General features: G+C 55.3%; 10 protein-coding genes, 2 long non-coding RNA genes and 2 other non-coding genes across 25 annotated transcripts; 8 read left to right on the top strand and 6 right to left on the bottom strand.

Annotated features, from left to right (window-relative positions):
- Positions 1–4542: 4542 nt before the first annotated feature.
- Positions 4543–12677, bottom strand: LOC129652292 (uncharacterized). The gene is made up of 5 exons (XR_008714520.1): positions 12570–12677; positions 12173–12354; positions 10168–10237; positions 7818–9247; positions 4543–6512 (listed from the first exon to the last, which is right to left on the bottom strand). It is a non-coding gene; the product is annotated as an uncharacterized LOC129652292 (long non-coding RNA).
- A 419-nt stretch (positions 12678–13096) lies between these two features.
- Positions 13097–21289, top strand: SLC29A2 (solute carrier family 29 member 2). 2 transcript variants are annotated; one of them, XM_055580746.1, is made up of 12 exons: positions 13097–13148; positions 13412–13493; positions 14992–15152; positions 15401–15540; positions 15912–16046; positions 16656–16753; positions 16969–17053; positions 17850–17986; positions 18252–18357; positions 18459–18544; positions 19299–19498; positions 20182–21289. In XM_055580746.1, exons 1-12 carry the CDS (start codon positions 13120–13122, stop codon positions 20291–20293), a joined length of 1371 nt encoding a protein of 456 aa, XP_055436721.1. In that variant the 5' UTR covers positions 13097–13119; the 3' UTR covers positions 20294–21289. The 2 variants fall into 2 exon arrangements, with proteins under 2 accessions (XP_055436721.1, XP_055436720.1); XM_055580745.1 differs by having other exon boundaries at positions 19416–19498.
- A 6562-nt stretch (positions 21290–27851) lies between these two features.
- Positions 27852–27958, top strand: LOC129654438 (U6 spliceosomal RNA). Its single transcript, XR_008715503.1, has one exon. It is a non-coding gene; the product is annotated as a U6 spliceosomal RNA (small nuclear RNA).
- Positions 27959–31088: 3130 nt separating this feature from the next.
- On the bottom strand, positions 31089–31170 carry TRNAS-GCU (transfer RNA serine (anticodon GCU)). Its single transcript has one exon. It is a non-coding gene; the product is annotated as a tRNA-Ser (tRNA).
- A 447-nt stretch (positions 31171–31617) lies between these two features.
- On the top strand, positions 31618–33899 carry B4GAT1 (beta-1,4-glucuronyltransferase 1). Its single transcript, XM_055580747.1, has 2 exons — positions 31618–32809; positions 33033–33899. The coding sequence occupies exons 1-2, from the start codon at positions 31754–31756 to the stop codon at positions 33222–33224; spliced, it is 1248 nt and encodes a 415-aa protein (XP_055436722.1). The 5' UTR covers positions 31618–31753; the 3' UTR covers positions 33225–33899.
- A 136-nt stretch (positions 33900–34035) lies between these two features.
- On the top strand, positions 34036–41243 carry BRMS1 (BRMS1 transcriptional repressor and anoikis regulator). 7 transcript variants are annotated; one of them, XM_055580754.1, is made up of 10 exons: positions 34036–34474; positions 37049–37194; positions 37265–37355; positions 37515–37642; positions 37790–37869; positions 37944–38040; positions 38521–38613; positions 39792–39856; positions 40268–40307; positions 40700–40837. In XM_055580754.1, the coding sequence occupies exons 2-10, from the start codon at positions 37056–37058 to the stop codon at positions 40705–40707; spliced, it is 741 nt and encodes a 246-aa protein (XP_055436729.1). In that variant the 5' UTR covers positions 34036–34474; positions 37049–37055; the 3' UTR covers positions 40708–40837. The 7 variants fall into 7 exon arrangements, with proteins under 7 accessions (XP_055436729.1, XP_055436727.1, XP_055436723.1 ...); XM_055580752.1 differs by lacking the exon at positions 40268–40307 and having other exon boundaries at positions 34036–34506; positions 40700–41243; XM_055580748.1 differs by lacking the exon at positions 40268–40307 and having other exon boundaries at positions 40700–41243.
- A 911-nt stretch (positions 41244–42154) lies between these two features.
- RIN1 (Ras and Rab interactor 1) lies at positions 42155–49245 on the top strand. Its single transcript, XM_055580757.1, has 10 exons — positions 42155–42301; positions 42446–42626; positions 42725–42839; positions 42940–43012; positions 43158–43249; positions 43416–44162; positions 44450–44755; positions 45076–45207; positions 45334–45485; positions 46449–49245. Exons 1-10 carry the CDS (start codon positions 42216–42218, stop codon positions 46932–46934), a joined length of 2370 nt encoding a protein of 789 aa, XP_055436732.1. The 5' UTR covers positions 42155–42215; the 3' UTR covers positions 46935–49245.
- Positions 49246–58442: 9197 nt separating this feature from the next.
- Positions 58443–61172, top strand: CD248 (CD248 molecule). The gene has a single exon (XM_055583321.1). It carries the CDS (start codon positions 58446–58448, stop codon positions 60768–60770), a length of 2325 nt encoding a protein of 774 aa, XP_055439296.1. The 5' UTR covers positions 58443–58445; the 3' UTR covers positions 60771–61172.
- Positions 61173–82060: 20888 nt separating this feature from the next.
- Positions 82061–85709, bottom strand: TMEM151A (transmembrane protein 151A). The gene is made up of 2 exons (XM_055583322.1): positions 85635–85709; positions 82061–83392 (listed from the first exon to the last, which is right to left on the bottom strand). Exons 1-2 carry the CDS (start codon positions 85707–85709, stop codon positions 82061–82063), a joined length of 1407 nt encoding a protein of 468 aa, XP_055439297.1.
- A 2505-nt stretch (positions 85710–88214) lies between these two features.
- On the top strand, positions 88215–92305 carry YIF1A (Yip1 interacting factor homolog A, membrane trafficking protein). 2 transcript variants are annotated; one of them, XM_055580758.1, is made up of 8 exons: positions 88217–88431; positions 89111–89322; positions 89483–89587; positions 89724–89802; positions 91091–91148; positions 91317–91472; positions 91917–92010; positions 92104–92305. In XM_055580758.1, exons 1-8 carry the CDS (start codon positions 88401–88403, stop codon positions 92248–92250), a joined length of 882 nt encoding a protein of 293 aa, XP_055436733.1. In that variant the 5' UTR covers positions 88217–88400; the 3' UTR covers positions 92251–92305. The 2 variants fall into 2 exon arrangements, with proteins under 2 accessions (XP_055436734.1, XP_055436733.1); XM_055580759.1 differs by lacking the exon at positions 91317–91472 and having other exon boundaries at positions 88215–88431.
- A 965-nt stretch (positions 92306–93270) lies between these two features.
- CNIH2 (cornichon family AMPA receptor auxiliary protein 2) lies at positions 93271–98554 on the bottom strand. Its single transcript, XM_055580760.1, has 6 exons — positions 98395–98554; positions 94558–94626; positions 94075–94122; positions 93727–93839; positions 93483–93626; positions 93271–93298 (listed from the first exon to the last, which is right to left on the bottom strand). The coding sequence occupies exons 1-6, from the start codon at positions 98473–98475 to the stop codon at positions 93271–93273; spliced, it is 483 nt and encodes a 160-aa protein (XP_055436735.1). The 5' UTR covers positions 98476–98554.
- A 925-nt stretch (positions 98555–99479) lies between these two features.
- Positions 99480–106851, bottom strand: RAB1B (RAB1B, member RAS oncogene family). Its single transcript, XM_055580762.1, has 6 exons — positions 106716–106851; positions 104896–104968; positions 104512–104607; positions 104305–104400; positions 101129–101260; positions 99480–100919 (listed from the first exon to the last, which is right to left on the bottom strand). The coding sequence occupies exons 1-6, from the start codon at positions 106727–106729 to the stop codon at positions 100725–100727; spliced, it is 606 nt and encodes a 201-aa protein (XP_055436737.1). The 5' UTR covers positions 106730–106851; the 3' UTR covers positions 99480–100724.
- A 662-nt stretch (positions 106852–107513) lies between these two features.
- On the bottom strand, positions 107514–117374 carry KLC2 (kinesin light chain 2). 4 transcript variants are annotated; one of them, XM_055580764.1, is made up of 16 exons: positions 117264–117374; positions 116143–116431; positions 113436–113666; positions 113217–113286; positions 112353–112575; positions 111627–111714; positions 111439–111540; positions 111178–111351; positions 110974–111073; positions 110272–110321; positions 110101–110168; positions 109574–109682; positions 109315–109473; positions 109114–109238; positions 108830–108893; positions 107514–108517 (listed from the first exon to the last, which is right to left on the bottom strand). In XM_055580764.1, the coding sequence occupies exons 2-16, from the start codon at positions 116368–116370 to the stop codon at positions 108434–108436; spliced, it is 1875 nt and encodes a 624-aa protein (XP_055436739.1). In that variant the 5' UTR covers positions 116371–116431; positions 117264–117374; the 3' UTR covers positions 107514–108433. The 4 variants fall into 4 exon arrangements, with proteins under 4 accessions (XP_055436739.1, XP_055436738.1, XP_055436741.1 ...); XM_055580763.1 differs by lacking the exon at positions 117264–117374 and adding an exon at positions 117100–117252; XM_055580765.1 differs by lacking the exon at positions 117264–117374 and adding an exon at positions 117100–117252 and having other exon boundaries at positions 107543–108517; positions 108836–108893.
- Positions 108427–113318, top strand: LOC129652301 (uncharacterized). The gene is made up of 3 exons (XR_008714522.1): positions 108427–108772; positions 109185–109350; positions 112706–113318. It is a non-coding gene; the product is annotated as an uncharacterized LOC129652301 (long non-coding RNA).
- Positions 117375–121896: the final 4522 nt, after the last annotated feature.

Here is a 121896-nt window from a genome sequence, read left to right on the forward strand (position 1 = left end):
GGCTATATTCCTGTTATTCAAGCAAACACTAACCCAGGTGTTGGCCAGGAAGATATTTTGTAGATGTGATTAGCATCCACAACAAATGGACTTTAAGTAAAGGAGATTAGGGCTCAGTGGTAAAGAATCCTCCTGCAATGCAGAAGCAGGAGACGCCAGTTCCATCCCTGGGTTGGGAAGATCCCCTGGAGGAGGAAATGGCAACCCACTTCAGTAGTGGAAAAAATCCCGTGGACAAAGGACCCTGGTGGGCTACAGTCCATGGAGTCACAAAGAGTCAGACACGACTAAGCAACTGAACTGAACTGATCCAGTTAGTGGAAAGTCTTTAAGAACAGAACTAAGGGACTTTTCTGGTGGTCCAGCAGCTAAGACTCTGCAACCCCAATGCAGGGGGCCCAGGTTTGATCCCTTGTCAGGGAACTAGATCCCACCTGCCATAACTAAAAGTCCGAATGCCACTACTAAGACCCAGCACAGCCACAAAAAAAAAAAAACAGAACTGAATTTTCCCTGAGGAAGAAGAAGTTCCTCCTATGGACTGCAGCGTTAGCTCCTGCTGGAAACTTCTATCCTGCCCTCCCTGATGGCCTGCTCTAACGGACTTATTATTTATCTAGCCAGGCCCCACAACTGTATAAACCAGTTCTTTGCAATCAATCAATTTATTAATCGGCTCTGTTTCTCTAATGGACCCTTGACTCATACAGAACCATACTTTATGCTTTATACCAGGATGAGTTCTGGATGATCAAAAATATCAATCTAAAACATCAAACTGTAAATGTAATGAGAAAATATGGGAGAATATTAAAAACTATTCTTAGAGTTCAGTTCAGTTCAGTTGCTCAGTTGTGTCCAACTCTTCGTGACCCCACGGACTGTAGCACGCCAGGCTTCCCTGTCCATCTTCATTCTTAGAGTGGGGACAGTTTTTCTAAGTATGTTACAAAACTTAGAAGGAATAAAAGAAAAGATTGATAAATTCAACTACATAACAAGTAAAAATATCTATTTGGAAAACCCACCATCTTGGGGATTTCAGCAGTCCAGCGGTTAATACTCTGAGCTGTAACTGCTAAGGGCACAGGTTCAATCCCTGGTCAGGGAACTAAGATCTCACAAGCTGCTCTAGGGGGCAAAAACAAACAAAAACAAACCACTACCATAAATCAAATGACAAATAACAAACTGGGACAATATTCACAACCTTGTGACAGACAACAGGTTAATTTCCTGCTAGTCATCATCAGCAACAACACCAGCCCAATAGAAAAAAGGGCAAAGAATATAAAGAAACAGCTCTCAGGGGAAAAAAAGACCTTTAAATATATTAGCTCAAAGCATATGAAACTGACAATCCTGCCTGCTTCTGAGCTATAGAAATGGCAAGTTTACGTGATTAAATCCATAAAAAATACTAAACCACAAGAAGATCAACGCCAATTAAAATCATATTAAGACACCATTTTTCACCTACAGTTTCATTAAAACTGATAACATCCTGCCAACCAGACTGGATGTAACAGGCACCAACATACAGTTGGCAGAAAAGTATAAACTGGAAAGATTGCTCTGAAGGGTAATTTTGCAGCATCTATTAAAATTGTAAGTGTATGTATCCTCAAAAGTAATTCTACTTCCAGGAATTCAATCTACAAATATGCTTTCAAAGGTTGTTCAGTGACACATTATTTAAACAGCAGAAGGTTGGAAACAATCACATCTGAATGTACACAGTAGCTGCTACTGCTGCATCGCTTCAGTCGTGTCCGACTCTGTGTGACCCCATAGGCAGCAGCCCACCAGGCTCCCCCATCCCTGGGATTCTCCAAGCAAGAACGCTGGAGTGGGTTGCCATTTCCTTCTCCAATGCATGAAAGTGAAAAGTGAAGTCGCTCAGTCGTGTCCAACTCTAGCGACCCCATGGACTGCAGCGCACCAGGCTCCTCCGTCCATGGGATTTTCCAGGCAACAGTACTGAAGTGGGGTGCCATTGCCTTCTCCGGTACACAGTACAAGACTACTTAAAAACGTGTATTTGGTGTACAATGAACAACTCTGCGGTTTTTGTGTTTTGGTTTTTTTCAAGGTTAAGGAGTTGGACAATATGATTCCAAGAAAACTGCTCCTGACATTGCACAAATAAAATGCTGGGGAAAAATAAAAACATCTTTTTTAAATGTATTTGTTTTTGTCCCCACTGGGTCTTTGTTTCTCAGCGGGCTTTTCTCTAGTTGCGTTGAGCAGGGACTACTCTAGCTGCCGTGCTCAGGCTTCTCATTGCAGCCGCTTCTCTTGTCGGCTCGTCTAGGGCACCCAGGCTTCAGTGATTACGGCACGTGGGCTCAGTAGTTGCCGCTCCTGGGCTCCAGAGCACGGGCTCAACAGTTGTGGCTTATGGCCTTAGTTGCACTATAGCACTTGGGGTCTTCTGGATTAGAGATGGAACCTGAGTCTCCAGCATTGACAGGAGGATTCTTTACCACTGAGCTACCAAGAAAGCCCTAGAACTATCTTTTTGATGAATGGTTAAGCAATAGGAAAAGTAAGAAGAAAAGCTTATTTTTAAACTTTTTGGTTATAAAAAGTTTCAAATCTACAGAAAGATAGACAGGATAGCACAAAGAATATCCAGACACCCACAGTCTAGGTACAACAGTTGTTGATAGTTTGCCACATTAAGACATTTATGCAGTAAAATAATATAAATATGCAATAAAGTGTAATAAAGTCATGTCTGACTCTTTGTGACCCCATAGACTATGGCCCACCAGGTGCCTCTGTCCATGCGATTTTCCAGGTAAGAATACTGGAGTGGGTTGCCATTCCCTTCTCCAAGGGATCTTCCCGACCCAGGGATCAAATCCAGATCTCTAACACTACAGGCAGATTCTTTACTGTCTGAGCCACCTGATGGGACCAGATGCCATGACCTTAGTTTTTTTAATATTGAATTTTAAGCTGGCTTTTTCACTCTCCTCCTTCACCCTCATTAGGAGGCTCTTTAGTTCCTCTTCACTTTCTGCCTTTAGAGTGGTGTCATCCACGCATCTGAGGTTGTTGATATTTCTCCTGGCAATCTTGATTCTAGCTTGTAACTCATCCGGCCCGGCTTTTAGCATGAGAGCTCTGTGTATAAGTTAAATAAACAGGGTGACAATAAACAGCCTTGTCATACTCCTTTCTCAATCCTGAGCCATCAAAAGTATGACAAGACTGTTTATTGTCACCCTGTTTATTTAACTTATATGCCGAGCACATCATGCAAAAAGCCAGGCCGGATGAGTTATAAGTTAGAATCAAGATTGCCAGAGAAATATTAACAACCTTAGATGCATGGATGACAGCCCTCTAATGGCAGAAAGTAAAGAGGAACTAAAGAGCCTCTTGGTGAGGGTGAAGGAGGAGAGTGAAAAAGCCAGCTCAAAATTCAATATTAAAAAACTAAAATCATGGCATCTGGTCCCATCTCTTCATGACAAATAGAAGAGGAAAAGGTGGAAGCAGTGACAGATTTCATATTCTTGGGCTCTAAAATCAGTGTGGATGGTGATTGTAGCCATGAAATTAGAATACAATTGCTTCTTGGCAGGAAAGCTATGACCAACCTAGACAGTGTGTTAAAAAGCAAAGAGGTCACTTTGCTGACAAAGGTCTGTATAGTCAAGGCTAAGGTCTTTCCAGTAGTCATGTATGAATGTGAGAGCTGGACAATAAAGAAGGCAGAGTGCTGAAGAATTGATGCTTTTGAACTGTTATGCTGGAGAAGACTCTTGAGAGTCCCTTGGAAAGACACTTGATCAAATCAGTCAGTGTTCAAGGAAATCAACCCTGAATGCTCTCTGGAAGGACTGATGCTGAAGCTGAAGCGCCAATACTTTGGCCATCTGATGTGAAGAGCTATCTACTTGGAAAAGACCCTGACACTGGGAAAGACTGAGGGCAGGAGGAGAAGGGAGCAACAGAGGATGAGATGGTTAGATGGCATCACTGACTCAATGGACATGAATGAGCAAACTCTGGAAAGGACAGAGGAGCCTGGTGGGCTACAGTCCACAGGGTCACAAAGAGTCAGACATGACTGGGTGACTGAACACCAAGAAATATATATATTACTTACTTATAAAAAATAAATGAAATAATGCCATTTGCAACAATATAGGTGGACCTAGAAATTATCATACTAAGTGAAGTAAGTCAGATAGAGAAAAACAAATATCATGATATCACTTATATGTGGAATCTAAAACAATGATACAAATGAATTTATCTACAAAACAAATAGACTGCTTTGTAAATAGAAAACAAACTTACGGCTGCCAAATGAGAAAGCAGGGGAGGGATAAATCAGGAGTTTGAGATTAACAGATATATATTCCCATACATAAAAAAATAAACTACAAAGACCTCCTGTATAGCACAGGAACTATATTTAATATCTTTTGATAACCTATAATGGAAAATATTTTGAAAAATATATATATATATATTGCTGTACATCTGAAACTAACACAACGTTGAAAATCAGCTATACTTTAAAAAAGAGGGCGTTTGGTCCGACAGAACTGAGAACAAGGGCCTCAGAAAAGCAGTTCTCCACTAGGGGCAGTTTTGCCCCAGGGCACATTTGGTGACATGGAAGACATTGATTCTCACACCTGGGAGAAGGGGCCTCTGGTGTCTAGTGAGTGTGGTCTCCGATAACGCTCAGCATCCTCCAATGAACATGACAGCTCGCGCAACAATTACCCAGCCAAGTATCTATAGCACCGAGGCTGAGAAACCCTGACCTAGAGAAACTCCTGCACAAGTGCCCAGGACACATATGCAGGGGGTACAATACCACTCAGAGCCATTGTTTAAACCAGCATAAAACTGGAAACAAGTCCAATGCCCGCGACATTTATCCACCAAGATAAATACCATGCTGTAGCATACTACACATCAGCGAACGGTGAGAGAACAACAGCCACCTGTATCATCATGAATGGATCTCAAAAATGTGTTGCTTTTTTAAAAAGCAAATTGTGTTTATATGAAGTTCAAAACCAAGCTGAACAAAAATTAGTTTTGGATGGATGCCTCCAAAAGACTGTGTTAAAATTCAAAGCCACGGCAGTGACCTTTAAATAGCTTATTTGAACACCTTCCTCCTCTGTGTCCTATGTCAGGAGGAAATGATCCTTAGAAGGACAGTATTGACTCCTAGGGCATTTGAGGGCTTCTTTTTTTTTTGTAGTGGGTGAGGACAGGGATAATATTGAATAGTTATCTCCAAATTCACAATACAGTCCCACACGAGGAAAACTTGCCTGTATCCTGGGCAACTTGTGACTAACACCCTGGGCATTCATGTGGGTGAAAAAACACTTTTTATAGAAATTAGCTCAAAGTAAATCTTAGACCAAAAAACACAAAGAGGTAAAACATCTAGCCAAAAGTGTTTACCTACAACACCAAAAGAATGATCCATGAAAGAAAAAAATCAATAAGATGGACTGTATTATAATGAAAACCTCTGCTATGTGAAAGGAATTACTGAAAGAATGAAGATACAAGCCACAGAATGAGAGAGAATATTTGCAAGACATCTATCTGATAAAGGACTTATATCCAAAATACACCAAGAACTCTCAAAACTCAACAATAAGAAAACAAACAATGCAACGCAAAACTGGGCCAAAGATCTGAACAAAGACCTCACCAAAGAAGGTCTACAGCTGGCATGTGAAAAGACAGTCATCATAACACATCATTAAGGATCAGATCAGATCAGTCGCTCAGTCATGTCCGACTCTTTTCGACCCATGAATCGCAGCATGCCAGGCCTACCTGTCCAACACCAACTCCTGGAGTTCACCCAGACTCACGTCCATCGAGTCAGTGATGCCATCCAGCCATCTCATCCTCTGTCATCCCCTTCTCCTCTTGCCCCCAATCCCTCCCAGCATCAGAGTCTTTTCCAATGAGTCAACTCTTCGCATGAGGTGGCCAAAGTACTGGAGTTTCAGCTTTAGCATCATTCCTTCCAAAGAAATCCCAGGGCTGATCTCCTTCAGAATGGACTGGTTGGATCTCCTTGCAGTCCAAGGGACTCTCAAGAGTCTTCTCCAACACCACAGTTCAAAAGCATCAATTCTTCGGCGCTCAGCCTTCTTCACAGTCCAACTCTCACATCCATACATGACCATAGGAAAAACCATAGCCTTGACTAGACGGACCTTTGGTGGCAAAGTAATGTCTCTGCTTTTGAATATGCTATCTAGGTTGGTCATAACTTTCCTTCCAAGGAGTAAGCGTCTTTTAATTTCATGGCTGCAGTCACCATCTGCAGTGATTTTGGAGCCCAGAAAAATAAAGTCTGACACTGTTTCCACTGTTTCCCCATCTATTTCCCATGATGTGATGGGACCGGATGCTATGATCTTCGTTTTCTGAATGTTGAGCTTTAAGGACGTGCAAGTTAAAACAATGGGAGACTACTGCCTATCTACTGGAATGGCTCCAACCTAAAACAAAGACAATATTAAATGCAGGCAAGGCTGTGGAGCAACAGGAATGCTCATTCATTGCTGACAGGAACACAAAATAGTACAGGCACTTGAAAGACAGTCTAGTAGTTTCTTACAATTCTAAACATACCCATACCACATGACCCAACAATTGTGCTCCTGGGTATTTACCCAACTGAACTGAAAACTTATGGCCACACAGAACCTGAACGTGAATGTTTACAGAAGCTTTATATGTGATCCCCAAGCACTGGAAACAACCAATAGGTGAATGGAGAAACAAACTGGGAAAATCCAGAAGATGGAATAGTATTCAATGACAAAAAGAAATGAGCTATTAAGGCACAAAAAGACATGAGAAATCTCAAATGCATATTGCTACATGGAAGAAGATAGTCTGAAAAAACTATATACTATGTGATTTTAACTATACAGTGTTTCAGAAAAGGCAAAACTATACTCACAGTAAAGAGATCAGTGGTTGCCAGGGGTTTGGGGGATGGAGCCGAGGGGTAAATATAAAGCATAGGAGTCTTTTAGGTCAGTGAAACTATTCCACATGAAACTGTAATGGTGGCCACATGCCAAAACCCACAGAGTGAATCTTAATGTAAACGACAGACTAGCTATATTAATATTAGTTCACCAATTGTAACAAAGGTACCACTCTAATACAAGATGTTAGTAATAGCAGAAACTGGGGAATGAAATGGGAAGGTGAGTATGTGGAACTCTCTGTCCCATTGCTCAACTCTTCTGTGAATCTAAAACCGTACTAAAAATAAAACCTATTACTTAGTTTTAAAAATCATGTTTATGATTTTCTCTGCCTAGACTAACCACATTTCACATATGGATGCAATGTATTATTGGGAAGGTTCAAATATACACAGCACTTTTTGGTAACACAGCTATTCTTTACGTAGAGGAACAGCTGCACGTGGCTTTGTTTGGAATTTTGCCAAGACTTGGTCACCATTTCAGTAAATCACATCACCAAGAGCAAACTAGCAGTCTTGAAGTGGCCGGTTTGCCTACACTGTATGTGCATTATAAAAACAGTAGCTATATAAAGAGGGGCCATGCCGGGGTCCAGCCCCGGCTGATCCAGGATATTCGAAGCGGGGACGGCGTCGGCGAGGATAAGGATACAATAGCTTCAATTAGATATTAATTAAAGATATAAAGAGTAATAGAATGAGGATAGCTCAGTAGGAAAATTCAGTGGAGAAAAGAGGCTGAGTAGCTTGGTTTACGCAGGAGACCAATAAAACTTCAAGACAAGAAGTTTGCACCACTTACGTAGGCCGCAGGCGTCCTTCCGTTCTCCTGAAGGAGAGGAGACACTGAGGCCTCCCCGGTCGGATCTTAGAAGCCCAGGCATAATTAGCAAGCATGGCGGGTTCCGCGCTCCAGATGGAGACTCAGCCAGAATTTGAGAGAGAGAGCGACATGGGAAGACCAAGTTTCAGTGAACAAGGCCCGCACTTTATTTTCCAAAGTAGTTTTTATACCTTAAGTTGTGCATAGAGGATAATGGGGGAAGGGGTGGAGTCATGCAAGGACAGCAGTTCCTGGTCCTAATAGAAGCCAGGCTTTCAAACTTATCATATGCAAAAGTTCAGGTGAATTACATCATCTTCTGGCCCAGAGGCCTGTTAACATTTTAAGAAACTTATTTTTCTCTAAAGGTGATTATTCCAAAGTCAGTCACCAGCCTCCAAAAAAGCAGTGGACAAAGCTGCATTTTACATTTCTATACACCCATTATATCAATCAATACACTGCCAAGGACACAGTAGGTAAGGAGTATGGAGACTTAGCAGCAAACATTGGCCCAACAACTGAAAAACCCTTCACCAATACAATTTCTAATCAATCTTTTAACTACTCAAAGGAATCTGTGTTTAGGCAGTTTAGAACATCTCCTGCCTCTCACAGTTGGGAGGCTCTGAACAATCACATGTGGCCGGAAAAACCTATTCAGGCAGGCTAGAGGATTTCCAAAGGAGTTTGTAGGTTGAAACACTGTCACACCCAGGAATTATTAACTGGAGCTGTAAGCTAACTCTTTTTTCAGGGAGAGGTAGTGGGGGACAGCCCCCGTAAAGTCAGAGGTGTAGGTGAGAGCACAAAGCCGAAAGTAGGCAGACTCTGGTTTTGGGGGTAGATGCTCGAGAATTTCCAGGGGGACTCCTGAGGCTCGATCCCGCCTTTGCGTGTGCCAAGCCTCCTTCCTCATGACCTTTGCCATGGGCGGAGCTCCTGCTCCCGGCAGTGATAGAATTCCAATTGAGCTATTCCAGATCCTGAAAGATGATGCTGTGGAAAGTGCTGCACTCAATATGCAATATGCAATATGCACTCAATATGCAATATGCCGGCTCCCGGCATTGCCAGCATCAGATTGCTTCACTGTGCCTGAGCATTAACATACTCAAACATGCATTCTTCTTTATCCTGGGCTACCGGGGTCCAGCCCCAGTTGGATCCAGGGATTCCTTCAGGATAATGTCGTCGGCGATTAGAATAGCAAAGCAAAGAGATTAGAGGCTCATTATAAGTGGTTTACTCGGAAAATCAATATAACCCGTGACACCAGGTTTGCTCTGACCACGGAGGCCGCGGGCGCTCTCTCGAATCACTGAAGGTGCCCCACCTTCTCAAGTGGGTCTTAGAAGCCCAGGCAAGTAAGTGGTCTCAGAGGACCTCCGCACTCCAATTATTTTGGCCTGAAGGAAGATCAGAAGAGAAAAAGAGAGAAAAAGAAACAAGAAAGAACGACACGGGGAGACCAAGCTTTGAGCAAGGCCCGTAGCTTTATTTTCAAAGGGAGCTTATATACCTTAAGTCGTGCATAGAGGATAATAGGGGGTGTGAAATCATGCAAAGTCAGCAGTCTTTGCTTTTCTGCAAACTTATCGTATATAAATGGTTTAGGTGATTTACATCATCTTCTGGCCAGAAGGCCTGTTAACATTTTATGACCCTGATAAAGGTTTGTCAACCATAAGACTTATTTTCTCTAAGAGTAATTATTTTAAAGTTTGGTGCCATCCTCCGAAGGTGTTAGATAAAGTTGCATTCCTATAGGGCAGAGGTGCAGTGGGTTTACAACAAGGAAAGAATTTATTACTTTAAGGGTCTAAAGTTGGTAGCACCAAGGCCACTACTTATTTCTTCTATGTACCAACTATATTGATTAATACACTTTCAAGGATACAATACAGGGGATGTGGAAACTTGGCAGCAAGCATTGGCTCAACAATGAAATCTTCTACTAGTTCTAAAAATTTCTAACTCTCCGAGAGGCTCTATACTATTTGAATATCTTAAGCTTCCCATGCCTCTCAGTTGGGAGACTGTAAAGAATCATATGCGTAGCTGTAGGAGTCCGGGTAAACCTGTCAGGCAAGTTAGGGAGCCGTCTGAGGGGTTTGGATTTAAACACTCCTATTATGCCCAGGAGGCTTATTAACTAGAGCTTTAAGTTGATTTCCTTCAGAGAAAGGTGGTCAGGGATAGGCCCCCCCCCCTCCCCCGTTAATGTCAGAGGAGTTGGTGAAAGTCGTAAAATAGTAAAACAGACAGATTCTGGTTTTGGGTAGATGCTCAGGCAGGTCCAGGGGGTGCCCCTTGAGTCCTGACTCACCTTTGCGTATCAGGCCTCTCCGCATGACCTTTGTCATGGGTGGGAACTCCTGTTCTGGCTTCCGCCGGCACTGGGTAGAACAATCAGGTATTTTATTGACGTTGATTTTTGTGTGTGTAGATAGGCTTTAGGATAGGTGAATTTCATTGCAGGATAGTAACAGAATGCATATTAGGAGGATGATTGGACTTTCCTGGTGGTACAGTGGGTAAGAATCTGCCTGCCCACGCAGCGGACATGGGTTTGATCCCTGGTCCAGGAAGATCCCACGTGCCTCTGGGCAACTAAGCCCATGGTCGGGCCACAGCTACTGAGACTATGTTCTAGAGCCACAAGTACCGAAGCCTACGGCTTGTGCTCCATAACAAGAGAAGCCACTGTAACGAGAAGCCCGAGCACCACAACTGGAGAAAACTCATGCATAGCAACAAAGACCCAGTGTAGCCAAAAATAAATATGTAAATAAAATTAAAAAAAAAAGAATGACTGAGCCTCACTGCGCTGAGAACTCCTCCTTTAAAATGAAATCCACACGCCTTACTCAGTACTCGGTCATAACTAGACCTGCTGTTGCAGAGGCTCTGTCCCCTCCCCCTGCCGTGCCTGCCAAAGGGATCTATTTGTATGTCCCTGGATGTCTTGGCATTCTCATGTCCCTGACCTTGGTACCGGCTGTTCTCTTGGAGAAATGCCCTCATCGTCTTAGCTTACTGCCTCACGAATGCAGTGTTTCTCAAACCTCAGTTCCTCATGTCTTTCCATGGAAACCTGTGTCTCAGCTGTACCCCCACCTGCAGCACCAAATGGGGCTTCATTTTCTATAAATTGTCTATAAATGACTCATTTTTCATAAGTAAATTTATGTTAATTTATATTAAATGTATAAATAAATTCATCTTCAAGGAAAAGTAGCTATTATAATAAATAGGAAACCAGCATAAGCAGCCCTAAAAATAAAGTAACTATAAAAACACAGAATGAAAGTTTTAATAAAAATTGTTAATCTCTATTTAGGTAAAATTGTCAGCAAAAGCTCTGAGGTCAGTTCTGTGTGTGTGGGGGGGGGGGGGTGGGTGGAGAGAGAGAGAGAGAGATTACCTAAATAGAGATTAACAAGTGTTAAAATGTTAGCAACACAATTGAGACTTTCCTCTTTGTCATATTCTAAAAGGTTGAAAGCAAATTGAAGGCACAGTAACTTTCTCAATCACTGTAATTTAAAGCTGACTCTCTTCTCTAGAAAATCACTTGCATATCACTGCAATCCATTTGTTAACCAAACATTTTTCAAGCGTGTGCTATGTACCAGGCAGCTGCTCTAGATGTTTGCAATAAACACCATACTAAATAAACAGTCTTTGCCTCACAGACTGGAGAAAACACACACACGTAACCAGGAAAGGGCCAAAAAATGTCATTACTTATGAAAATAATTTGTGACAAAATTTCTCCAGCATCTCCATTACGCACAGCAACTGCAGAGAAAACAAACCCTCTTGTAAATTATATGAGTTAGAGAAAATTAATTTCAAAAATGCAATGGTTTACAAAGTTTTTCACGGAAAAAGACTGGGAGCTGAATGCATCTCAATGTTTGCTACGATGTGACATAGGATCGTTGAAAGTCATATTTATTTATTAGCTGCACCCAGCTGCCTGTGTGTGTGTGAGTCGCTCAGTCCTGTACAACTCTTTGAGACCCCATGGACTGTAGCCCACCAGGCTCTGTCCGTGGGGATTCTCCAGGAAAGGATACTGCAGTGGGTTGGCATTTCCTTCTTCAAGGCATCTTCCTGACCCAGGGATCGAACCTGTCTCGCTTATGTCTCCTGCATTGACTGGCAGATCTTTTACCCTCAGCAGCACCTGGGAAGCCGGCACACGGGATCTTAGTTCCCCGACCAGCGATCGAACTCGTTTCCCCTGCAGAGGCCGCGGAGTCTTAACCACTGGACCACCAGCAAAGTCCCTAAAAGTAATTTTTCTTTTTTTAAGTGGCACTCACCATGGGAGAGCACCACGTAAGACTAGAGAGCAGGCCTGGACGCTCCTCTGGGTCTCCCTTTCCTCCGGAACCACTGCTCCGAAGCTTAGCCACACCGCCACCAGGAAGCCCCTCTGGACGCCCCCGAGGGACTCGACCCTCCGCTGTGCGCCCCAAAGTCCCGGCGATTCCCCAGGCACCCGCTGCAGAAGAAGAGTTCATCTGTCTGTCTTCCAGATCTGCCAGCGGGCTCTGCCAGCTCCGACACCTGGCCCTCCCTTCTGCCTCCCGGAGGGACTCAGCTCAGTGCAGCCCGCCAGGACCGCCGGCGACAGACGGTCTCTCCGGCTTCCCCCGGGGCTGGCCGCTCTCGGGTTACCACCACCCAGTGGTCTTGCACATTAGCGAGTGCTAGCACCTCCACGGCACCACCTCGGTCTTGCCGGAGCCTGGAGAACTTCGCGCCCGGTCAGCTCCACAGCACTCCGTTGGGCAGGGGCCCGGGGCGGGACGGAGACCCCTACTACCTCCCCCAACCCGCCCGCACGGGTCGGGGCCCGGCGCCCGCAGATTCGGGGGAATCTTCCCGGATCACAGCCTCACGGGTGGCACGGGGAGCGGCGGAGTCCGGGGACCACGAGGTCAGGCCGTGGGTGGGCTGGGGTCTGGAGTCCCCGGTCCTCGGGGGTCGGGAGGGGTGGGGCTCCCCACTGTCTCCGCCCCGGGGGCGGAGCCGAGGTCCTAGCCTGCGGTACTTGAGACTGGGCGAAACTGGCGTGGGGCTCCCTGCCCGGCTTCCGCCTTCCACTGCCCGGCCTCGGACCGTAGAAGACCCGACCCCGCTTCCCGTGTCCACCACCGGCCAGACCCAGCCTCCCGGGTCCCCGGCGTGGCCCACGGGCCCCGGGGCAGGTGCAAGTGCGGCGCCCGCCTCTTTCTCCCACCCGGGCTCATCCTGCCGGGCGGCCATGGCACGAGGAGACGCACCGCGGGACAGGCAAGTTGGGGACCATGTAGGGTGCGGCGTATTGGGATCCTGCGGCCGTGGGCAGCGCAGAGCCGCTCCCCTTGGGCTCTCTAAAGCGCAAAGACCAGTTGGAACTACAATTCCCGTCAGCCCCCCGCCTCCGGTTCCTGAGCCTGGGTGATGGGGGTTGTAGTCCGCTCTCCGAGCGGGGTGGGGGAGGGTGCTGGTCTGGGAGGCGGAGGGGCCGCCGGAGCGGCAAGTCCTCCGAGTGACCTTCTGTCTGATCCTCACAGCTACCACCTGGTCGGGATCAGCTTCTTTATCCTCGGGCTGGGCACCCTCCTCCCCTGGAACTTCTTCATCACAGCCATCCCGGTGAGACTCGTGGCTGGGATGATAGATCCAAGGCCACAACCACCAGCCGTCCCTCCAGCGGCCTTTCCCTACCACGCTGCCTGTGAGAGTGTCAGTCTCTCAGTCGGTCCGACTCTTTGCGACCGCAGTGGACTGGAGCCCCACCGGGGTCCTCTGTCCATGGGATTTCCTAGGGAATCCTCACTGTGTGCCCTTTGTCGGCTGAAACAGAAAGCCGCAGAGAGGAGAGGTCCCTCTCTCATGGCTAGGATCCACAAGCTTTCAGAAATGCCCAGATCCTAGCCCAAGGCCACCAGGTCAGGATATCCTGTGGAGCCAGCAAGGAGCTACCCACCCACCTCCCCTTTGTCATTATTCCTGGGCTGGTAACTCCAAAAGTGGTTATCCAAGCCTTCGATTTTCTTTGAAATATCATGAATTACATTCATTCATCCAATGTACACCTAGAGTTCCTGGCATTGGGGTTACAGGAGGAACCACAGCTGAGGAAGATTGCATCCTCACCGAGCTTACATTATTTCAAAGGAAGGTAGGAATCCGGGGCTTGTGTTCTCTTTGGTAGGAGGTTATTCTTGTATATTAAAAGCAACAACTTTCCAGATGCCTCTTCAGTGCCTAGCTCTGTGCTGGGCCCTGGAGACCCAAAGATGAACCAGCCCCTGGTCTTGAGAGCAAGATAGGTGCCAAGGAAATGTTGGTAATGTAACATGGCATGTGCCATCCCAGGCTTGGAGCAGAGTCCAGTGTGTCCCCAGGGGAGAGAGCCACTCCTTCTGATTAATAATCAGGTGATCTGTAACTTGGGAGAAGGGTAGGTAAAGTATTTGTGTTGGGAAGGTGAGTGGTCAGAGAGGGGAGGGAATTTCAAACAGAGCCAGCAGCCAGGTGAAGGCAACAAGAGCCAGAGAGTGCCAACCTGTACAGAGAAAGGGCCAGAGCTTGGGGTGCATGGAGCTTTAGCAGGATGGAACAAGAAATGGGCCACAAAACGGAAACTAGTTCTGAAAGGCCCCAAATGCTGTTCCATAACCTTAGGGCTTTGCCCTGCAGACCACAAGGAGCCATGGGTGGGGAGGGGGCAGTTGAGCAGAGCTGTGGCAGGATGTGTGTTCCAGAGAGAAAGCAGTTGGTCAGCATCTGATCCAGAGCCTGGCTTACAGTCAGAGCTCCATAAATACCCAGGAATCTAGAAACTGCTGCAGGAGTGGGGGTGGGGGCCGCGACCGAGGCACCGGAGAGGAGGGGTGATCCAGAGATGGAGCACGGCCCAAGCTGGGGGTTCTTAGGGCTTGGGCTGGCAGTTCGATTCCGTGCCCGTTCATCGAGCTCCGACTACGTGCCAGGTACTGGAGACAGCGCAAGGAGAGAGAGACAGTCCCACAGAAGTTAACGGAGTGATCCCGGGCGTGGGAGGAGGCAGAGGAAGAAGGCTGGGAGGTTCCCGAGGCTAGGTAGGTTGTGGGGTAACCCTGTACCCTACCCCCTGGCCTCCTGGCAGTACTTCCAGGGGCGGCTGGCGGGGGCCAACAGCACCGCCGAGACCCTGGGCACCAACCACACGAGCCCCACAGATACCTTCAACTTCAACAACTGGGTGACGCTGCTGTCGCAGCTGCCGCTGCTGCTCTTCACACTCCTCAACTCCTTCCTGTACCAGTGGTGAGAGCCCCGCCCCCCGGGCTCAGTCTCAGGCCCGCCCCCTGGGTCCCGCCCCGTTTGCTGAGGCAGCTCCATCTGGGCCCCAGGCGGTGGGGGGGCGGCGGGAAGCCCTCCTATCCTCCCTCCCCGGCCTCTGCGTCTCTCCCCAGTCCCCACTGTCCAGCGCTGGGATGAAACTCTTTGCCCTCCTCCCCTCGCCTGGCCTGAGCCCAGCGATGCCCACTCTGCCCTCTCCCCCTTCCAAACAGCATTCCTGAGAGGGTGCGGATTCTGGGCAGCCTGCTGGTCATCCTGCTCCTCTTTACCCTGACGGCGGTGTTGGTTAAGGTGGACATGAGCCCCGGGATCTTCTTCTCCATCACCATGGCCTCCGTCTGGCTCATCAACTGTGAGCACCTCCCCTCCCCACCTCCCCACCCTGCCCAACCAGGGCTTCAGCCGAGCCTCTTGTAACTGAAAGGGCCCAAGTTATCGAAAGGAAGACAGAAGAAACATCACCCATATCCCCGATGAGAAACCAAGGCCCAGAGGAGAGGAAAAGTCACTCATCCCAGGCCCCGCAGTGACCTGAGAGCAGGTCTTCTGGCCCCCAGCCCCTCACATCCAGGGCTGCACCTCGGAAGAGGAATGCATGTGGGGTGTTACACCAGAGTGTCCAACCTAGTCCAGAGTCCCCTGTGCACCCAGCCAACACCCCCTACAGGGAGCCCTCGGGGCTGGCCTAGTTGAGCAGCGGCCCCCAATCATGTCCTTCCACAGCCTTCGGTGCAGTTCTGCAAGGCAGCCTCTTCGGACAACTGGGCACCATGCCTTCCAAGTACAGCACCCTCTTCCTCAGTGGCCAGGGCCTGGCTGGGATTTTCGCTGCCCTTGCCATGCTCATATCCATGGCCAGTGAGTAGATTTGGGTGGCAGTCTGGGATTCTGGGGAGCAGAGCGTGTGCTAAGTGTGAGATGTTTTGGGCTGTGGTGGATACAGAGGTGATGGGGTGATGGGGGAGCTGGGGATTGGGTATGGGGCTCTTGAGTCCTACCATGAGAGAATGATGGGTGAGGACTGGGTTAACTTGGGGCCCAGGGCAGGATTCCTGAGGCCAGCACTGGCCTGTGCCAGTAGGTTGAGGTTGAGGAACGGGGAGACAGGTGTGGGAATCAGATAGACTTGGGTCTGAACTCTGGTTCCACTGTTCTCTAGCCGGGGGCATTGGATAAGGCACTTACCTGTGTTTGCTTCCCAAGCTGAATGATTCTTACAGCTCCATACTCAGATTGTAAGAAGCATGCATTTATAATGAGCACATAGTAAGTGCTCAACAAAAATGACCGAGTGAGAGATGCAAAGGGCCGAGCCAGGGCCCCCTGCACAAGGGTCCTGAGTGTCAGTGGGAGGAATGGAAGAGGCCAGGAGGTGAATCTGAGATGTGTGTACTGCGAAGTAGGACAAGCTCCCTGCGGGAGCTGGTGGACCATCACCTCCCTTCTGCAGCTGAAGTCTCTGCACAGGTGGCGTGGATGCCCAGACGTCTGCCCTGGGGTACTTCATCACGCCCTGCATGGGCACCATCATGTCCATCGTGTGCTACCTGAGCCTGCCCCACCTGGTGAGCCTGGTATTGGGCTTGAGGCCCACTTCGGAGCATCACAGATACCGCCCTGAGTCTGAGGCCTTGAGAGAAGCCAAAGGAGGCAGAGGGGCCCAGTCCTGATCCCTAAAGGAGTCAGCCACTGGGGGACCCCAGCCTCTAAGTCAGCAGGGTGGGGAGGGATCCAGGCACCTCAGCCCAAGCCAGGCAGGGACAACGCTTTCCTTCTGCAGAAGTTTGCCCACTACTATCTGGCCAAGAAACCATCGAAGGCGCACGGTCAGGAGCTGGAGACCAAAGCTGAGCTTCTCCAGTCTGGTGAGCCCGGGACCCTGCCGGGGAGGTGGAAGAGCCAGGGGAGGCTGGAGCCCTCTCCATAGGGAAGCATTTCGCCTCTGTCCCCAGCTAGAGCCCTCATCTCTAGGAGCCTCAAGTGAGCAGAGGCAGACGATCTTGAAGGGAAGTCAGTGGGATTAAAGTCATCCCTTCAGTTGCCCTTTGGGCCTCGGTTTCCTCCTCCATAAAACAGGGAGGCAGCAGAGCTTCAGGCTTGCAGGTCCTAGATCCAGGTGTGTCTGAGTTTAAATCCTAGCTTCATGACATCCAAGCTGTGTGATCTCAGTCAAGTCATATAACCCCTCTAAGCCTCGGGGGATTTTTTTGTTTTTGTTTTTTGTAAAGCAACGGTAGTGGAATAATCCATCTAAGGTGCTTAACTGTGCCTGGTACATGTATGTACTTAATAAACAGTGAAAGTGAAAGTGTTAGTTGCTCAGTTGTGTCTGACTCTTTGCAAGCCCCTGGTGGACTGTAGCCCACCAGGCTCCTCTGTCCATGGATTCTCCAGGCAAGAATACTGGAGTGAATGGCCATTAGGGAAGATGCAGGGGATCTTCCGGACCCAGGGATTGAATCCGGGTCTCCTGCATTGTAGGCAGTTCTTTACCAACTGAGCCACCAGGGAAGCCCAATAAATAGTAGGTTGGCATATTTCCATTAATTCTCTTGGCCTGCACCTGGGCTGGTGGAGGGTCACTTGTTTTAACTGCTTGGAATCTCCCCTCCTCCGGCCTGGTTGTCACAGGCATGACCCTGCCCTCTCCTCTTGCCCCAGATGAGAAGAATGGGATTCCCAACAGCCCCCAGAGGGCAGCCCTGACTCTGGATCTTGACCTTGAGAAGGAGACAGAGGTGGAACCAGAGGAACCCCAGAAGCCAGAAAAACCTTCAGTTTTCATTGTCCTCCGGAAGGTTTGGCTTAGATACAACCCCAACCCTCATCCCTGGGGAAGAGAGAGCTGCTCTCTCCAGCCTACCCCAGAGACTCTTAGAATGGACTAAGACCTTAGTACTCAGCTTGTCCACCCCGAGGTGACAGGGTCATGGTAGGCCAGGGACACGCTGGGCCAGGCCCCAGTGTCCCGCTCTTGGGGCCAAGGCTTGGGTGGAGGGGTTGGGGCCGCATGTTGGGCTCCGAGTCTGGCCGCCCCCTCACACCCCTTCCTCTGGCTCCCAGATCTGGCTGACGGCGCTGTGCCTGGTGTTGGTCTTCACAGTCACCCTGTCCGTCTTCCCAGCCATCACAGCCATGGTGACCAGCTCCACCGGTCCTGGGAAGTGGAGTGAGTAGTGGGAAGCGGCAGAGGACAGGGCAATGCGAGAGGAGGGGAGAGAGGGGAGTGAGCAGCCTGGACCGGGATGAGCCCCCTCTGTCCCCCACCAGGTCAGTTCTTCAACCCCATCTGCTGCTTCCTCCTCTTCAATGTCATGGACTGTCTGGGACGGAGCCTAACCTCTTACTTCCTGTGGGTAAGCACGTCTGCTGGGGTGATCGGCCGTTTGGAGAAGCAGTCAGGGATCAGAGAGTGTGAAAGAGCGCAGAAGGGTGACTTCCCAACACTGACTGGCCCTGGTCTGGGTTTGGTAACGAAACAGCCAGTTAGCACAGAGCACCAGCCCCTGGAGGCATGCAAGCCAGGGCTTGGACTGAATTCTCTGAAAGCAGAAGCCATGTCCAGTTGACCTCTGTCTCCAGCATCCAGCTGAGGGCCCAGCCCCTGGTGCGTGGAGAGTGTTCACACAGAGGTTCCTGCACCATGTGAGAGGTCAGGCAGGATTCCTAGTATTTGGATTGTTTTTCACCACGATGCTGCTTCTTTCAATGAAATCTTCCAAGGACACACAACAGATATAGTAAATCAAAGAGGAGGTGTTCTGATTGGGTCTGGATCCCCAGTTTCCAATCCCATCTGCCCCAAAGGGTTCTTTGGAACCCCCAGGGGTGCTCAGGACAACCAACTTTGAAAACCAGAGACGTTCTTCTAGTTCTGCCACTGAAAGAGCACAGACTGGCGCTCAGGAGAGGCAGAGGCTGGGCGCTTATTGGTGTGGTGGCCTTGGCCCTGCCCCTCGCTCTTCAGAGGGGCCCGTGCTGGGTCCTCCCCGGCTCACATGGGGTAGGTCAGGGGAAGTGATAGCTGACTCTCTGGGCTGGGTGGTGGGGGTGGGCCGGAGTAGAGGCACTGCTCCCGGGGACTGCCCTCACTCCCGCCTTCCGCCGCAGCCCGACGAGGACAGCCGGCTGCTGCCCCTGCTGGTCTGCCTGCGCATCCTGTTTGTGCCGCTCTTCATGCTGTGCCACGTGCCCGAGAGGTCCCGACTACCCATTCTCTTCCCCCAGGACGCCTACTTCATCACTTTCATGCTGCTGTTCGCTGTCTCAAATGGTTACCTGGTGTCCCTCACCATGTGCCTGGCGCCCAGGTCTGGGGGATGGGAAGGTGAGGGGAGGGCTTGGGAGCGGGGAGATGGGCTCACTCTCGGAGAGGGACAGCTAGCTGCCAGAAGTTTGGCTTCCGGCCAGCCCGGCCTGAGCTGTTTCTCCAGGCCTCACTGGTGCCCCACCATCATCAGGCCCTCACTGATGAACTGGCTCCAGGCCAGGAGCTGAGGAATGGGGGACTCAGCTGGGAGGTTCCTACCTAGTAAGGCAGCCCAGGCCGATTCTGGGGCCTCCGCTCTGGGCCTCAGTTTCCCCCTCTGTGAGCAAGCAGGTTGCACTGTCATTCCTTAGGGCCCAGCTACTCTCCCACATTCTCAGTTGCAGGGGACCCAAGGTTGAGGTCACAAGCAGAGTTCCTGGGCTGCTCACCCTGGGGACAAGGGAGCGTAGAGGGGACAGGAAGACCAGGTAGGGGACATTTTGCCAAGAAGGAAGGCAGGGGCATCTGGATCCCAGGGGCGGGAGAGACGTCTGTGTCCAGTGGCCCCATTTTACAGATCAGGAAACTGGAGTCCAGAGGGAAGGGCCTCATTATAGTGGCCCGGAAGTTGGGCCAGCCCAGACCAGAAATCATCCATCCCGTTGTTAGAGGGGCATAGGGCATGGGGCTGGGTCCAGGGTGGACCCCACATTTTTCTCAGAGCTCCTCTCCTGTGTGTTCCAGGCAGGTGCTGCCACAGGAGAGGGAGGTGACCGGCACCCTCATGACCTTCTTCCTGGCGCTGGGGCTCTCTTGTGGCGCCTCCCTTTCCTTCCTCTTCAAGGCACTGCTCTGAAGCACTCTGTCGAGGGCTCTCCCAGCGTCTCTCTTCAGAGCTGAGGCCCAGTGCTGGGGGAATGACAGGCCAGGCTCAAGCCTCCACCGGGCCGGGTGGGTGGGGGCCTTGTGGCCTGAGGGCTCCAGCAAGAGGTGGGCACAGCTCTCCTTCCAGGGCTGGCGGCCACCTGGAGTGCTGCTAGGAAGAATTCATCGCCTGCCATTCCAGCCCTTACCCAGGAGTGGAGTTGATGCACTATCTGGTTGCACATAAAACCTCATTGAAAGGGTGATCATCAGGGAAAAGAGGGCCGAGGACCATGGCCCATCCTCACCGTCAGGACTACGTTCGTTAATCACGACAAACCCACTGGCGAGTCACCGGAACTCAGAGGCCATAGGTGGAGTCTTGCCAACCATGCGGCTGGTGTGGACGCGGCCTCAGAGTCCGTGTTGGGGTGGGGGTCAGTCCAGGGCAGGACGTCGTCTTCTCTCCAGGCCTCAGCGACCCCTCGGTCAGGTCTCTCGGGCTTCAGAACAGAGGAATCCAGGGAGTTTGAAGGGACGGGGGAGAAGGAGTTAGGGATCTGAGGGATTTCAAAGGACCCTCCGGGCCTCAAACAGTGTCTACGTGGCCAGCGCGCACTGTGTCCGCTCCTGGAGCCCAGCTGGGCCCGGTCCCGGAACTGCAGTTAGCCTGCAGGCATAAGCTGCATTTTACAGTTTGCAAAACTCTTCCGACCTTGCCCTTTCGCTGAAGCCACGTTGAGAGGCTGGCAGGGACTGTGCCCCTCTCTGTACAGGTGAGGAAACCCAATCCTGGGGGAATGACCAGTTCTTGGCAGAGCCAGAACCCAGTCCCCACCTCCCTGTAGGTGCTGTTCTTCCTGCCCTCTGCCTGCTTCCCTTTTCCTCAAGGGGCTCAAGGTGAGAATCCTGAACACTTACTCCACCTTTTTTTGCTTGTTTTTCCCTCAGACCCTGTTCCTGGGTCTAATAACAACCCTCTTCATTTGTACAATGATCTCACTGAATCTTTATTTCCAAAGCGCTTTCAGTTCTGTTGACTTTGATGAGCTGGGTGAGGTGGGGATGATTGTACCCATTCGACAGATGGAATGACTGAGGCCCTGAGAAGGGAAGGGATTTGTGGGCATCCCTGGGCTGGGCCTTCCTGGCCACATGATGGCCAAGGGGTACTGGCTTGCAAGGAGCCTGTACTCCCAGACAGACTGCCTGGTTGCATGGATAACTATGACTCTCTCCCCGCACCAGCGTCCTCTGCCTCCCCAGGCTCCCCCTTCTCAGAAATGGAGCCTCAGAGATACAGTCAGCCAGTTCTGCAGAGGGATGGAGGAAAGGCCTGCTTTGCCACACATCTGTGCTACCCTGCCCAGGGCAGGGAAGAGCAGGGTGTTTGAGATTACCAGCACAGACCTTTCTGCCCATTTGCCCTTCTGCCTCCCATGGCCACTCAATGAGCAGCTATTATAGACCAGGTGATAAGTCAGCACCAGGCCCTGCTTAGAAGCCAGGGGCTGTTTTGCAACCAAAGAGGAAAGTGAGGCAAGATATGATCTTGGGGACTTCCCCAGTGGTCCAGTGGTTAAGAGTCCACCTTGCAATACAGGGGACGCTGGTTTGAATCCTGGTTGGGGAGCTAAGATCCCACATGCCCAGAGGCAACTAAGCTCATGCTACAACTAGAGAGCCTGAGCATCACAGTGAAAGATCTGGCATGCCTCAGTGAAGATCCAGAGCAGCCACACACACACACACACACACAAAAGATACGATCTTGGGAACTGAAATAAAGACACAAGGCCAACTCCAAGTGAGGATTCATTCCTTCCACCATTAGTCACTGTGCCAGGTTCTGGGTGGTCTGACAACCCTGAAACAAAGGAGCTATGACCCTGCTCCCAAGGCCATGGGAAATAGAATATAACTTGTAATAGGGCTTGTGAGGACCCTACAGAATGTGTAATATGAGATGCTAGAGGAGGGGGCCATTGATCTTACTGGAAAGTTCAGGCAGGCATCCCTGAGGAGGTGTCCTCTGAACTGGGCATTGAGGAATGAATATGAGTTTGCTGGGCTGAAGTGGGGGAGGGGCAACTCAGGCAGACGTACCAGAAAATGCAAGGCATGGATGGATATGGAATGTTCAGGGAACAGTGGGCCTTCTGGCAGCAGGGCAGGGGGTGTAGGGAGTCCTAGGGTGTGAGAGAGGGGGAGGGGACAGGATAAGGCTGGGGCAGTGGGCTGCAGACAAATGCTAAAGGGCCTTAGGGGTGAGGCCTAACCAGGGAATTAGAGGGAGGAGGAGACATAAAGGAGAAGAGGCGGCTCCCTTTACAGAGCCATTTAACCTGGTGATTTCAGTGCATGTGCCTGGACCCAGAGTCCTGGGTTCGAAGTCAGGCTCTTTCCCAGCAGTGGGAACAGGGATTCCTGAAGACCGGAGTCCTGGAGAAAGCACTGGAGTACAGGTTGACATTTACTAAATGGTAGCTGTAGTCCTGGGAATATTTTGTACAGACCACTAAGCCTAACTGTACCCTTTGGCTGGGACTGGTGGGAGCAGGACCTCAATACTTCCTAGGTCTCCTTCTCTTCTTCACCTTCAGAGACTATTGTCTGTTGTACTCAAAAGCTCCCTAGACCTGCCAAACCCAGCCATCCCAGGGAACCCAATGGTGCTGGTCCATGGCCACCTGGTGCAAGCCCAGGTGGGGCTGAGCAGTGGAGGATCAGTCCAGAAAGAGAACACCCACCCCTCAGATGCCCTTATGATGTCACAACCTGGAATTCCTTCTTCCGGTCCTCCTTCCCAGGTATACTCAGCCCAACTTTCTCATCAGATCAGGATGCAGCTGGGTTTAATGTTAGAGACAAATACTTGAAAATTTTTAAAAAATAAAATAAAAGGGGACTTCCCTGGTGGCCCAATGGCTAAGACTCTGCGCCCCCAATGCAGGGGACCTGGGTTTGATCCCTGGTCAGGAAACTAGATCCCACATACTGCAACTAAAGAGCCTGTGTGCCACAACCAAGACCCAGGGCAGTCAAATAAATAATAAATCCTACTTTTAAAAAAAGAAACAAACACTTGGACTGAGGGGCTACACTTGCTGGTCCCTCTGCGATGCCCAGCACTGCCCCCCTATCCAGCCACTGCCACCTCCCCAGCCTGACACAGCTCTGCCAACAGGCCCGGTTTCCCTCAGAAGCAGCCAGTGTCCGCGAGCAAACAGGGAGAGGGCTCTAAGTGGCGGGCACTGAGACAGGCTCGTGGAGGGATGCAAACATTGGAAGGCCAGTCCTTATCCTCAAGCTGCTCGCCTTTTCATGAGATGGACACTTCCTGGTTTTGTAAATGGATTTGGCTCTCCAGTTAAAAGTCAGAGATTGGACTTTTAATGGTTGAGAAAAGCATTGGCCGGTGGTTGAGAATCAGCCTGCCATTGAAGGGGACACAGGTTAGATCCCTGGCCTAGGAAGATTCCACTTGCCGTGGGGCAACTAAGCCCCGTGGGCCACAACTACTGAAGCCCGAGCACCCAGAGTCCGTGCTCGGCAACAACAGAAGCCACTAAAATAAGCCTGAGTAAACTAGAGAAAAGCCCACACGGCAACAAAGACCCAGCACAGCCAAAAATAAATCAATTTTATTAAAAAGGAGTCAGAGATTGTCAGAACTGATTTTTTAATGATTCAACTACATGCTGTCTGCCACTGTGGAGTCAAAAACACAAATAGATTGGAAGTGAAAGGATGGAAAAAAGGGATTGTGTGCAAACGTAAGCAAACGACAGTTGAGGTGGATATACTAATATCAGAAAAACAAAAAGACTAATTCAAAAATCATTCAAGAGACAAAGAAGGATGTTATATATTTATAAAAGAGTAAGCCATCAAGAAGATATAATAAATATCAGTTCAGTTCAGTCGCTCAGTCGTGCCCAGCTCTTTGCGACCCCGTGAATCGCAGCACACCAGGCCTCCCTGTCCATCACCAACTCCCGGAGTTCACTCAGACTCAACGTCCATCGAGTCGGTGATGCCATCCAGCCATCTCATCCTCTGTCGTCCCCTTTTCCTCCTGCCCCCAATCCCTCCCAGCATCAGAGTCTTTTCCAATGAGTCAACTCTTCGCATGAGGTGGCCAAAGTATTGGAGTTTCAGCTTCAGCATCAGTCCTTCCAATGAACACCCAGGACTGATCTCCTTTAGGATGGACTGGTTGGATCCCCTTGCAGTCCCAGGGACTCTCAAGAGTCTTCTCCAACACCACAGTTCAAAAGCATCAATTCTTCGGTGCTCAGCTTTCTTCACAGTCTAACTCACATCCATACATGACCACAGGAAAAACCATAGCCTTGACTAGACGGACCTTTGTTGGCAAAGTAATGTCTCTGTTTTTGAATATGCTATCTAGGTTGGTCATAACTTTCCTTCCAAGGAGTAAGCGTCTTTTAATTTCATGGCTGGTCACCATCTGCAGTGATTTTGGAGCCCAGAAAAATAAAGTCTGACACTGTTCCCACTGATTCCCCATCTATTTCCCATGAAGTGATGGGACCAAATGCCACCATCTTAGTTTTCTGAATGTTGAGCTTTAAGCCAACTTTTTCACTCTCCTCTTTCACTTTCATCAAGAGGCTTTTATTTCCTCTTCACTTTCTGCCATAAAGGTGGTGTCATCTGCATGTCTGAGGTTATTGATATTTCTCCCGGCAATCTTGATTCCAGCTTGTGCTTCTTCCAGCCCACCGTTTCTCGTGATGTACTCTGCATATAAGTTAAATAAGCAGGGGGACAATATACAGCCTTGACGAACTCCTTTTCTTATTTGGAACCAGTCTGTTGTTCCATATCCAGTTCTAACTGTTGCTTCCTGACCTGCATATAGGTTTCTCAAGAGGCAGGTCAGGTGGTCTGGTATTCCCATCTCTTTTAGAATTTTCCACAGTTTATTGTGGTCCACACAGTCAAAGGCTTTGGCATAGTCAAAAAAGCAGAAATAGATGTTTTTCTGGAACTCTCTTGCTTTTTTGATGATCCAGCAGATGTTGGCAATTTGATCTCTGGTTCCTCTGCCTTTTCTAAAACCAGCTTGAACATCTGGAAGTTCATGGTTCATGTACTGCTGAAGCCTGGCTTGCAGAATTTTGAGCATTACTTTACTAGCATGTGAGACATACCTAAAAACAAAGTCCTAAAAAATAAGGAGCAAAAACTGACAAAATTGAAGGAGAAATAGACATGTATACAGTAATAGAGCCTTCAAGATTCCGCTTTCAATAAAGGATAGAACAACTAGAGAGAAGACCAACAAGGAAACAGAGGACTTGAACACACATGAACCAAACAGGCCAAAGAGACCTGTACACACAACACTCGACCTAAAACAGCAGAACATACCTTCTTCCCAAGTGCACACGGAACGCTCCCCAGGAGAGATCATATGTTAGGCCACAAAACAAAGCTGCAATAACTTTTAAAAGAGTAAAATCACACAAAGCATCTTTTCTACTCACAGTGGAATGAAAATAGAAACCAACAATAGGAAAACTGGAAACTTCACAAATATGTGGAAATTAAACAACATTCCCCTAAACAACTAATATGTTAAAAAAGAAATCAAAAGATAAGTTAGAAAATGCTTTGAGACAAATGGAAATGGAAACAACACACTAAATTTTATGGGATGCAGCAAGAGCCATGCTGAGAGGAAACTTATAGGTGTCAATGCCTAACATTAAAAGGAGGAAGGAGCTCAGGCAAATTTAACCCAGAGCTAACAGAAGGAAGGAGATGCTAAAGATTAGAGAGGAGATGAACAAAATGGAGGGTAGAAAAACAACAGAGAAAAATCAATGAAACCAAATGTTGGTTCTTCGAAACAATCAATAAAATTGACACACTTTTGAGTTGTTTAAGAAAAAAAGAGATTTAAAAATTACTAAAATCAGAAATGAAAGGGGTCATTACTATTAGTTGTACAAAAATAAAAAGCATTATAGGAGAATACTATGAACACTTGTATGCCAACAAATGAGAAACCTAGATGAAACAGACAAATTCCTAGAAACATACAAACTACCAAAAGTAACTCAGGAAGAAATAGAAAATCTGGATGTATCTATATCAAGGGATGAGACTGAATCAGTAATCAAAAACCTCTCAGGAAATTCCAGGACCAGCGGACTTCACACGCAAAGTCTACCAATCATTTAAAGAATTAATTCCAAAGCTCAAAATCTTCCAAAAAATACAAGAGAATACTTCTTAACTCTTTGTATGTGACCAGCATTACCCTGATGCCAAAGCTAAATAAAGATATCACAAGAAAACAAAACTACAAACCAAAATCCCTTATAAATATAGGTGCAAAATTCCTCACAAAACACTAGTAGACTGAACCCAGCAACACAGTAAAAGAATTATACACCATGAGCAAGTGGGACTTATTCTAGAATGAAGGTGGTTCATTGGAATCAACCTAACATTGGACCTGGAATGTTAGGTCCATGAATCAAGGTAAATTGGAAGTAGTCAAAAAGGCAATGGCAAGAGTGAACATTGACATTTTAGGAATCAGTGAGCTAAAATGGACTGGAATGGGTGAATTTAATTCAGATGACCATTATATCTACTACTGTGGGCAAGAATCCCTTAGAAGAAATGGAGTAGGTGACTCATAGTCAACAAGAGTCCAAAACGCAGTACTTGGGTGCAATCTCAAAAATGACAGAATGATCTCTGTTCATTTCCAAGGCAAACTATTCAATATCACAGTAATCCAAGTCTATGTCCCGACCAGTAATGCTGAAGAAGCTGAACTTGAACGGCTCTATGAAGACCTACAAGACCTTTTAGAACTAACACCCAAAAAAGATGTCCTTTTCATTATAGGGGACTGGAATGCAAAAGTAGGAAGTCAAAAGATACTTGGAGTAACAGGCAAATTTGGCCTTGGAGTACAGAATGAAACAGGGCAAAGGCTAATAGAGCTCTGCCAAGAGAACGCACTGGTCATAGCAAACACCCTCTTCCAAAAACACAAGAGAAGATTCTACACGTGGACATCACCAGAGGGTTAATACCAAAATCAGATTGATTGCCTTCTTCGCAGCCAAAGATGGAGAAGCTCTATATACTGGCAACAAAAACCAAGACCAGGAGCTGACTGTGGCTCAGACCATGAACTCCTTATTGCAAAATTCAAACTTAAATTGAAAAAAGTAGAGAAAACGACTAGACCATTCAGGCATCACCTAAATCAAATCCCTTATGATTATACAGTGGAAGTAACAAATAGATCCAAGGGATTAGATCTGATAGAGTGCCTGAAGAACTATGGACAGAGGTTCATGACATTGTACGGGAGGCAGTGATCAAGACCATCTCCAAGAAAAAGAAATGGAAAAAGGCAAAATGGTTGTCTGAGGAGGCCTTACAAATAGCTGAGAAAAGAAAAGAAGCTAAAGGCAAAGAAGAAAAGAAAAGATATATCCATCTGAATGCAGAGTTCCAAAGAATAGCAAGGAGAGGTAAGAAAGCCTTCCTCAGTGCTTGCTTTGGCAACATGTATACTAAAATTGGAACAATACAGAGAAGATTAGCATGACCCCTGAGCAAGGATGACACGCAAATTTGTGAAATGTTCCATATTTTTATTCATGTTGATGTATGGCAAAAACCACCACATATTGTAAAGTAATTAGCCTCCAATTAAAATAAATTAATTAAAAAAGAAAAAAGAACGCCTTCCCTCAGTGATCAGTGCAAAGAGAGGAAAACAATAGAATGTGAAAGACTAGAGATCTCTTCAAGAAAATTAGAGATACCAAGGGAAACTTTCATGCAGAGTTGGGCACAATAAAGGGCAGAAACCACATGGATCTAACAGAAACAGAAGATATTAAGAAGAGGTGGCAAGAATACACAGAACTATACAAAAAAGATCTTCATGACCCAGATAACCACAATGGTGTGATCACTGGCCTACAGCCAGACATCCTGGAATGCGAAGTCAAGTGGGCCTCAGGAAGCATCACTATGAACAAAGCTAGTAGAGGTGATGGAATTCAAGCTGAGCTATTTCAAATCCTAAAAGATGATGCTATTAATGTGCTGGCATACTCGATATGCCAGCAAATTTGGAAAACTCAGCAGGGACCACAGGACTGGAAAAGGTCAGTTTTCATTCCAATCCCAAAGAAAGGCAATACCAAAGAATGTTCAAACTACCACACAATTGCACTCACCTCACATACTAGCAAAGTGATGCTCAAAATTCTCCAAGCCAGGCTTCACAGTACGTGAACCAAGAACTTCCAGATGTTCACCTGGATTGAGAAAAGGCGGAGGAACTAGAGATCAAATTGCCAACATGTACTGGATCATCGAAAAAGCAAGAGAGTTCCAGAAAAACATCTACTTCTGCTTTATTGACTATGCCAAAGCCTTTGACTGTATGGATCACAACAAACTGTGGAAAATTCTTCAAGAGATGGCAATACCAGACCACCTTACCTGCCTCCAGAGAAATCTGTATGGAGGTCAAGAAGCCACAGTTAGAACTGGACATGGAACAACATACTGGTTCCAAATCAGGAAAGGACTACGTCAAGGCTGTATATTGTCCCCCTGCTTATTTAACTTATATGCAGAGTACATCATGGGGAATGCTAAACTGGATGAAGCACGAGCTGGAATCAAGATTGCTGGGAGAAATATCAATAACCTCAGATACGCAGATGACACCACACTTATGGCAGAAAGGGAGGAGGAACTGAAGAGCCTCTTGATGAAAGTGAAAGAGGAGAGTGAAAGAGCTCGCCTAAAGCTCAACATTCAAAAAACTAAGACCATGGCATCTGGTCCCATCACTTCATGGCAAATAGATGGGGAAACAATGGAAACAGTGACAGACTTTATTTTCTTGGGCTCCAAAATCACAACAGATGATGACTGCAGCCATGAAATTAAGAGTCTTGCTCTTTGGAAGAAAAGTTATGACCAACCTAGACAGCATATTAAAAAGCGCTAATGAAAGATAGAAATACTCAACAAACAAGGCATCAATAAGAACAGTCTCAATCTGAAAAAGCGTTTATGAAAAGTCCACAACTAATGCCATGCTTAACTGTGAAAGAGTGAAGTCTCCCTGAGATCAGGAAAAAGACAAGGATGCCTGCTTTTCACTATTTCATCTTTCAACTTTGTACAAAAGTTCTAGCCAGAGCAATTGGGCAAGAAAGAGAAATAAAAGGCATCCAAATTAAGAAGGAAGAAGTAAAACTATCCGCAATCAAAAATGATATACACACATACAGAAAATCCTAAAGAATACACACACATACACACACTATTAAATAAACAACTTCAGCAAAGTTGCAGGGCTCAAGGACAATACACAAAATTCAGTTTACTGCTATACATACAATTTTTTTTATTTTCCTTACTTTAAAAAATTTGTAATTGGCGGACAATTCATTTACAATATTGTGTTGGTTTCTGCCATACATCAACATGAATCAGCCACAGGTATACATATGTTCCCTCCCTCTGAGCTTCCCTTCCACCTCCCACCCCACCCTCTAGGCTGTCACAGAGTACCTGATTTGAGCTCCCTGCATCATACAGCAAATTTCCACTAGCTATCTACTTTACATATGGCAATTTATACGTTTCCATGCTACTCTCTCAATTTGTCCCACCCTTTCCTTCCCACACTGCATCAAGTGTGTTCTCTATGTCTGGGTCTTCACTGTGTGTGTTAATGTGGTCAGTTGCTCACCTCTGACTCTTTCGACCCTTTGGACTGTAGCCCATCAGGCTCCTCTGCCATGGGATTTTCCAGACAAGAATACTGGAGTGGGTTTCCATTTCATTCTCCAGGGTATACATACAATTTGGACATAAATTTTGATGGCTAGGTTTGTTTGGTTTATTTTATCTCCCCACCCCCACCCCCCATCAAGCAATTCTCTGACACCAGCCAAGTGTCCTACAAACACAACTCAATTCTGACACTACCTACCAGGAGACAGCTTCAGATTCCACAAGCTGGGGCCGCAAAATAAAGGTCTTCTGCTCCCGATCACTTCCTAACTCAACAACCTTGGTTCCCTACTGCCTGTGGAGCAGCAGGCAGACACCTTAAACCAACATTCCAGGCCCTCTCTGGGACGACCGAAAGCTCCTTCCGAAGATTCACGGAGCTGGAACACATTACCTATGGAAGTAATTGCCTTCTGCACAGCCTCTCCTCCTTTTATAGAGTCCATGGGTCAATCATTCTGGAAACACTTATTAAGCGGCTTCTGTGTACACTGACTGATGTTAAATGTGCGTGGTTGTGTATGTGAGGGAGGGCAGCAGGTGTGTGGATACATGCAAGGTCTCTGCCCAGAGAGATGTGCTGGAGGAAGGGGAATCCGTGCGCTGAATAATTTAATAATTTAAATAATCTAACATCGCCTCCACTGCCACCAGTTCTACTTCTTTAGACAGAGCAGCTCCTCCAGGGGGGTCGTCTCTAGTTCTTGGACCCCAATTTGCATTGATCAGAATTCTGGCCCTTGGCGCTCTACGGAGAAGGAAAAGTACAGCTCCGACTTCCTCCCACTAGCTCCACATACTTGGAGTACAAACCTGCCGGGGCTGCACGTTGAACAAACACAGAAAGGAGACCCGGCGTAGACTGAATTGTGTCCCATCCCCAGTTCAGTTCTCTTCAAGCCACTGCCCCAGACACCAGGGTGTGAAAATTAAGAACCACCTCCAGCGTAAAACACGAACGACGAGGATGGGATTCGAACCCACGCGTGCAAAGCACAATGGATTAGCAGTCCATCGCCTTAACCACTCGGCCACCTCGTCCCACGTAGGGCATAGTCTTCCACATGCTCTTATCTCTCATCCAGGAGTGTTCCGGGACCCCTGCAGCCGTTCCTCAATACAGACCTGATAAAACTTAGAGGGAGAGGAGGCGGACAGAAAGGGGCTTTTGTGTTCCTTTCCGCCTGCCGCAGCCAGGAACCGCGCCATCCTTCACCATTCTGCAGTCAAGTTCGGTCACAGTTTCCGCTCCCTGATTCTGGGGCGAGAGAACCAAGGTCTCAGGACGCACTTAGTCCAGGAGGTCGCGCACTGACCCAGAGGACGGGGTGCAGGTCCCCCGGAACACAGCAGGCGCGGTGGCGGGCAGTTTCCAGCGTTTGCAAAGCGCGCGGCGCGGACCGAGGCTGCAGTAACTCCTCCCGAGGATCAGGGGGCGAGCTGGCTCGCCGGAGGCCAGCGCGGGCGGCCGGGTGGGCGGGGCTGCGCGCGGAGCTCGGTTCGCCTCGGCTCGCTTCGGCCGCGCTCGGCAGGCTGCGGTAAATCCGGGCTTGCAGAGGCTAGTGGAGGCTAGTGGAGGCTGCGGCCCGGTGGTCCCTGCTGCGCGCCCCGAACCCCGAGAGCCATGCAGATGTCCTACGCCATCCGATGTGCCTTCTACCAGCTGCTGCTGGCCGCTCTCATGCTGGTGGCTATGCTGCAGCTGCTCTACCTGTCGCTGCTGTCCGGGCTGCATGGGCAAGAAGAGCAAGACCAATATTTCGAGTTCTTTCCCCCATCCCCGCGGTCGGTGGACCAAGTCAAGGCGCAGCTCCGCACCGCGCTGGCCTCCGGAGGCGTCCTGGACGCCAGCGGCGACTACCGCGTCTACAGGGGCCTACTGAAGACCACCATGGACCCCAACGATGTGATCCTGGCCACTCACGCCAGTGTGGACAACCTGCTGCACCTGTCGGGTCTGTTGGAGCGCTGGGAGGGCCCTCTGTCGGTGTCGGTGTTCGCCGCCACCAAGGAGGAGGCGCAGCTGGCCACGGTGCTGACCTATGCGCTGAGCAGCCACTGCCCCGATATGCGTGCCAGGGTCGCCATGCACCTTGTGTGCCCCTCACGCTACGAGGCCGCCGTTCCCGACCCCCGGGAGCCAGGGGAGTTTGCCCTGTTGCGTTCCTGCCAGGAGGTCTTTGACAAGCTGGCCAGGGTGGCCCAGCCTGGGGTCAATTACGCGCTGGGCACCAACGTCTCCTACCCCAATAACCTGCTGAGGAATCTGGCTCGTGAGGGGGCCAACTATGCCCTGGTAATCGACGTGGACATGGTGCCCAGCGAGGGGCTGTGGAGAAGCCTGCGGGAAATGCTGGATCAGAGCAAGCAGTGGGCGGGCACAGCACTGGTGGTGCCTGCCTTTGAGATCCGTCGAGCTCGCCGCATGCCCATGAACAAAAACGAGCTGCTGCAGCTCTACCAGGTGGGCGAGGTGCGGCCCTTCTATTATGGGCTCTGCACCCCCTGCCAGGCGCCCACCAACTACTCCCGCTGGGTCAACCTGCCAGAAGAGACCTTGCTGAGGCCTGCCTACGTGGTGCCCTGGCAAGACCCCTGGGAGCCATTCTACGTGGCTGGAGGCAAGGTGCCCACCTTCGACGAGCGCTTTCGGCAGTATGGCTTCAATCGTATCAGCCAGGTGCTCTTAAGGGAGAGGGAAGGGGAAATGGGGCAGGAGGGATGGGGGAGTCAGGGAGGTCTGAATGGAAAAGAGGCAATGAGGATCATAGTTCAGGAAGTGGTTGAATGGTTGGAAGATCCAGGGTGTCTCCAGAGGACTAGGAATGCTGGAGCGAGCAGGGATGTCAGTCTCTGCTCTAGAAATGTCATCACACTTTGCTGATCTGTCTCTCCCTCCACAGGCCTGTGAGCTGCACGTGGCAGGATTCGATTTCGAGGTGCTTAATGAAGGTTTCCTGGTTCATAAAGGCTTCAAAGAAGTTTTGAAATTCCATCCCCAAAAGGAGGCTGAAAATCAGCACAATAAGATCCTTTACCGTCAGTTCAAACAGGAGTTGAAGGCCAAGTACCCTGACTCCCCGCGTCACTGCTGAGCCCTTCCCCCACCTAGTCTGAGAAGTCTCAGACCCCTCCCTCCTTAGGCCGCCCCTCAGGCCTGACTGGGGTAAGAAATGTCACTTCACTTTACAGTGGTTGCTGTGATGTTTGAACACTGGACTTGAATTTGGGGTGCTGGGGTCAAGTCCTAGCTTAACCACTAACTAGTTGTGTGGCCTTGAGCAAATCCCGTTCTCTCCCTGAGCTTCAGTTACCCCGTCTGTAAAAGGGAGGTGAGAAATACCTACCTCACAGAACTGTTGGGAGGCTCAGAGGAGATGCTGTATGTGAAAACACTCTGTAAGCTTCGTTCAAATGTGAAGTATTATTAATATTATTACAGTATTATTATTGTTGTTATTATATTATTATTAACAATCTTGGGTGGGTGGGCAGTAGGAGAGCAAAAAAGTATGAATGGGGCAGAGCTGAGAAGTCAGTCCTTAACAAAAGGGGCGTTTTGGAAAGAAAGCAGATGAAGGCGTTGAATTTAGTTCTTAGGTTTTCGGCAGCTTCCTGGTAGTCTAGGCCTCCGTCCCGGGGGCTCTGGAGAAGGGAAAGGTCTGGTAGGTTCTGTGTGTTAGTAGTCTGAGATCTGTACCCTTGAATAGGCTGAGCTAGGTAATTTGCCTACCGATTACAATGTGTAAATAAATAAGTGTTGACACCTATAGTTGGCTTCATTACTCTCCTGAACCGGGCGGGGATGGGAGAACAGGTCGCAGGTTCTCCCCTTTTCAAGCCGGGGGAGTTGGCTCTGGACCGAGGCGCGCGGACTTCGTGGCAAAGAGCGCACAAGGGCCTTTCCTGCCTGTTGAAAGCCTGTGCAAATTTCGATCGGTTGCTATGGAAACCGGCCCGCGGTATCCCAGCATGCCTCACCCCCAGCTGCCCAATTGTGAGAGCTCCGATAGGCGCCTCATGATGACACATGAGGAAGCGCGGCCAGGCCCCCGCCCCAGGAGGAAAGAGACCGGCCCAGCGCTTCCGGGAGCCCGGCGGCGGCGCCCAGTGTCCGCATCCTCCGGCACCTCTCAGGGAGTTTCGGACGTGAGGTCAGAGGCCCCACTCCCCGCGGGTGCGTAACGCCAACCCTGGCTCCTGGTTTGCCCTCTCCGGTCAGTCGGTCGGAGCCGGCCCAATCTCCAGGGCCGAAGCGGAGACTTAACCGGCCGGACGCGTGCGGGGACCGCGGGACCAGAGCTGGCAGCGGAAGAGCCAGTGATTCTCCCGCCCGCGCCTGCACGTACGGAGATGGAACTGGGCGGGAAGCTTTCGGTGCGCCGTGGAGGGGTTGGGTTGGCTTCTTCGAAACTGGGGCAGAATCTTCCTTCCTAGGAGGCCTCCCCTCGACTTGCTCACTTTCTGAAAGATAAATTGGAATATGCACAGTGCCCACGATTTGCTTTGCCATTCCTTACCGCTTGCAGCCTTTACAACACAGAGTGGCAATGGTTATTCTCTTTTTATACCCAGGGTAAGGAGTAGACTCAGACTGCTGGAGAGACTTTTTCCCAACCCCTCACCCTTTCTGGTCCAGAAAGATAGGCCTTACCAGTGAAGAGGAATTGCAGAGTTTGGAAAATGAAGGAACTGAGGCTTGAGATTGGGAAAGAGGCTGGTTTGGTGAACAGAGGCTTTCAGGTCAGGTTGAGATCATTTGTGAAATCATTGAGGGATGTTTTGAAACTTTTTAAGTGTTAGTCACTCAGTCGTGTCCGACTCTTTGTGACCCCATGGACTGTAGCCCTCCAGGCTTCTCTGTCCATGGAATTCTCCAGGCAAGAATACTGGAGTGGGTAGCCATTCCCTTCTCCAACGGATCTTCCCCACCCAGGAATCAAACCCAAGTCTCCTGCCTTGCAGGCACATTCTTTATCATCTGAGTCACCAGGGAAGTCCACTTTGAAACTTAGGCCAGTCACTTTATTTGAATTGATGTTTGCTACCTTTGCAGAAGCCAGGGGCTACCGAGAAGTAAAAGCCAATCCCTGCCCTACAGAAGTTTTTGTTTAACTTTGTATTTGCAAATCCTCCAGTCATCAAATGAGTTGGTGCAAATGGGTGAATAAAGCACATGTGCAGCCCTGCCCTGGTGAGGCTTACAGGCTGGTTGGAGAGACAGATGTGAGAATGGGCAAATAGACACGCAAATAAGTCAGGAAGGGTGACTGCACAGAGCTAAAGGACAACAAAGAAGCCCAGAGAAGGTATCACAGTGAATCAGAAGCCCCCAGTAGGCCAAGAGATGGTCTGCTGAGAAGACTGTTTCTTCTTCCTCTTGGCTGATCTTTTGGCAGCACTTGGCACCGTCACTTCTCCTTCATTCTGAAATTCTCTCTCCCCAGCTTTGAGTTTTTCCTCCTCCATCTCTTGCTAATTTTCTTCTTTTTTGGAGGGGTCTCATCGTCTGCCCCTTCGGTAACCCTGGAGTTCCATCATGAGCCCCTTCTCACTCCACACATTCTGCCTTGCTGGTGGCACCCTCTCCCAAGGTCTGAAGAACTCACTCTATGTGATGACCAGATCTCTGCAGCCCAGATTTCTCTCTGAGGCTTAGATCCATGTGTGCCCAGCCCTGCCCCGTCTCTCCTTTCAGGGTCTTTGTTCATGCCACTCATTCTCCTTCTAATGCTTTCTCTCCCTCGGCCAGCTCAGCTCATGGGTTTGGCCCGTCATTCTCTGCAAGCCCTCAGTGCTGCAGCAAGCTCCAGGTTTCATTTAGCTGCCTCTCCCATATGCCCTTGGTCTTAACTCTTCTGCTTCCTGGCCTCTGTCTCCCAGGAACTTGTCAACTCCTTGAGATCAGAGACTCTCTGTCTGCCGCACTTGAGCCAAGCTCCTACTATAGTGTCTGATGGTACCTAACATATATTAGATTTTTCAATAAAGATTAAATCAGTGAGTAAAAGGATGCTTAACCGTGTTCTTTGTTGCTGAGAAGTCAAGATAGGCACCAAAAAATATTGGCATCAGGTACAGGGAGGTCATCTGTTAACTCTGCAGGATCTGTTTCAGCTGAGAGCAACGATAAACAGATTGGAACAAGTAGAAGGTGAAAGAGTAGGAAGAGCAAGTGTTTACAAGACCTTGCAAAGATGGGAAATGGGGGGGTAATTGAGTGGAGTGGGATGAAGTTTTGTGTTTCTGCTTTTTCTGCATGTTGGGAAATACCTAAGCATGTCTAAAGTTTCCTAAGAAAGAGCTGCCAAGAGGGAAAGTTGAGCATGCAGAAGAGAGAGAGGGGAACTGATGACGTGGGGTCTTAGAGGAAGCTGAAGGAGATAGGATTTGAGCATAGCGAGAGGACCCGAGCATCGTAGGGTGGGAAGAGAAGTGGAGGGCTTTATAGGCAGAAGGGACAGCACTGGGGCAGCAGGGGCTGGGGAGGAAGTGTGTGGTGTATTTGAGAAGTGGCCATTAGATGTGGGGTGGAGTTGCTGGACAGTGGTTCAAGTCCAGTGTGCAGGGCCTCGAAAGCCTGGGTCAGAAGTTTGGGCCCAGTCCCATAGGCAGTGGGGAGCCCATCTTGGCCTTTCCCATCTTACGGATCATCACCTTGGCCAATATTACAGGGATTGAGATCACCAACAGTATCCAAGGGAATGGGCATTTCCACGGCTCCTAGATTTCTGGGAGATGTGTAGATGGCTCCATTTGTACCTGCCCCACCCCGCGTGTCCCCGGGGCCCAGCAAGTCCAGTCCAGTCCCTCCCCTGGTTGTTCCCGTCTGCAGCGAGGCTTGGTTTGGCTCCCCAAGTGAGCACTTTGCCACTCGGAGCTGCAGGCGGGGGCGAGTGATGGTTCCACTGCTTCCCAGCGCCCAGATGCCCGTCCAGCCTCCGAGCAGGGACGCAGAGGAGATGGGAGCAGAGCGCGACTCGGCCGCTGAGGTGAATGGGGAGGAGGAGGAGAGCGAGGAGGAGCGGAGCGGCAGCCAGACCGAGTCCGAGGAGGAGAGCTCAGGTGAGCCCCACACGCCCTCGAGCACCCCGCCCGCTCCCCCCAGCCGGTCCTGACTGGCCTCTTGTCCCAGAGATGGACGAGGAGGACTACGAGCGGCGCCGCAGTGAATGCGTCAGTGAGATGATGGACCTGGAGAAGCAGTTCTCGGAGCTGAAGGAGAAGTGAGCGAGGGGCCCGGGGCCCGGCTTTCAGGAGGCAGCGGTGGGCCTGGCGCTGGCCAGGGCTGGCTGGGGCCAGCGTGAGCAAGGGCCTGACCTGGGGCTCTGGGCACGTGTTTGATGGATGGGCACACGGGCGCACAGCTGCCTTTCGCCTCCCAGGTTGTTCAGGGAACGACTGAGTCAGCTGCGGGTGCGGCTGGAGGAAGTGGGAGCTGAGAGGGCGCCCGAATACACGGAGCCCCTGGGGGGGCTGCAGCGGAGCCTTAAGATTCGCATTCAGGTGGCAGGTCTGTGGCCCGTCCTGTGCCCTGTCCCCTTAAGAGAACCCACGGCTCTCTGTCCCCTTCCCCTCTCACCTGTGCCCTGCCTCGCTGGCCTTTGTGGGCAGCCAGGGCCATGGCCAAGCTGGGCCGCCCATCACCCTCCCTCTGCAGGGATTTACAAGGGCTTCTGTCTGGACGTGATCAGGAACAAGTATGAGTGTGAGCTGCAGGGAGCCAAGCAGCACCTGGAGGTGAATATGGGTGCGCCGGGTGGGGAGGAGGTGGCCGCCCGCCTCGCCCAGCTGAGCCGCCACGCCTTTTGCAGAGTGAGAAGCTGCTGCTGTACGACACGCTGCAGGGCGAGCTGCAGGAGCGGATCCAGAGGCTGGAGGAGGACCGCCAGAGCCTGGACATCAGCTCCGGTGAGGCCAGCGGCCGCCTGGCGCCCCTGTGCTTCCAGTGCCCGGTCCCCGTCTGGGCCTCGGCTTCCCCGCCTGCACGGGGGTGGGTGTAAGAGGACCCGCTCCGTGCTCACCGTGGGGACTGACGGAAAGCAGACGGGGAAAGGCCCCGCCTGGTGCCTGGCTGGGGGTCCCCTGCCCCCGTGCTGTTTCCAGAACGGAGGCATCATTCTGACACGTGCCCCTGCCGTGGCCACAGTGTGCCCATTCACACAGGGCACTGGGGAGGGAGGGACTAATGATCTCACACCCCGATCCATGAAACAGACGAGGAAACTGAGGTTTGTGGAAGTACAGTGACCTCTTTCCCAGGATTGAACGTGGCTTCCAAGCCCAGGCTTCTTTGCACTGCCCTGGGGAGGTTGATGAGGGACACGGGCTACAGGGGTGGGGTGTCCTGGGAGGATGGCACCCCGATGCTGACTCTGGTCTGGGGCGCAGAGTGGTGGGATGACAGACTGCATGCTAGAGGCAGCTCGAAGACATGGGACTCCTTGCCGCCCAACAAGAGGAAGAAGGCGCCTCTCGTTTCCGGTATCCTTCCCCATACAGTGGCCTGAACTGGGCAGGAGGTCAGGGTGGAGGCACATGGGAGACAGAGGCAGACCAGACTCACTTAAGGTCATCTGGCCTCCTGTGGCTGTGTCCAGGCAGATCCAGCTGTTGAATTTTCTGCAGGGTCCTCCTGGACTGTGTGGACCATGGAAAAATAGAAGCATTCATCCAGAGATTTCCCCATAGTTTTCTGAGTGAGGTCTCCTCTGATGCCCTTCTGGCTTTCTCACAGTGTCCCGGGCATGTCCCAGGCTCTCCCACCCCCATGCCTTTGCTGACTTTCCACTCCCCTCTTGGATGCCTTTGCCTGTCTGCCTGCTTGGTGCCCATCAATTGTCACCTCCTCCATGAAGCCTCTCCTGGTTTCCCCGACAATGGCTGTGGCTTCCCTCTCCTCTGCACCCCTGTACCTGAACTGGGGCACCTGCCTCCCTTCTGGACATAGTCACCGCTGCCACCCCCCAGGTGTGAGCCCCTCTTGTTCAGGGCCTGCTGTGCTGGCCTCCCCGCCTCGCATAGCCCAGCACGGAGTTGAATTGAATTCTTAGGTATACACACCCCTCCATATTTCTGCCACAACCAGATTATCAGGAAGTTGACCTCCTGATGATGGGGATCAGGTTCAAGCAGGGAGGGAAGAATCTGGACTGCAGAGACTTGAGCAGGGGCGGGAGGTGAGGGTGTGGAGATGTCAGGGGGACAGAGTGGCTAGTCCCCAGACGGGCGGGTGAGACCGATGGAGGGTGGTTTTCAGGACAGAAGAGATGAGAGTCCCCGTGTAGGTGAGAAAGGGGCCAGATGAGGGAACAGGGGTGCAAGATCCCTAAGTGGGTGGCCTGGGCCTTGGCCTTCTGACCTTGAGGCCTGAGAGGAGGTGAGGAGGGAGCTAAGGGGTGGTAAGATTGGGGCTGGACACCCTCTGTGGACTGGGTGAGATTGAAATAGGCCGCAGCCACGCACTCCACCCTGCTAAGAACCCAGGAGCCACGAGGTCGGAGGTGGAGCCTGAGTGCTACCCCAGGTGCTCGGCTCCCCATTCCGCCGTCCACGGCACCGCCTCTTCTGAGGGCTGGCACCTCCCACCCCCTGGGCTGGGGGCCTGGGCCCATCCCCTGCCCCCTCCACAACGCTTCCTGCTTCCTTGACCCCCATCTCAGGCCCTTATATCGTATACATGCTGCAGGAGATCGACATCCTGGAGGACTGGACGGCCATCAAAAAGGTGGGTCCAGCGCTGCCTGCCACAGGGTGGGGGCTGTCCGTGCAGCGTCCCCTCCCCAACCAGACCGGCTTTGGTCTCTATGCGGGCCTTCTTCCTCTGGGGAGCTCTCTTGTCAGCCCCCGGCACCCTCTGCTTCAGCCCAGGCACCCTGGCTTTGCTTGGCCTCCCAAACCTCCTGTTTACATCAGCCCCTTTCTTGTTCCAGGCAGGTTTTGATGGGCTGGGAGGAAGGAAGGCAGCTGGGCTGCCTGGGTCTCTGACAAGAGAGCACGTCAATCCTTTGCCTGGAAGGGGCCTTAAACTCCCCTCAGCCCCTCTTGTGCAGCCCCCATCCCAGAAAGGCTGCTGTGGAGGGGGGACTTGCTAAGCTGCAGGCAGCCTCTCAGTGGGCTTTTCTTCTTACCCACCCAGGCGAGGGCAGCTGTGTCCCCTCAGAAGAGAAAATCAGATGGTAAGAGTCACCAAGGGTGTTCCACCTCCCACCACCCCATCCCCCAGGCCAGCCTCCAGGAAAGGCCCGGAGGGATGCAGGGGCATATCAGATCAGTTAGGACGCTCTGGGTTTGAGGGCAGCTCTGGGTTCGAGGTCACGGAATTGGGGTGGGGTTGGGGCCAGGTCTGGTTAGGGAGAATAGAATGCTGAGCCTCCACAGCTGGCCTGGGGACCTGGAGAACTAGGGAGCCCATGAGTAAGGGCTGTGGGGCTGTCCTGTCCTCCCGGCCTCGCCTGCCCTGGGCCAGACTGAGGCCACTCCTCTCAATCCCCAGTATGAAGTGCCTCCCTTCCTCTTGGTTTGCCTTCCTCTAACCTGTAGTGATTTTTCCCTTCCTGTGTACCCCCAGGACCTTGACCCTGCTCTTCACAGCCAGGGGGGCCCCTTGGAGCAGCTGACACCAAACTCAGGACTTGAACTTTCCTGCTGCAGAAAGGCAGACTGGCAGGCCCCTCGGGGTCTGCCCAGCCATCTCTCCAGTGCTGCTCCAGGGTCCTCCGCTCCAGCCATCACTGGTCTGGGCTCCTCCTCTGCCCTCCCCGGGGCCTGAACAGCAAAGGCCTGGAGCTGCTCGAGGCCGGCCAGACAGTCTCCTCCCTCCCCAGCCAGCCCACCGCCACCCCCTCCCGAAGGTCGCCCTCTTCGGAGCCCTCCCTGACGAAGACATGCCTGTCTTAAGCCAAAGCAACATCCTTTCTTTGGACCTTGGACTCCAGTCACTGAGTTGGGTCCCACTTCACAGGAACTCTGAGCCAGAAATTATATTTGAGGGGCCTGCGTGTCTTGGCTGTTGCTGGAGTGACAAGGCAGGCTCCTTGGGTCTTCCTTCTCGAGGAGGTTCCTGGTGTCTGCCTCCCACATTTCAGGGACTGGAATTAAAACCTTTCCTGGGACTCCGGCATGACCCGCCTGTGTCTAATTTACCTTGCAAGGGAATCAGGACTCTGGTGGAAAGTGCTTGAGACAGGCAGTCTCTGCTGGGGGCCCTGGTATCTCCTCCAGTGAGTGGAGCCTACCCCTTCTGACTTGGGGTATAGGCTGGGGAAGGAGGCATTCCCCCACACATCTGCTCCAGATGTGGGGGGCTGGGCCCTGGACTGCCTGGTGCTGGTGAGCAAATTCTGAGGCAACTTGGGGCACAGGCTGAGCACGTGGCCTGGGTGCTCCGTGCCTAGAGACTGGATCATGTCTGCACCTGCCCCAGTCTCGGCAGATTGGCAAGGCAGGCTGTGTGCGTGGGAGGCAGCCAGCAGCAGCGCCGTGTGCCAACGACCTCACAGCCAGACTCCCCCCCTGTTTAGCGCTGAGTGTCAGAACCACCCCCAGAACCTCCACTAAGCAAAGGGGTTAGTTTCCATGGAGACACAGCATCCTTTCTCCATGGCAACCAGAAATCCCCCAAACCAAGTTAAGCTCAGGCATGAGTCATCTGTGGCCAGTAGGGGGCACTCACCCAAAAGGCTGACCTTAGGGCCAGGGACAGATGAGCAGTTGACCACAGACTTGAAGGTGCCCCAAGGGCGAGGCCCTCGGAGACCTTGGCGGGCACTGCTTAACCCCTTCCTGCCCACCTGTGCGGTTCGAGGAGTCTGGCAAAGCTACAGGAAGCACCGTGTGGAGGTGGCAGCCCCACAGCTAGAACTCGGCAGGCCACCTGCATGGAGTGGATCCCTGCCCCCAGAGGCTGGACCCAGAGCAGAGGAAGCAGGCACTGCCCGGGCTGAATGGACACACAAGAGTTAACTGGCGGGTGTGACAGGGCGAACCGCCCTCAGGAAGTGTTACTCACCACTGGGAATGTGAGTGCTCTCGCCTTGGGGGCTGGCTTCTCTGAGTCCCGGGAGAGACTGGAGGAGCTCCCGGCCATGGATACTCCCTGGAAGCCAGGAACAGGCCCCCTCGGAGCCCCCCACCCAGCCAGCTTCGCTTCTGGGCACCTGGAGAGAGAAAAGTTAGTGAAGTTGGAAGGGCAGCCCTGGTGGGGTGGTGTGGAAGGTGGGGAACCCGAGCTGGGTCTGTCCCAGGGCAAAGGAAGGGGAGACGGTTGGGCAAAACCCTGCTCAGGCCTGGTGCCCCCACCCCCCACCCCCGCCAGGCCAGCCCAGGACCCACGGTACGATGTGCCTGGTGCCGGCGGGGCGCAGGCAGGTGGATCACAGCGGCCAGGGCGCACCGTGAGCCTGCGGGAGCGCCTGCTGCTCACCCGGCCCGTGTGGCTGCAGCTGCGGGCCAACGAGGCCGCCGCGCTGCACGTGCTGAGGACCGAGCCCCCCGGGGTGAGTCTCTCCCTACCCCTGGGGCTGGAGGCTGAGGGTAGGGGGGGCGAGGGGCTGGACACAGAGGGCCCGAGCCTCTGATCCCTGTCCACTCGCAGACATTCCTGGTACGGAAGTCTAACAGTCGCCAGTGCCAAGCCCTGTGCATGCGGCTGCCTGAGGCCAGTGGCCCCTCCTTCGTCTCTAGCCACTGTATCCAGGAGACCGCTGAGGGTGAGAGGGACTGGCCCGGCCTGGCGGGAGGGGCTGGAAGCATCAGGTCGGGGCTCAGGGGGGCTGCTCCCAGAGAACAACCTCACTTCCCATCCCTCAGGCGTCTCCCTGGAGGGCTCAGAGCTTGTGTTCCTAGACCTGGTCCAGCTGATCTGTGCCTACTGCCACACCCGGTGAGCCTGCCTGCAGGGTGCCTGCTCTCCACAGGGCCCTGCTTCCCTTCCCGGGACATCTTGTCCTCCTCGCCCACGGGCGCTCCCAGTGCCCGCCACCCAGAGCTTTCCTCACTGCCCACTTTTTGCTCCCCTCTGGCCTTAGGGACATTCTTCTCCTCCCGCTTCAGCTCCCCAGAGCCATCCGCCAGGCAGCCACCCACAAGGAGCTGGAAGCCATCTCCCATCTGGGCATGGGTAAGGGCTCCCGGGCTACCCACTGCACAGATGGACAAGCTGAGGCCAAGAGGGAAAGGGAAGGCGAAGGCACACAGCCTGAAGCCTGGGCCTTTCCCCCAGTTGGGTCCCCTCCCTGAGCCTCCCCGACCCCCACCCCAAGGCCCAACCTGTTTCTCTTCCCTAGAGTTCTGGAGCTCCTCCCTCAACACCAAGGCTCAGCCAGGCCCATCGGAAGGCCCCCCGCTGCCCCGGCTGAAGCCCCGGCCCCCACAAGAGCTGGACCAGGGCACTGGAGCTGCCCTGTGTTTCTTCAACCCCCTGTTCCCAGGGGATCTGGGCCCCACCAAGCGGGAGAAATTCAAGAGGAGCTTCAAAGTGCGTGTGTCCACGGAGACCTCCAGCCCCCTGTCTCCCCCAGCTGTGCCACCTCCCCCAGTCCCGGTGTTGCCAGGGACAGTCCCCAACCAGACAGAAAGGTTGCCCCCTCGCCAGCTGCTACGGAGGGAGAGCTCGGTGGGGTACCGTGTGCCAGGGGGCGCTGGCCCCAGCCTCCTGCCGCTGCCCTCCCTCCAGGAGGTGGACTGCGCCTCCCCCAGCAGCTCAGAGGAGGAGGGGGTGCCGGGGTCCCAGGGGAGCCCAGCGACCTCACCCCACCTGGGCTACCAGTGGCGGCGGCGGCCCCTGCTTCGGTCCATGAGCGCTGCCTTCTGCTCCCTGCTAGCACCTGAGCGGCAGGTGGGCCGGGCAGCAGCGGCGCTGACGCAGGACAGACACACGGCCGTGGGACAGCTGGTGCAGGACCTGCTGACCCAGGTGCGTGCTGGCCCCGAACCCCGGGAGCTGCAGGCCGTCCGCGAGGCTCTGAGCCGGGCCCGAGCCATGCTGAGCGCAGAGCTGAGCCCAGAGAAGCTGCTGCCACCAGACAGGCTGGGTGAGACTCCAGCCCGGGGTCCTCTGGTGCAGCCCCGTCTCCAGAATTCAGCTTTTCCGCCTTCCTCTCTCTCTGCCTCTCCAGGGCCAGCCTGTCTCTCAGTCTGTTCTTCCGTGTACACCCACCTTGTCTCTGCATCATTCAAGCAACTTCTACCCACCGCCTCTCTCCCAGTCACAAAGATTCCTCCTCTTTTTCATCCCCCTCCCCTCCCGATCATGCCCTTCCTCCCCGGGACTCCCACCCCGCCCCAGTTCCTCTGACCCTTGCCTGCCTCTCCCCGACAGAACACGTCCTGGAGAAGTCGCTGCACCGCTCAGTGCTCAAGCCGCTGCGGCCCATCCTGGTGGCCCGCCTGCGGCACCGGCTTTCAGCCAACAGCTCCCTGGGCCGCCTGGCTGAAGGCCTCCGCCTGGCCCGGGCCCGGGGCGCCAGCGCCTTCGGGTCCCACTTAAGCCTGCCCTCCCCGGTAGAGATGGAGCAAGTGCGTCAGAAGCTGTTACAGCTGCTTCGCGCCTACTCACCCAGCGCCCAGGTCAAGCGGCTCCTGCAGGCCTGCAAGCTGCTCTACACGGCCCTGAGGACCCAGGCGGGTATGCCCCCTCCCACCACCTCCCACCGGCTGCTGCCAAGTCAGAGGCAGGCCACTGGGCTGAGGGTCTAGGAATGGCACAGCAGGGAAAACAAAGGGAAAAAAAAAAAATATATATATATATATATATATATATGGATATGGATCCACCTTCCCATTTCACAGATGGTAATACTGTGGCCCAGAAAGCAGAGCATCCACTCCCCATCCAGTGCCCCTGGTTGCCATAGAGACCACGTTGCCTGGCAGGCAGAGGGAGGGTCGTTGTCTAAGATAAGTAGCAAAGGATCCTGACCCTGTGGCCTCCCCCACCACCTACAGGGGAGGGCGCGGGGGCCGACGAGTTCCTGCCATTGCTGAGCCTCGTGCTGGCCCACTGTGACCTTCCTGAGCTGCTGCTGGAGGCCGAGTACATGTCAGAGCTCCTGGAGCCTGCCCTGCTCACCGGAGAGGGTGAGGGACCCCACAGGCCCCCGCTTCTGTCTGGGTGTGGCTGGGGTACCCTGACTGAGCAGGGGAGGCAGGGAGGAGCAGTGGCTCACACCGAGCCTGAGCCGCAGCCCTCCCCTCATGTCCCAGGCGGCTACTACCTGACCAGCCTCTCGGCCAGCCTGGCCCTGCTGAGTGGCCTGACCGAGGCCCACGCCCTGCCCCTGAGCCCCTCGCAGGAGCTGCAGCGCTCGCTCAGCCTCTGGGAGCAGCGCCGCCTGCCCGCCACCCACTGCTTCCAGGTAACGGGACTGGCCAGCCCCGGGGGGCACCTGGCGTCATCTGGCGCGGTCCGCTCCTTCGCCCAGTGAGACTCAGAAAAGGCCAGGAAAGGGGAAGGGCAGTCCTGCGTCACCAGGCAACAGCGTCCCACACGGAACACCTGCCTGAGCCAGCCCTTCTGGATGGTGCGTCTTACCAGCTGACACTGCTCAGTGCTCTGGCAACCCACAGTCTTCACAGAAACTGAAGTGGGATCATTATTATGCCCATTTTACAGATGAGGAAACTGAGATATGGCATGGGAAGGACACAGGCAGGCTCAAACCCCAGATCCTTCTGGGGCAGCTTCTGGCTGCCACCTGAACTCAGGCTTCCAGGCCACGCCCCCTTCACCCTCAGTCCCCGCCCCCTGTCCCCCCCGCCCCCCACTCCCCCGGCTCAGGCAAGGTGCTCTGAGAGCCAGAGAGTAACTCTGCCATTCACCTCCTTCCTTCCAGTCAAGGGACCCTTCCTTCCTTAGCCTTGGCTAAGAGTCCAGATTTGGTAGCCAGATCCTGGGTCCAAATGCTGGCATTTCTGCTTTCTGGCTGTGGGAGTTTGGGCCAGTTAGGTGTCCTCTTTGTGCCTCAGTTTGCTCATCTGTAAAATGGGGTAATAGGACCTACATCCTGGGGTTGATATTGGATACAATGGATTAATTCAGAACAAGCACTGAGGGCTCAGAGTAAGCTCGACCTGAGTGGGATCGATAGGCTGTAGAGGTCTGCTGGGCTGTCCTTCCAGCACGCGGCTCTGACCCACGAGCTCAGGGACGGCCCTCTCATCCACAGAGCCCCCCTCAGAGTTCACCTTATTCAAAAAGCTTTGGCTGCTGGTTCTACCACTGGCTTTGTCCCATCCACCCCTGTCCCTGCAGAGCCTGGACTGTGACCTCGAGCCTTGCAGGCAGGACTGAGTTCTTGTTCTTGCTTCTCCTTGCACAGCACCTCCTCCGCATAGCCTATCAGGACCCCAGCAGTGGCTGTACCTCCAAGACGCTGGCCGTGCCCCCAGGAGCCTCGATTGCCACGCTGAACAAGCTCTGTGCCACCAAGTTCCGGGTGACCCAGCCTGATACTTTTGGCCTCTTCCTGTACAAGGGACAGGACTACCAGCGCCTGCCCCCCGGAGCCCTGGCTCACAGGCTCCCCACTGCCGGCTACCTCGTCTACCGCCGGGCAGAGCAGCCCGAGACCCCGGGGGCCTCACCTGGGGCTGCCACAGGGGAGGGCAGTGGGGGGCCAGAGGCAGGGGACAGGGAGGAGGACAAAGCGGGCCGGGGGACTGGGGAAACCAAGGCCAAAACCAGCCCCAGGGATGGCAGGGGAGAATCTGAGACAGTGGCCGAGGGGGCCGAGGACCAGGCCAGGGGAGGCCCCACTCAGCCAAGGGGGCCAGAGACTGAGGAGAGCCAGGCCGCAGAGGAGTAGCTGGGAATGGACAGAAGGGCTGCATGGGGCAGGAAGCTCGGAGCCTGCTGGGACGGCCTTGCAGAGTGTTAGCCTCGCTGGCCCAGGCCACAGGCCCCAGAGCCTCCCAACTCTGCTCCTGGTCTGCCGCCATCTCTGACCCTCCAGCACACCGATCACACCTGCTGGCCACATCCAGGGCACGTGGGTGAAGCCCAAGGGATCTGGGGGGCCCAGATGAAGGCCCTTGGCCTCTCCTCCTGCTCCCCCAGCTGGAAGCCAGGCAGCCCACAGTGAGGAGTGTGTCCAGCAGGGGAGAAATCCATCAGGGGCCCCACCTCTGGCGGCAGTGGGGAGGGGTGGGTGGTTCAAGGCCCAGAAAGGCCCCACCAATTTCCAGGTGTCAGGAGGATTCAGAGAAGCAGCAAGGCCTCAGGGCTCAGTCCTGCCCACACCACCTGCAGAACAAGCACCTCCGAACCTCAGTGTCCTCGCCTATAAAGTGGGGGTGCTACCGCTGCCCTGCCTTCTCCCAGAAGCCTTCCATGGCTCAGAATAGATGGTTTTGTTGCACAGCAGAGCACAGCTAGGGAAAGGGGAGAGAAAGAGGTTGAATATTAGCAAAACCCCCAGCTTGCATATACACACGCCTCTCTGAGGGTCCATTCTCCACCCTCACCTAAGGGAGAGGTTCTCTAAGCAGCCCTGGGGACATCCAGGGAGCCAGGCTCAGCCAAGGGAGCACCCTGTTCCAGTCTTTCCCCAAGAGAAGAAGTCCTCCCAGGCACGCTGCTGTCCCAGGGGAAGTGGACGGTGAGACAGCCTTCTGAAATGGAATGAGGACTCAGAAACTGTCTCTTCTGCACTGAAGTCTCTTGGACCTCACAACAGGTTTTTCAGGAGTCAGGGTCTGATTTATTACCCATCGAGGCTGGGAAAGTGACTCCTAAGACGCCACACAGCGGACCATTAGACCAAACCAGGAGTCAGGTTCCAACTATGCCTTGTGTTCTAAGCCACCAATACATTAATCCTCAAGGTTTAGGGCTTCTCCGATGGCTTAGTGATAAAGAATCTGCCTGCAGTGCAGGAGATGTAGGAGATGGGGGTTTGATCCCTGGATCTGGAAGATCCCCTGGAGGAGGAAATGGCAGGCAACCCACTCCAATATTTTTGCCTGGGAAATCCCAGGGACAGAGGAGCCTGGTAGGCTACAGTCCATGGGGTCGCAAAGAGTCAGTCAGACCTGAGCGACTGAGCGGGAGGTCCAGGCAGACAGCAAATGAGCAAAGAAAATACCAGAGACCACCACAAGAGGGCACACGTGGCCCAGGAAGCGGCTGAGAGGGCGACCTGATAGACTGCGGCTCCGGGGCTGCAGCGGTGCAGGTGGTCCCGGGGTTTGCAGTCTTGCAACCGCCAAGCAAGTAGGGGGCAGTGCAAGAGCCAAGCCTCTGGCCCTCAGCTGTCTTGGGAGTCTGAGGTCTGGATGAGGCTGGCCTCCGGGGACCACTCCCTGGAAAGGAACTAGGCTCCAGTGGAAGGAGGACCCTAGCCAGTCTCTGAGGGGCTCGCTCGGGCCCTGAGCACACGGGACAGCGGCCCACATATTAGACATGATGGCTGAGAGGCAGAAATCACAGCCTTTGGGATTTCAGACCCTCCAGGTACAGCCCGGGTGCAGGACTCCCAAATTTCTCACTAGGCCATCGGCAGCTCTCTGCCACCTTCCACCCCCTCCCACGCACACACACAGGCTCCTCCCTGGCGTGGGGTCTCACTTCACTCTTTTGTATGTACTCCCCACCAGTCCCGCACCCACCCCAGTGCCTTGTACAGTGCTGGGCGCTCCACAGGCGCTCAATAAATGTTGTCCACTGATTGGAGTTTGATAACTAAGAGCGAAGGGTGGTGAGGTGGGAGGCTAAGGGAGGGCTGGGTTCTGGGAAGCAAACACAGGCTGTCTCAAGTTCAGTCCCAGAGGAAGTTCCTGGCATGGTCGTAGGAGGTGTTCAGAGAGCCCCAGGGCCGGATGTAGAGCCGATCTCATGGGAACTACGACTGGTGGAGACTTCTGGGCCCCTGCAAGGGGGCCTCTGCAAGCCCCTCCCACCCCCTCCAGGGCTCAGTCCTAATTCCTGGCCCTGGGAATTCAGCATGCCCTCAGCAGTGGCTCAGTGGAGCATTGCCAGGCCCTGCCTGCCGCCTGAATCTCCCGGTTTATCTTCTGAAGAGATTCTGATGGTTCAGGGGTCCCGACCAGGTAAATCTGCATGACCAAGGGTCATTGGACAGGGCTTGGGGTTCCAGGGAAGGCAACGATAGGTCAGTCTAAGATTGATCTCACTATCCCCATTTTACAGATGAGGAAACTGAGGCTTGCTCAGGGAAAGTGACTCGTTACAGGGCAAAGGACTCAGACACCAGGTTCCATGGATCTTTAGATTCTACAGTCCTCCTAGAGAGAAGGACTCGTGTACTCATCCACTCAGCAGTAACCCATTGTGTCCGAACCGGCTAAGCACCCACAGCCCCCGCTGGAGGGAGTCAGGTGGGCAGCCTAGTGTGCACTTGGGTCTGTACTGCCCCGGACTCCCACCCCTGCCACCCACCTATGACCCTCTGAGGAAGTCAGGGCTCTGAGAGGGGCCACACTGAGCCCAGCATCCACTGCTGCAGGGCAGGGCTGACCCTGATGCTTGGATCTCTGGAGGAGCAGCCGTCATTTCCTCACTTGGAACTGTTGCACTTCCACCTCACAGAAGTTCTCTGAATTGGTTTACTGTCTGTCTTCCTCACCCGAAGGCCAGAGCCAAGTCAGCCTTGTTCCCTGCTGAACCCTGGGGGCCTCGAACAATGCCTGGCCAGGAACTCCCACTTGGTAAGTGTGTGCGGAATAATTGAGCCAGGAAGACTCAGCCTACACCGTTCATCCCTGGTTCCTGGGACTCGGGGCAGCGGTGCAGCCTCCATTTCCGCCACTAGGGGGCGAGCGTGCCCTGCTCCCCCTCATTGCCAAGGTCCCTTCTCTCCTGAGGCCACCCAGGGACCCAGGGCACTCCCTTCGAGGATGGTGCAGGGCCTGGTGCCAGGAGGGAAGCAGCTCTTGCAGAGGGGCCCTGGGACCGCCCTGTGAACAGGATCCTGCTAGCGGAGGTTGGGAAGGGAATGCGGGAGCGGCCACATCCCCTCCAGGGCTCTCTTTCCGGGCAGGCCCAGGAGCCAGGCCCGTGGGGTGGCCTGAGAGAGGACCCTGCCAGGGGTGGGGAGGAAGGCGTCACTGAGATCCACAACGCCCTGACTCAACTTGAAGACAAAGCAATGAACACCCTGTATGGCCTGGAGACCACGTTCATGTACACAACCTAACACACAAAACACCCTGACTCATTTGCCCACGGGCTGTGTCACACCTCACCTGCCACGGTCACTTACCGGAACGGCTGAGCGCCACCACCCTTAAGAGGAACACCCAGAGCGTTAGCAACACCCTGACACTGTGAGCCAGTCGCACCCTGCGAGACGGGACACAGACACACACGGCCCCTCCTCTGAGCCGCACCCTGACACGGACGCCCCTGGGTCTGCGAACTCAGAGATACTCCCTCAACACCCTCCCTTTCAGATTCAGAATGTGACTCCCTGACACATATAGAGACACGGAGACACGTGGTGACCTGTTCCACAAGGACTCCTCGACACACACCCACCCCTGCCAGGCTGCCACGGACACACCCAGGGCTCCGGCTCGGCTCGGACCGGCTTCCTCCTTCCTATGCTGCACAGGCGGAGAAGTGTAGATGCTCATACACACAAGTGCAGACACAGACGCGGACCCACAGGGCCGGGGCCTATCCCAGCCGCCACTCAGCCGCCCCACCCCATGGTGGACCCCAGTGGGGGTTGTGAGTTGCTGAGAAGACCCTCGTGGGGGGTGTGGTGACCCCACTGGCCAGGCAGGAGGCAGAGGCCAGCAGCACTGGGCGGGGAGGCCTGAGCTCATCAGATTCCAGCCTGAGTGATTCATGGGAAGTGCCTGGGGAAGGCGGGCCGGGGGAACGGTCCAGGGGCCTGGGGCTTGGGAGGCCCAAGTGGGCCTGGGACCAGAGGGTCTTGGGACCAGAGCAAGCCTCTAGTCTGAGATGGGGGAGGCTTTTGGCGGGGGGGGAGGTGGCCCCGGCCTGAAGGGGTGTCTGCTGGGTCTGGCTCCTGGACAGGGCTTAGGACATGGAACCGAGTCGCAGAATGAGACAAACAGTCCCTCGCCCATCCCGCCCGGGGCCTGGGCCCCTGACCCCATGCCTTCCCAGCCCCAACAGCTGGGTGTCTTTAGCAGGGGTTAGGCCAAGGGTGGCGGAGCAGGGGTGGGGTGACCTTCACGGCCATGTCGGCCCCTCGGGCCCTCAGGCAGGCAGCCCCGTGACCCCCAGAAGCCTTGAGTGGCTGGACCAGCCTGGCTCAGTCAGGGCCCATGGGGTTACAGACCCTCGCTGCCCTGCCAGGCAAGGCCTCTGCCAGAGAGAGCTGAGGATGCGCCTGTCCCAGCGCCAGGGATGTTTTCCTGCCGGAGTCCTCAGCTCCCGCTCCCCCTCGAAGCCCCCTGCCTCCCAGGCAAGGACCCAGCTCCCCCTGCAGGGTGACAGGAAGAGAGGATGGGGTTAGGGACAGGCCGCGGGTACAGGAAGTGCCTTTCTTGGAACTCAGCACCAAAATAGCCCACTCTGGGTCTCAGCGTCCCATGGGGGAGGTGTGTGTCACCAAGGAGACCCTCACCAGGGCGGGGCCTGAGCTGACCTCAGCCTGGCTCCTGCCTGCCTCTCTCCCACCCCTCCCGCCCCTTGACAGCCCTCACCAACCCCCCCCCCCACCCCCGACTTGGGCTCTGCTCCACTTTGAAGTCCTAACATAAATATCATGTCTGCTTGGGTTCCCCTTCCCGGCCTGGTCACAGCCCCCAGACCTGGCTCCCACCCCAGCCAGCCCTGGGGCTTCGAGCCAGGGGAGAGGGGGAAGGCTTAGACCACCCAGGGAAGGCGGTGAGCCAGAGACCCTGGGACAGGATGGGGGGGACTCTAGAGGGGAGACACCGAGGAGGGCCTAGAACAGAGAGACAGACCCCAGAGACCAACAAGGGGACCATCCCAGGGACAGGAGAGGAGACAGAGGGACCCCAGAGACAGGCAGGGGAGCTAGAGACCCCGACAGAGAGGCGAGAGAGAGGAGAAGAGAGGAAGACACCCTACAGTCAGAGGGAGGGAAATGGGACATGGAGGTCCCTGGGGACTTGATTGGGCAGGAAGACGGTGGATGCAGAAACGTCCCTGGAGACGGGAGGACCAACCATCCTCATTTGTGGGGCCGAGGAGGAGGCTCCAGGGGCAGGGGACTTGCCCACTGAGACCAGGCAAGTCCTCACAAAACCGGGCAGAGTGGGCCACCTGGAGGCCAGACACCACAGGGACCAGAGAGCTCACTGCCGCAGGCACCTGCCACAGATGAGGCAGCTGTGGCCAGAGAAAGGCCAGCCAGGATGCCCCTTGAGCACACGGAAGGGCCAGGGCAGGGCCGCTCGGTGGAGCCCCGCGGCCAAAGGGCCCCAGAGAGGAACAGAGCAGTCCTCTGGTGGTCCCAGGACCCCCTCCGCCACCTCCCTGCCTCGGGTACAGGCCTCCACCTGTGTGACCTGCTGCAAGCTTGGTCTCTCTCTGGAGCAGGGGGAGCACGACTGGGCTCCTCTATTTCTCATGGGGGCTCCAGGACTCGCAGCGCCCCGGCCAGATGTGGCCAGATGTTCAGGTCCAGCCTCGGCCAGGAGAAGGAATGGGGCTCCAGTTGGGCCCAGGTTGGGCCATCCCAGGGCCGCCACATGCTCTGTCCTCAGCTGTGGGCACAGGTGCAGGCCCTCGGGGACATGTGTCACCCAGCTGTACACACCCACAGCAGTGCCAGGCTCGTAAGAGTGCACGCATGCACACATGCACACACACAGTCGTGCATAAACACCAAGGTGACACCCACAAACACACTCACGGTCTCGATGGCAAAGCCACCTCCACCCGGCCTCAGCCCCCTCAAGCTGTCAGAATCCTTTACCCCCAGGGGCTAGGCCTGGAAGACACCCCTTCTTCCCGGGCCCCACCTTCTCCAAGCCTCTCTCTCTCCCACCCTGTCCGGTCGGCAGCACCCCCCTTCCTGTGGGGCTCTCCTGTCCAGAAGCACACAGGGTGTGGCACCAGCACGTGGGGCAGGGGAGGGCCCGCCGTCAACCCCGCTCCCTCCCCACTCCTGCCCTGGGACCTCTCCCACCCAGGACCAGGCGCCTCCCGCCCACCCGTTGGCCCTTCCTCCCGAAGCCTGAAGGCTAGGGTGGTTTGGGAAGAATTTAGACATGGAGGGGGTAGGGGAGGGGGACAAAAGAGGAAGGAGGAAAGGAGGTGATTCGTGCACAAAGCAATGTGCTGGCTCAGCGGCCCGTCGTGCCAAGGCTCTCCAGGACGCCTGCCCAGGGGGCGCCCCCAATCACACGCAGCCCCCCCATCCTGGCTGTTCCACTGGGCCCTCTTTGGGCCAGCCCCCTCTGCAAGCTGCCTTCGCCCCCACCCCCATGGGCCCCGCCTCCAAAACCACCGCCTGGCTTGTCCCAGGAGCTGGAAGCCAGTGCTCCTCCTGGGGCAGTGGGCTTCTGTCCCCGCATCCCTCCTGAGGTGAGCTCTCCCCATAAAGGCCAGGGTGAGAGTGGGGAACCCCAGCCTCCTGACTCCCAGCCTGAGCTACGCCTGGTATCCTGAGCTGTCCCCACACGCCAGCCAGGGAGACACAATGGCCTCAGGCCCCAGCAGAGAAAACCAGCTGGGTGGTAACAGGGAGGTAACAGCCATGCTCCCTGCCAGGGGGTGGCCCAAGCCATCTCGTCCTCCTGGGCTACACTCCTCGAAACCCCCAGAGTCACATTCTGACCGTGCCACCCATCATGGTGGCAGCTAATCATAAGTGAGCGATTCTGACACTACCTATACCCAGCCAGGCATCTCAACGTTTTCTCATCCACATACCCTCCTACTTAGCCATCTGTCTATCCATCCACTTGCTCATTCCTCAATCCTTCTATCTATCCATCTGTCCATCCATCCATCCATCGATCCATTCTCCTGTCTAAACCACGCTTCCATCTATCCATCCATATCCTCACCTACCCATCCTCTGAAGCAGTCATCACACCAGCATCTTCTCTGGGCTCTTGGTGAACCAAGATGAGTCAGGCTGAACAGGACTGGCCGGAAGACCACAACAAGCCCCTCTCTACCCCTCACCCAGATCCACGATGCTTGCCCACCACATTCCCCATCCCGATTAGGGTGGGAAATTCTTGGGTGGCTCCCACCTTACCTCTCCTCACCTGGCCAGGGGCACAGGTGAGTGCTAGATGCCCACCCAAACTGGGCGCCCTGGTGTCTCTCCAAGTCTCATGCTCTACCTATCAAACCCTTAGTCTGCTGGCAGTCAAGGGTGGCCCCCTGCCCCCACCACCACCAGCCACCCTGGCTCAGGCTTCCCTCCACTTGCCCAGCTGGGCCATCTGGAATTTGGCCCTTGACCCTCCTCCTCCTGGGTCCCTCGCCTGCTCCCCAGTGCCTCACCCCCACTGAGGCTGTAGTCCTGACCTCGGATCTGACCCACCCACTCGCCAGACGGCCTGCAGCCTCCCCTCAGACGCCCCGGCACTGGCCATTGCCTGAATCATGACTGGGCCCGCCACACCCTTGGACCAGGCTCCGGCCCGCCCCTGAGGAGCCTCCAGAGGCTGCCTCCCCCAGCCTGCCCCGCCTGCTGCCCGGCTCTCCAGCCAGCTCCCTCCCGCCTCCCAGACTATTGCAACAACCTCCTAACTGGTCCCTGGCCTCCGGCCCCCCCTCCATCCACCGCACACCAGCCACAGGGATTTCTCATCATCCCGCCTCTGCCCTGTGCCCCTATGATGGAGACCAGCCTTCCAGGAGCAGCTCCACCACCTCCCAGGCCAGGCCTCTACCCCCTTTCTCTCTCCACTCTCCGTTGTCCCTCTCATCCTAACCCCTCTCCAGACCCAGCAGGGTCCTTCATATTCTCCAAACTCATCAGGAGCTCTCCCAGCTAAGTAACTTTGTTTAGGCTCTGCCTTCTTCCCATCATGCCTGCCTTCCATCCTCCCTTCTTGACATCACACCCATCTCTTAGACCACTCCAATGACTCTTCAGGGTGCTGCAGCAAAAAGGGAACTAGAAGAAGGGTCTAATGCCTTGGTTCTAGTCCCAGCCACCCCTGTCACCGACTCGCTCTGAGACTCCCTGGGCCTCCTATGCAAAAAAAAAAAAAACTTGTTGATTTCCAGGAATCTCTCGGGTTTAGGATGGATGACTTCTGGGGGAGGCTGGTGAATGTGGAGAGCAGGTGGGCTTTGGCTACAGGTAGAATCCACCATCCCCACTGTGTTGCCCTGAGCCAGGTTCTTCACTTGGCTGAGTCTCATCTCCACATTCCTTCCTTCCTTCCTTCTTTTTTTTAAACGTCTTTGGTTTATTTGGCTGCATGCAGCATGTGGGATCTTAATTCCCTGACCAGGGATCAAACCCAGGCCCACAACAGTGAAAGCATGGAGTTCTAACCACTGGACTACCAGGGAATTCCCCTTTCATTCATTCGTTCATTCAGCAAAGCCCACTGAGTGGGATCTGTGGGACAGGAGCTTTCCTGGCTTGGGAAATACAAGAAACAACACAATGACCCTACAGGAATGGAGCTTCCGGTCTCCTGAGCAAGGGTTCTCTACCTGGGGCAATGCTGCCCCCAGGGGACGTGACATTTGGTGATGACTGGAGTCCTTTGATTGTTCCACCTGGAAGAATGCTACTGGCATCTAGAGAGAAGCCAAGGATGCTGCTAAACACCTTACAATGCACAGAACAGTCTCCACAAGGTATCACTACCCAGCCCTGAGTCTCAATCATGCCGAGGCCAAAAAACTCCGGCTACTGGGGAATTCAGAAAGTGAAAAAAGTGAAACTATTGGTCGCTCAGCTGTGTCCAAGTCTTTGTGACTTTATGGACTATAGCCGGCCAGATTCCTCGGTCTGTGGGATTTCCCAGGCAAGAATATTGGAGTGGGTAGCCATTCCCTTCTCCAGGGGATCTTCCCGACCCAGGGATCAAAGCCAAGTTGCCTGCATTGCAGGCAGATTCTTTACCATCTGAGCCATCAGGCCAAAAAGCAAACCTATACTATGTCAAATAATGGTAAGTGCAAAGGAGAAAAATGGAACAAGACCAAGGTATGGTGGGGCCAGGGGAATGTGGGATGATGATACTTGAGCTGAGACCTGAAGAAAGTAAAGAAGCAGAGACTTCATCTCTTGCAGGAAGAGTGTTCTAGGCAGAAAAACAGTCAGTGCAAAGGCCCTGAGGTAGACACGTGGCCTGGTGAGCTTAAGGGACAGCCACAGGCCAGAGCGGCTGGCGCAGCAGGAATGAGGGGAAGGAAGACGGGTGAGAGAGGGAGTTTGCAGGGAGATCACAAGGGCCTGGGGGCCATATTTAGTGAGGACTTTGGCCTTCCTTCTGAGTGAGATGGGGGCCATGACAGTTCTGAGCAGGAGAGTGATTGGATCTGACTTGGGTTTTAAAAAGATCTCCCTGACAGGAGGGAGAAGGCAAGAAAGGGACCAGAGGAGAGGCTGTTGCAAGAATCTAGATGGACAAGTGTAGCGGCTTGGGCCAGACATGGGTGGCAGAGGAAGTGGTGAGAAGCAATCAGATTCTGGATCTACTTTGAAGGTGAAGCCAACAGGATTGCTGAGAGATTGCACGTGGGGTGTGGGAGAAAGGAGTCAAGGATGATCTCAAGACTTTGGGCCTGAGCCAATGGAAGGATGAACGGCCCCATATTGACTTTCCTCCCCTGAGAAAGGGGATGAATCTCTATACTTCACAGATGGAAACCTTGAAAGAACCACCTTCCTGGCATTGGGCAAGCCCTTCTGAAGCCTTGGCTCTCCAAGCGACTGGCCGCATCTGCAGGGCCAGCCCTGCCACTGCAAGAAGGTTAGCAAGGGGCTCCTCCTCCCCCCCACCCAGATTTGCTCAGAAGACTAAGGAACATTTGTCTCGTGCTTTGCAGCTGACAAAGCACATTTGCGCACAGTGATACAATAGCCCTGCTGAGCTGAAGGGCCCTGGCACGTTCCCCTCATTTTGTAGGTAATGAAAATGAGGACCCAGAGAAGGTCAGCCACTTCCTGCCATCACATAGCAGGTCAGGGGCAGAGTGGGAAGCCGAGCCGGTCCGGGGGCAGCACACGGAGGGGCAGAACTTCTTCTCGGTGTCTCCAGCCTGGGCTCAAATTCCTGCTAGGAGCGCAGTGGGTGTGCAGGGGTTAATCTGGCAAACGGCTCCGGGGGGACCATCCTGCATGATGGTGCTCAGCACACAGGCCTCTAGAGGCTTCCAGGAGGGGCGGGAAGAGGACCCCAGCCAGGCCTACAGAGCAGGCCCTGGGGGCAGGGAGGGAGCCACACATGTGATGCCTGTGTCACACACATGTGTGCATCACTGTGTGCCCCGTGCCCATACACAGCCTCTCCCAGTTGGTCCCAGCCAGCCCTGCTCACCCTGCCTGGCCCCCTCCCCCACGCACCCAGCCCTCCTGCAGCAGGAGCCCAAGCGAAGCATTTCCTGTTTAGGGGCCGCCTCCGCCCCCTCTAAGCCCAGGTTCCCAGGGCCCCAGGCTGAGCAGAGGTGAAGGGAGGGCAGCCCCCTGCCCCTCCTCCTTCCCCCCAGCCCCCACCCCGCGTCCAGCTGGAGCCAGGAGGCTTGGGGGCAGAGGTAGCCTCAGGAGCCCTGTAGAGAAATGAGGCCGGAGGATGCCGGCGCCTGGGTGATCCAGGTGGTTCCCACACCCCGGGGCTGCACGCGACCCTGAGGGACTTTGTGTCTTAGGGCCGGTAGATGCCACCTCCCTTTCGCAGGGACACCTAAAGCGGTCAGCGTGTCAGAGCGGAGGCCGATCTGAGATGGAGAGACAGGGTCTGAGAGAGAGCGCACACACGTGTGTGATGAGAGGGCCTGAGTCAGAGCGTGTTTCCACCCACAGGACGGGAGGCTGTTCACGGGTGTGATGAGATCGGTGTGTCCCCAGTCGGGTCTCCGTCAGTATCTGGGAACGACCTCACCCAACCGCCAAGAGCCCCAGACGGCGCAGGACGTTTCTGGGGGTCCTCCCGCCTCCTACCCGGACTCCCCAGCCCGTTAGCTGAGCCTCCTCCCCTCCCCCGCCCCCACCCTCAGCACCCCACCCCACTCCTGCCCCCCGCCCGACGGCTTCCTGCTCTGGCGGCCCCGGGGGAGCGGGAGCAGGGAGCTGGCAGCGGCCCCAGCCCCACTCCTTACAAGGCCCGAGCCCGGCCCGGGCCCGCCCCCGGCCCGCCCACCAGAGGCCCCAGTCCCTCCCCCTGTCAAGAGCCGCCGCCGGCCGGGCCCGGGCCAGTCGGGGGGCGTCGCGATGCTGCTGCGCCTGCTGCTGGCCTGGGCGGCCGCGGTGCCCACACTGGGCCAGGCCCCCTGGGCCACCGAGCCCCGCGCTGCCTGCGCCCCGGGCAGCTGTTACGCGCTCTTCCCGCGGCGCCGCACCTTCCTGGAGGCTTGGCGGGCTTGCCGCGAACTGGGGGGCGACCTGGCCACACCGCGGACCCTCGAGGAGGCCCGGCGTGTGGACAGCCTGGTGGGCTCCGGGCCGGCCAGCCGGCTGCTGTGGATCGGGCTGCAGCGGCAGGCCCGGCAATGCCAACCCCAGCGTCCGCTGCGCGGCTTCACGTGGACCACAGGGGACCAGGACACCGCCTTCACCAACTGGGCCCAGCCTGCCACAGGCGGGCCCTGCCCGGCCCAGCGCTGCGCCGCCCTGGAGGCAAGTGGCGAGCATCGCTGGCTCGAGGGCTCTTGCACGCTGGCCGTCGATGGTTACCTGTGCCAGTTCGGCTTCGAGGGCTCCTGCCCCGCGCTGCCCGAGGAGGTGGGCCAGGCTGGCCCAGCCATCTACACCACGCCCTTCCACCTGGTCTCCGAGGAGTTTGAGTGGCTGCCCTTTGGCTCTGTGGCTGCCGTGCCGTGCCAGGCTGGCAGAAAAGCCTCTCTGCTCTGCGTGAAGCAGCCTGAGGGTGGCGTGGGCTGGTCGCGGACGGGCCCCTTGTGCCCCGGTATCGGCTGTGGCCCCGACAATGGGGGCTGTGAACACGAGTGCGTCGAGGCGGCGGACGGTCGGGTGTCCTGTCGCTGCAGCGAGGGCTTCCGGCTGGCAGCAGACGGGCGCAGCTGCGAGGACCCATGCGCCCATGCCCCGTGTGAGCAGCAGTGTGAGCCTGGGGGGCCGCAGGGCTTCAGCTGCCACTGTCGCCTGGGTTTCCGGCCCGCTGAGGATGAGCCGCACCGCTGCGTGGACACGGATGAGTGCCAGATTGCCGGCGTGTGCCAGCAGATGTGTGTCAACTATGTTGGTGGCTTCGAGTGCTACTGCAGCGAGGGCCACGAGCTAGAGGCTGATGGCATCAGCTGCAGCCCCGCCGGGGCCATGGGTGCCCAGGCGTCCCAGGACCTCGAGGACGGGTTGCTGGATGAAGGGGAGGAGGAAGAGGACGAAGAGGAAGCCTGGGAGGCCTTCGATGGTGGCTGGACAGAGATGCCTGGGATCCCATGGATGGAGGCCACACAGTCATCCGACTTTGACCTGGCCTATAGACCTAGCTTCCCAGAGGACGGGGAGCCAGGGATGCCCTACCTGTACCCCACCTGGCCACCCCCACTTAGTGCCCCTGAGGTCCCCCACCACTCCTCAGTGCTCTCTGTCACCCGCCCTGTGGTGGTCTCGGCCACGCGCCCCCCACTGCCTTCTGCCCACCAACCCGCTATTATCTCTGCCACACGCCCACCCCTGGCCCCGGCCCCCCAGCCCCCCGTGATCCCTGCCATACACCCAGCTTTGCCCTCTGACCACCAGTTCCCCATGATCTCAGCCAACTATCCAGACCTGCCTTCTGCCCACCGACCCCTCATTATCTCTGCCACACAGCCAGGACCGACCCCTGCCCACCAGCCCCCAGTGGCCTCAGCCAAATATCCCAAGCTCTTCCCCGCTCACCAGTCCCCCATGTTCCCAGATACCCAGGGCGTTGATACCCAGAACACCACGCCTTTGCCTCAAATCCCAGCTAACCACACCCCTCTGGTCACCACCTCCAGTCCCCCTCAACCTCCTGTGACCCGAGATGTCCCGATCCTCAAAGCCCAGGCTGGCCACCATCCCATTACTTCTCCCGTCCAGCCTTCTCGGAACACTGCTTTCAGGTCCCCTGTGCCCCCTGCCCATCAAGATGTCCCTGTGCCTGCTGCCTCCCAAGCCCCAGCCTTCCACACTCCTCTGCCCCCTCGGAGCTCCACTAGCCAGACCTCTCTCGCCAGCACTCCACACCCCGACTCCAAAGCCCCACAAGTCCCAAGGGAAGGTACTCTTGACCCCAGTCTGGCTCCGTGGCTGTCCTCGGCAGTCACCACATCAGCTCCTCCAGCCCTGGGGGAGGCCAGTCCAGCTGGCCGAAGCCGGAGGGATGACCGGTGGCTCCTGGTGGCACTCCTTGTGCCAACATGCGTCTTCTTGGTGGTCCTACTTGCACTGGGCATTGTGTACTGTACCCGCTGTGGCCCCCACGCGCCCAACAAGCGCGTGACCGACTGCTATCGCTGGGTCACCCACGCTGGGAGCAAGGGCCCGACGGAACCCGCGCCCCACCGGGGCAGCCTCACAGGGGTGCAGACCTGCAGAACCAGCGTGTGATGGGGTGCAGCCCCCCCCATGGGGTGAAGGGGAAGGGGCATGCATTGGACTTATGGCCCAGGCTGCACCAGGGACCCATGGGGGCTGCCCAGCTGGACAGAAGGCTTCCTGCTCCCCCGGGCCCAGCCAGGCTCCTCTCTCAGTCAGCTACTAGACTTGACTCTTGGGAACTCTGTTTTCTTGGCCCAGCACTCATGGTGGAGGAGATGCCAAGGCCCCCAGGACCTCAGGGGGTGGGTGCTGGGGACTTCTCCAATAAATGGGGTGCCAACCTCACCCAAAGCTTCTAATCCCCATTGGTGCCTGAGGGGAGGGTCTGGGAGGACTCAGAAAAAAAGGAAGGCATCTTCCTTCAGCTTGTTTGGGCCCCCAAGGAAATAAGGTAAGACTCCTTAAGGGAGAGTATGTTTTAGAGATTCTCAGGGAAACAGGAACTCAGGGAGGGCAGAACCTTGCCTAAGGTCACACAGCAAGCCTAGGAGTGGGAAGTTTGGCATGAAGAGAATTTCATGTTTGTTCCTTTTTTAACCAAAACTCTTAGAAGGTGGGACTGAGTCTGAAATGAGGGCTTCTGCTGACCTGGAGCCAAACTGGGGCTTAGGGGTCAAAGGTAAGCTCTAGGCCTGGTGATTCCGGGGAGTGCAGGGGGCCCAGAGGGTGAACTTCTCCTGACTTTCTGCTGGTACTTTTCTTCCTCTCCCTGAAGGCTGCAGAAGTTGGTGACTGGGGCTCAGATGGTTTGAGTCAAGGGTATTGTCACCCCTTTGGGTTGTAGGTGCTCCGGAGGCACTCCTCAGGGAGAGCCTAGAAGGCAGGGCTGAAGAGAGCAAGGAACCCGGGAGAGATATCCCATACCCAGCTCCCTGGGCAGCCTCTAAGCAAGGCCTCTGTCGCTTGAGCCGCACGGAGCCCTTCTGTGTTCATGGTGCTGGGTCAGGGAGACCCCAGACTGAGAAAGGTTCGGGCTGCTCCAAGCTGAGCTGTCCCGTGAACGGGAGGAGGGGATGGTAAAAAAAAAAAACCCCAAAATCATCACAGCCTGTGGGGACCCAGCAACCGCCCTCATCCTGGGCTCATTGCCTTGGGGACTGCGAGAGGCGGGACCTGGGAGGGGGAGGCGCCAGTTCCCACCAACTCTGTAATTTTTCAGTTGCAGCTTCTAAGGGACCTCTAATTAGGACGGAAGAGAACCACCACGACCACCCACCCGGGCAGGCGAGGAGGGGTGGTCCAGAGCTCTCTTCCCTACGCAGTGCCCTTTGCTACCCTCTGACCCCCGGGGGCTGAGCCTGGGCTGGAAGGTTCAGCTGGGCCCCACAGGACCCGGAGAGGAGAGATGGGAGTTGGGATGAATAGGGGCGCGGGGTGGGGGGCGGTGCGGAGGGGGCGGAGGGAACGCTGCGCACCGCCCCCCGCCCTCCGCTCTCACGTTCCTCTTAACTCAAACCAGACGCCCCCACCAGATCCCGCCCAAGCTTTTAAGGTCGGAGGTGCAGCCAGAGAGGTTCACTGGATAGGAGTAGGGGGTCGAGGGGTGTTCCAAAGAGTTAGATCGGAGGAGAAGGTAGGGGGCACGGCCTGTGGGGGTGGCAAAGCCCGCCAGGATGTGAAGGACTGGAATTCCCTCCTGTGACCCTGGGCAGACGATCCAGAGCGCCTCGAGGACAGGAAGGAGTTAAAAGCACTGCTGTCAGAGGGCGGGGATGGGAGTGGGGCAGGGGGCCCAGAGCCGGCTTTTTGTCATCCTGTAATGAGCACCAGATGCGGAGCTGCGTGCGGGCCTAAACAGACGGCCTCCCAGGGCAGAGCCCCCACTAGCGCTGCATTGGGGCTCCGCCTAGACCCGGAGCTGCACTCAGGCTCCTCCCACTGGCTCCGGCCCCGCCTCCTCCAGGCGCGCCCGGAGACTGAGCTATCAGCCGGGTCTCTCGGAGCTTCGAGCCACGCCCACCCACGGCCGGCTAGCGTCCCCTCGGGAACTCTCCGGAGGTCACGCCCACCAAAGCCGCAAGCCTCGCCCCCTGCCAGCTCAGAGAGTCTTCCGAATGGTTGCCCCGCCCCTCCGCTCTTCAGCTCCGCCCAGGCCGAGGCGGTACTAGGTCCCGCCCACCTGGGCCGTAAGCCCCGCCTCCTAAGTGCGGCTTGCACTGGGAGACTGGCAATTATTATTATTATTTTTTTAATTTTTGAGACTGGCAATTATTAGTTCTCGCTTCAAGGTGCTCTGAACTCCGTCCAGAGTTAACACATTTTCTTCACGCAGCTCCCCCCTTTGCTGAGCTGGAGACTAGGTCCACGAGTGCAGGGAGTCCCGCAGAGACACTAACTCTGTCCGGGGGAGAGATGAAAACTCCGCCCTCCACGAATTTACTTGTTCCCTTCCTCTTCTGGCTACGCCCCAACCCCATTACAAGCCACGCCCCCTCCCCGAGTCTGAGATGGATGGCAGATAGTGAGTGAAGTCACTCAGTCGTGTCCAACTCTTTCTGACCCCATTGACTGTAGCCTACCAGGGTCCTCAGTCCATGGAATTTTCCAGGCAAGAGTACTGGAGTGGGTTGCCATTTCCCTCTCCAGGTGATCTTCCCAACCCAAGGATCGAACCCGGCTCTCCCTCATTGCAGGCAGACACTTTACCGCCTGAGCCACCAGGGAAGGCTCCCCGAGTACCCCCACCCCCCCCCCCAAATCGCAGAGGCGGGGCCCCAAGCCGGCCTCCCCAGGGGAAGAGCTCCGCCCACATCTGGCTAACACACCTTCCCTTCACACTGAGATAATGGCCCACGTCTAAAAAGGCCCAGGTCCCTCCCGCTAAAAATGCCCAGGAGTCCCGCCCACCTAGAGAGCGCTCCTCTCTCGGGCCTTGAACACGAGCTTCAACCATGCAGAGAATGGAACCCAACCTCTCCGCTCGGGTTCCGCCTCTCGTTAATTACAGCCCCGCCCACCGTCAGGCCCCGCCTTCTCGGGACCGAAGTCTTGGCCGCTCCGGACCCGGGACTCTCCGAGGTCGCTCACTGCCTGTGGGTGTGATCAAGGCCAGGATGCCGTTGGAGCCGGCCCTGGTGCTCTCTCCTTCCCTGCCCCCGGTTTCCAGTCGTCAAGATCGCGGGTTCTCTGGAGTGCGCTCGGAGTCAGTTGTCAGGAGTCCCGCGGACGGCGTCCAGAAGTGGGCCTTTGGCGCCACCTGTCTTCGGCGCTTGCAGCCACCAGGAAAGCACAGCGCTGCTCAATGAACAGTTGCTTCACTGGTTAAATGTTTGTGTAACTCTAATATCTGCCGACTCCCCCCAGCAGAACAGCAGATCAGTTCTCATCGTATTTGGAAGACACCGAGAGGGCTTCACCCTGGCCCTCAAGCTGAGTGGTCTCTGTGTCTTTACAGCAGCTTACTGTCCTTCCTCTTGAATCCTGTTTCCCAGGGACGAAAGCACAACCTCTCACCTGGGGGCCAAGAACTGTTAGGGCTAGGTCCCTCCTCCTCACTAGCTTGCAAGTGTCTATCCACACCTTTCTTGGGAGGAGGTGTGTATGGCGGGAGGGAGTGGGTTTGGGATCTGAGAATCACAGTTTTTGGAGTAGGATTGAACTCAAGGACGTCCTCTTTATCAGTGCTCATCTCTACATTTGAAAATATTAGTCTGCTGACTCCCACACTAGTTGGGGACTCCAGGAAGCCGGGAGATTCGAGTTCAGTGCTAGGAACTCAGTAAAATATTATTCAAACAATATTGGGACAGACCAGGGAACTAAAGTTGAGGGAAATGAAAGTAACACCTACTGAGCACAGCTAGGTGCCAGCACCCCCTGCTTCAGAGCCACCCCGGACAAACTCGGGGCTCAGGTGTGGGGTGGCTTCCAGGGGAGATTCGAGTCCTGGTGTCCTGGCCTCTTCCAATGCACGTGGGGCTTGGTGCCAAATAATAGTGAAAACAATAGTAGATGCCTGCAGCACTTATTGTATGCCTAGTCAATTCTAAGGGATTTGCATTTAAGAATCATTTAAGGGCCATAACGTTAAAAATATTTAAGAACAACCGTAACAATCCCAAAGAATTGCTAGTTTTGCCACAGTTTATGGATGAAGAAGCTGAAAGCACTTGCCTGAGTACCTGTGTTAAGCCCTGCCCGATTTGACTGAGTTAGTAAGTGGAGGTTTGAATCCGATTCTGTGATTTCACCCCTAGAGCAGAGCCAGTGAATAGTGACAGCCATTTCTGTGGTCTGGAAATGCCTGCCTCCCAAGGAACTTGCTTTTGGGGGTAAGGCTGCAAGATGTGGGGTCCCAGGCTGATCATGCTGTGATTGGGTGTGGGGGGCGAGTGAAGCCTCCCTCACAGTCAGTTGTGTTTTTGATGAATGATAATGCTAACCGATGCATTGCTTGTGACCTGGTAGGATCCAGACAAGGGGCCCAGAACAGGTGCAGCTTTAGGGTCTCTGAGATTGGCCATGACTTTAGCGTGGTTTTGTTTGAGTTTGGGAATTTCTCTCCAGAAGACAAATTAGACAAATTAGCAAATTACCAGGCACCCTGCACCAGAGAGACTTGCTTCCATTCCAGCTCTACTGCTTGAGGGTTGCAGACTTTAGGCAGATTCCCTAACCAGTCCTCATTTGAAAAATGGGCATACTATAATACCCATGTAGGACAAGGAGTTCGTCAAGGCTGTATATTGTCACCCTGTTTATTTAACTTATATGCAGAGTACATCATGAGAAACGCTGGACTGGAAGAAACACAAACTGGAATCAAGATTGCCGGGAGAAATACCAATAACCTCAGATATGCAGATGACACCACCCTTATGGCAGAAAGTGAAGAGGAACTCAAAAGTCTCTTGATGAAAGTGAAAGTGGAGAGTGAAAAAGTTGGCTTTAAGCTCAACATTCAGAAAACTAAGATCATGGCATCTGGTCCCACCACTTCATGGGAAATAGATGGGGAAACAGTGGAAACAGTATCAGACTTTATTTTTCTGGGCTCCAAAATCACTACAGATGGTGAGTGCAGCCATGAAATTAAAAGACGCTTACTCCTTGGAAGGAAAGTTATGACCAACCTAGATAGCATATTCAAAAGCAGAGACATTACTTTGGCAACAAAAGTCCGTCTAGTCAAGGCTATGGTTTTTCCTGTGGTCATGTATGGATGTGAGAGTTGGACTGTGAAGAAGGCTGAGCGCTGAAGAATTGATGCTTTTTAACTGTGGCGTTGGAGAAGACTCTTGAGAGTCCCTTGGACTGCAAGGAGATCCAATCAGTTCATTCTAAAGGAGATCAGCCCTGGGATTTCTTTGGAAGGAATGATGCTAAAGCTGAAACTCCAGTACTTTGGCCGCCTCATGCGAAGAGTTGACTCATTGGAAAAGACTCTGATGCTGGGAGGGATTGAGGGCAGGAGGAGAAGGGGACAACAGAGGATGAGATGGCTGGATGGCATCACTGACTCAATGGATGTGAGTCTGAGTGAACTTGGGGAGTTGGTGATGGACAGGGAGGCCTGGTGTGCTGCGATTCATGGGGTCGCAAAGAGTCGGACATGACTGAGCGACTGATCTGATCTGATAATACCCATGAGAGCCACAATAATCTGCTGGAGAAAACAAAGAACTCTACCAGGAGAGACAGGTCTCTTTCTGGAAGCTGGTGAGGACCTTCAAGGTGGCTGCATGAACCTCCTACAGGAAGTGCTATCTGTTTTAGCTGGCAGAATCCAGAAACTGATTGTGAGAGAGCTGAATCCCCAGAAACTGACATCTCACGCCCACCAAGTCCCTACAGTAAAGGTTCCCAAACATTGTCAGTTTACCATGTCCTGAGTGTCTCACTTGATTTTTTCATGGTGTCCCTCGGTCACCCAATAGTTCCATTTAGTAAATAGATATAAACAATGTAAGAAATGCTTGTGTTTTAATACTTCAGTAGTCATTTGAGAAAATAATATAGAGATATCGGAAGATACAAAAATATTTTATTCTTAAATGACCACAGTCGCTAGCCGGTGGGGTGTGTGCGCCACTTCTCAAAACTTGGAATCCGACTGGACATCGTCACCTTCATTTCCTGTTCGGCATTGACTTTCACTGCAGTATTTGCTTTTTATCATGGCAGCTGCCAAAAATCCAGCTGTGCAAAGAGATTATGTCATTGAAAGGAATGTAGTGCAATCCGATGTTGAAACTGCGAACGGCCTCAAGCTAGCAGCTTGCCAGTTGTTTGACAGATGTCCAGTGTCTCTGTCTTTCCCTCTAAGTTCTATCTTTCATGGCACCCCATGAGTTTGCTGAAGTGCATGGGCCCTACATCAAAGAAGGGATCTTGTTAGATGTCAGAATTCTGACTGAGGATGCATACAAGGATGGGGAAGAAGGTGTGTGAGGTTGGGGGTGCCTGTAACCCTCCCCCTCCCCCTCGCTCTACTCTGTTGCCAGGTTGGTCCCATGGTAGCTAAGGAGAAGATGGAAAATAAAAACAAAATGGGTGTGGGTGGTGGGCAGAATCAAGTTAGGAAGATATATCACACCCAAGAGGAATGACAGGAGCCTATGGAGGAGGGGCAGACCTGGCTTTGGGGGATGAACTCTTAAAACCAGGCAGCCAAAAAGTAAAGGTCTAGCTCTTGACTCATGCATGGTCTCAGAGGGTGTTATGTGAAGCTGGGTTTTCTTGCTCTAATGCAGGCATCCGACAGAAGCTTTGTCAGAGGACTCACAGAAGCCCCGACTAAGCACTGGCCCCATGCTGGGAAGAGTCGGGCTTCCTTGAACAATACAGAGGAAAAAATTCCAAGGCTTCGGAGAACAGAATTGTAGTATCAGTCTATGCCACTTGTGAGCTGCCTACCCCACAGACTGAGGTGTCACCAGGTCCCAGAGATTCTCCACTCTCAGTGGTCACTGAAAATAGGCTGATTAAAAAAGCTCCCAGAAAAAAAAGAGGGCTTCCCTGGTGGTTCAGATGGTAAAGAATCCACCTGCAGTGTGGAAGACCTGAGTTCAATCCTTGGGTTGGGAAGATTCCCTAAAGGAGGGCTTGGCAACCCACTCCAGTATTCTTACCTGGAGAATTCCCATGGAGAGAGGAGCCTGGCGGGCTGCAGTCCAAGGGGTCGCAAAGAGTTGGACATGACTGAGTGACTGAGCACGCATGCTCTCACACAAAAAAGTGGTACAGTGGTTAAGACTCTGCATGCACAATGCAGGGACACGGGTTTGATCCCTGGCTGGAGAACTAAGATCCTGGGTGCCACTCAAAGCAATCAAAAATTAAAAAAAAAAAACAAAGGACTGATTAAAATGAGTGCTCCACCTGTATATTTCAGGATTATAATCTCCCCTTTAGAGGTTCTAACCTTAATCACATCTGCAGAGTCCCCTTTTCTGTATAAAATAACATATGCACAGGCTCCAGGGATTAGAATGTGGGCATATTTGGGGCCATCATTCTGCTGACCATACTTGGGGACCAGAAAAAGGGTTCCAGGTTGGTGCGAGACCTCTCTAGCCACAGCAAGCTGGTCCTGTGGTGGAGCGACCAGTAGGAGAGATGATAAAGTCTGCTTTTTATTGTCAGCTTGTTTTGTTAGTGAGAACTTGCCACCACCTCCTGCTGCCGTCCAAGCAGTGGGGAGAGGTGCTATTGCTCCTGATTTACATGAAGCAGTCATTCCTGGTCACATGGCTACGGGACCGGAGGGCAGTGTGCGGATACAAGCTGTCACAGCCTCAGGAGTGAAGGCCTGGGTCGGGACATGTTTCTGTGTTTCATGAGATGATGCTGACTTTTTCGTCTAGGAAGCATCAGACCCCGTACGAATTTGTTTCTAGTTACTCCTCCCTCTTGGGGTCCCTTGAGGTTCTTTCCTGCCATCTGATCATAATTCAAGTCCATCTCCAGCCATCTGGGGCTATTTAATCACTTTGAATCCCCAAAGGAGAGGAGGTCTCAAATGCTTACCTTCCAGGGGTACCTTGGCCCCCAGCGAGTCAGCATCCTTTGATGGCAAGCAAAACAGAAGGGAATCTTTGTAAGACACTGGAAGCTGTGGGGTTAATGTGGGGTGAAATTCAGGCCTGGAAACAAGCAGAAGCTGGAGTAGTTTGGAGGACAGAACAGGGATTCAGGAGCAGTGTGATCAGGCCACTGCTGGATGCCTGTCTCCAGCCAGTCTCAGAGTCTTTGAGACTTTGCCTAGAATTTATATTCCCAGCATCCATTTGCCCTTTCTTGCACCACTTGCCTGTAATTTTGTTGGTTGAAGAGCAGGGGAAGCTCCGGATTACAGACCCAGCAGCTTGATTGAAAGCAGCAGACAACTGCTAAGTGGCAGTTTCTCTCACTAATAAGGAAATGATAAAAGAGTAGATTTTTATTTTCTTCCTAGTACCACAGAACTTGCTCACAAAAGACCCATCTTGGGTCATTTTCCTGGTTCCTGAATGTGTAACTTAGGACATTTAAACACATGCCAAGCCATGTATCCCCATGTGAACAAGGATTATTACAGGGGGAAGGGTTCAAATGGAGGCCAGGGAACCCACTGGACACTAAAAAACAAACACATTTGTCCAGTGTTTATCAAGACACTACTATGCCTCAGACGCTCCACAAGGGCTCAGGTCCACAGAAGTAACCAGAAGGAGAGCAGTAAGAATATGTAAGATAGAGCGGGTGGGGGCATCGAGAGAAATAGGTGAGGGGGATAAAGGGGTCCAGACCTTCAGTTACAACATAGATGAGTCATGGGGCTGAAACATACAGTGTGGGGAATACAGTGAATAATTACGTAGTAGCTTTGGATTGACAGGTGACAGCTAGACTTATCATGGTGATTATTTTGAAATGTATACAAATATTGTATCACTATGTTGTATGCCATGAATTAACAGAGTACTGTAGATCAATCATACTTCAAAACCAAACAAACTCATAAAAGAAGAGATCAGATTTGTACTTACCAGAAGTGCGGGGTGGGAGGAAAACGAATTGGATGAATATAGTCAAAAGGTACAATGTTCCAGTTATAAAATTACTAAGTACTAGGGATGTGATGTACAGCATGACAAGATAATTAACACTGCTGTACGCTATACACGAAAGTTGTTAAGGCAATAAATTCTAAGAGTTCTTAGAATATTATCACAAGGGAAATATTTTTCTATTTTTTTAACATTGTAAATCAAATCATTATGCTATACACCTTAAACACATACAGTTGTTGCTGTTCAGTCACCCGGTCGTGTCCGACTGTTCACAACCCCATGGACTACAGCACGCCAGGCTTCCCTGTGCCTCACCATCTCCCGGAGTTTGCCCAAGTTTATGTCCATCGAGTTGGTAAGGCCATCCAACCATCTCATCCTCTGTTGCCCTCTTCTCCTTCTGCCTTCAATCTTTCCCAGCATCAAGGTCTTTTCTAGAGTCAGCTCTTCGCATCAGGTGGCCAAAGTGTTGGAGTTTCAGCTTCAGGGCCAGTTCTTCTAAAGAGTATTCAGGGTTGATTTTCTCTAGGATTGACTGGTTTGATCTCCTTGCAGTCCAAGGGATGCTCAAGAGTCTTCTCCAACACCACAGTTCGAAAGCATCAGTTCTTTGACGCTCTGCTTTCTTTTCTGTTCAGCGCTCACATCTATACATGACTCCTGGAAAGACCTGTATGCCAATTATATCTCAACAAAACTGGGGAAAAAAGAAACAGAAAAGGTGACACCCCTCAGGGCTCTGCCCAGGCAGGAGAGGGTGGTGATCTGAACCAAGGCAGAAGCAGAGTTCGGATGGGAGGAGACAGTAAAGTTCAGAGATGGCTGGAGAGTGGATTTGGACCAGATCCAGTGACTGGCTGAAGATGAAGCCGGGACGATGGTGGCCGCCAAGTTTTGGCTCCCCCTGGTGGTGCCATTCATGGAGGAGGAGACCCGTGAGAAGCAGCCCCTTGGGAAAGATGGATGATGTTCAATGTAGGCTCTGTCGCATTTGCAGTATTTGGAGGTCACCCAAGTGGGTCTGAATCAGACAGGAAGACACTTGGATGCCTGAATCAGAGCTCAAGGCAGAGGGTCAGGTTGAAAGTGGAGATTGGAGTTTCCATTTTACCCCACGGTTGGGGGTCCCTGAAACGACAAAAGCTGCCACCCACCTTCTTGCACAAGGGGAACTCTGATTCTCTTTTTGGTTTTTTGGCCACATCACTCAGTTTGTGGGATCTTAGTTCCTCAACCAGGGATCAAACCTGGGCCCCTGGCAGTGAGAGTACCGAGTTCCAACCACTGGATCACTGGGGAATTCCCCTGCTGAAACAGGACCAAGGATCCTATGGTCCTTGTGCCCCATTTCTTCTGCCTGAGTTTGTCTGTGGAAAATTTTCAGCCAAAGATTAAGTTTAATGAGAGAAGAGAGAACATGCAGAAACAAAGGAAAACAGTCAGAGGAGATCAAATCACAATAGTTTAGTCATTAAGCATAGACAAGGACCTTTAGTTTCTTCTCAAGGGCTGTAGACAATATTCTGAGCCATATCCTGTGAGCTGTCTTGTAGATACTGAAACCCCCACCAGGTGGAGAAGTTAACTACATGATGACCAGACTGTAGCCACAACAAAAGCTGCCAGAAAGAGCTCCCCTCAAGAAATGGAAACAAGCCGACCCTGGAACTGAAGATTTGTTGTTGTTCAGTCGCTAAGTCATGTCTGACTCTTTGCAGCCCCATGCACCCTACAGCATGCCAGGCTTCCCTGTCCTTCGCTGTCTCCCAGAGTTTGCTCAAACTCGCGTCCATTGAGTCAGTGATGCCATCCAACCATCTCATCCTCTGTCATCCCCTTCTCCTCCTGCCTTCAATCTTTCCCAGCATCAGGGTCTTTTCCAATGAGTTGGTTCTTCACATCAGGTGGCCAAAGTATTGGAGTTTCAGCTTCAGCATCAGTCCTTCCAATGATATTCAGGACTGATTTCCTTTAGGATTAACTGGTTTAATCTCCTTGCTGTCCACTGAACTCTCGAGAGTCTTCTCCAGCACCACATTAAGAAAGCATCAATTCTTCAGTGCTCAGCCTTCTTTATGGTCCATCTCTCACATCCGTACACAACTACCAGAAAAACCATAGCTTTGATTATATAGACCTTTGTCAGCAAAGCAATGTCTCTGCTTTTTATTATGCTGTCTAGGTTTGTCATAGCTTTTCTTCCAAGAAGCAAGCGTCTGTTAATTTTGTGGCTGCAGTCAGTGATTTTGGAACCCAAGAAAATAAAATCTATCACTGTTTCTACTTTTCCCCCAACTATTTGCCATGAAGTGATGGAACCAGATGCCATGATCTGTTTTTTGAATGCTGAATTTTAAGCCGGGTTTTTCACTCTCCTCTTTCACCCTCATCAAGAAGTTCTTTAGTTTTTCTTGGCTTTCTGCCTTTAAAGTGGTATCTGCATATCTGAAGTTGTTGATATTTCTCCTGGCAATCTTGAGTCCAGTTTGTGAGTCATCCAGCCTGTCATTTCTCATGATGTACTCTACACAGAGGTTAAATAAGCAGGGTGACAATATACAGCCTTGCCATACTCCTTTCCCAGTTTTGAACATGTCTGATTCTAACTGTTGCTTCTTGTCCTGTATACAAGCTTCTCAGGAGACAAGTAAGGTGGTCTGGTATTCCCATCTCCTTTAGCATTTTCCACAGATTGTTGTGATCCACACAGGCAAAGGCTTTAGCATAGTCAACGAAGAAGAAGATTTTTTTTTAGAATTCCCCTGCTTTTCCTATGATCTGACAGATGTTGGCAATTAGATCTCTGGTTTCTCTGCCTTTTCTAAATCCAACTTGTACATCTGGAAGTTCTCAGTTCATGTACTGCTAAAGCCTACCTTCAAGGATTTTGAGCATAATCTTGCTAGCATGTGAAATTAACTGTACTTAATCAAGGTGATGCTGGTCAGACCACTGATGAACGATTTCAAGATGACAGTCAGAGCTGATTGTACTGTTTTTACATGTAGCCCCATCCCTCAGCCTATACAAGCTTTTGCCACTGATTGTCAGTGGAGGGGAACTGGTTCTTGGACAGGAGTTGACCTTCTCCCCTTGTCAACTTCTTCCAAAATAAAGCAACCTTTCCTTTCCTATCAACTCTTGAGAATTGGTTTTCAAGCGGTGAAGCCACCAGACCTGGATTCAGTAACACCCCAACTGCTAACTTCCTAAATATCCAGAGTCTGAATTTTTCAATGATACTATGTTTGTTTTATAAGTGTTTTTTAGAGTTGTGAGCTTGATCTTTGTTAAAATATTACCCTAATATTACAATATTAGTTATAACACGTATTTTATAACACATAAATTGAAACTCTTCTACTGAAAAAAAAATCAGTATTTTAGTCAGTTTTATTTAATAAGTTTTAGAAACAGCAGCCAAAAAGAAGAAAAATACAACTGCCTTTTCCTGGCAACCACGAGTTACAGAAAAACAGCCGGTTTTGGCCTCAGCCAACATTCTGGGCAGGATCTCGCCCTTGGAGCAGAGGTTCGCGTCCTCTGACATTTGGTGCACAGTTATCAATGTGGCCCCTGCTTTCCTTTGTTCCTGTCAGATCTGACTTCCAGGAGCTTTAGACTGCTCAGGGTCGGGTCCTTGCCCTTTCCAGGCACCTCAGCGATCACTTCGTACTTAGGAACTCTGGAGGGCCAGAGCGCAGCGAGTGTGATCGAAGAAGGAAGATGACGGTCACTGAAACTGCAGCAGCCTGCCACCTGGGGGAGGTTCTGGGGGTCCAGTCGTCCTGAGTCTGGACCCACAGAGGAGGCACAAACCCTCATGGGTTGTTCTGGATCAGGAACGCAGCCTACACTTCCCTGGGTGCCCTTCTCGGGGCTGTCAGCCAAGGAAGATAAAGCTCCACTTCCTGGGAGGCTGGGCGACGCAAAGCTCCTTTGGCAGCTCTGGGCCACAGGATGATGTGAAATGGGCCACCAGCCCATCCTTGGGACCTTGTGACCTCAGTCACCCTGGAAGTGTTGGTGGCAGCTGAAGGATCATTCACTTAATACATATTCACTGGACATCAATTATGTGCCAGGCGCTGTGCCGGCTGCTGGTGTAATTGTGTGTGTGTGTGTGTAATATGGAGTGCCTATTTATAATGAATAAAAACAGTATGAATGATGATGACAGCTAAGTTTATTGAGCATTTATTATGTCGCAAACCCTTTTCTAAGCATGGCGGTATATTGTGTTTTTCTCTTTTTAGTATTGTGGTGATTGTATCTATTTATTTATTGAAGTATAGTTGATCTGCAATGTTGTGTTGGTGTTTTTATTGTTGCTGTTTTAGTCACTAAGTCATGTCCAGTTCTTTTGCGACCCCGTGGACTGTAGCCTGACAAGCTCCTCTGTCCACGGGATTTCCCAGGTGACAATACTCGAGTGGGTCATCATTTCTTTCTCCAGGGGCCTTCCCTACCCAGGGACTGAACCCATATCTCCTGCCCTAGAAGGCAGATTCTTACTGCTGAACCACCAGGGGAGCCGGTGTTGGTGGCATATTACCTTATTTAAATGTGGTGATAAGCCTTGGAAGTCAGCAGATTCTATTATTATCTACTGTTCTGCAGCTGAGAGAGAATAAGTAACTTCTTGAGGGCCACTGGGGTCGTAGTGGCGAAATTAGAGCTCCGTCACAGGTCTACACCTGTGACCATCTGCCTTCCATAACTTTAGTTCTAATAGAAGAAACAAATCATAACCTCATGCATACATAAATAAAAATAATTGCCACCTCTGCTGAGCAGCAGAAAGGAAATGCAGAGGGAGCTGAGGTAGGAGAGTGGATGTGTTCAGACAGCAGTTGGGGATCAGGGGGAGAGCTGGGGAGGAGGAGGACTCCAGGAGCTAGAAGAGCGGGTGTCGGGTGCTGAGACCTAGAGGTGGGAAGGAGCCTGGCTTGTTGTAGGGTCAGGCGCGGGCCTTGATGGCTGGGGGAATAGGGGTCTGAGGGCCAGGGCAGGAGTCTGGGTTTTCCTTGAAGCACTGGTGTATACATATATATATATATATATATATATATATATATATATAAAATATGAGAGTCTAAAATTATCTTTTTTTAATTTAAATAAATAAAATTTATTCATTTGTTTATTTTTGCACGACACATGGGATTAAACCAGTGCCCCTTGCATTGGAAATGCAGTCTTCACTACCAGGACCACCAGGGAAGTCCTAGCCCTGGTATATTTTGAGTGTGGAGATGTGATTGGGTTTACACATCAAGGTGATTCTGCATGGGCTGGAGGACATGCGAGGAAGGGGAGGCCTATCGGAGTCCAAAACTGACGCTGGAGGAGGATGCCCTGGGGGGACCTGGAGCAGGGTGGTGGCTGGGAGAGGCCTGAGGGCTGTTTAGAGAGGTGTTGTAGGCAGGATCCTGGATGTAGATTTCATGTCAGGGGTGAGGAGGTGTTCATGGATCAAATGCTATTAATACAACTTCTGGATCTTCAAAATACTTCAGTTGGAGGGGGTAGAAGTCGGGGGGGGGTTCAGTTCAGTTCAGTTCAGTTGCTCAGTAGTGTCCGACTCTTTGCGACTCCATGAACTGCAGCACACCAGGCCTCCCTGTCCATCACCAACTCCTGGAGTCTACCCAAACCCATGTCCATCGAGTTGGTGATGCCATCCAACCATCTCATCCTCTGTCGTCCCCTTCTCCTCCTGCCCTCAATCTTTCCCGGCATCAGGGTCTTTTCAAATGAGTTAGCTCATCGCATCAGGCGGCCAAAGTATTGGAGTTTCAGCTTCAACATCAGTCCTTCCAATGAACACCCAGGACTGATCTCCTTTAGGATGGACTGGTTGGATCTCCTTGCAATCCAAGAGACTCTCAAGAATCTTCTCCAGCACCACAGTTCAAAAGCATCAATTCTTCGGCACTCAGCTTTCTTTATAGTGCAACTCTCACATCCACACAAGACCACTGGGAAAACCATAGCCTTGACTAGACAGACCTTTGTTGGCAAAGTAATGTCTCTGCTTTTTAATATGCTGTCTAGGTTGGTCATAACCTTCCTTCCAAGGGGTAAGTGTCTTTCAATTTCATGGCTGTAATCACCATCTGCAGCGATTTTGGAGCCCAGAAAAAATAAAGTCAGCCACTGTTTCCACTGTTTCCCCATCTATTTGCCATGAAGTGATGGGACCGGATGCCATGATCTTACTTTTCTGAAGTGGGGGGACATGTGGGTGAAATAAGAGTAATGGCTGTGATGCTGGGCGCTGGAGACAAAGGACTCTGTTGCATCAATCTCTCTACTTTTGTGGTGCTTGAAATTTTACATAATTAATGCAAAGTTAAAAAGAAAAAACAAGAAAAAGATTGCTATACAAGTGTCAAGTTTAAGCAAGAGTGCTGACTCTATTTCCTGAGATGGAAAAGATAGAGAGGAGCAGGGCTGGAGGGGGTGAAGATCAGACATCCTCTTTCTTTTTTTTAATATTTATTTTTTTAAAGTTTATTTGGCTGTGCTGGGTCTTAGTTGTGGCACACAGGATCTTTGTTGCAATTAGTTGCCCAACCAGGGATCAAACCTAGGCCCCCTGCATTGGGAGCACAGAGTCTTAGCCACTGGACCACCAGGGAAGTCCCTCAGGCACCCTCTGTGTGGCACTGCTCCCTCTCTCTCTCTCCATCATAGAACAGAGAGACAAAGGCTTCTGGGATTTAGGGACAAAGCTCTGGTTCCTTCCTCAGCCATTATTCTCCTTTTGAGAATGGTTTAGAATGGAGCATTCCTGGTTCACTGTTGGCTCTCACAAAGTCCAAATGCATGAACAAAACACAGCAGACCAGTAGAGGGGAGCTTTCCAGTGACCCTCCAGTAAGAGGTGGACGTGGGGATTTCCCTGGTGTTCCAGGGGTTAAGACTCTGAGCTTTCACTGCAAGGGGGCACAGGTTCGATCCCTAGTCAGAGAATTAAGATCTTTCATGGTGTGACCAAAAGCTAGAAAGAAAGAAAGAGATGGACCTGGGTTCAGAGCCTGTATCAGTTATCCACTGCATGTAACAAACCACTCCAGAACGTAGTGGCTTGAAACAAGGATTCCTTATTTCTCACCAGTCTGTAGGTCAACAGTGTGAGTTGGGATCAGCTCACTGGTTCGTCTGCTAGTCTCACCTGGAGGCATTCTTGAGGCTACAGTCCTCTGTGGCTCCACTGGGGCTGACCTGTCTGAAATGGCCTCACTCCTGTATCTGGAAGCTGATGCTGGCCCTTGGCCGGGGCGTGTGACCGCTCACCTCTCAGGAGGTCAGGCTGGGCAGCTTTGCTGTGTGGTGGTCTCCAGGCTCCAGGAGAGTGTAGGTGGAAGCTGCAAGCCCTCTAGCAGCCTGGCCTCCAAAGTGGCGCAGCCTGACTTCTGCCACAATCTATTGGTCAAGGCAAGTCATTGGCCAGCCCAGATCTAAAGAGCAAGGAAATAGATCCCACCTCTCAATGGGAGGCACTGCAGAGTTTGCATCCGTATTTAATCTACTGTAGGCCAGAGGGTCCCAATAAATGACCAAAGCATGTCATTCTGCCCCTAGTAGGCCCACATCTCATATACCACCACCTTCTCCCTGAAACAAGCATTATATAATGGTTGGAGTTCAGGAATTCCCTGGCAGTCCAGGGGCTAGGACTCTGTGCTTTCACTGCTGGGGGGCTTGGGTTCACTCTCTGGTCAACACCACAAGCTTCGAGGTGTGGCCAAAAAAAAAAAAAACAAAACTGTTGGTGCTCATTTTGCAGACCAGTCTATAGACATTGATTTGTTAGGAATGGTGTTTGACTCATTGGCTGATTCCATTTTTTTAAAAATTTATTTATTTGGTCTTAGTTGCAGCCCATGGGATCTTCAATCTTTATCGCGGCATGTGGGATCTAGCCCCCTGACCAGGGGTTGTACCTGCGCCCCCTGCATCAGAAGCACAGCGTCTTAGCACCTTGAGCACCAGGAAAGTCCCCCGACTGCATTTTTGAAGATGGCCGCGAATATATCTCCCACCTCACATGCTAACCTTACAATGTGATGGTGACGAGCCTCCACGGAGAGGTGAGGGTCTTACGTTCCTTCCCCTTGAAACTGGGTGGGCCTTTGAAATAGATTTAACTGATAGAAAGGAGCAGAAGTGATGTATTTGACTTCGAAGGCGAGATGGCAAAGAGCAATACAGCCTTCACCAAATTCTCTTGGTGAATTTGTCCTTGGACCCTAGCCACCAAGCTATAAGGAAGCCCAAGTTTGGAGATGCCCTGTTTGGGTGTTCCAGCCAATAGCCCTAGTTGCCTAAGCCATCAGCCAGCATCAATTGCCAGACACGTGAGTGAACGTTCTTTCAGATGATTCCACTCCTGGCTTTTGATTCTTTCAGCAGAGGCCCTAGATGTCATGGAATAAAGATAAGCCATTCTCATTGTGCCGTGTCTGAATGTGTGACCCACAGACATCAGGAGAGACAATAATGATTATTGATTTTTAAAAATAATTTTATTTATTTATTTTTGGCTGTGCTGGGTCTTCCTTGCTGTGCTGGCTTTTCTCTAGTGGTAGTGAGCGGGGCTACTCTCCTTTTTCGTGTGCAGGCTTCTCATTGTGGTGGCTTCTCTTGTTGCACAGCGCAGGCTTGGGCGGGCTTCAATAGCTGCAGCACATGGGCTCAGGAGTTGCAGCTCCTGGGCTCTAGAGCACAGGCTCAATAGTTGTGGCACATGGGCTTGGTTGCTCCATGGCATGTGGGATCTTCTCAGACCAGGGATCGAACCCACGTCTCCTGCATTGGCAGATGGATTCTTTACCACTGAGCCACCAGGGAAGACTGACTATTGATGTTTTAAGCCACTAAATTTTAGTGTAATCTGTGTTGCAGCAGTAGATCGGCAATAATGTAAGCTGCTGGTAATAGAGACAAGAAAAAGCAGTGGCTTAAACAAACTAACAGTTTACTTCTCTTTTTCACTGAGAGGCTCTGGAAGTAGGCAACCCAGGATGATATGGACATAGCTATGATGTCATCAGAAGCCCAGGGTCTTTTTTGGTTTGGTTGGTTTTTTGGGCCACACCATGCAGCATGCAGGATCCTAGTTCCCCAGCCAGGGAAGCTTGGAATCCTAACCACTGGACAACCAGAGAATTGTTGTCTTCCCAGGGTCTTTTATCTTGCTGTTCTATTATCCTCAGCACATGGCTACAATTCTCAAGGTCACCTCCTGATCCAAAGTAGCTACTGGAGTTCCAACGATCACATCTGCCTTCCAGGCTGAAGGCAGGATGAAGCAGAGAGGACAGAACTAGCCTTCACCAATATTGTTTCCATTTTGAGGGACATTTTTAGAAATTCCTTCCAAGACCTTCTCCTTATATCTCATACCCTAAAATTAAGTCACACAGCCATACCATATGTGCAAGGGAGGCTGGAAATGTTGCCTTTTAGCTGAGCTCATCGCCATCTAAAGTAAAACCGGGGTTCTGGTGTTGAGGAGGGGAGGAGAATGGATAGTGACTGGTGGGCTGGTGGTTGGTGGCTGATGTGTTAGAGCAGGACAATGGAAGAGGGGTCTTCCCATGTTGGGGAGCTGGGGCCTTCCCATGTAGGGGAGCTGGAGCTACTCGTTGGCTCCCAACCTGCTGCAGCCTCCTTGAATGTTTGGGGACCACGGAATTTTCCATCTAAGTTGCTTCTGAATAAAGGATGGACTTCACTCCCTGCGAGGCAGTGGGCTGACGTATGAGGAAAGCTCTGGTCTCTAACTTCACCCTCCCCAGGTGAACAGCAGGCAGCTGGACTTTTGCTAAAAATCTAACGTGCAGCACTGAGCTTATCACTTTCTGCTTGACCACCTTCCATGGTTGCCCCAGTTTACCGGCAAATTCTTGGCATTGATGTTGAAGGCCTCAGCCACCTTTTCCACAGCTCTGCTTTGACCCCTACTTCATGCCTGACACCTAAGCCTTTGTGTTGGTAGCTCCCACTGTCCAGAACACCCTCCACCCATCTCTGTCTGGGAGAATCCCACCCACCTTTAGCACTCTCATGGTGCCTTTGCATGGACTAGAAAAAACTGTCCGGGCTTCCCAGGTGGCTCAGTGATAAAGAATCCACCTGCCAGTCCAGGAGATACAGGAGACATGGGTTTGATCCCTGGGTGGGGAAGATTCCCCTGGAGGAGGAAATGGAAACCCACTCCAGTATTCTTGCCTGGGAAATCCTGTGGACAGAAGAGCCTGGTGGGTTATAGTCCAAGGGGTTGCCAAAGAGTCAGACGTGACTGACTGAACGTGCACACACACCCTTTATCCAGGTGGATGCAGCTCCCAGGGCTTGAGGAGTGGTGCACAGGTAGGATTCCAAGCACACATGCCCCTTGCCCAGCAAACATCCTGCATAGCTGTACAGGGAGATGTCACTTTAAGGACCTCCCTAGGGAGGGACGGAGGTCCTTCCTTTACCTGCTCTGTCCTCCGACCCCATGCCCTGATCCAGGGCTGGCTGGTTCCAGCTTTGCGTCCTCTGACCTGCTCAGTGCCCATTCCCCCAGACCCATGACACCAACAGCCGTTAGGAGAACTGAGTTTGTGCCACAGGCCATACCTCCCTCTTCCCGCTCTGGAGACCAGTCACCCCTCCCTTGGGCTTCCCAGGTGGAACTAGTGGCAAAGAAGCTGCCTGCCAATGCAGGAGACATAAGAGATGCCGATTCAATCCCTGAGTCGGGAAGATCCCCTGGAGGAGGGTATGGCAACCCACTGCAGTATTCTTGCCTGGAGAATCCCATGGACAGAGGAACCTGGTGGGCTATAGTCCATGGGGTCACAAAGAGTCAGACACCACTGAGCAACTAAGCACAGCACCCCTCCCTTAGTCTTCAGCACACCCAGCAGCAGAACGGACACCCCTGCTGGGCTGGAAGAGGGGCCACTTGGATAGTCCCTTGGAAATGACCCAGATGCCAGTAGATTGGAGTCAGCTACTCAGACCAACTCAAACCTGAATCTCAGAGGCCCCAGCCCGGGTGGGGAGCTCACCCTCTCCTGGGGGTGTTGCAGCCACCACCACCCCTAGCACACCACCACCCCCAGACCCTGCCAGGCCCACATGTTTGTCGTGGTGGCCTCGAACCCACCACCCAGAAATGCACGAGAGAAGACCTTCCATTTCATACTTTTTATTTTATCTGCATCTTCTCTGCCTTCTCCCTCCCCCACCGGCTCCTGAGAGGGGGTGGAAGCCCCAGTTGGAAGGGAAGGGACTACTCTTGCCTCCCTGGGGGAGGGATGGTGTCCCCTGGGCCAGGCCCCAGTGATGGAGGAAGCAGGGGCCTCCCTGGCAGAGCAAGGGCATCGTCCAAGAGGCTGTGGCTGGGGCTGAGGCCCCTCGGATGCCCTGCAGCCCCGAGCCCCATGGGTCATCAGGAAGGTGAAGAGCAGAGAAGTCAGGGGGCGATGAGAGGTGTGTGCATGGTTGAGAGGTGGACACGGACGTCAGGGGCCAGGAGCAGAGACTAGGGAAGGTGGACTCGAGGTGGGGCCCTGAGAAGGAACCCTGGGTTATAGGGGCGACTGGGTGCGGGAGAAGGGTGCGCCAGGGAAAACGGGGGTGGGTGAGTGGGACAGGGTTGTGCTCCAAGAACCAGGCTCCCGGTAGAGGGGCCATGCTGCAGGGTCTGATCAGGGGCTGGCCCTGAGCAGAGGCCTGGCAGGGGAAAGGACGGGGACCCTGGGAGGGGAGTGGGGCCGAGGCCGTGGTGCTGCCATAGCCAACTCTCCAGGTTCGTGGATGCCAGCCCAGCTGGGCGTGGCCCCAAACCACCAATTTGTGCTTCTGGGTTGCTTGAGGGCCCCTAACGTGGCCTCCACCGAGCTGCGAAGGGTTCACAGGCAGCCAGCCCTCTGCGGCAGGCATCTGCTGTCCCCAGGACTCCTTCCCCAGCCCAGGTTTTCTGGAAATTTCCTTTCCTGCCCAGCCTGGGAGGCCCCCTGAGCTAGATCACCTGCCATCGCGGGGGGTGGGACATGGTGGTGGTGCTGGCGGTGGAGGGGAGCCATGCTGGGACGGTTCCTAGACTCAACTGCGGGGGTGTTCCTTCGCCCCCCAGATGACCAGGGGTCACTGTGCGGTTAGTCTGTCTAAGGGCTCCACCCCCACCCCCACCCCTCGTGTGCTGGTCTGTTTTCCCTCCTGTTTTGGACAGCAATCACTCAGACATGGAAGCCCCTGGGGTGGGATGGTGGGGAGAGGGCCAGTCTGGGGGCCACGTGGGTCTCAGAGAGCACCCTGGCCGTCCCCCTGGCAGCCGCTGTCACCGTGGACGATGAGCACCGGGAAGTAAAGGGCGTCCTCATAGCACGGTGGGCTTTCCAGGGGCTCTGTGTCCTCCCCGCGGCGCCCCAGCGGCCCCCCACTCAGGCTTCGGAAGACCCCCGGCGTGGCCCGACCCCCGGCTCCCAGCGAGAGGCGGCTGCGGCTGAAAGGCAGGCGGGGCCCGCTGGGCCGGGCGGGCGGCAGCGAGTTGCTGCTGACGGAGCGGCGGCAGCGCTGGCAGCCCCGGAGGTAGGCGCCCGAGCCGGCGCCCATGACCACGGCCTCCGAGTAGCTGGGCACGAGCTGCCGGTTGGAGCAGATGTGCCATTCGAGCTCGGTGAAGTCCACCGTGGCCACTCGGGAGAGCGGGGGCCCGCTGGGCACGGCGCCGGGCGGAGGCGAGCTGGCGCCGAAGAGCTTCTCCACCTGGTAGTGGACGTGGGCCGTGCCATAGGCCGCCACCACGCGCAGCGGCCAGGACAGCGTGGCCGCCGACACCAGCCAGAAGACCCAGGCACGCGCGTACCAGGGCGGGCTGCGCGGGTCGGCAAACACCATGAGGGACTCTCGGAAGTCCACGTCCTTCAGGTGCATGCCCTCGCGGGCCTCCAGGTAGTCGTCCAGGCCCTCGTTGGCGCTGAAGAAGCGGGCCCGCTGGGTGAGGTACGAGGCCTCGGCCTCGGCGCTGCCGAAGCTGAAGCACTTGGTGAAGCGCAGCCGCGTGGCCGCGTGGTCGGCCAGGCCCACGAGCTCCTTGGAGACGTCGCGGACGCCGTGCGCCGAGTAGTCGAACTCACCGCGCGCCGTGCGGCTGTCGGCCCGCTCGTGGTAGACCTGCGTAGTGGTGTAGGCGTCGCCGTTGCGGTAGCGGGTGATCTGGCGGGTGCGCCGCACGTAGTGGTAGCTGGTGGCCTTCCACCAGACGCAGGGCGGAGCCTGCTGCAGCCGGCGGATCAGGGCGAGCACCGTGCTGGCGTCGGTGCGCGGCGCCTGGCAGGACCGCACGTGACAGTGCCAGCACTCGGCCAGGTAGAGGAGGTAGAGGAGGGAGACAAAAGCCAGGGGGATGTACAGGTAGCCGTCGGAGCAGGGGCTGGCCGGGTAGGTGGGCGGCGGCCCCCCGCCTCCGCGGGCCAGGGCGGCCTCCGGCCCCAGGACCAGCCGGGGCACCGTGGCCAGACGGCACCAGGCCACCACGGCGCCGCAGGCGTGGATGAGCAGGGTGAGCAGCAGGCACTTCCAGTGCGACTCGCGGCACAGAGAGCTTCCCAGGGACTGCTTCAGGGGCCGCTGCTGCAGAAGGGGCAGAGAGAGGGGAGGCCCGGGTCAGCCCCGTGAAGGGGGTGGGGCTTGCTCCCCACTTTTCAGAGGCGGAAACTGAGACTCTGGGGGATGGAGGAGCGAGCTCCTGGCCTCACCCCTCTAGTCAACTCACAGCAGAGCCGCAGGGCTCCAACTATGTGCCCTGAGCCTGGCCTCCACTGTGCCCTGTCACCTCCCAGTCCGGAGCATGTAGGAGAAAACAGATTCATCTCTGCCACAAAAGGGAAGGGTACCCCAGACCCCCAACGACTGGCTGTTGAGAAAACTGCCTTCTGGTCTTGACTTTGCTCCTGATTTGCTGTGATTGCAGCCATATCCCTGCCCTCTCTGGGCACTGATTCCTGGACCTGGGAGTGTGGGAAGCCAGGGTGGCAGGGGGTCCTAGGGGTGAAGAGCCTAGGGGTGGCCTTAGGTGCCCGGGATTGGGTGCTGGCTCCACCACTGACTGTATGACTTGGCTAGTCCCCTCATCCTCTTTGGACCTCAGTTTCCTCATCTGTAAACTGGGGTTGTTTACAGTCAACTGGAGTTGTGACGAGTCAAGGAGATCCTATGTGTGAAGATCTTAGCATAGGGTCTGGCCAATGGAATAAATATTATTCCCATTACCCTGCAATCCCTCTGGTCCATTGGTCTAACTAGGGATGGCAGGAGACTTGGGAGAGGCTTTTAAGTAAATGAGAAAGAGGAAGAGAGAGAGGTGTGAGTCTGGAGGGAGGGGAGCAGATGGCAGGCAGTCCTCCACTCCCCATCTGCGCTGAGGGAGGAGGCGGGACACAGCTTCGGGGCAGCAGGGACCACTCCCTGGCCCAGGGACTCGGGCACATCCCCCTGGCAGAGCTTCCAGCCTGGCCCCCACTTTATCCCCAGATGCCCAGGGAGAGAAAAGAGGGAGGAGAGAAGGGGTGAAAAGGGGAAGAAGGAAGAGACGGTCTGGAGGAAACAGCATAGGTGGGGTTAAGGGGCCACCGTGTCTGCCACAGTCCCACCAGGCCCTGAGAGACCCAAGAGGAGAGGAACTGTCCCCAGCCCACCACAGGTGCCACCCCCCCCCCGACCCGCAGGGGCAGTCAGGTGCACATACCCTCATCCACCTCCAGGATTCACCCCACCCCACCCCAAGTTCATCGAAGAATCCACCCACCAGGAATGTGATCACTGCCTGTTTATCTGACACACACCAGCCCCTCACCAGTGCCCAGGGTACAACCCCCTTCCCCACGGTGACATGGTGCCAAGGTGCGTGTGCATTTGCCTCCCCCACCTCCCCGGGCCCACCCACCACAGGACACACAGAGGCACATACATGTTACACACTCACTGAAACCCAGGGACACACCTTACCTATCACAGTGCACATCCCCCATCCCTACCCCTACTGCAACCTGACACCCACACCCTACAGACCCACCCACAACACGGCTGCGCTCACACGCACTCACTCATTAGCACTTCACCCCAGCCACGGGGCCCCCAGTCCCTCACCTGACTGTAGGGCACATATGTCCCATTCAAGGTATGGGGAGCACCCACTGACATCCACACACCCACAAGCATCCTACATTCACCCAAACACACACATAGATCCACTCACTGCCTATCACCCGGACGCCCCACACTGGGCCCCACACCCCTGCAGATCCTCCTTAGGACTGAGGAGGGGCCATTCTGAGGGTCCCAACCAGCAGGATGGGCCCTGGGTTCTAACCTCTGGGAGAGGGAGAAGGGGTACCCAGAGGCCACCTCCCTTCCTCTCCCCTCTTCCCTCTGCTTCCTGCCACCACCACCACCACCCGCCCCCCCACCTAGTCCCTGCTACTGCTGCTGCATTGCAGGCTCCGCCCGGGCACCTCATGAACGGCTGGGCCGGGCCAGGGGCCTGACCCGGGGGCTCTGGGGAAGAAGGGCAGCGCTGCAGAATGGGGACGCGCAGGGGCCCCGTGCTGACGTCACAGGAGGGCGAGGCTGGATGAGGGGGCGTCGGGGGTGGGAGTTGTTCCCCATATCCCTTCCCAGCCGCCCCACCCCGACCCCCACGCGGGCCCCTAGGCCCCGAGACCCCTCGCAGGATACAGGTTACCCCAATGACGTCATTGACCATAGGGGCTCCGGACTTCCCTCCGCAGCCCCCGCTTTGGGGGTCGCCCCAGTTCTTGTCGCCCTCTCCCCTCTGCAGCCCCAGCTCCGACCCCCCATCACCCGGAGCCGGTACCTCCTCCCGCAGCGGCTCGCCGTCCGGAATGATCTCGGGCACGTCCCCGCTGTCGCCACCGCCGTCCTCGGGCATGGTGTCCTGGCTGCTTGGGCGGCCCCCGCCCGGGCCCGGGGCATGTTAGGAGGGAGCGCGGAGGGCTGCGGCGTGGCCCCGGAGGGCGTCCGCTCGGCTCAGCGGCCGCGGAGGGAGTGCGCGGAGCTCGAGCGCGGCGGCGGCGGCAGTGGCGGCGGCGTTGGCGGCCGCGGTGCCCGGCGCCCCGCCCTCCGCTGACCCCGCCCCCACGGCACCCGCGGCGCCGCCGGCAGCGCCTGGCACCGCGGGCACTGCCCCCGCCTCCAAGAAGCCCAGGCTGGGCGGACGGACGCCTGGGTTCCCCTCCTGCCGCGCTCGCACTTGCGACCTTGGACGAGTCCTTGCTTTCTGGAGCCTTAGTTATCCCCGCTGTAAATAGAATGTCGAGGGTGGGTAGGTGGGTGCCCGCGAGGTCCTATCTCTGAGGAGTAGGCCCAGGTCTAAGCCCACCCAGATCCCATCTCTGAAGCCTCGTTTGTGGCGGTAGTACAAGGGACAGTTACAGACCTGAATGCTGTGGTGAGCCTCATTAGCTGGACAGAGGCCCTGGGCTCTACTTGAAGTAGGCAAGCAGGAGGCCAGGACACCCTAGGCTTTGTGACATTGAGTTGGCACCCTCCACCCCAACCTCAGTTTTCCCACCTGTGAAATGGGCACAGGAATGTGTTGGAATCAAGGTACATTCATCATGTGGAACAGGGGCATGGGATTTGCCCTGCAGGAGAGGACCCCCCCCCCCCAGGTACTGGTGGCCCTAGTGCCGCTCCCTGACCCTCAGGGGCCTCCGATCTTCACATCTGACCCTGAGTCAGAGCCTAGGCCCCAAGGTAGACAGTCAGTGGGTAGGACATAGGGAGCTGCAATGCTGGGTGGATTTTGTTTTGTGATTTTTTTTTTTCCAAACAGTAACTCAAAGATCATTCTGTTCAACACCCCTACACATTTAAAGATGAAGTTAGTAACTGAAGTGGTAGAGAGGAAAGGACTGAATCAGAATTTCATCCATTTATTTTTTTATTTATTGGGTGCACATGTTTATCAGTGTCTTCTATATGCAAGTACTGTGAAGTATTCATAAGCATTGTGAAGACAAGTGTAGAAGTGGAGAATGACACAGGTCCTATTCTCATGGAATTTACATCCAGGGCAAACTACTGCAGCCAGAGGGAGCCTGGAGCCTGGCCTCCAGCATCCATTCCAAGCCAGGTCAGGACTCTTCACTTTGTCTCTGTGAGAGGCACACGTTGAACTGATTCTTAAAGGATAATTAGGTTTGGGGCAGGTGGGTGTGAAGGGTAAGGACACCCCAGGTGGAGGGGACTTCTGGGCAAAGGCACTGTGATTGGACCACGTGGATTGAGTTTGGAGAGCAGGAAGGCCACCTGGTGTAACTGGACACTGGGCAGCTAACTAGAGGCAGGTCAAAGAGGCCCTGATCTTGCTTTGGAGAAGTAGTGGCTGGAAGTCTGTGAGAAGGGAGACCCCTGAAGGCTGTCTTCATGAAAGGTGGGAATGAGAGAAAGGAGTCCCTGAGGTCACGAGTGAAGCTTGGGGGTCTCACTTCGAGATGACTGCAGGGGTGAGAATGACTCAGGAGTTTCAACTGCAGCTTCTGGAGACGAACCAGCACACCTCCACTGACATCTTCTGGACCACGGGAGAGTCGATGGGACGAGCCTAGTGTAGGATCCTATTCCAACTATTACCACCCAATTTCTGAGACTTCAGACCCGGACCTCGGTTTTCAATAGGTGCAAAGGGGGTGTGTGTGTATGTGTGCTTCTGTGGAGAACCCAGGCCGGTGTAATCGGTGTCTGTGTCTGTGTGGTGTGTGTTTCTATCCCGTGTGTGTATATGTGCATGTGTGTGTGTAGAACCCGGGCCCTCCAAGCACCAGGCCCCTGGGGTCTGCAGGATGGCAGCAGTGGCGGTAGGGAATTTCAGCACCAGACGACGGACAGCACCAGCGCGGAAAGGACGGGTGGGAGGCGGGAGGAGGAGTCAGAATCCCGGAGCTCGCTAGGCCCTGAGGTCACTGCTCAGCCCCAGTTCCTACCAACAGCGCCTCCCCGTGCACCCCTCACCTCCGCCTCTCCCGGACTCGGAGCCAGTACTGGGAGTAGAATGGAGGACGCGGAAGGAAAGCTAACACTGAGAAGGAGAAGCAAAAGCCCGAGGGACAGGGCTTGATCACAGTTCCACCGTCCCAGTCCCTCTTGGAGTACGTCTCGCGAGTGAAACTTCCTTCCCGGACTCCAGCCTCCGCCTGCTGTAGTCGTGGCAGGCCGAGCGTCAACTGCCCCACTGCGCAGGCGCGGGAATAATTATAACTCTAGCTCATCTATTGGCTGCTCCGCCGAGAACTAACAAACCCACTATCCAATCCGAGAGAGGCTCTACTAGCTCCGCCTATCCCTCCTCCCGGAAGTTGATTTCTGCCGAATCCGCTTCGGCGAGGGCGCGCCAGCAGCCAATTGGGAGAGGGGAGGGGCGAGCCAGCGCTGTGGAGGAGCCAATGGCAGGCGGCAGAGGATGACGCCGCCGACATGGCTGCTGTCGTCGGACAGTTCGGGGACGTGTCGGGCTTCTCGGTAACCTCGATCGGTGCCCAGGGAACGGAGCAGCTGCCTCGCTAGTATTCGTACCACGAAGCGACTCAGCGGGCCCTCGGAGAGAGCGAGCATCGGGGCCATGGCTTATCACTCGGGCTACGGAGCCCACGGTGCGTGGGGCGCGGGGCGGGCGGGGCGCGGGCCGACCCGCCCGAGGACGGTCGGCGGCGCGGCCCGCTCACCCTGAGGGAGAGGGGCAGCCGTGACTGCTGCCCAGGGCGGCGGATGTCATTCGGATTCCTGCCCCGTGAGGCTCGGCCACGCGTCCCGGACTTCACCCTCTCTGCCCAAACCCGAGATCAGATCGGGCGATGATAGCACTGCTAGGATCTCCCGTGCCCGACTCGGGCGTGAATGGGGTCTGCCTCCCAAACTTCCCTTCCCGGCCATGACCCTGGTAGGGTTCCTCACCAGTGCCTAGGGCCTCCCCGTTACCCAGCCGTCGCCTTTCCCATCCTTGTTCAATGCGGGGATGTGCTACCAGTTGTCTTCACCTAGCAAATTCAGTCTCCAAGATTCAGTTCAGAGATCAGTTCCCTTGAGGAGGCCCCCAGGAACCTTCAGGCGGGCAACTTCCAGGGGCGGCCTCAGTTCTTTCTTTACCCACATTTAGCACCTCCGGAAAAGAATCCCTCCTCGTAGTTCTTTCTGGATTAGTTACTCCTCATCCAGCTAGTGTCCCTCACTGATTGCTTGGTGCTCCCAAGACCCATACAGGGCTGTCCAGCCTGGGGAAGGAGCGGTGGTTTGGGCTTATGTTTGGTGTTCCTGTCACCTGCACACCCACAGGCTCCAAGCACAGGGCCCGGGCAGCTCCGGATCCCCCTCCCCTCTTCGATGACACAAGCGGTGGTTACTCCAGCCAGCCAGGGGGCTACCCAGCCCCAGGAGCAGACGTGGCCTTCAATGTCAACCACTTGCTTGGGGACCCTATGGCCAACATGGCTATGGCCTATGGCAGCTCCATCGCATCCCATGGGAAGGACATGATGAACAAGGAGGTGTGGCCCACCCCCAGGGCAAGGGTGGCAGGATTTCTGGCCAGGGCTGGGGCATCACGGGATCCCACCTAGTCTGCACAGTGGCCCTCAGGGAAGAGCAGACAGAGCACCCTGAGGTTCTGGGTGCAGCTCGTCCACAGCCTCCTCTCTCCCCTCTTAGCTGCACCGTTTTGTGTCTGTGAACAAACTCAAGTATTTTTTCGCTGTGGACACAGCCTACGTGGCCAAGAAGCTAGGGCTGCTGGTCTTCCCCTACACACACCAGGTGAGCTGCCTAACAGAGGAGCTGGTGGGCCCCCTTGCCTCCTGCCTCCTGCCCCAGAGCCTGGCCCCCAGATCTCAGCCCCCTCCTTTGCTCTCTTGTCTGCTTCTCCTCACCTGGCCGCTGCTGCCACCTCCAGAACTGGGAAGTGCAGTACAGTCGTGATGTGCCTCTGCCCCCACGGCAAGACCTCAACGCCCCCGATCTCTATATCCCCAGTGAGTCTTTGATCTGGGCTGCAGGATGTGGGGCCAGGTGGGGGGGGGAGTGGGCGGGAACTTGTGCCTTGAGGCACCAATGAGGAGAGACAGGCTCATGTGTTGGTTCAGCATCTGCTCTTGGTGATCTTGTGTGTGGCTTTTGTGGTATCCCTAGACACCAGATAGACAGAATGGGGTGACCAGCCGCTTCCTGGGTGCGCTCCCCGGATACTCCCCTTTGCAACCTCCCTGCCACCTGACCTGGACCATGTCCCTCCCCAGCCTGGAGCCCAAGGTTTAGACCTGGCTCTGCAACTTCCAGCTATGGGACCTCAGGGGGCTCCTTTCATGCTCCTGAAGAAGCTGGAATAAAAACAGTTCCTACCACAGAGAACTGTGGTGGGCATTCAATGAGGGGATGTGTGTGCTCAGCCAGCACTTGGCACATAGGAAGCAGGCAGTAAATATAAGCTGTTATCACTGTGCTACTTGTCCTCCAAGGCCTGCTCCAGCATCCCCTCCTCTGAGGATGTGGGTACTCCCTCTGGGTTCCCACAACCACCTGTCTGCATGGCATGGGTCAGGCCGCACACACTGCGCTGTGGCTGGCAGACTCCGCCTCTGACTCCTCTCTGTCCCAGGCCCTGCACAAGGCACGGCCCCTGGTGGACATGCTGGAGGAGGGGATTATGCCCGGGTCGACTCCCAGAAGGGCAGCCAGACAGCCCAGGTGCCCTGGGACAGCCACAGTTCCTCTTCCCCGCTTCATTCCATTTCCCTCTCAGAGGCACTGCCATTCCCGTTTTACACACTGAAGCCAAGGCTTGGAGAGGTTTGAGCATCTTTGAGGACACACAGCTCACAGGTGGTAGAACTAGTTTCTTGACTCCAGACACTATGCCCTCTTGTGGGTACATCAGTTTTAGCGCTATCAGGGAGCAGAAGACAGGACTGATGAGTTGAAATTGCTGTGAAAAGGCAGCTGCCATCTGAGCTTTTGTGAAAATAGCAGAGGTGACTTTGGCACGCGAGGTAGTTTCTGAGACACAGCAGGAAGCTTTGGTGAGTTTCCTAGTATAGGAGAGGGCTTGGTGGTCCTGAGAGAAGGACATTTACACAACAGGAGGGCTCAGCAGGAAAAGGCCTCCCAAGCAGGGCACTGGGGGTCTGAGGGTAGAGGTGAAGCATGTGGGGTTATTCAGTGAAGGAAGTATGGGGGTGTCAGTGGCTCTGAATACCTAGGGATGGGGTGTGGGGGCTCTGATTGAGGAAACCAGGCTGTTGGCATCTCTCTGGCTCTTGACAGCAATGGCCTTCATCACCTACGTGCTGCTGGCTGGGATGGCACTGGGCATTCAGAAAAGGTCAGTGCCAACCCGTCCCGATTCCCACCACTTCCCTACTCCTGACTCCTCTCCCACCTCCCTGGGGGATCTGTGCCAACTCCCAAGTCCGTCCATGCCCCTAGTCTCACCCCTGCCTCAGGACGGCTGGTTTGGGACTCCCTTCACCCCGCCCCCACACGGCCACAGGTTCTCCCCAGAGGTGCTGGGCCTGTGTGCAAGCACAGCGCTGGTGTGGGTTGTGATGGAAGTGCTGGCCCTGCTCCTGGGCATCTACCTGGCCACCGTGCGCAGCGACCTGAGTACCTTCCACCTGCTGGCCTACAGCGGCTACAAATATGTGGGGTGAGCACCTGTGGGCCGAGCGGGAGGCCGCCTGCTGCCCGGGGTTCCTGGCCTGCCCAGTGGTAGCCTCAAACTGTGACTCTGGACCCCCTCTGCCCACCCAGCTCTTCTTTATTAGAGGGAGTGCCTGTTCTCAGCAGCCTACTCAGGAGCTGGTAGTGTTGCTCAGGAGGTCAGGAATGTGCTAGAGTCACCCGGGACCTCAGGGGAGAAGGGTGAGCTGGGGTGGTGAAGGGGGTCTTGGATCCAGGTCCAAGGACCAAGTCCTGGCCTTCCCAATTCATTCTGAGTCTAGGTCCCTGGCAGGGGGTGGGGTGCAGATTGAGGGTAAAGGGCCCCAGTGATGGTAGCTGGGGTCTGGGCTGGGCTCTGGGGCAGTCTCAGGCCTGGACCCTCGGGGGTCTCCAGTCTTTTCTTCCTCCCTCCTGCCCCCGCCCCCTGTAGGATGATCCTCAGTGTCCTCACGGGCCTGCTCTTCGGCAGCGATGGCTACTACGTGGCGCTGGCCTGGACTTCGTCCGCACTCATGTACTTCATTGTGAGTCCGGGGCTGGCTCCTCTTTGCCTGGGGTCGGAGCTGCGGACAGGCCTCCTCCTCCCGGCCCAGCTTCAGCTCTCTCCTTTCTTCCAGGTGCGCTCTTTGCAAACAGCAGCCCTGGGACCCGACAGCATGGGGGGCCCGGCCCCCCGACAACGTCTCCAGCTCTACCTGACACTGGGAGCTGCAGCCTTTCAGCCCCTTATCATATACTGGCTGACTTTCCATCTGGTCCGGTGACCCCCATCCCTGCTGGCACTGATTTTTCCATACATTGAAGATTCGATTTCCTTGATTCTGTTTGACCCTTGTTTCTGGGGCTTGTGGAGGTGATTTGCTAACACTTCTCGGTCTTTGCATTGGCCAGGGGACAGGGATCACCACTTTTCTCCAAGGAAGGGGATCCAGGGAGGTCTTCCTGGAGTTGGTGGCCTTGATACTGCCTTGGAAGGCAGATGGAAGTGTTTCAACAGACATAGTTGTTTATATGTGGCTGGGAAAGTGAAGTGGAAGCAGGCAGCTGCTAAGGAGACCTCGAAAGCCTCCAATCCATCTGAGGCGGTCCTAGAGGGGTCTGTAGGCTAGTGGGGTGCTTCCCCCTGTTTCCCCCCATCTCTTCTCTAAGCCTTTTAGGAGCAGAACGGGGCCCATGTGTTTGCAGTAGTTTATTCATATTTTGTCACAAATGGCCGGGGAGGGGGTGCCATACTCCTCCAGGCAACATAGAAAATAGGTCCAAGAGACTGGGTAGGCTGGGGTTGGGGCAAGTGGGGACAGGAAGGGGTCTGGAGAGACAGCCTGGGGGAGGGGAGAGGGCAGACTAGGGGTGGGACTGCCCCCCTGCTGAGCCTGCTCATTCCCGGTGTGGGTACCCCCCCACCTGCAGGGGGAGCCTCAAGGTGGGGGATGGAGGAGGCGGCCCAGAACTTCCAGGGTCAAGCCCTGCCCCTTGGCAGGGCCTAAATTCCCCCTGAAGCGGACAAGGCCGAAGGTCCCACCCCTTCCAGGACTGACTGCCATGCCCACAGGCTGGCAGAGGAGCTCCTGCCCCTGTTGAGAGATCTGCCCAGCCCTAGTCCAAGGGGAGGGGGCTCTGAAGGCGGGAAGTCCCCGCAGCAGCAGTTTGGGGGGTGGAGAGGAGGCTGGGGGCACCAGTGCCCCCTCCCTCCCCAGGGCTGAGGCCTCTGCGGCCCAGGGGCAGGGCTGGGGGTGCACAGGCGTCCGGTCCGTTCTGGGCTCACTCCCTGGCCGGCTTCCCCCTTAGAAACTCACCAACGTATAAACCATACTGTGGGAAGACACGGCAGTGAGCCAAGTCACAAGCGCACCCGGCTACTGGCCACCCACCCTGTTGCACCCCAGTTATCAAGGGCAAAGGGCAGGAACTTGGGGCCCAACCGTCCCTGGGATTGAAGGGATGGTGCCTGGCACATCCCTTCCCTGACTTCTGACTGCAGCGGGCAGGGCCTCACCTGTACAGGTAATAGAAGAAGGAGAGCAGGTAGAAGGCAAGTTTGCACCAGGACTCCTTCTGGCAGTAGTTGAGAATGTCAGCATTCATGATGGAGACAGCATCATACATGACCTCAGAACCATCTGCAGGGCGGTGGAAGTACCTGGGGGGAGAGAGGGGTCTGAGTGCCCACCGTTAAGGCTCCCACCCACATCCTGCCGGCTCCCCCATCTCACCCTCCCAAAGGCGGCGGCTGCCCTCACCTCCAGAGGTGGTAGAAGAGGAGGGGGATGTTGAGGCCCAGGGTCACCCACTCAGCTGCACACAGAAACATCAGACAGAAGAGGCCGTGGATGGAGTATTCTGGGACCACCAGCTGGGGAGTGAGGGTGAGAGGTCAGCGGCCAGGTGCTAGGACAGATCCAAGCTTCAAGGGCCCTTGGGAAGTGCCCACCCACCATGACCTCTGGGATTAAAAGGGCTTCTAGCCTCCCACTCCCTCCCACGTGGCAGAGCAGATCAAACAGACCACAGAGGAGGAAAGCCCGGCTCTGGGTCACAGTGGGGCTGCGCTGGACTAGGAGCCTTCCGCCCCTAGCCCTGACACTGACCTTCCTCAGTAGGCAGCAAATGCGTTCGATATTTTTTAAACGCTCGCGCTGTCGGGGAGGAAAAGACAGCAACGGTGAACGTGAAGGAGCGGGCACTGGATGGCGCCCCGCCGCACTCCCACGCCCCCCACTCCCTGCACGTGGCCACCAGGGGGCGCCAGAGCAGGCTCTGCGGCGTTTTCGGCGGCGCGGCAGGGAAGCAGCCGCGCGGTCCCCATAGCGACCGTCACCATGGAGGGATCTTCACCCGCGTCTCCAAGGCAACGGCCCAGAGCCCGGCAACGGCTGCCCCGCCAGGAGGAACCCGAGCCCTGAGCCCGCGCCAGGTGTTTGCTGGGGGCGGGGACAGACAAGAGGAAGGGGCACGGCCACCGCCCCCCACACACACACCCCCGTCTTCCCGTCTCCCCGCCGCCCTCCACCCGCGACATATGGAAAGACAGACGGACGGACACACCTCGGCGCAGCACATGTATCACTTACTGCCCGCGCTGGGTTGCCCTGGTCGATGGGGTTCTTGAAGTCAGTCCGCAGCTCGTCAAAGGCTATGATCTGGGGGAGGGGCGTGTGCCCGTCAGGGTTGGGGCAACAGCTTATGGCCCTCCCACCCATTTGTCTCTGGTGTGAGATTCACACATGGATGGGGATCGACCCAGATGAAGCTTGCTGCAAAGGTAGAGAAACTGAGGCCCAGAGAAGGGTGGGGCCTGGCCCAAGGTCACACAACAGTTTGGGATGGAATTCTAGTGTGCTGATGCCCACTTCAGAACATGTCTACTACACCTCCATCCAAAACATCCCAAGAGATAGTGTCTTGTCTGCAGGCCCTGTGCTGAACACTGGGCCCCAGAAGCCTGGGACACAGTCCCTGTCTGGGAGGAACCCCAGGCTTAGAAGGACAACTGTGAACCGCATTCCAGGGTGATCAGGGCCGCGGAGTACAGAACCTGGGGTAGGTGCCTGATCCAGCATGGGGTGGGGATGGGGAGTTCAGGCTGGACTCGGAGCAGGTGTTTGGTGAACAAATGGGGGGAAGAGCAGTGGGAACAGCAGGTACAGTGGCAGAGGGTTGGAAGAACAAGGAACATTCAGGAAGCTGTAGGTTCTATGCGGCTAGAGTGAAAGTGTAAGGTGAGTGGGAATGGTGAACAATGGGCTGGAGTGGTCAGCAGCGTCAGACGTGGGGGCCTTGTAAAGCAGGGCCAGATATTTGGACCTGAACACAAACGTACAAGGGAGCCATTGAGGGGTAGAAAGCAGCAGAGCGAGGGCTGTCAGGTAGATGTTCTAGGGTTGAACGAGCAGGAAGTACATATTGGCTAACAGTCCCTGCCAAGACATACACGATGCTTCCTTTATGCCAACAGGCTTTATGTTTAATGCTTGCAACAGCTTGATGATGTAGGAGCTGTATTATCACTTTCATTTTGCAGATGAGGAAACTGAGATATATTAAATGACTTGTCCAAGGCCACATAGCTAGTTAGTGGCAAGCCAGGATTCTAAACCACTTGGATTCCAGAGTTAAAATTGTAAACACTTTACTACACTCAAGCCAGACCAGTCAGGGGACTTTTGGATGTTTGGGGTGCAGACTGGGTGCTGGGGGCGGGTAGGCGAGGCATGGCGATCTGAGTGAAGAGAGGGCAGTGGGGATGCAGAGGTGTGGATGGGCTCCAGAGCTATTTAGAAGCCAGACTCTGGAGGGCTTGAATGACAGTGAAGTAGAGGCAAAGGGGCCCAAGGAGACTTTGGATGTTGGGGCATCTGGTGGTGGGCACTGTCTTCATTGGGATGGGAACTCTTGAGGGAGCAGGTGTTTCAGAGGATGACGAGATGGACCTGAGGGGAGCTGGCCTGGGAGGAAGGCTGGCAGAGGAGCCTTCTGGGGTCCCCTCCCCTCAGCACCAGCCCCAGGATGAGGCAGCGGGCCCAACACCCCCAAGCATCCCAGACCCCATAAGGCTCGAAGTGAGAGAACACGGGCTTCCTGGAGGGAGCTGGGGCCATCTGGAACTGCTCCCCCAATTCCCCCCCAACTCTGGGCAGCCGCTTGCCTGTTAGGCACAGCAATGGGGTCCAGCAGGGAGCGGAAGGGTGCCGTCTGTCTGCCCCAGAGCTGGCACCACCAGCAGGCGGCGGGTGTCGCGCCTCCCACCCCCCAGGCTGCCTGGCGCTGACTCAGCCCCCTGGAACAAACAACCCCCAATGGTGACAGCAGACACGCGTCACTCACCACCAGGGTTGCCTAGCGACCAGTGGGGCCTGGGCTCAGGGTCTGTGGTGGGATCTGGGGTCCTGCCCTGGAAGGTTCTAGCTCTTACCAATTTGGATTGAGAACCACACCTCTTCTCCCCACCCGCACACCCCTTGGCAAGCCTTGCCCTGGACTTACATACACTTGGCCTCATGTACAACAAGCCTACTTTACCAATGAGGAAATGGACGCAGGACAAGAGACTTGCTATGATTGCCCAGCTAAACAGCTGAGCGAACACAATGCCTGACATGTAATATGTACTCAATAAATATTTTCTGAGAATGCCTGGGCCCTTTTTTCCAGCCTGGGAGCCCCACAGGGGCAAAGCCTGAGTCTTATTCATCCTAGTCTTCCCCAGAACTGCCCAGAGCCTGGTTCTCAGGAGCGTGGACACAGGCGTGCTGAATGGAGGACTACTCTGAGGACCCCCGGAGCACAGGGACCCCCACAGAGGCTGTGGGAGGCCTCTGGGTGGGGAAAGGCCCAGAAAGGGGCTTTTTGAATTCCAGGAGCCTTTCTTCCAGGAGCTGGTTCGCTCTGTGTGCCCAGACTGTGACTCTCAATTCCTTCCAGTCCTCAGGACTCCAGCCACCACCCCGCAGGATAGTCCAAGGCCCTGGCATGAGACAGAAGGCTCAGGGAGATCAAGAAGGACCCAGGGGAGATGCAGAAAGAGAAAGACAAACAGAGAAGCGGGCAGAGGAAAGAAAAAGCAACCGAGAGGCCCACAGAAAGAGGCAAAGTCAGGGGAGAGAGGCCGCAGAGTGGGTGTGTGTCTGAAGGTGCCTATGGGGCTCACTCCTCACACAGGAGGGGCGCAGTCAGAGTCCATGGAATCCTGGTGTAAAAGAGACAGGTGGCAGGGGGCAGCAGGGGATGATGAGGGAGAGACGGGTCAAGAGCCAGGGAGGATCATGAAGCAGGCAGGCAGCAGGTCCCAGGAAAAGAAGGGAGTGATGAAGTGGGGAGACCCAGAGAGAAGCTGGTAAGGCACTGGGAAGGAAGAGGATGGAAGGGGGACTAGAGAGAGGGCTGGCAGGGCACAAAGCGATGACCAGGGAGGTGTGCGCTGGACGTACAGGCAGAGGATGCGGAGCAGAGCGAGCCAGGGCCAAGATGCACAGGCCGTGTGGAGGGGATGGGGTGGTGGCCGAAACCTCAGGGGACAGAGAAGAAAGGGCAGTAAAGAGGCAGGGCAGGGGTCCCAAAAAAGAAGCTGGAGGCTGACTGACAGTTCTGCAGTGATGGAAGGGAGACAGGCAGGGGAGAAGGCCCCAGAGATTGGGGGAGAGGGACCCTCTCTCAGGGAAGGCAATCAGCATAAGGGATGAGAAACGGACATTTCGAAGAACCAGGTGTGAGGCAAGGCCGGAGTGAGAGACAGACCCAGAGAGACAGGAGACAAAGGGGAAAGTGGGGGCAGGAAGAGGAGGAAAGCTGGAAGTGCGGAGAAAACCTAGTGGGGGGAAGCCCAGACAGGAGCGGGCAGGGAAACCCAAGGTGAGCTGGTTAGATCTCTGGGGTTGCTTACAGCCAATCGATGCAGGGTCTCGGGTGGGGGTGGGGGCTTGGGGTGGGACGGGAAAGGGTTAATGGGCTCTGCGATCTGTGGGTCCTGTAAACAGATGCAGTTGCCATAGCAACCAGCTCCATCACTCTGGCTGGAAAAACCCACAAAGGGGGTGGGGAGATCAGACAGACAAACTGCCCGTTGGACAACGGGGGCGACTAAATGGTGGAGGGGGGGGCGGGAAACAGGAGGAAGCAAAGTAGCAAGAATCCCAGAATTTCGCTTCACACCCCAAGGCTGCATGGGGCAGGGGAGGGGGGTCAGGGACCCACTGACATACCCACAGACAGGCGGGGGCGGCGGAGAAAGTGGGGCCCCCGGAAAGGAAGCTGATGATGGGGGGTGTTCATGGGGTGAACAGCAGCCGACTGATGGGCGATAGCGGAGAGAAGGCTCCAAGTTTCTCCGGGCCCTGAGACCATCCATCCGTCCCCCTCCCATTCCCTGCGCCCCTGCCCCCACCCCGCCCCCAGCCCCAGCCCGGCCTTACGTGCCAGATGACAAAGAAGATGAGGGAGGCGCACAGCACCAGGGTGAGCATGTAGCAGAACGCGGCGAAGGTGAACGCCATGGCCCCCGCGCCTGGCGGCGGCCCGGGGGGCGCCAGCGCGGGGCCCGGGCGCAAGGGGACGCCCCCCCGGCCGGCGCTTAGGGCCGGCCGGGCATGGCCCGCAGGGCTCGGGCGCGGGCTCGGGGGGCGCGGGCAGCGCGGCCTGGTTTGGGGCCGCGGGGCCGTGGGGCGCGCGGGGCGCGGGCCGGTGGGCTCGGGGGGCGCGTCCGCTGCCGGCTGCCCGGGCCCCGATCGCTCATCCTGCGATCCCTCGCCCGCGGCTCCCTCGCTCGCCAGCCCGCGAAGCCGGCGGGGCGGAGCCGGGGGCGGGGCCGCCGTGCGAGCAGCCTCGGGCGGGCGGGGCCGGGTCTCCGTGCGCCCCTCCGCCAGCCCGGCCTGGGCGCCACCCCCGCCCCAACCTCAGGGACACGTAAGCATGGACGCACATGCCCGGCATACCCCCCCTCTCCCAGCAACCACACAACGAACCCACCGCAGCCACACTCGGTCCGCTCAGACGGGCACACACACTGTTCTCACACACCGCCAGGAAGCTGGGCTGAGGTCTGAAGTGCAAAGCACTTGTCAACGTCCGTCCACCGTCCGTGCGAGGGGCAGACGCACCTGGCTTGAACCCAGAGCAAGCCAGGAGGCTTCAGGGGACGCAGGCGGCTTCAGGGGACGCAGGCCGGGAACAACGGGCCGATCCCGCAGGCCCGCCGCCCGCTCCAGCTGCGGCCCAACTCCCCATCCCGAGCCGCCTGTGTGGGTGTCGGCGGCGGCTCCCCAGGTGCTCACTGATGGCCGCTGCCTCCCTCCCTGCCGGAACCGTGCTGGGCCCGTGGGGACAGACCACAGCAGCACAAGCAGGCAGCTCTCCTAGCTCCAGGAACTGGGTCAAGGACTTCAACAGCAACCCTAGGACACACAGCCTGAGCCAGGACCCCCTGTAAAGCCCAGGGCTCCAGTTCCATCCCTCCACCCCAGGGCGGCCCCCACCACAGACCACACTCACAGACCACAACTTCCTTGCAAAAACCCTCAGCTCACCCGAGGGCCAATGGAAATTTATTTATTTTTTGTCCTTTCATCTTTCCCCAAGTGGCTTTTCCTTGCAAAATGCCTGACATGACAACCAGAGGGGGAACCTGGGAGTGGGGGGGGCACCCCAAGGGGCAGCCCAGGGACTTAAATACAAGCTGGAGGGCAGGGCACAGGTGGGACAGGCGAGAGACAGCACAAGGGACATGGCTTCTCAGGTAGAGACCAAAGGTTTGTCTTTCTGCAGAAGCAGCTGTGTCAGAGGGCGGAGGAATCCTGGGCGAGAGGGAAGAAGTGGAGAGGCCCCCCAACCCTGGGTGGCACCCACATTCCCAGAGAAGTAGCGACAGGGGGTGAGGATCCGCCCTCACAGGCTCCAAGGGACGGACGGGGGGCGAACAAGCCAGACGTGCTGCCTTGGGGAAGGAGGCGGTGCTGGCAGAGAGAGGGTTAAGGCTCGTGCCCAGCCTCTGGCTCGGTGGGCCTTCCGCCTCCGCCTGCCTTGGGGACAAAGGGGCACGGTGGGCAGGCAGCACACGGGCCTGGCTCTGGCAGGGCAGGGGGTGGCAGGAGCAGGCTCCCTCTGGGCTCAAGACACAGGCCCAGCGCAGCTGCCCGCCCACCTGCCCCAGATGTGCTCATACCCCACCGCAGGTGGACGGCTGGAGCGCTGAGTGCGGGAGGGGCGGGGGCTGGGGAGAGTAGGCGGCTGGGCCCCTGTGGTCCCCACGCCTGTCCTGAGGTCCAGCCCAGGGCCCTGGATCCCAGGGCCCTGGATCCCCTGGTCCTATTCCTGGCCCCAGATGCTGACTGCAGCCAGGGGCAGTAGAGGCCAGGGAGGCCCTCAGCTCTTGGGGAAGTAGGGTGGGTACAGGGGGAGCAGGAAGAAGAGTCAGGAGAAAGACCCACTGCAGCATACTTGGGGGGCAGGGAGACAGACAGACAGAGGAGCCCTCATCCCAAAGGTGTGTGGTGGGGTATCTTTTAAAGTCCCCTAGAGGCAGCAGCACAGCAAGCCCGCACCCCCACCCCAGCCACAGGTCCTGGGTGTCCTCCCTGGGGGGCCCGGGGCTCAGGGCAGCAGGCAGATGGGCCAGAGGGAGATTGGGAGCCCAGGACACCCCCAAAGCCACAGATTCAAATGCCCCGGAGAGGGAGGCCCCTCCTGCCCCCTCCAGGGGCATCATCTGGAGAAGGTGCCCCCTCCTGTCCCACCCCATGAACCCCTCCTAGCAACAGCCACCACCAGCCTGCTTCACCGGGGTGCTGTCGATCTTGAGGTTGGGCCGCTCGCCCCCCGAGGCTGCCCCGGGCCCCATCCGCTTTTTGATCTCGGCAGCCATGGTCATGAACGCCTGCTCGACGTTGGTAGCGTTCTTGGCACTCGTCTCCAGGAAGGGGATGCCCAGAGAATCTGCAAACTCCTGACGTGGGGAGAGAAGAGGAGAGGAGGTGAGTGGTGGCAGGCCCCGGTCCCCTCACCATGGTGCGCCCAGCAGCCTGGCCCGGCCTGCTCACCTTGGCGGTGGTGTGCCCAGTGGCCTGGCCCAGCCCCCTCACCTTGCTGTGCCCAGTGGCCTGGCCCAGCCCCCTCACCTTGCTGTGCCCAGCGGCCTGGCCCTAGCCCGCTCACCTTGGCAGTGGTGTTGTCCACCACCTTCTTGGTGGTGAGGTCACTCTTGTTGCCCACCAGCAGCTTATTGACATTCTCGCTGGCGTAGCGGTCAATCTCCTGGAGCCACTGCTTCACGTTGGCGTAGGATTCCTAGAGGAACCAGATCAAAAGGTATTTTGATCCCAACTGCTACCCCTACCCCTGGCCTGGAGAACAGGGGCCTTGAGGGGAAGGTGGGTGTCCTGAGCTCCTGAGAGGCAGGCGTGCTGGGCTCAGGAAGCCAGAGGAAGCCCCATGAGGCTTAGCTCTCCTGCCTGCCCAACTCTGAGACCCCAAAAGCCAGGGCCAGAGCGGCCCAGCTTCTCCCAACAGCCCCAACACCTAAACGGCTTAGGCCGAGGGCCAGCCGGCTCCTACTGCAGCTGCTCGTGTCTCCCTAAGACACGGAAAAGGCCTAACCACACGTGGGGAGCACATGGCATCAGAAGAGAGGCGGGCCAGAGGCTAACAGGTGAGCAAGAGTCACACAGTGGCCTTAAAATCCCATTCAGGCTGCAAACCTGGGAGCCCAGCGGCAGGTGGAGGACCCTCCCAGAGGAGGCCCTGGCCTAAGAGGGAGACAGGGATCCTGGGAGCAGGGCCTAACGTGCGTCCTACTTCTGGCACCAACAGCCTCCTCACTCAGCCCGGCTCTCCCGGCAGCCTGCCATGCCCCACCCCCCACTCCTGGCACGCCGACAAAGGACAGAACTTTTAGGAATAGGCTTGAGCTAGAGCCGCTTTCCCTTCTTAGGAGCCAGAGGTCTGATGATACCACACTGGGTTCAGACATACACCTCCTGCCACATCCCAGGCTGGGCCCTGGGTTCAAATAATGGAACCATGCCTGGGCCCAGCCCTAAAGCACTCAGGGGACAGTGGGGGACCAGACTAGGACACACGCAAGGGCAAGACAGGGTGGCCAGCACTGTAGGGAGAGAGGGCAGGAGCTGGTGGGACTCCAGGACTATCTCAGCTCGGGGAGGTTACAGCTGACTTGTGCCTGCAGGGGTGAACTACCCCCGTATGGGTGCTGGTGGGGGGACGGGGGGGAGGCAACACGGGAGGGGTGTGGCATCTTTGGGGGAAGGGGAAAGCTGAAAATTGCTGGGACTCAGGCCCTGGGCAGGGAAGCAGAGGAAGAGGAGGCAGGCCCGAGCGGGGAGGGTCCTGGCCTGGCTGAATCGTGGACAACCAGGAGCCAGTGGAGGTTCCTTAGCAGGAGCACACCGGGCTCTGGGAAGACAGTCCTGGAAGGAGTGCAGAGGCCAGATCAGACTGGCAAGAAGACGGAGACCCACTGGGGGATGGCTGGAATGAGCCAGGCAATGAGGCAGGCGAGAGCACAGGATTTAGTGAGGCGATCGTGGGCTCAGCCCCACCTCTGCCATTTACCGTATGACCCTAGATATGTCACCTGATCTCTCTGAACCTCCGTTTCCTCACTTCAATAAAACAGTACCTCCCGGTGGGGCTGTTGTGAGCATGAGATAATGGATGCAGGCCTGTCTCATAACAAGCGCTTAATTAGCAAGAGCTGCTATTATCCTCATCGCTGCTATTATTATGAGGGGACAAATCTGAGAGACGATGGGGGAGAACAGAGGGGCCTGGTGACTGCTGGGATGGGGGAGGGAAGAGTTTTCTGGTTAGGCCAACAGGGACGCTGTTATAAAGATGAGGACGCAGGAGCCGGTTCAGGAAGAGAGAGAGACAAGCACAGGATACGATAGGTTTTGCAGACCATCCAGAGCTCTGTGGGGGGCCTAGAGGCAGGCTAGGGGCAGGCAAGGATGTGCTGGTAAGCAAAGAACCCTGGCTTCACAAACACTGGCTTTGCCTTCCCTGTCTGTGAAACCACGGGCAAGTAACTCAGCGTATCTCCAAGCCTGTTTCCTCATCTGGAAAACAGGGACCCCACCATTTAGTTCACTGGGTAAAACTGAAGGTGAGAATTAACAGACAGTGCCAGCACAGCGTAGGACCGAGGAGGAGGTCCACAGTGAGGGCGTTTCGTTGCAGAAAACACAAAACAAAAGCCAAACCACAAGGCAGTCAGCATTGTGCAGGGGGGTCAGGAGGCTGGGGGCCGTAGGGAAGCACAAAATCTGGGGTGTGGGGGAGCAGTACCGGACGGATCGGTAAAGTCACTGAAAAGAGAATCTAGGGCGGCAAGAGGTGGGAGAGCTGGAGACAGTCATTTTTTCAAGGAGAGGGAAGAGAACACAGTTAAAAGCCACGAGAGGTCAATCGTGGCAAAAACTGAAATGAGGTCACAGCATTTGGCAGTTAGAGGTCCATCGTGACCTCCGCCTGAGTGGAGCACAGTTCACCCACAGCCTGTTGGCCAGGAGGCAGCATGAGTCCCTGGTGAGCTGCAGTCCAGCTGCCCCTTGGAGCAGGGACTCCTCCTGGCCTGGGGTTGATGTAAGCATCTCCATGTCCCCAGGGCCTGACCCCCGTTAAGCAACAAAGTTTAAAAACAACAAAGCTGGTAGAATCAGTAGGCACGGGCTTTCAGGCTCTGCCACTTGAGCAGCTACAGGGCCTAAGAAAGTCTTACCACCCGGACCCATTTCTTCATCTGTGAAATGGGAATATAATCCAGACCTCTTTGGAATGATATGAGCATCAAAGGGCTGTGACAGAACCTGTGAACTCTAAGGCATGGCAGGGCTGTTTCTCGCTGTTAACATCACCACTGCTGCTACTGACATGTGACTCAAGTTGCCACAGCAGACTCTGGGCTCCCAGAACTCTGCTTGCGCGGGGCCCAGAGCGCGCAGCTCCTTTACTTCCTTGTGGAAGCCCCTCCCACTGCTTCGCCACAGGGTCTTTGCCCAGGAGGCCATTTGCCCAGCACAGCAACCAATCAGCTGACTAACCCACCAAACAGAGGTGCCCGGAAGGTCTAGAATAAGGTTTGACAGGGAGGTGAGGCCTGGTTCTGCCAGGCCCTGCAGCAGGGCCTGCCTGGGGAGGATCCATCTCTGCAGTTATTTGCCTCCTTGTGAAATAAGTCCAGGAACACTCTCCTTTCCGGGCAGCATGAGGAAGAGAGGACGGGAACAGTAAAAAGAAGCAAAAGCCAAAGACCCGAGGTTGAGGAGGCAAAGGGGGGACAGTGAGCCCCTGTGGCCCACAGACAGGACTACCTGGTCTGTGACGTCGTATACCACGATGATGCCGTGAGCCCCCCGGTAGTAGCTGGAAGTGATGGTCCGGAACCGTTCCTGACCAGCTGTGTCCCACTACAAGACAGTCGGAGAGGGGGCAGGTCAGCCCTGGGCTCCGTGCCTAAAGCCCCTCCCCTCTGAAGGCAGATGCCTCTGCACCGGGGCTCTGGGAGCAGCCACACTCACGATCTGAAGTTTGATGGTTTTGCCGTCCAGCTCAATGGTTCGGATCTTGAAGTCCACCCCGATGGTGCTGATGTAGCTCTCTGTATATGTGTCATCCTGGAAGACCGGGGGCCAGGGAGATGGCCTGAGCCGACAGGTCTGAGGCCCATCTGGAAAACCTCCCTCTGGCTCCCTGCCCCACCTGAGTGCCTCACTGCTGAGCCCCAGTTCTCACACCCCAATCTGCCAGCCCTATGCCCTTGCTCAGTCAGATATGTTGCGGGCAGGTCCTGCCACTTCATCCCTGGTCTCCTGAGTCTTGCAACCACTCTTCTCTGTTGCCCCACCTCCCTCAGGCCACCAGCCAGGACCCTAGATAGATGGTATGGGAAGCTTCTTACTCACAGCAAACCGTAGGAGCAGGCATGACTTGCCCACGCCCGAGTCACCAATCAAAAGCAGCTTAAACAGGTAGTCACTGGAGAAAAAGGATGGGAAGGTGTGAAGGAAGGCAGGGAGCCCGCCTGCCATCACCCTGGCGTCACAACTAGAGCATTCTCCCACACCTCGCAGTGTGCTTCGGATCAGGGTAGTGAGGCCCTCACAAGACCCTCCTGCAAGTCCCGGGCTGGGGAGGGCTGACCACACCCCATAACACAGCTGGCCCAAAGGGAAGCATCTGAATTTCCACTTTACAGAGAAGAAAACAGAGGCACAGAAAGGAACGTGACTTGCCAAGGATCACAATCAGTCAGGTGACAGAGTTGGGTATCCCAGCCTGGTTCCTGAGAGACTCCATGGTTTCGAGTCCAGTAGGGAAACCCTACTGCATTGCCCTGGGCCTGTACCTGACTGGGCGGGAGAGGCCCTAGAAGTGGAGGCCAGGGCCCAGCCTAGAACTTATGAACTGAATTTCTATGTAAAGAGCCTGGTGTGAAGCCTCTAAGAAGAGAGGATCAGCAAGTGGCAATGAGGGTTAGGTAGCATCACTGACTGAATGGACATGAATCTGAGCAAACTCCTGGAGACAGTTAAGGACAGGGAAGCCTGGTGTGCTGCAGTCCATGGGGTCACAAAGAACTGGACATGACTCCGTAACTGAACAACAACAAAACGTATCAAGTTTACACTGGTGCCTGGCCCTGTGCTAAGTACTTCAAACTCATCTCATTTACACTTTACAACAGTCCGCTGAAGTGAGTGCTTTTATTTCCAACTAATGAGGAAACCACATGCCAGAGAACGGAAGCAACTTGCCCTAACTCACACAGCTGTTAACTTGAATACTGGAAACCAGGTTCAGACTGCAAAGTCTCGTTGAAACCCTTCTCTGTTTCCCCTTATGATCCAGCTCAGAGCTTCACCCTTCCCCAAGGAAATGTGAAGTCTGGATCTGGAGAACAAAAAGGAAGTAGCAGAAGAGGAAGAAGATAATCGACACTTGGTGAAAGCTGTCAGTGAGAAGTCGAGGCAGAAACGCGGGCCACCTACCCGTAGGGGAAGTGACCAAGAAGTGAGGAGAGTTTGAGGAACAAAAAGAATCCCACTGGAAGGGTGGAAGCAAATGCCACATTCGTGTAAACTTCATCCGCAGGGTGACGGCGACGGGAAGGGGTGTGACAGTGGCGCCGGGGCTTGCGCAAAGGTGAGGGGAGGGCGGGAGGGGACCGGCCGCCGGGGGCGACCCGGCACGTTGATCCAGCAGCCCGGAGGGGAGAGCCTGCGTGCGAGTTACCCAGAGGGCCAGCTTCCAGGAACCGGATTCCGGGAGGACCGGAGAGCAGAAAGTACCGCCCGACCTAAACGGCCCGAGTCTGGACCGAGACCAGAAACGCTGGTGACTGGCTCCACTATCAGGACTGCCGTCAGCTCCCCGATCGCCACTCTAAGGCAGCAGGTGGGGAAACTGAGGCCTGGAAAGAGCGGGGCTGCAGGGTCACCTGACCTACAAGGCCTGGTGGTGCCGGTGCCTCGGGCTCCAAGTGGTGCCCCTCGGGGTCGCAGTCTCCAGGCCCGTGTGCGAGAACTCGGGGCGTCGAGTCAGGGTCCTGGGGCCCCCGGGGGAGGGGCAGGACCCGGATGTGAGGGGGGGAGGTCAGCGGAAGAGGGGACCCGGATGTGGGGGCGCCGCGCAGCCCTGACCCGGGCCGGACAACCCCGGCAAGCGTACAGTCCCGTACTCGGGATCGAGGCTGCGCCGCACGGCGCGGGCGGGGCGCACTCACTATTCGGGGTTCATGGCGGCGGCGGCGGCCCGCTCGGTCGCTCCCAGTCAGCTCTGCTCCGCCTCCCGTTCCAAGATGGTGGCCGCTCCGCCCCAGAGACCCCGCCCGCGGCGCGCAGGCGCAAACGTTCCCGACTGGGGCCTCGACGCATTGCTTCTCGGAACTTGTAGTCCCCGTACGTTGTCCAGCTCACTCCCGCCGCGCAGGCGTAGACCGGAGAGCCCGAATCGCCTAGCCCACACCGCCATTGACGCGCATTGCCTTCTGGAGCTTGTAGTTCGCTCCCCAGACGCACCTGGGCTTAAGGACCGCGCTCTGCAGCCTCACCGCGTCCCGGCACTGGGATGCTCAATTTAGTGCTGGGATTGGCGTTTCACGTCTGACAGAGGCATTCATCCTTACACTCCCCGCTTCCGGGAATATTAGTAAAAGTTCACTTATCAAGGGTTTTTGGTTAGGCACTCCTAACTCCCAGCCACAACCCCAGGAAGAAGGTATCACCCACATTTTATAGGTGAAAAAAATCGAGTCTCAGTAATTCGGCCAAGGTCAAATAGCTTGGTCAGGGATAAAACTCAATCAAAATCCATGATCTATAAAATCTCAGAAATGAAGGCTGTTAGAAAAAACTCCTGAATCTGTGGGGCCCCCAAACAATTCCGGGATAGGAGAAGCCTACTGGGCTCCAGCTGCGCGGAACCAGATGTGAAACACACACACACACACACACACTCTCTCTCTTACTCGCAGCCTCTCCTGACCCCACTCCCAACCTAGAGACGTAGAGACACTAGGAGATCTCGGCCTCCGCCCAAAACAAGCCTGGCTCAGAGTCAAACCGTCTTTATTTCTACAGCAACATTTGAAAATAGAGAGCGACCGCCTCACTTCCCAACTGGGGCAGCCCCTCCTGCCAAGGGGGGCCATCACTGCCCCTCGCTAGAAGCTGCAGACGCGGGAGGAGGCGTGGTAGGATGGCTCTGTGGGCGGTGCCCGGGGCGGGGTCAGGCCGAGCCTGGGCGGGGCGGGCGGGGCAGTGCATAAGACCCGGCTGCAGGGCAGGGCCCGGCGGGGAGCGGACGGCTGTGGGCCAGGCTTTCTGTTCTGGACACGGGGCGATGGCGGGTCCGGGCGCACCCCTTGGAGGCCGGGAGGAACGCGAGTAGGCCCAGGGAACCCTTTGGGGAGGCGCCGCCCCTGAGATGTGGAGCCAGGGAGATACCACCGCGCGGAATGGGGGTGATTAAGGCCTGGGCGGTACCACTAGAGAAGGGTGGGGTGAGGGGAGGCTGGATAGTACCAAGGACGGAGGGGAGGGGTGCGGCCAATAACTTATTTCTCTATATACAGAAGCAACGGCCGGGGGAGGGCTGGGTGCTGAAGGGACCGCAGGTGCTTAGTGTTCTTGGATCGCGGGTCTGCGGAGAGCGGGCCACTGAGTCTCTCTACCTTGGAGACCCTGCCCAACCCCTCTGCTGGCCCTGAACCTAGGGAAGAGGGGCCCTGCTGGAAGGAATAAATAAGGGGGAGAGCTGGAGCGGGCGGGCCCAGCCTCCAGGGCTCAGGCTAAGATGATAAAGGGAGAAGGTTACCCTGAGATTGAACAGAAAAGATAGGGGTCCTTGGAAGAGACAGGAGGGCAAGCAGCAGGCCCATGCGCAGGGCTGGGGTGGGGACAGTGCCGGTGGAGGCTCTGGCGAACGGCTGCCCCTTCAGGATTAGCCCACGAGGGAGTTTCGTCGGGAGAGGTCCATGGAGCTGGAGCTGAGGGTGCGGCTGTCAGAGAGGCCTGTGCCTCCAGGCTGTGGGCAGAGGGGCAGGGGGCTCAGCCTTTGCTACTGCCAGTCTGTGCTTCCCTGGCCACAGGGGGCCTGACAGCCAGAGGCCCTGGTGCCCTGACACTCCCACCCACCTCCACAGTCACTGTGTTTGCCGCTGGCCGCTCATAGGCAGCACCCAGCTTTCCCTCACGTTTCCCCCGGGTCCAGCCAGGCCTGGGATGAAGACAAGACCGGAAGTGTTGCCGGATGAACAGACAGGCTTGAGCAGCTTGGCAGGTACTCATGCAGGCCCGAGGCTGGGGCCTCAGCTGCCGGGTGCTGACCACTACCTACCCGTACCTGGACTGGCTCTTCCACACTCTTGTTGAGGAAGTTGAGGGAACTGGCCCGCTTCATCCTGAGGGGAAAGGCCAGTCAGGATTTGCCCACGGAGGAACTCAGGGAGGACGGGGAAGGGTCAGGTTGGGGTTGGGGAGGTAGGCTTGTGGAAGGCAGGCTGATGGGGGGACGGGATGGGGCTTGAGTGAGACAGAGTTCACCCTGGGTCCAGAGTTCAGCTGGGGTTGGTAGGTTGTTGGGTGGGTTCTTGAGAGATTCATCGGGGTGGGGGGGCTCACCTGGGGTTTGGGGGCTCCTGGGGGCCACCCCCCTGCAGCTTCTTCACCAGCATCTCACTGCTGCGCCTCAGGGCATCCCGAAGCTTCCCGAAGGAGCCGCTGCGCCGCAAGGAGCCGCTGCCATCCTGCGGGGAGGCGGATGGGTTCGTCTCTGCCTCACGGGATATACAGCCCCCTGGGCCAGCCAGCCGCTGGACTCACCCCGCTCCACTCGGCGGCAGGCCCCGCCTCCTCGAGGTCAGCCTCAGACCGAGCCCCCACACCCCCGGGCCCATCTCGGCTGCCACGGCGGTCTCCGCGCCCGCTGCCACCGTCCTTCAGGAGCTCCACCACCTTGGTCTGGCTTGCGGGGTCCAGGCCCTGAGTGGGTGCAGGGTGTATCAGGCGAGCAAGGGGCCCCGATCCGATCACACATCGGGCCACGGGCCCCTGCCCACACCCCTCGTGCCTGTCGCCCTACCTGCTTGCGGCTGCGGCTGGCACAGTCCTCCAGCGTGTGTGCGGCTTCCAGCTTGCCCTGGCGCCGGTACAGGGCCCCCAAGCTGCGCAGGGTGGTGTTGACCGTGGGGCTGCGGACGGGGAGCAGGGCGGTCTCTGACTCCGTGCACCCAGGAATCAGGGCCCACCCTGACACCCAGCCCCCGCTGGCCCCGAGGAGCCTCTGGCCAACCAAAATGGAGCCCCTCTGGCGGGCGGGGCCCTGGTTGAGGTCCACCTAGGTTCACCTCTATCTTGGGGGATCCCCTCAGGGCCCTAAGTGGGATGTCGCCCCCCAGGACTGAAAACTGGGAACCCCGGGAGTGAGATCATCAGGTTTTCCCTGGAGGACAGAGCCTTTCTGGGACAGGTGGGCTGTGACCTGGGCCTCGAAAGACGAGCTGACAGAGAGGAAGTGTGTGTTCCGAGGCTGAGCAGTATGGCATGTGGAGCCTGGCCTCAGCGCGCACCCACGATGCCGCCCCACTCCCGCCTCTCTGCGCTCCTCACCTGTCTACTTTACAGGCCTTGTACCAGCTGCCATATTCCCCGTAGGGGGTGCTGTCCCGGCGCTTATCCTGGGGGAGAGATACGCGGGAGGTGGGAGAAGGGCCCCCGGCATGCTGCCCGCCTCGCCCTCTCTCCACAGATACCCGCCCCGGCCCTGCCCCATGGGGCTACCTTGCTCTCCTCCCGCTCCTCTGCGTGCATCCAGATGGGCTTGTTGTCCCCTGCGGGGGGAGAGGGGGCTGTCACAGCCTCTCATGTAGGCCTCTCCTGGGTGGACTGGACACAGGACTGGGGTTTTGGGTGGGGGGGTCAGGGGCACTCGAGAAGGACCAGGGTTGGCCTTTGTTGGATGAATGAATGGACAAGAAACAGACCCCAAACATGAATGACCCTCTCCTGGAGTAGAAGAGTCTGGCCCAGGCCTGTGCTTGAGGAGCTTATGCCTGGGGGTCTCGGTGAGCAGACCCTTGCCGACTTCAGGACCCTGGCCCGAGATGGTGCTAGGCCCGAGCAATGGGCCGGGCTGAGGGGTCCGAGAGCAGGAAGTGATTGACCATCAAGGGCCAGGAAGGTGGCTTCCCAGAGAGGGAGACATTTGGGCCAGGCCCTCCCACTGAGCATGTGTTGCCCAGTAGAGCAAGGAGGAGAGGCTCAAAGCTGAGGGCACAGGTGTGTGCAGTGCACAGGGAGGGCATCGCATGGATCCAGCCCCCTGGAGGCCGTGCGAGGGGGGGCGGTGTGCTCACGTGTGCACACACATGGCTGCGGACCAGTCAGACCCCTGGTGCAAGGCCTGCCTGGCCGAGGTGTTTGCCATGGATGCAGGTGGCTGAGCCGGCCTGCACTGGGTGAGCCCCCGGCAGCCCTGCTCACCGCTGACAGAGCCGAACTCCTTCTCGTGAGCGCGGGTGAGGATCTCCTTGTACAGGGCCTCTGCATCCTGGTACTTGCCCTGCTTCAGGTAGCAGGAGGCCTGGAGGGGCAGGGCCCAGAGGTGAGCAGGATGGAAGGAACTGAGTCTTTTCCCCTCCTCCCACCCCTCCGGCCCCCTCCTCCCGCCCCTCCGGCCCAGGACACCAGGTTGTTCTTGGTCTTGGCCACATTGGGGTCGTCAGGCCCAAGGCGTGTGGCATAGATCTCCAGCGCCCGCCGGTAGTAGTATTCCACCTCCTCGGCTTTGCCCTGGTTCTGGCACAGCAGGGCCAGGTTGCTCAGCTGCTTGGCCACGTCTGGATGAAACTTGCCCAGGACCTGGGACCAGAGGAGCCAGTGGCTGGGCTCGGGGCCAGCCTAGGGGCCCCCAGCCCACCTGGCCGGCCCTGCCCTGCCTGCTCCCACCTTCTCCCGGATCTCCAGCGCCCGCTTGCACAGAGGCTCAGCCTCCTTGTACTTGCCCCGCTTGCCATACAGGACCGCCAGATTATTCAGTGTTGCAGCCACCTAGAGGGGGGAGAACGGAGGCTCTGTGACCTGGGCCCTGCTGGGACCTGGGAGCTTCAGGGGGCCGGGGAGGAAGCCTCACTCACAGCTGGGTGGTCCTTGCCCAGAGTCTTCTCGCGGATGGCCAGGGCATCATTGAGCAGGTGGGCAGCCTCTTTGTACTTGTTCTGGTCCCTAGGGACAGGTGCGAGCTGATGAATGGTATCCTCCAGCCCAAGGCCCTCCTCCTAGTGGTCCCAGATCCCTGGGGTCACTCCTTCTGCCTGTTCTGATGAGTGAGCACGATGCGGGTATGACCCAGGGCATTGGGAAACATGGTCAGTCCCTGCCCTCTGGCTTGGGGGGCTCTGCGCAGAAGCACACACAGTGCTGGGGTATGAGCCAGACTCCCCCCACGTCCCGCCCTCACTGCCTCGTGCCCAGTGTTCCTTATGGTCTGTTCCCCAGGGCCTCTGCTCCTGCTGCTCTTTCTGCCAACAAAACCTTCTCCAATCCCCTCACGTTCTGGGCAAACTCAACTTTCACCAGAGACCCTCCTCAAGCTTCGGTGTTGGAGAGGCTGTGCCCCTGGCGTGCTCGTGTGTCCGCCCCCGTTATGTCCAAGCCTGTTTCCCACACTAGACTGAGGCACGTTCACCTGTGTAGCTCAGGCCCTGCTGTGGGCTCAGCCCTCTCTGGGGACAAGATCCTTCTGTCTGTCACCCAGCTAGCTGCCTGGTGGAGCCCGAGTCCTGGCCCACTGCAGGCACCGGGGCTTTGTCATCCCCAGGAAGAGCGCTCCCACAGGTGACCGTGGTCGGTGGGGGCCTCACCGGTAGACCAGCGCCAGGATGTTCAGCATGGTGGCCACGTCCGGGTGGTCGTGGCCCGACGTCTTCTCCAGGTCCTCCAGGGCCTGCTTGCAGAGGGGCACGGCCACCTCATAACGGCCCTGGGAGGCGTACTGGATCACCAGGTTGTGCAGGGTGCGCAGCCGGGCCGGAATTTCATAGCCCCCGTGCTGGGCGGCCACATCGCCTCCTCCAGGGCTGGGGGCTGCAAAGCCAAGGTGGGGAGGTCAGATGTACTAACTACCCCCTGAGCTGGGGGGTAGCTTTGACTGATCTCACGCGTGGCCCCGGGCAAGTCACTAACTGTCACTCTCTCTCACTTTCCCCATCTATAGAGTGGGTCTAGTCACGCCACAGAAAGAGAGGGTGGAGGCCCAGCTCCAGTACTTCAAGCTATGTGGCCCAGAGAAAGCCGCCTAGCCCCCGAGTGGAGTGTCCGCTCCTCATCTGCAGAAGGGAGGCTCTGATTGGCAAGGCCAGCACTGGCCTGGGGCTCCAGCCTGGGGTTCAGCGCTGCGCGTGCGTCCTCCTTTAACCCTTGGGGGAGGCTCAGAGAAGAAAAGAAACTCTACCAGCGGTCACAGAGCAAAGAGTGCAAGTCAGGGTTCATACCCGGGCCGGGCGGCTCCAGGGCTCTGAATTGTGATGCCTGCTTCTCATGGAACTTGAGGGGATGAGAGAAGCAACAGGTAAAGCCAGCCTTTTAAGTGCTCATGCTGGGATGTTATGATCAGAAACGAGGCAGGGAAGCACCTGGCGGTCATTCAGACCTTGTTTCCTGTGACCTCTGGGTCCCAGGGACTGGTTCACCCAGCCTTCCTTTCCCACCCCCAGAGCCAGCCGCACCTGGGTTCTGCTCCTCCTCGCTGGGGAACAGGTCATCCAGAGAGTCTTTGGGGACGTCCCCCTTGTCCTCCTGGGGAGGGAGATAGGATGAGCGTCAGGGAAGGTGGGCAGCCCAGGGGTCAGCGGGCTGGGTGGGAACCACGCCTGCTCCCTGGCACCTCCCCTGCTCCCAGCCCCGCCCCCCCACAATGGCCTTGCAGTGGCCATGCCAGGGCTCACGTGGGGTGGGGTGTCCTCATCCAACTTGCGGATCTGGCTCATGAACAGCAAGTGCTGCTTCTCCTCCTCGAGCTGGGCCACGGCCTGCTCGCTGCGCTGCAGCTTCTGCTGTGTCCCCGCCAGCTCCTCGCGCAGCCACTGGTTCTCCTGCACCAAGCGCCGCACCTGGGCCCGCAGCTTCTGCTTCTCCGACTCCACAGCTCCCAGGTGGCTCGAGAGTGCCAAGATCACCTGTGGCAGACATCCCGGATGGAGGTCAGAGCCCTGTCCACCCGCCCCCACACCCCGTCCAGCCTGGGCCTCCTGGGGCCCAGAGAAGAGCCAGGCCTGGAGGAGCTGCCAGCCGAGGGTACCAAGTTCTCTCATTGAGGGAGTTTTGCCCCAGGGCCCCAAACAGACCACACACAGCCTTAGATCTGAACCCAGGAGGCTTGGGGATCCCCAGCTCCTTCCTTTTGCAGTAGGGACACCTGGGCTTCCAGGCTGGCTCTGCTAGACTCTGAAAGAACCCATCATCCCCTTTCCTGGGGCCTCCAGCTAGCCCTCTGCATCGATGTCCAGTTCCTTGCTGGGTCGTTCTGATCATGAAGAGCGCTGACTGGGGTGCTGCCCATTCTTCAAGCTGGCCGCTCTCTTCCTGTCTCTCTGAGGAGTTGTACTCAAGCCCTACGTAGCCAGAGCCACTAAACCACTGCGCCTGACCCAGGGCTAGCCCTTTTCCAAAGATTCCTGAGAGATGGCTGAAAGGATACCAAGAGACCCCATCCTGACTTCTGCCCAGGGGCCACCTGCAGCTCCCAGGGAGGGAAGGAGTATGTGTCCTAAACCCCTGGTTTCCTGGGGAACCAGAGGGGCGGGGGAGGGGATCCAGGGGCCTCAGCTCCCACCCCTCTCCCCCAACTCCCTGACTCCTTTCCTGAGCTTCCAGGCTCTTCCTGCCTTGAGGCCTTGCTAGGCGCTATCCTTTCTCCATCTTTCATGGTCAGGGTCATTTCTGCAGTGAAGCCTCTTCCCTCTTATGCTCTCAGCCCCAGGAAAGCAGGGTACCTCACCCACACCCCGCACCATTCTGTCGCCCACCTGTACCTGCCCTGGGAGGGTGCCCCGGTACGTTCATCTCTGTACCTGGCAGTCAACTGGCCAAGGAGTGAATGACCAACACATTGCCCTTCCAGAGGGCTGGAAGTCGAAGACCATGTGCTTTCTAGGTGACGAGCAAACACCCAAGTGACAGGTGTTTTCACAACCACTAGGTGTTTAAAAAAATTCCCTAAACAGCCTGGAAGTATATACAGCAGATGGTGTGATCCTTCTTTTAAAAACAAGGAAACCAAGATGATACCACCTGCCCAGGACTCACGGAGCCACACAGTGTCTCAGCCAGGATCTGAGTGGGCCAAGACTCTTCCCAAGAGTCTAACTCCTTGTGCACCCCAGTGCCTCCTGGCTCTCCATCTGCATGTCATCCTGGCAGCCCCAGCTCCTTAAGAGGACCCAAACAGAACTTCTGATCCATCCATGGTCTCTTCTCCTTTTTAAAAAAAACTTATATTTTTTATCTTTTGGCTGCTGCACACAGCATGTGGGACCTTAGTTCCACAACCAGAGATTGAACCCACGCCCCCTGCACTGGGAGTGCAGAGTCTTAACCACTGGAACACCAGGGAAGTCCCCCTCCTCCTCTTAATTTGCTCAAACCACAAACCTGGGAGTTGCCCTTCTCCCTCTCCTTTAGTCCATCCCCAGGCCCTGCTGGACCTACCTCCAGAACGTCTAGAACTCACCCCCTTCTTAATACCTTCATGGCCACCCCTTTACTCCAAGTCGCCATTTCTCATTTGAATTCCAGTAGTGGCTTCCTAACACCTGCTACCTCCTTCTACCCTGACCCATCCTCATTCATTCTCCACACCTCAGCCAGAGAGTTTTTAAAGCCTAAGCCAGGCTGTGTCTTGTGACTGCTTAAACCCTCCAAAGGCTACCTGACTTCCTAAGAATAAAATCCAGACTAATAAGGCCCCTGCCTTCTCCATAGACCTCTTCTGCCCCTCTCTCTTTCCTCATGAAGCTCCAGTCAGACAGGTCTTCTCTCAGTTCTCCCACCACCACGAGATCTTTTCTACCACAGGACCTTTGCACACACAACCTCTCATTCTCCTCCTTTTTCATTCCATCACTCAGGTCTTGATTTAAATGTCATTCCTTCAGAAGTGTAGCTTGACCAATAGATAAGACCTCCTGCCATACCTTTTTTTTGAGAACTCACTGTAACGTTAATAAATATATGTGTTTCTGACTCTTCTCTTACTAGACTCGGCAGGGATCTTGTCTGTCTTGTTGGACCTTATCCCTGGCACCTAACACATTTCCTGGCACACAGTAGACACTTGATAACTTACCTGTTAACAAATGAATAAAAGAATAAATGAGGGGAGGGATCCTTAAGGACTTCCTTTTTGTTTCCCTAGGCCACGCAGTCTCTGCTAGGTAGCAGAGAAGTCAGAGGATCATCCCTCCCGGGCCCACGTGCATCTAGGGTTTCCAAAACCCATCCGTTTTTTCAACAGATATCTACCGCATCCTACCATAAGGCTCCAAGGCACTGATTCTTCCTTCCATGCTGATTCTGTTACTACACTGCCAGGATTCCTCTGGAAAGTTCCATCCCTCCCATGACCTCCCTCCTCAGCACCCCGGACCAGCCTACCTGGGCCTCCCCCAGCCCCAGCTCGATGGCCTCCAGGGAACGGCGCAGGAGGACACAGCGCTCCTGTGAGCCCGGCTCTGCCTCACTAGCTTCATGAGCGACCAGGGGAGCGAGAAGGGCACGATGCTCCCCGCGCAGGGTCTCTAGCCCTTGGATGACGGCCTTGGTGCCCAGCACGATCTCATCCTGGCTCAGCTTCTCCTCCCGAGGAAGCACCATCGTGGCCATGGCCGTGCCTCCTGTGAAGGCGAGAGGGCGGGCAGGGGGTGCCCAGCCTGGGGCCACGCCGCTGTCCGCCCCGGATTAGGTAAACACCTAGGGCCCCCCGGACGCCAGGGTCCCCGGGTGCCCGGTCCCCCAGGCAGCAGCCCGCACCGTGCTCGCGCTCGGCCTACAGGGGGCGCGCTCTGCTCGTCTCGGCCCGGGAGACGCAATGCGGTGCGACCCGCGAGGCTGGACCCGGATTCGGCCCAGACCATTGGCTCAAGGCCGGCTTAGGCAACCCGGTCTCGGGGCTTCCCCGGAGCCTCCCTTAGAAGGCGCCAGGGCACGATCCTAGTGGGATCGTGAGGGGTTTACTTCCGTGCGGAGACACCAGCCCCTCTGAGAGATCCGGTCCCAGCTTCCTCGGGCAGCGCCCCTTCCCCAACAGGCAGGCCGAGCCACAGAGCCCTCCTCCTGGGCAGGCCGACCCTGGGGAGACGCTCCCGCTAAGGAGCTGAGATCGCGGGGTTCCTCGTCCCCTCCCCCCCAGGCCGCGCCCACGACGACGCCTCCCCGTAGGCCAGCATGACATCTTGCGGACCCCTCCCCTGAAACCTTCCGACCCCGGTCATCCAGGGCCGCGCCCCCTGCCCGCGGGCCGGCCTGGTCCTCTCTCGAGCCGCACCCCAGACGACCCCTCCCCTAAGGCCGACCCCGAGCTCCCTTCCCGCAGCCCGATCGGCCCGCGCGGACCTCAGTCTCCCGCTGGGCCCGCCTCCCGCTACGGCTCGGCTCCGGCTCCGGCTCCTGCTCCGGTGCCGCTTCACCCGGACCAGCCGCCGTGAGCGGGTCCCGCCGCCTCCATCCCGCCGGCCTTCCCAGCAGTCCCTGCGCTGCCTTAAAGGTGAAGCCGGTACCTTGGCGGCGTCGGAGGGGGCGAAACACTCCTTTCGGCCGGCAGGCTGCCTTAAAGGAGCACGCCTGCGGGGCCCACTCCAGGCCAGGGGGAGGGGGCACGGGGCGTGGCCGTCGGGGACGGGGCGTGGTCACCGAGGCGTGGGGCGTGGGCTAGCCCGGAGGGTGGGTTCCCCGCCGCCACCGCCTCCTAAGCACTTGCGGCCTCCGAGTCGTCCGTTGTAACCCGCCCCGAGGCTGCGGGAGTGTGGCTGGCTGGGGAGGATGTGTACCTGAACTTACCTTGTTCTGCGGCCAGAGAGGACGGCGGGAGAAACTGAGGCCCAGGGAGAAGGCCCGGCCTCCTCAGAGTCCAGATCGGGACATTTGACATTTATTGGCTTTGAATGAGGTGAAGTGCCACTTTCTGAGTGCTTACTGCGTGCTGCGCGCTTGGATGCCTTAAGTGCATTTAACGCTTACAAAGACCGAATAAAGCGGGCACTGCTATTATCCCAGTGTCACAGATAATAATCCTACACTCATTTGTCTCTAATCGGTGGTTAGCTGCTAAGTCGCTTCAGTCGTGTCCGACTCTGTGCTACCCCATAGACGGAAGCCCACCAGGCTCCCCCGTCCCTGGGATTCTCTAGGCAAGAACACTGGAGTGGGTTGCCATTTCCTTCTCCAATGCGTGAAAGGGAAAAGCGAAAGTGAAGTCACTCAGTCGTGTCCTACTCTTAGCGACCCCATGGACTGCAGCCTACCAGGCTCTGCCATCCATGGGATTTTCCAGGCAAGAGTACTGGAGTGGGGTGCCATTGCCTTCTCCAAATCGGTGGTTATGCCCCACCCAATTCCTTTGGAGCTGTCCTTGTCCCATGAGGTGGTTCCCGGCATCTTAGGGCCACTTCTTGGGAGGCAGGAACAGAGGCTTCCGGCCGTAAAAGAGAAAAAGATGACAAGGGGCAGCCGGGCATCGGCAGAAACACTCTTGACCCTGTGGGTGAGCACCACCACGAATGCTGTGGGCTGGACAACCAGGACAAGGTGATGTCATTCAGGGCTCAGGTGAGACGTCATCTCAGAGAGCCCTCCCCTGATTCCCCGCACCCTTATGTAGAGCAGCCCTCCAGCCCATCTCATGCACCCATCAGGCCAAGATCTGCATGTCTTGTTCATTCCCAGAGAAACTCCTGGCCACCACATGGCAGCACTCAGTGAATGTTGGTTTTTAAGAAGGGTGCGCCTGTTGGCCCAGGTTTAGGCCTGGCACTCTGCTGCCCTGGGTTGCTGGCCACCCTGGCCTTACCTCCACTGCTTTTAGGTCGACATCTCTAGAAGAGACCCCTCTGAGAGACAGTACCTGCCCAGCAAGGCCTGGCACTGGTACCCAGGGATCTGGGGCGTTCCTCTTGAGTGGGGGGTGCTCAGACTCTACCAGGTTCAGTGTCCTAATGGATGGACCCTGTGAGCATCATCTCTGACAGATGTTCTGACGCCCCCCAGCTCAAGTATGTTCAGTGGCAGCAAGTTGAGTACAGTCTGCGGTGAGCTCTAAAGGTCAGCAAGGTTTTCCTTCGACAGCCCCCTCCTTCGACAGTGTCCCACTGTGGACACTGCTGCCCACACCAAACTAAAGCTCTGTCCAAAGGAAGGACGGCTGCTCCCTTTTGCCCAAAAGATGGTAGAGTGATGGTGCCCCACCCAATGTTCCCCGTGCCTGGCCAGACAATCCAGGACCCTTCACCCACTCCTCCCCCCTCCCTCCTCCGGATTTCTCTTTTTCTGGGTGTGGCTTAGCATGTCCATCCAGACACTGCTCAGAATATCGGGCTCAGTCCAGGGCGCGGGGATCCAGACCGGGAGGGAGATGTGCAGAGAGCAGAGGGCCAGTCCACTCCCAAGGAGCACACCACCTGTCCCCCATGAAGCTGAAAGTCAGGCTGACTTCGACAGTCGCTGGACCATGTCTTCTCAGAGTGAGCTTGTCAATTAAAACCCTAGATCGCGCACATCCTGGTTCTAGCCAGCCAGGTTCTTCTCCCCCATCCTGCGCTTCAGTGAGTGAATTTTTTTCCTCCAGTGATTTTTAAAGGGAATTGCTACATTCAGATGATGCAACATTCAAAAGGCAGGTACAAGATGCAGTGAAATGTGGCTCTCTCTCACTGACCACCACCCTCAAGTCATGCAGGTCCCCTCCCCCGGAGCACCTGCTGTTATGTTTCTTGTGTCCATTGATTGCATGTTTTGCCTCAGTGCAGAGCTTGTGTTTATCCTCGTCAGTTTCATAGGGTCAGTTTTCCTCCAGGGCCCTGCAGGTTGGCGTCTTTTGCCTTCAGGGTCTTTAGCCAGCACATCGGCCCTACCTCCTGGGGTCACACTGGCTGTGGTGTGACAAGCCTGCCTCTCTGCAGAGAGACTCCCATCAGACCATAACTACACTCCCAGCTGGCTGGCAAATTCACAGGGAGGAAATGGGATCTGGAGCCCAGGGCAACTTTGCTGTTCTTATCAAGGCTTTGTTGTTGTTCAGTCGCCCATTCGTGTCCAGCTCTTTGCAACCCCATGGACTGCAGCACGGCAGGCTTCCCTGTCTTTCACTATCTCCGGGAGTTTGCTCAAACTCATGTCCTTTGAGTCAATGATAACATCCAACTATCTCATCCTCTGCCGCCCCCTTCTCCTCCTGCCCTCAGTCTTTCCCAGCATCAGCGTCTTTTCCAGTAAGGCAGCTTTTCATATCAGGTGGCCAAAGTATTGGAACTTCAGCTTCAGCATCAGTCCTTCTAATGAATATTCAGGGTTGATTTCCTTTAGGATTGACTGGTTTGATCTCCTTGCTGTCCACGGGACACTCAGGAGTCTTAACAAGGCTGGGTTTCAGTAACTCTTGGGAGGGAACTTTGTTCAGGGGGTTCCTTTTAGAGACTGAGATTCAGTAGTGCCGGGGTGGGTCATGAATATCTCTTATTATTATGAAACTTCAGCAGTGCCCATGACGTGCACCCTGGGCTGAAAGTCACTTTTTATACATCTTTGTTTTACAGGTAAGGAAAGTGAGGCCCAGAGAGGGGACGGCAGCTGCACAAGCTGACCACTGTGCCCTTTTCTAATCCAGAGTCTGGTCATTTTGTCCCAGTGTGTAAAGGAGACTGACCCCACACTGTAGAGGTCAAGAGAACCAAGGTCACATTGCCTGTTCACAGACACATGAAGCACAGCCTCATACACCTTCAACACACAGCCTCAGGACTTCCCTGGTGGTCCAGTGGTTAAGACTCTGGCCTCCCAATACAGGGGGCCCAGGTTCGATCCCTGGTCAGAGAACTAGATCTCACAAAGAGGTCACAAGTGAAAGTGAAAGTCGCTCAGTTGTGTCCGACTCTTTGCGACCCCATGGACTGTACAGCCCATGGAATTCTCCAGGCCAGAATACTGGAGTGGGTAGCCGTTCCCTTCTCCAGAGGATCTTCCCAACCCAGGAATCAAACCCAGGTCTCCCACATTGCAGGTGGATTTTTTACCAACTGAGCCACAAGGAGAGCCCAGAAATACTGGAGTGGGTAGCCTATCCCTTCTTCAGCGGATCTCCCTGACCCAGGAATTGAACCGGGGTTTCTTGTGTTGCAGGCGGATTCTTAACAGACTGAGCTATCAGGGAAGCCCCAAGAGGTCACATGCCACCACTAAAGATCCAGTATGCTGCCAAATGCTTCCCAGGTGGCGCTAGTGGTAAAGAACTGGCCTGTTAATGCAGGAGACCTAAGAGACACAGGTTCGATCCCTGGGTGGGGAAGACTCCCTAAAGGAGGGCATGGCAGCCTGCTCCAGTATTCTTGCCTGAAGAATCCCTTGGACAGAGGAGCCTAGTGGCCTACAGTCCATGAGGTTGCAGAGAGTCAGACATGACTGAAGCTACTTAGCACAGCACAGCACATGCTGCCAAATAAATAAATGTTAGGAAAAAAATATAGCCTCAGGCAGGTTCACCCAGAGGCACTGAAGGCCTGTGTGCCACACGGACACCTCCACATTTGTGGGTTTACAGGCCCAGGGACCTGCATACCAAATGTAGCCAGGGGCACACGCCGGGTTTCTTCCCTTGTACTTTCTCCCCTTGTACTTTCTCTCCGTCTAACAACAGAGCACGTTCCTTTCATCACCTAAACAGAGAGAGCATTTTTCAGTCCCCCTTTATGGCTTGTGCTGGGTTCTTGCTCCAGCCTTTCTGCTACCTCTCTGCAGGCTCCCGGGGTTTCTTTGAGGCTCTCTTTAGGCATCTGGCCCTGCTCCTCCCTGTGCGCCCCACAGAGGAAGGCCTGGGCCCTCCCCGCCGGGTTCCCAGGCTCTTATCTTGCATTGGGTTCGTAACCTTGCATGTGTTCAATCTCTTTAGTCACTCGGCTTTTGATCTGGTCTCCAGGGATTATACTGTGCGTCTCCCAAGGGAAGGGACTGTTACTTCCCCACTCCCACCCTGCAGCTGCTGGTCTGGTGCCAGGCTGCTGATGGGTGCTCTGTTGATGGAGAAGTAAGGAAGGCATCCATGCCCCATGGTGATTCAGCTCCTTATGCCGTTTCCACAGAGCTCATCTGGGGAAGTTGTTCTTGCTACTTTTAAGATGGTTTTCTCCCTGGAAATCACTCCCA

Source organism: Bubalus kerabau, chromosome 5, assembly GCF_029407905.1.
Source record: "Bubalus kerabau isolate K-KA32 ecotype Philippines breed swamp buffalo chromosome 5, PCC_UOA_SB_1v2, whole genome shotgun sequence".
Classification (NCBI taxonomy): domain Eukaryota; kingdom Metazoa; phylum Chordata; class Mammalia; order Artiodactyla; family Bovidae; genus Bubalus; species Bubalus kerabau.

Bases quoted from the DNA above. Each gene is read 5' to 3' on its own strand.
- RIN1 (XM_055580757.1), top strand. From the start codon at position 42,216: ATGGATACTCCCTGGAAGCCAGGAACAGGCCCCCTCGGAGCCCCCCAC. The intron at 42,302-42,445 runs GTTAGTGAAGTT...CACCCCCGCCAG, and splicing joins GGGCACCTGGAGAGAGAAAA to GCCAGCCCAGGACCCACGGT. The intron at 44,756-45,075 runs GTATGCCCCCTC...CACCACCTACAG, and splicing joins GGCCCTGAGGACCCAGGCGG to GGGAGGGCGCGGGGGCCGAC.
- CNIH2 (XM_055580760.1), bottom strand. From the start codon at position 98,475: ATGGCGTTCACCTTCGCCGCGTTCTGCTACATGCTCACCCTGGTGCTG. The intron at 94,627-98,394 runs GTAAGGCCGGGC...CCCCTCCCCCAG, and splicing joins TCTTCTTTGTCATCTGGCAC to ATCATAGCCTTTGACGAGCT. The intron at 93,840-94,074 runs GTCAGTGTCAGG...CTCACTCCCCAG, and splicing joins TTTGCTGCCTACTGAGGAAG to CTGGTGGTCCCAGAATACTC.
- CD248 (XM_055583321.1), top strand. From the start codon at position 58,446: ATGCTGCTGCGCCTGCTGCTGGCCTGGGCGGCCGCGGTGCCCACACTG.
- RAB1B (XM_055580762.1), bottom strand. The intron at 104,608-104,895 runs GTGAGTAAGAAG...CCGGTCTTCCAG, and splicing joins GCCTGCTCCTACGGTTTGCT to GATGACACATATACAGAGAG. The intron at 101,261-104,304 runs GTAGTCCTGTCT...TGGTTCCTCTAG, and splicing joins TATACGACGTCACAGACCAG to GAATCCTACGCCAACGTGAA.
- BRMS1 (XM_055580752.1), top strand. From the start codon at position 37,056: ATGCCCGTCCAGCCTCCGAGCAGGGACGCAGAGGAGATGGGAGCAGAG. The intron at 37,195-37,264 runs GTGAGCCCCACA...CTCTTGTCCCAG, and splicing joins GTCCGAGGAGGAGAGCTCAG to AGATGGACGAGGAGGACTAC. The intron at 37,870-37,943 runs GTGAATATGGGT...CGCCTTTTGCAG, and splicing joins GAGCCAAGCAGCACCTGGAG to AGTGAGAAGCTGCTGCTGTA.
- B4GAT1 (XM_055580747.1), top strand. From the start codon at position 31,754: ATGCAGATGTCCTACGCCATCCGATGTGCCTTCTACCAGCTGCTGCTG. The intron at 32,810-33,032 runs GTGCTCTTAAGG...CTCCCTCCACAG, and splicing joins GCTTCAATCGTATCAGCCAG to GCCTGTGAGCTGCACGTGGC.
- SLC29A2 (XM_055580746.1), top strand. From the start codon at position 13,120: ATGGCACGAGGAGACGCACCGCGGGACAG. The intron at 13,494-14,991 runs GTGAGACTCGTG...GCCTCCTGGCAG, and splicing joins TCTTCATCACAGCCATCCCG to TACTTCCAGGGGCGGCTGGC. The intron at 17,987-18,251 runs GTTTGGCTTAGA...TCTGGCTCCCAG, and splicing joins TTTTCATTGTCCTCCGGAAG to ATCTGGCTGACGGCGCTGTG.
- KLC2 (XM_055580764.1), bottom strand. From the start codon at position 116,370: ATGGCCACGATGGTGCTTCCTCGGGAGGAGAAGCTGAGCCAGGATGAG. The intron at 113,667-116,142 runs GTAGGCTGGTCC...TGTCTGCCACAG, and splicing joins TGGGGCTGGGGGAGGCCCAG to GTGATCTTGGCACTCTCGAG. The intron at 109,474-109,573 runs GTAGGGCGACAG...GCACCCACTCAG, and splicing joins CCAGCCGCAGCCGCAAGCAG to GGCCTGGACCCCGCAAGCCA.
- YIF1A (XM_055580758.1), top strand. From the start codon at position 88,401: ATGGCTTATCACTCGGGCTACGGAGCCCACG. The intron at 88,432-89,110 runs GTGCGTGGGGCG...GCACACCCACAG, and splicing joins CTCGGGCTACGGAGCCCACG to GCTCCAAGCACAGGGCCCGG. The intron at 91,473-91,916 runs GTGAGCACCTGT...CGCCCCCTGTAG, and splicing joins AGCGGCTACAAATATGTGGG to GATGATCCTCAGTGTCCTCA.
- TMEM151A (XM_055583322.1), bottom strand. From the start codon at position 85,709: ATGCCCGAGGACGGCGGTGGCGACAGCGGGGACGTGCCCGAGATCATT. The intron at 83,393-85,634 runs GTACCGGCTCCG...CCCCTTCTGCAG, and splicing joins GCGAGCCGCTGCGGGAGGAG to CAGCGGCCCCTGAAGCAGTC.